The sequence below is a fragment of the Ictidomys tridecemlineatus genome, chromosome 8 (assembly GCF_052094955.1).
Source record: "Ictidomys tridecemlineatus isolate mIctTri1 chromosome 8, mIctTri1.hap1, whole genome shotgun sequence".
NCBI classification, from domain to species: domain Eukaryota; kingdom Metazoa; phylum Chordata; class Mammalia; order Rodentia; family Sciuridae; genus Ictidomys; species Ictidomys tridecemlineatus.
In genome coordinates, this window is record NC_135484.1 from 115,907,482 (window position 1) to 116,028,236 (window position 120,755).

The 120,755-nt window shown below is 45.3% G+C and overlaps 2 protein-coding genes across 5 annotated transcripts in view; both read left to right on the forward strand.

Annotated features, from left to right (window-relative positions):
* The first annotated feature begins 311 nt into the window (after positions 1-311).
* Positions 312-88,031, forward strand: Ilrun (inflammation and lipid regulator with UBA-like and NBR1-like domains). 4 transcript variants are annotated; one of them, XM_078020173.1, is made up of 6 exons: positions 312-669; positions 38,175-38,329; positions 46,549-46,746; positions 69,052-69,380; positions 81,118-81,231; positions 85,019-88,031. In XM_078020173.1, exons 1-5 carry the CDS (start codon positions 512-514, stop codon positions 81,214-81,216), a joined length of 939 nt encoding a protein of 312 aa, XP_077876299.1. In that variant the 5' UTR covers positions 312-511; the 3' UTR covers positions 81,217-81,231; positions 85,019-88,031. The 4 variants fall into 4 exon arrangements, with proteins under 4 accessions (XP_077876299.1, XP_040138432.2, XP_005318843.1 ...); XM_040282498.2 differs by lacking the exons at positions 81,118-81,231; positions 85,019-88,031 and adding an exon at positions 78,863-79,076; XM_005318786.4 differs by lacking the exon at positions 81,118-81,231 and having other exon boundaries at positions 314-669.
* A 26,637-nt stretch (positions 88,032-114,668) lies between these two features.
* The window catches only part of Spdef (SAM pointed domain containing ETS transcription factor), a 7,578-nt gene continuing 1,491 nt past the window's right edge, over positions 114,669-120,755 (forward strand). Inside the window, 4 exon segments of the mRNA XM_005318789.5 lie at positions 114,669-115,615; positions 117,709-117,906; positions 119,785-119,832; positions 119,942-120,088. Of these exon segments, the coding sequence (XP_005318846.2) occupies positions 115,213-115,615; positions 117,709-117,906; positions 119,785-119,832; positions 119,942-120,088 (796 nt within the window). The 5' untranslated portion in view covers positions 114,669-115,212.

Genomic DNA, 120,755 nt, shown 5'->3' on the forward strand with positions numbered 1-120,755 from the left:
GCTCCTCCCCACAAGCCTGGGCGTTTACTCCGCCCCTTGAGGGTGGGGACGCGGCGAGGAGGAGGTTGGGCCTAGAGCCGACCCTCGCCTCCCGGCTAGCCCTTTCCTCCTTCCCCCTTCCCGCCCCCTCGCTCCGCCGCGGTGAGGTCACGCGGGAGACGTCACGGGGTTGTGACGCCACTGAGGGGTGGTCCTTCAGGAAAGGAAGGGGCGGGGCCTAAGGGCGGCGCGTGCGCAGTGGGCGCGGCGCGGGAGGAGGCGGAGGCGGCGGAGAAGCGAGAGGCGGTAGCGGCGGAGGTGGCGGCGTTGGGGGGGGTGGGAGGGGGGGGAGCCGGAGTGTGAGTGGCTGAGTGAGTTTACCCCTATGAGGCGGTGAGAGGCCCGGGGCCTACCTCAGAGGAGCGGGGTCGCGGCGCCGGCTAGCAACGGGCCCCCTCCCGGTTCCCGGGCCTGGCGGCGCGGCGGCTGCTCGGTAGTGAGGAGGCGGGGAAGCGGGTGTCCGGCCCCCGCCATGGAGGGCATGGACGTGGATCTGGACCCGGAGCTGATGCAGAAGTTCAGCTGTTTGGGCACCACCGACAAGGACGTGCTCATCTCCGAGTTCCAGCGGCTGCTTGGCTTCCAGCTCAACCCGGCCGGCTGCGCCTTCTTCCTGGACATGACCAACTGGTGAGCCGGCCCCGCCGCGCCATCGCTGGCAGCGGCCTCGGGGCCCCGAGGGAAGGGAAGGGACACTCGAGCCTGGCGGCAGGGCGGGCCGGGCGAGCAGTGAGGTGGACCTCTTTCTCCGGGCGGGGAGAGCGAGTCGGGGAGCCCCGGGGGGCATGGGGTGAAATTAGGGGGTGAGCGGAGCTAAAGGAGAGTTAGGGGCCACGGAGGCTGCGGGGAGGCCGAGGAGATGGCGCGGGGTGGGTTGTTCACTAGGTTCTGCGGAGAATTAGGGCCCGAGGAAGGTGGAAGAGGGAAAAAGGTTTGGCCATAGACGCATAAGTGGGTAGCCCTGGGAGGGAAGGCTTGTGGTGCTGGCTGAGAGTAAAAAGCACAGAAAATCTGGATCTGGAAAGTGGGATAAAAGACTGTAGTTGAAGTTAGGGGCTGAGGCCGAGAATTAGGGGGGAAACTCTAGGGAGGCTTGTTAAATATTGTGGACGAACCTGGGAGACGGAAGAGAGTTGGGAGTTAGGAGTTGAGAATAGATAATTGTATGTAGGTCTGTCTCTATCCGAGGAGAGAGAAGGGAAAAAATATTTTGGGGAAATAAATTATTTTGGTGGGAGAGATGACTTTCCGAAGAGTTGTGTCAGGGAAGAGTGGGATCTGGTAGTGAATCTACAAATAGAGGAGCCCGGAGTGTTAAACCCGGGACGGCATCTGGGCAGAACCTTAGGAAAAGTGGGAGAAAGGAGATGATCCTGGGAGAAGGAACTTTCTGAAGGAACTGGAGCCCTGCGCAAAGGGAATTTTGAGAAAGGCCTCCAGAATACGGAGAGTGGAGAAGAGCTTATTTGAAAGAAAGCGGGGTTGATAGACCTTTGAGAAAATGGAGAAGTTTAGGTAGGCTGGGAACCAAGTATTTTTGGCTTGTAGTTAGGTTGTAGAAGACTGAATTGGGGCAGAAGACTATCTCAGTAAAGGAGTGTTTCTTGGCTTTGGAAGCAGCACTTGCTATTTTTGATAAGCAAAGCTTCCCCCCTGTTCTGTGAGTAGGGGTTGTTGAGTTCACTCAGGGTGAGGGAGGGAGTGGACACAATTAGACTTCCTTTGAGAGGCTTTCAGGTGAAGCAACTAATCTTTCTTTGGGCCAAAAGCAACGGGGTGAGTGCCCTTTGCTCTGTGTGGGGCATTCAGTCTCCTGACATGTGGAATCTTGTTTCTCTTGGCTTCACTTGCACAACCAAACTCCCCTTTATTTTCACTTCCAACGAATGCCTCAGTCAGTGCCAGAAAAGAGGGCTGAACGATGGTTTTTATCCCACTCCTCACCTACTCTGGATGATGCTCATTTGTAAATGGGATCCTTTCTAGCTGTGGCCAAACCAAAGGTGATGTGTAAATTTTTATTTTCTTGCATCTTCAGTGGGTTGTTATTTTATCATTGTTTAAAGCCAGCCATAGCAAGAGTGGGACTGAGTTTCTTGATGTTTAGAAAACTCTTTGAGGCTTCCAATGAATTCAGGAGATAGGCTTTAGAATTAAATAAATAAGTATTTGTCATCTCTATTTATGTCTTTTATGGCCAGATGATCTCAGGTAGGGAATGTAGTTTACTATAGATTTCTGACATCCAACCTATAATGTTTAAGTAGAGATTGTTAGGGTTATTGAACACACTGAGAAGAGCTATTACTCTGGTGAAATTTAGAAGTAAAATCATACTTTCTTCCTTGTTACACTAGTTTAGTATAGAAAACTTGGCATACTGTAGCTGCCTGTTGAGTAGGGAAGGATTGATTTATCTCCCCACCCCCCTGGTGAATTGAACCATCTAAATGCTGCCCTAATAAGTTTTTAGTTCTTTAAAGTGTTTGTTAGTACAATTATTATAGCTACAAAACTAGTGTAATGAATTTTATGTGCTTGAGGTGTGTATATTTAATATATGATTGTTTTTAGGTGTTGTGAAAAGTGAGGAGATAGGTAAGGCCGTGGTATGGAAAAGAAAATAAAAACAGTTGGGCTGTAAAAATTCTTTTGAGTCTTTAAATAAAAAAAGATTAAGCTCAAAGACTTGAAGTCATGTGTATATTGATGACATTTATCTCTGTGTAAACACAAAGATACCTTTCTGAAGTAAGGTGTGAGCCATTAAAAAATGTTTTCTTAGTGTTATTTTTTGGCATTGCTGGGTATCCAACCCAGGGCCTTAAGCGTTCTAGGCAAGTAGTCTAACACTGAGGTAAATCCTCTCATTCTGTGTTCCGATTTGAAAGCAGTTGGAAGTCAGTGGCCTTTTAGGAATCCAGGCAATGAAGAGATAATTCAACTTTGAGCCACATTACCTTAGTTTTTGGCTGTAGAAAGAATGTTCTTTATGAAATTAGGAAGGCTGTCTTTGTTTTCTTTCTTAGGAGAGCTTGTTAGCTCCATAATCCAGTATTATACTTAAAAAATTTTTTTTGAATATTTATTTTTTAGAAGTAGTTGGACACAATACCGTTATTTTGTTTATTTATTTTTATGTGGTGCTGAGGATTGAACCCAAGGCCTCACATGTGCTAGACGAGTGCTCTACAGCTGAGCCACAATCCCAGCCCCAGTATTATACTTTTATTCCTGTGTTGACTTTTGTAAATTCATCTTGACAGATTTGTTTAAACAAACACCCATTATAATACAGATATGCATGCATACTTGATCAAAATATGTGTATGTGCTACTGAAGTAAATATCTGGAGCCTAGAATTGTGTTGCTTGAATGCGTCATTTAATGTCTAACAACTGTCCAGATAGCCCTAATACAGGTTGGGAAGAATCACTCAGCTTGCTGTGCTGTAGTGGTTACCTGTTGAATTGGTGATGATTAACTTCCCTGTGACTTTATAAATGCCGGTTTTTGGGTTATAAATAATTATTCACTTGTCTGATCACTGTTAAAGATCATTTTTTAAATTACTTTTTATTTTTTTTAGTTGTAGACTGACACAATACCTTTGCTTGTCTATTTATTTTTATGTGGTGCTGAGGATTGAAACCAGTGTCTCACTTGTATCAGGCAAACATGCTACCACTGAGTTACAACCCCAGTCCAAGATCATTGTTTTAAAATGAACAGGAGTCTTCCAAAACGGAGCTCAAATTTGAAAGATTATGCTCTTTTTTCCCAAGAGTAAAAATTATTTTTTTGTCATTTTTGAAAAAATTGAATGCTTTGGATCTGAAAATTATCTTCCCTGTTAACACAAAAATTATTGGCTAAGGTTGACAAAGTCGTGTAGGTATTTCTATTTGTTTAATTTAGAACCAAGTATTCTTTTCATTTGTAGTGTTTATATTTTGAGGCCAGTGATATTGCTGGAAATTGGTGCAACTGTTTCATAATAGAGATGGTCAATTTTCAGTTCCCAAGGCAGTAGATGTGTGGGGCAGACTAACAGTGGTATACAAAAGCCAAACTGAAATGACTTGTAGATTAGTATAACTTTTTTTTAAACATATATTTTTTAGTTGTTGATAGACCTTTATTTATTTATATGTAGTGCTGAGAATCGAACCCAGTGCCTCACACATGCCAGGCAAGTGCACTACCCCTGAGCCCCAGCCACAGCCCTTAGTGTAACTTTTTATAGGTAAAATTTCTTGCAGACACTGTGGGCTTGGGATAAAGAACCCGGAATTCTAAAACTGGAAGCCGGCTTTATAGAGACTCTCTATAGTTTATTCGAATTTTTTAAAAATATTTTTTTAGATGTTGATGAAACTCTATTTTATTCATTTATTTATATCCGGTGCTGAGAATTGAACCCAGGGCCTCACACATGCTAGGCAAGTGCTCTATCACTGAGCCACAACCCCAGCCCCTTGAATTTTTTAAAACTATTTTATAGTTGTAGATGGACATAACACCTTTGTATATTTTTTTATGTGGTGCTGAGAATCAAACCCAGTGCCTCACATGTGCTAGGCAAGCACTCTGCCACTGAGCCACAACCCCTACCCCAGTTTATTAGAATTTTTCCTACAAGTTGCATCTAACCCTTTCAAGGTAGTTATCCTATTGTATTACTAAAGGGTATAGATCTGTGTGATATCTTATTATAGAATTTAATTACTTTTCTAGTTAGAATAATGTCAGAACTAAATCTCCTTTGCTGCAGTTTTTTTTTTTTCATTTGCCTATGTCCTTCTTGGATATGGAAAATATCAATAAACACCTTCCTTAAAGCTTTTAATTCACATCACTAAAAGTTTTCAACTACTTAAAATTTAAATATGTTCAGTTTAGGTGCTGGAGTTGTGGTTCAGTGGTATAGTGCTTGCCTAGCACTGGGTTCCATCCTTAGCACCACATGTAAATAAAGTATCGTGTCCATCTCCAGCTAAAAGTATTTTTTAAAAAATGTTCAATTTAATGGATTCATGTTCTTTAATGTAGTCAAATCGGCGTGTGTGTGTGTGTGTGTGTGTGTGTGTGTGTGTGTGTGTGTGTGTTTTCAGGGAAAATCAGGATTTGGAGACAAATTTCAAATGATTTTAAAAATTTGTAAAATATACATAACAAAACTTTACCATTATAGGCAATTTTAAATTGCAGTTCCATGTCACATAAAATTTTAAACTTACTTGGCCCTCAAAGGCATTTGTCTCTATTGTGTATGTGTTCAAATTAAGTCAGTCCTTATTGTAGGGGCAAATGATAGTTCTAGATTTTTAGAGGATATTAGTGTAGGAGTTAATATTGAACTTCTTTCTTTTTTTAAATATTTTGTTTTAGTTGTAGTTGGATACAATACCTTTATTTACTTATTTTTAATTTATATATAACAGTGGAATGCATTACAATTCTTATTACATACAGAGAGCACAATTTTTCATATCTCTGGTTGTATACATAGTATATTCACATCAATTCATGTCTTCATACATGTACTTTGGATAATAATAACCATCACATACCTTTATTTCTATATGGTGCTGAGGATCAAACCCAGTGCCTCATGCATGGTAGGGGAGCATTCTGCCACTGAGCCACAATCCCAGCCTCCTGAACTTCTTTCTTTCTTTCTTTCCTTTTTTTTTTTTTTGAGAGAGAGAGAGAGAGAATTTTTTTAGTTTTCGGCGGACACAACATCTTTGTTTGTATGTTGTGGTGCGGATCGAACCCGGGCTGCACGCATGCCAGGCAAGTGTGCTACCGCTTGAGCCACATCCCCAGTCCCCCAAACTTATTTCTAAATATAACTGTAGTAGCTGTAGATAAATTAATAACATGTAGGCAATTTCTCTCTTTCTCCTGTTCTTTAAGCTAGTACTGTGCAGTTGGGTGTTGCAAATTCTAGGTTGCCTCCAGGTATCCTCAAGGAGCCTTGCATGTTTTCGAACATTACACTATATACCATGGATGGAACATGTTTTCTAGAAAAATAACTTGGGGAAAACATTTTTGTAAAATAATGTCCTGCGGATACACTCAACATTATCAAAGGCACCCTGCTAGATAAAGCTATAACCGCAAAGTGATGCAATAAATCAGACCATAAAGGTGAAATTCACTAGTACCTCAGGTGTGGTCTCACCGTGCCTCAGGCAGTTCTTTTCTTTGCCATTGGGGGGATAGGGAGTACCAGAGATTGGACCCTAGGGTACTTTACCACTGAGCTATATTCCCAGCCCTTTTTGTTTTTTATTTTTATTTTATTTTTTATTTAACTGAGTTGTTTAGGGCTTCACTAAATTGAGTTGCTCAGACTTGCCTTGGACTTGTGATTCTCTGGCCTCAGCCTTCTGAGACACTGGGATTACAGGTGTGTGCCACCATACCCAGTTTAGTGAATTTCTGTTCTTTGGTTAATCTAAGGAAAAGTTCCCTTGTAATGGAAATAAAACTTGATACAATATTAGTCTCCTTTAAAAATGTGTGGGACTAGGGGTACATTCATTGGTACGGTGCATGCTTGGCATGATGAATGCCTGAGTTAAATCTCTAGTGCCCCTGAGGCCCTAAAAAAGTATTCTACATAGTAGTTTTAGGAAGAGAGTATGGAAGGTTGCATCACAAAGATAGAGTGTTAATCCTCTGTTAAATTTTTAAAATTGAGAGTTACTGCTTTTGGATATTCTTATTTTCTACTTCTTTAACTGGTACATACAATTTGAGACTCTTGATTTAATATGAGATAGTTTTATGCCAGGTCAGTGGTGCATGCCTGTAATTCCCGTGACTCAAGAGGCTGAGACAGGAGGATCCTAAATTTGCGACCAACCTTAGCAACTTAGCCAGGCCCTCAGCAACTTAGTGAGATCCTGTCTCAAAATAAATAATAAAAAGGGCTGGGGATGTAGTTCAGTGGTGAAGTGCCCCTGGGTTCGATCCCCAGTAGCAAAAAGAAAAGTTTATAAATAGAGCACAAAGTCCTTTTAGCTGTTTTTGTTTTTTTGCAGTGCTGGGATTAAATATAAGGGCACTCCACTGGATTACATTCCCAGCCCTTTTTATTTTATTAATAATCATAATATTTTTTGGGGGGCTGGGGATGTGGCTCAAGCGGTAGCACGCTCGCCTGGCATGCGTGCGGCCCGGGTTAGATCCTCAGCACCACATACCAACAAAGATGTTGTGTCCGCCAAGAACTAAAAAATAAATATTAAAAATTCTCTCTCTCTCTCTCTCTCTCTCTCTCTCTCTCTCTCTCTCTCTCTCTCCCTCTCTCCCTCTCTCCCTCTCTCCCTCTCCCTCCCTCCCTCCCTCTCCCCTCTCACTCTCTCTTAAAAAAAAATATATTTTTTGGTATTGGGGATTGAACCCAGGGGTGCTTTAGCACTGAGCTATGTCCCCACTCCTTTTTATTTTTTATTTTGAAATGGGGTCTTGCTAACTTTCTGAGGCTGGTCTCTAACTTGCCATCCTCCTGCCTCAGCCTCCCTTTTCATTTTGAGACAAGGTCTTGCTAAGTTGCCCAAGCTGGCCTTGAATTTGCAGTCCTCCTGTTTCAACTTCCCAAGCTGATTACAGGTGTTCATCACTGGGACTGGCTTATTTTAGTTTTAAAGGAACACAATGACAAGTATATCACTGTCCTGTAGAAAGTCTTTTTTAACAGTGCTGTTACTGAAGTATTTGCCTTTCCAAGCATAAGTCAGGATTAATCATCATTTTAGCCAGGACAGGCAGATGGGGCTTCTTTACCACCTCCCATCTTCTTATTCCCACCCCAAATTCATCTAATACATTACAGCACAAACTTGACAACCAGACAGTATTTAAACAAATATGTTTTGTATGGATCACTAGCAGATAGTGTTATAGGAAACCTACATACCCGAATCTGTCAGAGAAAAGTTTCAGGATAATGAGAAAACATTTCATATGTTAATTTTCAGTTTACTGAGTAAAATTTCATAACAGATAGGAGTGGATCGAATCAAATAGGATCAGGATTCACAAAGATTGTGTGCCTGCTATGGACATATTGCTTTCTTAGAAGTTAAATTTTGAAATGGCTGGATTAGAATTAATGGAATTGTAGTTAGATTTCCTGAGTGAAACCAGGAAGGAACAGTTGCTGCTTTGAATATGTATGTACTTGTATTTGAGTACTTGTTTGTAGTTTGGGATGTATACCTTGGAGTGGAATTGCAGGGTCATAAGTCATTCTGTGTTTTTGAGTATCTTCCAAAATGGTTTCCAAAGGTTGTGGATGTAGCTCAGTAGTAGAGTGCTAGTCTAGCAGGTGCAGTGCCCTGCGTTCAATCTTCAGTACCACAAAAAAATAAACCCCCAAAACAAAAGCACAGTAGCTGAATGATTTTTGCATTTCCACAAGCAGTGCAGCAGAGTCTGTCCCAACTTCTCCATAACCTTACCAGTACTTACTTTTATAAAAAATTACAGCTGTTTGAGTGAATGTGAAATGATGCCTCATTATGAGTTTGGTTCTCATTTCCCTAATTACTAATGGTATTGAACATCTTTTATGTGCTTTTTTGGCCATTTGTGTATTTCTTTGGGAAATATCCAAATTCTTTGCCCATTTTTAAATTGAGTTTGTCTTTTTGTTGTTGAGTTGTGTGGTCTTCATATTCTGGAATTCTTACCAGATACGTGATTTGCAAATATTTTCCCCCATTCTGTATGTTGTCTTTTCACTTCTTTGATACTAGCCTTTGATACACAGATTTTTTTTTTATTGATGAGATCCATGCCATTTTTTTTCATTGCTTGTGTTTTAGGTGTCATATCTTGAGAATTCATTGCTAAACCCAAGATCGTGAAGATTTACCCAGTGTTTTCTTCTAAGAGTTGTATGGTTTTAATTCTTACATTTCGGTCATCACTCCATTTTGAGTTAATTTTTTTGCTGTGGTGTGAGATGGGCACCAACTTTATTTTATGGAGCTTAATTTTGGTCATGTTTATACTCTGGAATGTGATTTCTGCAGTATGTTTATCCTTTACTTGTATTAAATATATACTGTATTCTCTTTGGCCTGTTACTAAAAGTTGGACCAAAAATGGGTGCAGAGTTTTCTGGTGGGGAATAATAAAACTTAGGGATATTTTATTGGCACCCCCCAAAAGTTAAATGTGTTTAAAAGACCGATTTGTCCTTTTCCTCTGCTTGAACCAGCTTTTGTTTCTGACTTTCCCCTGTTCTGTTAATAGCTCCTGTGTTCCAGACATTATATTTGAACTGTTATCTCCAAGGCCTTTTCTTTCCTTGATATCCCCAATATTTTCAGTTTAGTTCATTTGCACCTGGGTTTAGCAGTGCACTTCTTAACTTGTCTCTTCCATTCCTTCAGCCACAACTTTAAGTTTGCAGGTTATGTTACCAGTTTAACAGGGTAACATAGGCATAGGCTCCAATTGGTTTTCTGTACCTAACTTTCTTTGTTCCAGTTCATTTTGTGGACATACCACATACATCTTTCTAAATCACAACTTTGATCTAAGCCTGTCTTTTCTCCGAATCCCTTAACAGTGCCTGTTGCTTACCAGATAGAGATTTTTTTTTTTTTTTAGAGAGAGAATTTTTAATATTTTTTAGTTTTTGGCGGCTACAACATCTTTGTTTGTATGTGGTGCTGAGGATCGAACCCAGGCCGCACTCGAGCTCGCTATGGCTTGAGCCACATCCCCAGCCCCGTGTCTTTCTTATGAAATTCTGTTCTCTGGAATTGGCCTACTGATGACTCTTCTTAATAGTGATCTCTTCTCTGAATTCCACACTTTTCTTAATTGTTTTTAAAATAATACTTATCATATACACACACCCACTCTCAAGGACAATGCCCCCCAACAGCCTTTGTCCCTGAGCATCTTAGGCAATGCCTTATACATACTAGGTGTTGAGTAAAGATCCGTAAACAAGTGTAGTACATGAAGGTAGATGGAAGAAAAAGCATAATTTTTATGGAATGATTGAAGTCTAGAGCTGTTGAAAGAAAGCAGAACTATAAATTATAACCCCTTTATAGGCTGTTTATAGAATTTTGTTTTATTTGGTACTGAGAATTGAATTAAAGGATGCTTAATCACTGATCTGTACCCCCAGCCTTTTTTTTTTAAAGTATGTATACATTTATTTATTTTATTTTATTTTGAGAGAGGGTCTCGCTGAGTTGCTGAGAATGGCCTCTAACTTGTGATCCTCCTATCTTGGCTTTCCAAGTTGCTGGGTTTATAGTTGTGTACCACCACACTTAGCTATTCACGCACACACACACACACACACACTTTTTTTTTTTTTAAAGAATTCTTCTCCTTTTTTAAATATACTTTTTTAGTTGTTAGTTAGTTGTTAGTGGTTCTTTATTTGTTTATAAGTAATGTTGAGAATTAAACCCAGTGCCTCGTGCATGCCAGGCAAGTGCTCTACCACTGAACCATAAGCCCAACACACACGTATTTTTTAAATTAATGTGATAGTGTCCTTTGGTCCTTTCTAGTATATTAAAATTTCTCCTCTGTATTAAGCAAGAGACTACCATCCTGTAATTACATATGATTTTATTAAAACTCGATTTTCTTGTGTTAAGAACTAACTACCGAGTAGTGAGCTCATCTGAATTTATTTATGTAGTATTTATTGTCAGAGAATGCAATTTATCAGTTGATCATTTTAGGGACTCCAAATTCAATAAAACTAAAACTCACTGAAGAGGTTTAACTCTTAGTAAATCGTCTATGCAATTAAAAGAAATGTACTTTTCTTAAATTGGAAGAGTAATTGATTTTATAAGTGATGTCCTAATGATTTGTCAAAATTTATATATGTCTTAGGAACGGAGAAATTTATTACCAAATTCAGAGACTCGGTTCTACTGAATTTTAAAAGACTCACTTTTAAAAATTAATATGTAATTATGCTTACCTCCAGTGTTGTAAGCCTTGGGTCTACAACAAGTTTCTGAGGGTTCTGAGGGTTCATACTTGAATTACTGTGCTTCAATTGAAGTCTGTGACTCACAGCCTGTTAAAGTTACAGCCATTATGATTGATTGCTGTGCAAAGTGCTTTAAAAGTGCTTTCTGGTCACATTTATTTACTAAAGAAAATTTTATTTTTTACTTCCCACACCCAAGTACTTTGAAAACAGGTTCTTTAGAGAACTGATAGGAGGATGGGGTTTGCATATAACTGACCATAATCACTGCTTTATTTTTTAGAAATTATAATTCATTATTTTGAATTATCTATTGTGACATAAATAATTTATGTTCATTGCAGATGTTAGAAACAACTGATAAGCAAAAAGAAAGCAAAAGCCATACTCACAGGACCCAGATACAAAAAATGTTAACCTTTTAGTGTTATATCCATCTAATACTGCGTTGTGTTTGTGCTTGTGTACCTGTGTTAGCTTTCAGAAGTGGAGTATTTACTATATTCTAGGTATTATTTTAAGTAATTTGTGTTTAATATGTAATTTAATGCCTGCAGTAGTTCTAGGAACTACTATTATCCTCATTTTTCAGAAGAGGTCAAAAGAGGCTCAGAGTATTTAGATAACTTAACCTGGTCACATGGGTGGAAATGGGATTCAAACATAATAAACAGTATGGGACCAGAATCTGCCTATGCTCCTGTATGAGTATCCCAGGGCTGCCATAGCATGTAACAAACAGGGTGGCTTGAAACAACAGAAATATGTTGGTTCTCTTACACTTTTGGAGACAAAATGTTACAAATTAAGGTTTTAGCAGGGCTATGTTCCCTTTGAAATTTTTTTTTTTTTTAGTAGATGGACATAATATATATATATATATAATATATAATACCTTATGTATGTATTTTTATGTGATGCTGGGGTTTGAACCCATGGCCTTGAGCATGCAAAAAAAGCATGCACTCTACCAACTGACCTATATCCCCAGCCTTGAAATTCTTTATTATTTATTTTTCCTTTTGATGTTCTAGCGAAGGATTCTTCCTTTATTTGTCTTTGTTTTCTGTGGCTCATACCAATCTTTGGCCTTCCTTGGCTTGTAGCTGCATCATTTGGGCCTCTGCCTCAGTGTTCACTTGGCCTTCTTCATAGTCTCCCAAATCTCCTCCTCATGAGGACACCATTCAAATTTGGGGGCCTACTCTAATCTAGTGTGACCTTATCTTAACTGATTACATCTGCAAAGACCCTATTACCAAATAAGGCAACATTCCAAGGTTCTGAGGGGAGGTGAGAGTCTTGGAGGGGGGCACTGTAATACAGTACATATACTTTAATATATTTCCAGTGCACATGCTGTAATCTGTCTTCATTTAATCTCTTATGGTCATTTCTCCTTTTTCTTTTTTTGGTGCTGGAGGTTGAAGTGATGGCTTCACATATGCTGATAAGCATATGCTGTACTAAGCTGAATCCATTCCTTTCTTTCTTCTTTTCCTTCTTTTTTTTAAAAATATTTTTAGTTGTACATGGACATACTACTTTTATTTGTTTATTTTAATGGGATGCTGAGGATTGAATCCAGTGCCTCGCACGTGCCAGGCAAGCAAGCACTCTACCACTGAGCCACAACCCCAGCCTTCCATTCTGTACTTAGTAAATATGGTTCTGCACTTTTACCCTTAAAGACTTCATAGTATTGCATCATATGAAATTGGATAATTTAATAATCCCTTTTTATGGGCTGGGGCTGTAGCTCAGTGGCAGAGCGCTCGTCTAGCACATGTGAGGCACTGGATTCAATCCTCAGCATCACATAATAAAAATAAAGGTATTTGTGTATAACTAAAAAATAAATATTAAAAAAATAGACAAATAAAATAAAGGCATTCTGTCCATCTACAACTACAAAATATCCCTTTTTATTGGATATATAAGTTGTTTTCAATTTTTTTATCAATATAAATTGAATATTGAATATTCTTGGAGCTAAATCTTTGCTCACATACTTATTTCCTTAGGATTCATTCCTAGAATTCAATTACTGAGCTAAGGATTTCTGGGCTAAAGATAAACATGGCTTTTAATGCTCTTAATACTTAATTGCCAAATTGTTTTCCCCACAGAGACTGGACTCATTTGTATTTCTGCCACAACTATAATGAGTGATTGTTTCTTTGATACCTCATCCGTGCAGCATATTGTAATTAAATTTTTTCTACTTCATAGTTTAAAAATGTTATCTTGTTTTAATTTGTATTTTGTCATTTCCAGTGAGTACTTTCATGTGCTCAAAGCCCATTGTATTTCATGCATTGGCTGAATTTGCCCTTTGTCCATTTTACATAAAGAGGTTTGCCATTTTCCAAAATGAACATTTTTTTCTCTTCCCTGATTATTAAAGTAATAAAGATGGATATAAAAATCCATCAATTCAGAAATGTCTAAGAAAGACAATAAAATTACTTGTAATATTACTATATATATGTGCATATATATAGATATTCATATTTACATATTCATTACTATATATATGTCCATACATATAGATATTCATAGGCATATAATTTATATGTTTTAGATTAAAATCAATCATATAATGCATATTGCTTTAATGGCCTACTTTTCACTTAAGTGCACTGTAGCTATTTCTCCAAGTCCCTTTTTCATGGCTCCCAGTACAGGCAGTTTTCTGTATTTGTTTTTTTTTTTTTTTTTAATATTTATTTTTCAGTTTTCGGCAGACACAACATCTTTGTATGTGGTGCTGAGGATTGAACCCGGGCTGCACGCATGCCAGGCGAGCGTGCTACCGCTTGAGCCACATCCCCAGCCCAGTTTTCGGTATTTGTGGTCTCAGCTTCTAAGAATTCATTCAACCTTGGGTCAGAATGTAGTTGGGCCTGTAGTGATGTGTTTGTACTGAATACGTACAAATTTTTTTGGGGGGGGTACCTACACTATACAGCTTAATGACTATACATACATTTACCTTGATATTATAATAGAAAATGATTTAAAGTATACTAGAGGATGAGTATAGATTATTTGTAAATACTATGCTATTTTCTGTAATGGTATCTTTAAATGTTGGTATGTGTAGAGGGTCCTAAAAACATCCCCTAGGGACAACTGTATTTTATTATTTGAACATTCTTTAATTTGTTTTTAAGCAGTCATTTATCTTTATTGAGTTGATTTGTTTTTTGCTATAACAACTATCTCCATGCTTAATTATTTCACCTCTCTCAATCCTTTTTTTTTTTTTTTTGCAGTACTGGGGATTGAATCCAGGGGTGCTCTACTACTGACTAGGTTACCCTCCCCCTTCCCCACCCCCAACCTATTTTATTTCAAGACATGTTAGGTTGTTCAGGCTGGCCTTGAATTTGACATTTTCCTGCATAGGCTTTGTGTATAGCTGGGGTCAGAGATGTGCATTTCTGCACCCAGCTCGTAATTCTTTTTTTTTGTTGTAACATATGACATATGTTTATTTAGGACAAATTCTTAGAAGTGGAATTGGCAGATCAAAGGTATGCTCTTTTTTCTTTTTTTTTAAGGAATTTTGTAACATTTCTAGATTGCCTCCGTGAGACAGTGTCAAGCCTGCTTTTTGAGAATTTCATTTTTTTAACATTTTTATTTGTTTTTATTTATTTATTTGGGGTGCTGGGGACTGAAACTCAGGGGCACTCAATCACTGAGCCACGTCCTCAGCCCTATTTTTTTTTAATATTTTTTTTTTAGTTGTAGTTGGATATACAATACCTTCTTTTTTAAAAATATATTTATGTATTTAGTTGTTTATGGACCTTTATTTATTTACATACGGTGCTGAGAATCGAACCAGTGCCTCACACATGCTAGGCAAGAGCTTTACCACTGAACCACAACCCCAGCCCACAATACCTTCATTTTATATATTTATTTTTATGTGGTGCTGAGGATCGAACTAAGTGCCTTGCACGTGCTAGGCGAGCTCTCTACCACTGAACCACAACCCTAGCGCCCCCAGCCTTATTTTGTATTCTATTTAGTGACAGGGTCTCACTGAGTTGCTTAGTGCCTCACTTTTGCTGAAGCTGGCTTTGAACTTGCAATCCTCCTGCCTCATCCTGCGAGGTTGCAGGAATGCGCCATCGCACCTGGCTCTTATTTTTATTTTTGCCAGGTAGATTTAGTCTGATAAGTAAAAGGTGAAGTAGGTGAAGTTTTATGTATGTGTTTGATGGTACTTACAACATTTTTTTTTTTGATAACAGGGATTGAACCCCAGATTCTTAACCACTAAACCACATCCCCAGTCCTTTAAAAAAGAAATTTTTTTTGAGACAGGGTCTTGCTAAGTCCTTAGAGCCTTGCTAGGTTACTGAGATTAGTCTCTAATTTGGAATCCTCCTGCCTTAGCCTCCTGAGTTGCTGGAATTACAGGTTTACACCACTGTGTTCTAATTTATTAAGTTTTTATTGTGGAAAAAATATAATGAACTCTGTGTATCCTACCAGATAGATTTTATAATCATTAATGTTTTGTCCCTTTTCCACCTTTTTTTCCACCAGAAGAATAGTATTTTAAAGCAAACCTCAGCTAGATAGATAGTGGCTTTTAATTTCCATTATTACAGCTTTGGTTGGGATGTAGCTCAGTAGTAGAGGACTTGCTAACGTGTGAAACCTGGGGTACAGGGGATTGAACCCAGGGTCTTGCATATGCTAGACAAGTGCTGTAGCATTGGGCTATTTCCCATTTTAAAACTACCTTTAAATTTCTTTACCTTTTGGTGTCTAAAACAAAATAGGAGAAGTCAGGGAGGGAGAATAATTTGAATTAGTAAAATCGTGGAGTTATGCAGATATCTTTGCTATCCAATTTTAGAACATTTTTGTCACTTCTTTGTGCCAGTTTGATCAGTCCCCACTTTCCCTGCCCCAGGGAGCCACCATTCTGGTGGTTTCGTTTCTTTTTTTTATCTTTTTTTTTTTTGTGGTTATTTTTTTGTGTGTGGGGGGGTTGGTTTGGTTTTTTTGGGCAACATAGGAGATGGAACCCAGAGCCTTATATCTGCTAAGCACTTAACTCCACCACTGAGCTATACAACAAACCTCATAATTCTGTTTTTGTTTTTCATAGATTTGCCTTTTCTGGATAGTTCATATAAAAATAAACATGTAGCATGTAGTCTTTTTGTGTCTGGTTTCTCTGCCTTAGCATTGTTTTTATATTATACCACATATCATATACAGAAGTTCATTTTTTATTACTGAATATTATTCTGCATATTTTAATGCTTCCCCTCTCCCCATGCTGGAGATCAAATCCAGGGCCTTGGGTCTGCTTTACCATTGTACTATACCTCCAGCCTTTTCATATTTTAAAATTACCTTTAAATCTTTTTATTTTTTTTTGGGGGGGGTTGGTCACTTTAAAAATGTATTTTTATTTTTTGTTGTTGTTGATGGTTCTGGGGATTGAGAAATGGTGGGGCATGGTGGTACACACCTGTAATCCTAGTGCCTTGGGAAGCTGAGGCAGGAGGATGGCAAGTTTGAGATCAGCCTAAGCAATTTAGGACTGAGCAAATTAGTTCCATAATCCCCAGCCCTCAAAATAAAAAGGACTGGGGATATAGCTCAGTGGTTAAGCGCCCCAGGTTCAATCCCTGGTACAAAGGGGGAAAAAAAAAAAGAAAAGAAAAGGGATATTTGTCAGTTATACTTTGTCCCTATATTTCAAATTTACTATTTGTGTCTAACCTTTTTAAAATTCCATTTGGATATGTAATCTTTTTTTTTTTTTTATTTTCATTTTTTAAAACAATCTATTTCACAGAACTGAGGATATACCCAGGGGTGCTTAACCACTGAGATATCTCCTCTGGTACTTTTAAATTTTTTTTTATGGCTGTTGCCCAGCTGGCCTTGAACTTGTGATTCTCTTGCCTTAAGCTCGAGCAAGTGCTTGGGATTGTAGGTGCGCAACACCACACCTGGCAGTAATATATGTCTCATGAAAAGTTTAGATGGTACATAAATGCCTGCGTCCCCTCTTATCCAACTCTAGAGATAGCCATTATTCTGTTGTTTTTGTGCCTTTGTGGGCATGTATTTGATCAGTGAGATACCTGAGTCTTTGTGCATGTTAATTAGAAGTTATCATTCTATTTTCTTCCTTTCTCCGTTCAGATTTAAGTCCCTCTTTTCACCTTTTGGTGAAAAAGAACTGTCCTTTGTATTGATAGTTAGAAGTTGGAATAAACAGATGTCTTTAGGCTTCATTGTTTACTTGAAAATTTTCATTGTTTACTTGGAAATTTTTGTTTTTCTCTCATTTTTGATACTGGGGGTTGAATCCAGGGGCACTTTGCCATTGAGCTACATAATCCCCAGCCCTTTTTTAAAAAATTTTTTTGAGCTTCTAGGAGTCATTGTGTCTGTCATTGTGCCTTGATGGAAATTTTCTCTTTTGTAATGCATTAAAAGCAAACTGTGATTTTTGTGTGTGTGTGTGTGTGGCACTTTGGATCCAGCCTACAGTCTAGTGTATGCTAGTCAAGTTCATCACTGAACTACATTATCAGCCTAGTATGTTTTTCAGTATGGACTTGAGGCCAGGCTATTTCAAATCTATCATCTACTTCAGTTGTCAAGGTTTTTCCAACTGAAAGAGCATGCTCTGTTGGTGTACCATCTCATGTATAAAGATCTTCTCCTATTTTCCATACTTTATTTTAAAAATGTTTTTTTGTGTACTGGGGATTGAATCCAGGGGTGCTTAACCACCAACCCACATCCCCAGCTCTTTAATTTTATTGTGTGTGTGTGTGTGTGTGTGTGTGTGTGTGTGTGTATTTTTTTTTTAGTTGTGGATGAACCTTTATTTATTTTTATGTGGTGCTGAGAATTGAACCCAGTGCCTCATACATGCTAGGCAAGTGCTCTATTACTGAGCCACAATCCCAGGCCCCCCCTTTTAAAAAACATATATTTTTTGTTGTAGTTGGATACAATATCTTTAATTAATTAATTAATTAATTTTAAAATTATTTATTTTTTAGTTATAGATGGACACAATGTCTTTATTTTACTTTATGTGGTGCTGAGGATCAAACCCAGTGCCTCATGCATGCTAGGCGAATGTTCTACCTCTGAGCCACAACCCCAGCCCTAATTTATTTATTTTTATGTGGTGCTGAGGATTGAACCCAGGGCCTCGCCTGTGCTAGGTGAGCACTCTACTGTTGAGCCACAACCTCCCCCCCCAGACCTCTTAATTTTTATTTGTTCTTTTTAGTTATATATGACAGTAGAGAATATATTTTGACATATCATATATACATGGAGTATAACTTCCCATACTTATGATTGTACATGTTGTGGAGTTAAACTGGTCATCTATTCCTATATGAACATAGGAAAGGTATGTCTGATTCATTCTGCTGTCTTTCTTATTCCCATCTCCCCTTCTTTCCCTTCATTCCCCTGAGTCTAATTCAGTGAGCTTCTATTCTTCCCATTTACTCTCTGATTGTGTGTTAGCATCTGTATATCACAAAGAATGGTTGGCCTTTGGGTTTTTTTGGTGGGGGGATTTCACTTAGTATGATAGTATCCAGTTCCATACATTTACCCAGCCCTTTTAATTTTAGTGTTAAGTTTTTGGTACCAGGGATTGAACTTAGTGGTGTTTAACCACTGATCTACATCCCTAGCCCTTCTTTTATTTTTTATTTTGAGACAGGATCTTAATAAGTTGTGTAGGGCCCTGCTAAGTTGTTGATGCTGGCTTTAAATTTGCAATCCTCCTGCCTCAGCCTCATGATACATGGGAATTACAGGTGTGTACCACTGGTTTTCACTTCCCATAGTTAAAAAATGATATATGATCCTATTCCATACAAATAGGATCATATATCTACTGTTCTCAAACTTGCTTTTTTTGTGTGTGTGTTTGTGTGTGTGTGTGTTTTGCTGAGGATTGAAGCCAGGGCCTTGTGCATGCAGGCACTCTGCCAACTGAACTGTATCCCCAGCCCAAACTTGCTTTTTTTTTTTTTTTTTGTAGTTATAGATAGATAGAATGCTTTTATTTTATTTATTTTTATGTGCTGCTAAAGATCGAACCCAGGGGCTGGGATTGTAGCTCAGTGGTAGAGTGCTTGCCTTGCATGAGGCCCTGGGTTCAATCCTTAGCACCACATAAAAATAAGCAAATAAAAATAAAGATATTGTGATATTGTGTCCATCTACAACTTAAAAAAAAAAAAAAAAGATGGAACCAGTGCCTTACACATGCTATGCAATCTTCTCTGCCACTGAGCTATAGCTCCAGCCCTCAGACTTACTTTTTTAACTTCACAGTGTACTATATAGGCAGCATTCCATTTATGTCTTTACATTATTGTTGGTCTGATGGATTAAATGTGTACTTATTTTAATTGGTTTTGTCTTAATTGGGAATGAGATTATATATTCTTCTATGTCTTTATTGGCTTATATTTTTCTGTGACTTATTTCTGTGTTTTCTTCTCCACTCTATTGGATATTCTTTTCTTCGTTGATATGTGTAAGCTGTATGCCTATTAAGAAAAATAATTTTAAATGTCTGCTTTTACTCCATAGTTTGTCTCCTCCCACCCTATTTAAAAATATAATAGGGGCTGGATGTATAGTTCAAGGGTAGAACATTTCAGTTGTCATGCATGAGGCCCTGGATTCTGTATCTAGCACTAGAATTTTATATATTTACATATATATATATATATATATATGTTTTAAAATTGACACATAATAATTGTGGGGTAAGTGTGACATTTCAATACATCTATACCATGTGTACACAGATCAGGGTAATTGGCACGTCTATCACTGTAGACATGTATTATTTCTTTGTATTGGATACATTTTAAATCCTCTACTAGCTATTTGAAATATTCTGTTAGGACCAGGCACATAGCTTGATAATAGAGTGTGTGCTTAGCTTGTGTGAAGTGCTGGGTTTGATCCCCAGTACCACATTTAAAAAAGAAAGTAACTGTTGTCAACCATGGTTATCCTTTTGTGCTCTAGAACATTAGAAGTTATTCTTCCTGTCTGACTCTAGCTTGTCATCTAGCTTGGTTTATAATGTTTTTGTTTTATACTCTGTGGCACTTTTTTGTGTAAATTTGTATGATGTTGAATCCATTAGTCTCCCTTTTTGATTTCTGCTTTTGATTTCATGCTTAGAAATCCTTCCGACACCCAGTTGTTATATAAACATTCACCGGTGTTTTATAATTATATAATCATAATCATTTACCTGTAAATGTTTTATAATAGCTAATATTTATTCAGAAATGAGGTAGGTCTGTATTTTTTAGATGATTAGTCATTTCTTCTATTTATTGAAAAATTTACACTTCCCCAATGATTTGAAATGCTGTCTTTTATCCTATATCAAAGGCTTATGTATATGTGTGTATGTGTATATATGTTTGAACTTGTTTTTGTGTGTTTTTTCTGTTGCATTGTTGTGCATGTTTGGTTTTTCAGGGCAACAGTCAGCTTTTTAATTTAATTTTAAATTATTTTTTTAATATTTATTTTTTAGTTGTAGTTGGACACAATACCTTTATTTTATTTATTTTTATGTGGTTCTGAGGATCGAACCCAGGGCTTCTCTGTGCTAGGCATGCTCTCTACCACTGAGCCACAACCTCAGCCCCTAATTTTAAATTATTTTTTAAAGGAACCAGTACTGTGGTGCCATTTACTTGGGAGGCTGTGTTGAGGGAGGATTGCTTGAGCTCAAGAGTTGGAGGCCAACATAGGGAGACCCCCATATCAAACAACAAAACAGTATTTTTAAAGGAAGATACATAAAGAGAATGTTTTTAATCTGAGGATTAGTTAAATTAATGCGTTAAGGTTTGGAACTATGCCTAGCACACAGTAATTGTTAGTTTCCATTTACTTCATCTTCTGTTCTTCATTTTAGTTTTTTATAATTTGGCTAAAACAGTGTTCAGTAGTTATCTTGTTACAACTATTAGATGCTCATCATCACTTGAGCCACCAGGGTATTTGAATTACTTTTCCTTTCCTGCACATTTTTATGCTACCCTGAGTGAAATACTTGTCTTGATATTTGATTTGCTCAATTGAATAGATTTTTTAAAAATTTTTTTAATTTCTTTTTTTTTTAAGAGAGAGAGAATTTTAATATTTATTTTTTAGTTTTCGGCGGACACAACATCTTTCTTTGTATGTGGTGCTGAGGATCGAACCTGGGCCTCATGCACAACAGGCGAGCGCACTACCGCTTGAGCCACATCCCCAGCCCGAATAGATTTTTTTTAAAAACTCAGGTATCCTTAAATTCCTTCCAGCTTTGTAATTTCTTCTCAATAAGTTTAGACATTTTAGACATTTGATCAGCTGTTTCTTTCTGAAGTCTTTTCTAGTGCAGTTGACCTGCTCTGCTCTCTATTGGTTGAGCTTAAGTCTGCTGTGTACCTCTCACTCTGGGAATTTCATTCAACTCCTTGGACCCCATTTTTTGTTTTTTTAAACTTCCTGACAGTGCAGAGGAGGTAAAATTTGAGTCTTTTGCATTCTGATTTTTCTTTTTTCTTTTCTTTTTTTTTTTTTTGTTTAAATCTTAACCTGATACTTGGTTGCTCTCCCAGGGTTTGACTGGGTAGCAATTTTAAGGCTGAAAATATTTTTCTCAAGACTTTTCAAGGTGGTATGATCCTTTGTCATTTGTATTTCAGCGATAATGCTGCAGTGTGGTAACTTCTGATACTTTGTTATCTTTGAATAAATCCTGTTTTCTTCCCTTTTATGGAAACTTATGGTAACTTTGTGTCTCTAGTGTTCTGAAATTTGACAGTGATGCACTCAGTATGTATTTTCATATACTGTTGTGTTCAACTTTGGTGAGCTCCTTCAATGTGGACATTTCATTCTCTTGGAAATTTCTTTGATTTCCTAACCTTAGTTTTCTTTTTCCTCCTCCTCCTCCTCCTTCCTCTTCTTGACTCTGGGGATTGAACTTGTGTGCACTTCACCACTGCAAAATTCCTCCGCCACTTTTTTTTTCTTTTCTTTTTTTTTTTTTTAAGAGAGAGAGAGGAGAGAGAGAGAGAATTTTTAATATTTATTTTTTAGTTCTCGGCGGACACAACATCTTTGTTGGTATGTGGTGCTGAGGATCGAACCCGGGACGCACGCATGCCAGGCGAGCGCGCTACTGCTTGAGCCACATCCCCAGCCCCCCCTTTTTTTTTCCTTTTCTTTCTTTTTTTTTTCTTTTTTTTATACTGAGGTGCTTGACTACTGAGACACATCTCCAGCCATTTTTATTTTTTGAAACAGGGTCTTTTTGTGTGTGTGTGTGTGTGTGTGTGTGTGTGTGTGTGTGTGCTGGGAATCGAACCCAGGGCCTCAAGCATACCAGACAGGAAAAGCACTCCATCACTGAGCCATATCTCTAGCCCACTGATACTGGCTTTGAACTTTTGATCCTCCTGTTTCAGTCTCCCGAGACGCCGGGATTACAGATTCACTCCACTGTGTCTGATTTTTTTCTCTTTTCTTGGAGCTCCTTTTTTTGTGTGTGTGTGTGATCTTTATTTTTATTTATTTTTATGTGGTGCTGGGGACCGAACCCAGGGCCTCATTCATTCAAGGCATGCACTCTACCACTGAGCTACAACCCCAGCCCTGGAGCTCTTATTATTATTATTATTATTATTTATTTTTAAAAATTTATTTCTTACATGACAATAGTGGAATGCATTACAATCATAATTATCCATTCACAGTGCAATTTTAAGTAACTCCGTATATAAAGTATGTTCATGCCAAATTATGCCATTATACATGAGCTCTCTCTCTCTCTCTCTTGCATTATAATTCTTAATATACCATTATAACACAATTTATCATATCTCTGTATTGGAGCTCTTATTTTTTTTTAATATTTATTTTTTAGTTGTAGTCTGACCCAATACCTTTCTTTTTATTTATTTATATGTGGTGCTGAGGATTGAACCCAGGGCCTCACACTTGCTAAGCCTGTACTCTACCTTGAGCCACAACCCCAGCCCTGGAGCTCTTATTTTTAAGAGAAAAATATTTTCTAAATTTTTGTGATTCTCTAAAGATTTTTCTCTTTTTACCTTTTGACAGAATTTTTGCTGTTTTCTATTAGATCTCTTCAATGCTGTTTTCTTTTATTTATTTTTTAGTTTTCGGCGGACACAACATCTTTGTTTGTATGTAGTGCTGAGGATCGAACCCCGGCTGCACGCATGCCAGGCGAGCGCGCTACTGCTTGAGCCACATCCCCAGCCCCTTCAATGCTGTTTTCTTCAAGTTGCTTTTTTTATTGTTTGCTGTAGTCTTTTTTTTTTTTAATATTAAATGATGAATATAGGATGGTTTTTAGCTAGGTACTACCAGAATAGGATATAGAAAGGATTGAGAGGGCACACACCTATAATCCCATTAACTCCTGAGGCTGAGGCAGGAAAGTTCAACGCTAGCCTCAGCAACTAAAAGATGACCCTAAGCAACTTGTCTCAAAATTAAAAAAAAAAAAAAAGAATTGGAAGCAGTGGCATAACTAAGATCTCCAGGGCTGGGGTTGAAAGGCTTCTTAAACTGTGGGTTTAACAGCTCCACCCATTTCCTTCAGGGTGGGGCAGTCGCTGGGCTGTGCAGTGATCAGATTATATTAGGGGATCCTAGGCCTAGCTGTTCAGTTCAGGCAAATACATGTCCTCTTCTGTTTTTGTCCTTATCTTCACTGTTACAGGGCACCTGGTACTATTAATTTCTGGGCCTTTTAAGGAGGTCTTCATTTTAAGTGTGTTCCTGTCTAATTTTCCCACTGTTGCCTGAAGAGGATTGAGCTTTCTTAAGTCACCTATCATTTACCATTTGTCAAAATACTTTCTAGTGCCCCAAATGTTGCCCCACTTGTTTATTTTGTCCTTGTAAATTTATGCCTTGCTCTCCACTCCTGGATCTTAGGGGCATTTAAGCAAAGAGCTGAGGCTAATGAATTCAGCCTGCATGTTTTAATTGTAAGTTGAAAGGAAGGACTGGATTTGCATTTAAAAGTTTTTATTCTGCCTTCTCATTATTATTTATGTGATTGAATATGACAAAATTTTGGTATGCCATTTGAACAATTGATCAAGTTGTGAATGTTGGTAAGAGGTAATTTTCCTTCACCCAAATGGACTGAAAGAATAAAGAACAAATCATAAATGATTATCATTTGCTGATGGGATTATAATTTATTTTTTATTTTCTATGTCCTTTCACTTTAATTCTTCAGTTTTCTACAGTGAGGCCTGGTGTGGTGAACTAGGCCTGTGCTCCTAGCTTCTTGGGAGGCCAAGGTAAGAGGATCATAGTCTTGAGGTCAGTCTCTGCAACTTAGACCATGTCTCAAAATAAAATTTAAAACAGGGCCTGGGCTATAGCTCAGAAGTACAGTGTCCCTGAGTTCAGTCTTCTGTAATTTCCCCTCAAATATCTACTGTGAACATGGATTATTTGTGTAATTAGGAAAGAATAATATCTAAATAGAGAAAAATTGCTAGTTAACTTCTTGGATAAAAATTGGCCCTGGGAATCAATGTGTTGCTCTGTTAATTAGTTCTAAATCTGTCAGTTGTGCTTTTGTCCTTTATCTTCTTTAGTTATTCTTCAATAATAAAGAATAACTTTATTATTGATAATAATTAATTATTAATTGAGTGTATGGCTTTTTTTTTTTTTTTTGGTACTGGAGTGATGCCAGGGGTGCTTAACCACGGAGCCATGTCTCCAGCCCTATTTTCTGTTTCATTTAGACAGGGTCTCACTGAGTTGCTTAGTGCCTCACTGAAGCTGGCTTTGAACTCATAATCCTCTTGCCTCCTACTCCCTAGCCACTGGGATCACAGTCATGGGCTACCTTGCCTGACAGTGTGTGTGTTTTGCAGAGTTCTTTCTGATATTTCTCCAAACTTTTCATTTAGAAGATGTTAAAGCCTATAGAAAAGTTGAAAGATGGCACAGTGAATATTTATATACTCTTTATATAGGTTCATCAATTATCATTATTGTCATTGTGCCACATGTATTCTATTTGAAGTATCTTTAATTAACATGTAACTTACATAGTCTAAATTAGCTCCTTTTAAAAGTATCATTCAGTGATTTTTAGTAAGTTTATAGAGGTATGCAAACATTATCTCAGTCCAGTTTGAGAACTCTACTACATTTTTATTACTCCAGTAAAATTTCTTCTGCTTGTCATTGTTAATCCATTCCTGTTCTCACTCTCAGGCAAACACTACTCTACCACTTATTTATTTATTTATCTATCTATCTATTTATTTATTTATTTACTAGTTCTAATCAGTTATACATGACAGTAGAAAGCTCTTCGATTCATTGTACACAAATGGAGCAGAATTTTTCACTTCTCTTGTTGTGCATGAAGTAGAGTCACACCATCTTTTGTGAATGTATCTAGGGTAATGATGTCTGTCTCATCTCATTCCACCATTTTTTCTACCCCTTTGCTCCCTCTCCCCCTTTTTTCTACCTTTAAAGATTATTTCCGTTTACTTTTTGTATAAACAGAATTATGTAAAGTCTTGTGTCTGGCTTCTTTCACTTAGTATAATGTGTATGAAGTTCATTTGTGTCTTGGCATTTATCAGTATTTTGTTTATTTTTATTGGTGAGACATATTTCAGTGGTGGACATTGAGATTGTTTCTACTTACTGACATTTTTTTTTTGGTGATTCTGGGGATTGAGCCCAGGCCCTTACTCATGCTATAACATGTACTGTTCCACTGAAATACACTCTTAGTCTCCTTACTGACTTTTTTTAATGTTTTAAAATTTCTTTTGTGTAGATACCCAGAAATAGAATTGCTAGTTTGTATGATAAAGTTGTTTTCAAGTTTTTGAGAATGTGCTAGACTGTTTCCTAAAGTAATTACCATTCTATATTTCTATCAACATTGGATGAAAGACTTCTCTGTATGGATTTTAAACATTTTTTCCTGTGCCATTTGGGATAAATTGCAGGCATCATGGCAGCCCTAAGTCCTTCAGCAGCAAAGACAACAATGGCATCATACTACATAACTATAATATCATTGTCACCACCAAGGAATTTAATGTGGAAATAATTGTATCTAATAAGCAGCACATACCAGATTTTCCCATTTGTCCCCAAATCACCCTTTTATAATCTTGTTTCAAAACCCCAAATCTGGGCTGGGGTTGTGGCTCAATGGGAGAGGGCTTGCCTAGCATGTGTGAGGCACTGGGTTTGATTCTCGGCACCTCATATAAATAAACAAAATAAAGGTCCATCCACAACTAAAAAAGTATATTTTTTAAAAAAATAAAACCCAAGATCTTCTCAAGGATCGAATATTATATTTGGTTGTCCTGGCTCTTCAGGACAGTTCCCTCACATTTTTCACTTGGGTGTTTTATGAAATTAACTTTTTTTTCTTTAAATCCAAGCCAGTGGTCTAGAGTGTCTGTTATGGTTGGTTACTTTTATTGCTTCTTTGTGAGAAGATCGAAATAAACATGTTAGAAATAATATACAAGTGCTATGGAGGCATATGATATTATTTTGTCCTGTTTTGACTATGCTAAGGTTGAGTATTTAAGACAGTGCCTACTTGACTGTCTTCTTTGTAATTAATAATCAGTGGGAATGACACTCAAGACTGTGGGAATATCCTCTTTCCCACAATCTTACCCTCAGTTGTTTTAGTATTCATTGATGATCCTTTGTTGTATATGTTGTTTTTTATTAATTGTTGATGGGCCTTTATTTTATTATGCAGTGCTAAGGATTGAACCCATGTTAGGTAAGTGCTCTACCACTGAGTCACAACCCCAGCCTTCTCTTCTCTTCTCTTCTCTTCTCTTCTCTTCTCTTCTCTTCTCTTCTCTTCTCTTCTCTTCTCTTCTCTTCTCTTCTCTTCTCTTCTCTTGTTTTCGATGTCAATGGACCTTTATTTTAGGTAGTGCTGAGAATTGAACCCAGTGCCTCACAAATGTTAGGCAAGCACTCTGCCACTGCAGTCCTCCTTTCTTAAATTCATAATTGCATAGATGGTTGCAAAAATATTATTTCCTAGTTCTGTTTTTCCTTCATTTATTTAATTATCATTCTGCAAAGACACTATTAATTTTTAAATGGAATTTACAAATTAGAGTTATGAAAGAACTTCATAGTAAATGAACAAAATCTTAATTAGTTTTTAGGTACAATTTGAGTATTCCTAATCCAGAAATCTGAACCTTCTGAAATTTGAAATGTTAAAGTTGGGCTTTTTGGGATTTCGGATTTTCAAATTAGAATACTCAACTCAAGTGCATACCAGTCTCAGCTACTCAGGAAGCTGAGACAGGAGGATGACAAGTTCAAAGACAGTTTAGGAAACATAGTGAGACTGTCTCCCAAAAAACTCCAAACAAAACTATCTCAATCAGTAGAGTCTATGTAAACATTTCAACATTCAAAAATCTGAAACATTTCTGATCCCAGGCATTTTACCTAAGTATATTTGTATATTTGCTTACCTTCAGCAACACAGGATTAAAAAAAAAAAAAAAAAAAGCAGGGAGAGGGGATATTGAAGAGAGATTTCATTGACCTTTTTGAACCTTTTTTTTAAAATTTTTTTTTAATATTTATGTTTTAGTTTTCGGCGGACACAACATCTTTTGTTTTTGTATGTGGTGTTGAGGATCGAACCTGGGCCGCACACATACCAGGCGAGTGCGCTACCACCCGAGCCACATCCCCAGCCCCCTTTTTGAACCTTGAAGTAAATAAAACTGCTTTACTGTGCTTACATTATTTGGGGATGTATATGGCTTTTCTCTTTTTGAAAGACTTGGAGACTGGGCTGGGGATGTGACTCAAGCTGTAGCGCGATTGCCAGGCCTGCTTGCGGCCCAGGTTGGATCCTCAGCACCACATACAAATAAAGATGTCGTGTCCGCCAATAACTAAAAAAAATAAATATTAAAAAAAATTCTCTCTCTCTCTCTCTCTCTCTAAAAACAAACAAACAAAACACAAGAAAGACTTGGAGACTAAGAAAAATTAACAAGGGCCTGGGTTGTGGCTTAGTGGCCGAGCATTTGTCTAGCATGCGTGAGGCACTGGGTTTGGTCCCTGGTATCACATATAAATAAATAGATAGAGAAAATAAACATATTGTGTTGATCTACAACTTAAAAAAAAAAAAGAAAACAAAGGGGCTGGAGTTGTGGCTCAGTGGTGGAATACTTGCCTAGCACGTGCCAGGCCCTGGGTTCGATCCTCAGCACCACATTTAAAAAAAAAAAAAAAATATATATATATATATATATATATATATATATATATATATATATATATAATAAAAGCATTGTATCCAACTACAACTAAAAAATAAATATTAAAAAAATCCACAAAAAATATTTTTCCCCTCAATTGTGTTTTTTTAGTAAAGCAAATTTGCTAGTTTATATAGTGGGATGAACCCTCTCAAAGCTGGCTGCTTTTCATTGTATGTGAGGTTGTTTGCAAGTATAGCAGGAATTTTACAGGAAATGCTCTTTAAATGTTGTGTCCCTTATTTGTGTTGAGCAATTAGTTAATATTAAAAAAGACAGTAATCTCTGACACATTTATATTGTCATTTTATTAGTTTGTAAAAGAAAGGGGGGACTGTTCTGATTGTATGATTTAATCTCTCTTTATCATTATTTTTCCAAATTCTATCTATTATAATTGAGTCTCCTAGTAAGTATGAGGATTTAAGAAAGTATCTTTTCTCACACATACCATGGAGCAGATGATTACTAATCCAACTCCAGGTATTGATTAGTAGGGTGGGTGTGGTTCAGAGTTTAAATACCATGTGACATTATTTGGCAGTATTGGTAACATTGCATTGCTTTGTTAACAATACACAGAATTGGGGCTGAGGATGTGGCTCAAGCTGTAGCGCACTCGCCTGGCATGCGTGCAGCCCGGGTTCGATCCTCAGCACCACATACCAACAAAGATGTTGTGTCCGCCGAGAACTAAAAAATAAATATTAAAAAAATTCTCTCTCTCACTCTCTCTCTCTCTCTCTCCCATCTCACTCTCTCTTAAAAAAAAAAAAGAAAAAAAAAAAAACAATACACAGAATTTGGCTGAGGATTATCTTTTTGTTCTTGGAATAAATCCATGACCTAGGGCTATTAGATTTTCTCCTAGATGTATGTACCAGTATGCCCTCTGGGAGGTGAAGTATGAGGTTTACTTTTGTGTTATCTCCAAAGATGGTAGGCCAGTATTGCTCATCAGGGAGATGAAACTGAAGAGATTTTGGAGCTGGTTCCTGTTATCACACTATCAGGAAATTTCAAAGGCAAGAAATATTAGATATGAAGCATTTTGATCAAAGGTATATGTAAAAAAGTATTTGGTATTTCTTAATAAAGCACATAAATTCTGCCTTTCTTTATACAAAAAGAAAGCTAGTTTAAGTCAACATTTCTCTTGGCAACATTTTTCTTTTTAAAAAATTAAAAACAGGTTTTAGTTGTTGTTGTTGTTGTTGTTTGCTTGTTTTTTTAAAAGAAAACTTTCTAAGCAGACTGTAGGATTTGAATTGTAAGTTCCCTGTTAGGTAAACAAACTTTTGAAAACCATGTTTAATTATAGATTTACCTGATCATTTTGTAGCTGCTATTTTAAATATGTCGGAAAGAAAGTTTCATGAACAACAACAAACCACAAATGTTTTGTTCAAGGAGATAGCTTTATCTGAATCATACTTTCTGTTTGACATCTTAGGACATTTAGGGTATCATACATTTTCATGTCTCCTGGGCCAGTGCTTCTGCATTTTTAAAATGTATAATTAGTATGAAACAAAGTGATTGTTTACCTCCTAGGAAGTATCAGTGATAGTTAAATTCAGAGGGCAACAAAAAAGGAGTTATTTCTAAATACAGATCGCATGGAAAAATGAATTCGTGGAAGAATAGTTATGATAAAAGGAAACTCAGCAAAAAACAGCACCATTTTAATTGTTCTATTTTTATTTTTAGCATCATTTGAATTGTAATCTTTAGTTTCATGTTCTTAGGTTTTTTTTTTTCTTTTATTGATGAACATTTCAATAATACAGCAAAATAGAATAATTTGTAGCCATTCTATTAGTTTTTTGCACTGTGATAAATTACCAACAACTCTGGCTTAAAAACACAAATATTATCTTAGCATTTCTAGAAGTCCAGAGTCTGAAGTGGGACTCATTGAGCTAGAATCAAGATAGGGTCCCTTTCTTTTGGGAGAAACTGTTTATTATTTAACTTTGCCTGCTCCAGGTGCCACATGAATTCCTTGGCTCTCCATCTTTAAAACTGAATCTCTCTCCTATTGCTATCTCTTTGGTTCTCTCTTCAAATTACCTCTTCCACTCTTAAATAAGTTATTACATTGGGTTCACTTGGAAAATCCAGAATAATATTTTAAAGTCAGATGATTGACGACCTTAATTTCCTTTTGATGTGTAATTTAACATTGTTCTGTTAGGATGATGAAAATGTTGTAAAACATTTCATCACTTACAACATGGTGATGGTTGTGCAGTTCTGTAGCTTTACTAAAAATTTTTGAATTGCACAATTGAAATGGGTGAATTTTATGCCACATAAATTATACCTTAACAAATTGTTGTTGTTATTCTTTTGTGATTGAATCCAGGGCTTCATGAATGCTAAGCATACATTTTACCATTGAGCTATACCCCAGCCCAATAAAATTCTTAAAAAAAAAAACTTTTGGGTTGGGGATGTGGCTCAAGCGGTAGCGCGCTCGCCTAGCATGCGTGCGGCCCGGGTTCGATCCTCAGCAGCACCACATACCAACAAAGATGTTGTGTCCGCCAAGAACTAAGAAAAAATGAATAAATGTTAAAATTCTCTCTCTCTCTCTGTCCCCCTCTGTCTCTCACTCTCTCTTTAAAAAAAAAAAAAAAACTTTTAGATTGCTCTTTGACTTTTAGACTCTTCTTTCTTTTATTTTGTTTTAATATTGTACTGCTGGTTGAACCCAGGAGTTCTTTACCACATTGCTGCATCCCAAGCCCTTTATATTTTTTATTTTGAGACAGGATCTTGCTAAGTTGCCCAGACTGGTCTTGAACTGCTGGTGCCTCCTGCCTTAATCTCTGTGTAGCTGGGATTACAGGTGTATGGCATCATGCCCACCATCTGAGACCCCCCCTTTTTTTTTTGATAAGAATTGGAATCTGATCAAGGACTAGATATTGTACTTGATTGTTATATCTTTTTAAATGTGGGACAGTGCCATCACCTTTCCTTTTGGTGGCAGAGGATTTATTTATTTTTTACTTTCTACTTGGAAAAAGGTAGTTACAAAGACCATTTATAAAATGGTAATAAAAAATAATACAATTAATGGATCAGTAAAGAGCCAAGAAAAGAATAAACAATTTTAAACTTGCTAGGGCTCTAAGAAGGGAGTAAATGTTGGCCTGAAGTTTTGTCAATGTATTTTTCTACGAGTTCTTTTTCTCTCTAGCTGTCTTCATATAATAATATCCATGAGTTAACTCTTCGTAGATTTGAAAACATTGTGATTAGAATGCCTCCCATTCTCTCCCTATTGTCATCTTTCTGTTTTTTTTTTTTTTTTAATATTTATTTATTTTTTAGTTATCGGCGTACACAACATCTTTATATGTAGTGCTGAGGATCGAACCCGGGCCGCACGCATGCCAGGCGAACGCATTACCGCTTGAGCCACATCCCCAGCACCAAACTTCTCTGTGTTTTTTTTTTAAGTTATAAATGGATACAATATTTTGTTATTTTTTTGTGGTGCTGAAGATGGAACCCAGTGCCTCACATGTACTAAGCAAGCGCTCTGCCACTGAGCCCCAACCAGCTTTCTGTTTTAATGAAATTCTGTTTTTTCAAGGCCTTAAAATTTACGGTAATTAGAAGCATATATAGTTTGGTCCTTCATTTTGGTCTTCGATGTTGGGTTGCTATCTAATTGATGTTGGAAAACCCTAGTGAGAACATCTGTTTTGGTAAGGTATTCCCCAGGCATTTTATCTTTTTTGGTTATTCAGAGGTAGGCCTCCTTGGTTCCTGGTGGCTTATGGCCTTAGTGACAATATCTTTGACACTCAATAGATGAAAGAAACTTGTAATTTGGTAGTACTATGGCCTGAACCCCTAGATGATATTGATCATACCATCCATTATTCTGATTTCCATTTTAATTTTGTGTTCAAATAAGATGGAGAATTTTCTTATAAATTATTTGGGTCCTTTTAATTTTCTCATTTGTTTGGAGAATGAAAAGGAGGTATTTCCTTAAGATATCATTCTGCACTGAGCTAATATGCAGAACTTGGTCCTCAAACATTTCCTTTTTAATTGTGACCAACCTTCCTTCCTTCACAAAATTAATAGTCCAGTACACTGTAACCACCAGGGACAAACAAGGGTCTCTCTTACTGCCTCTCACATAAAGGCCATCGGCCCAAGGCAGATTTTCCTCCTTAAGGTGAAATATGGGCTTGGTACACAACACATTTTAACTGCATTGATATTGACCTGATATGGGGTAGAACAATTTTGTTGACAATACATTTGGTCTCTGATAAAATGCAGTTTTGGGGGCTGGTGTTGTGGCTCAGTGGTAGAGTGCTCGCCTAGCATGCACAAGGCACGTGGTTTGATCCTCAGCACCACATAAATGTAAGATGAAGATATTGTGTCCACCTAAAAAGTTAAGAATAAATATTTTTTTTAAAATGCAGTTTTGTTCAACCTTTATTTTATGCAAGAGGCCACTGAGATATTAAAAGGTAAAGTAATTCGCCCTAGGCTAGGCAATTATAATTGAGAACCACATCCATTCAAAGGCCATTCAACTTTTGACTCATCCAGACATCTCTGATAAAACTTGGCAAGTGTGCCACCACTGAGCTATAACTACCCAGCCACTGAATTGTGATTTTCCTGTTTTCTGACCCTGTACTTTGGGGTGATGTTCCTGTCTGTATATTCAAGAGATAGATGGTTTCTCTTTATAGGAACAGTGATCTACTGTAGGCCTTATGAATGTATGTACCATAGTACAAAAATAAATGTTCTATGTGAATATATGCAAAGGTTAGCTATTTATATTGAAGAATTCATTATAACTAGGGGATTACAACTAGTTCATTTTTAGTAATTAATATGTATAAAGAAAATCAGATGTTCAGAGTTTTACAATAAGAGAAGTCTGGATAAATAAAAAGTTTTGAATAGCCTTTGAATGGATGTGGTTCTCAATTCTAATTGCCTAGCCTAGGGTTAATTCCTTTACCTTTTAGTATCTCAGTGGCCTCTTGCATAAAATGAAGGTTGAACAAAATTGTATTTTATCAGAGACCAAATGTCTTGTCACCAAATTCTTCTACCCCATATCAGGTCAACTTGATCAATGCAGTTTAAACGGTGTTGTGTGCCAAACCCATATTTCACTTTAAAGAGGAAAAGCTGCCTTGGTCCAATGGCCTTTATGTGAGAGGCAGTAAGAGAGACCCTTGTTTGTCCCTGGTTGGCTACTGTGTGCTGGACTATTAATTTTGTGAAGGCAAACCGTGCCTTTCTCCTATCCCTAGCTGAGGCCAGATACTTACCACATGGATAAATGCTCATTTGTTAAATATTTGTTAAGTGAATGAATGTCAGTAAAGAATATTTTCATACATTGCCTTAGCAGCCATCCCTGTGATGTGGTGGTATCAACATGATTTTGCCAATGAGTAAACTCTATTAGCCACCTGCTCAGAGTCATGCAGCTGACTTCAAAGACTGATACCTTAATTTTTGTCTAGTTGTGGTAATATAATATCTATATGGTATAGAATTTTACTGGTTATCCATTTTAAGTGTATGGTTCTTTTTTTTTTTTTTTTAGAATTTTTTAATATTTATTTTTTAGTTATCAGCGGGCACAACATCTTTGTTGGTATGTGGTGCTGAGGATCGAACCCAGGCCGCACGCATGCCAGGCGAGCGCACTACCGCTTGAGCCACATCCCCAGCCCCAAGTGTATGGTTCTTATGACATTAAGGATATTCATATTGTTGTAACCATTACCACCATTTTTCTTAGCCTGTGTTGTTTTTTTCACTGTTAATTGTTTTCCTTGGTTGTTCAGGGTGTTTTTAACTATTTGAAATCAGATTAAAAACTCCTGTTGAGCAAAAACACTGAAGGAACCTGGGAGATAACTTTCCGACGGTCCTGAATATTGGGTCAGTGTTTTTCTTTTCCTTTCATCTCAGCCAGTTTTATTTCAATGTAGAATTTCTTGTTGGCTAATAATAGCTGAGCATGTTGTTTTCAAAGGGAGTACATGTTATGGCTGCTTTGCTGACTCTGGATTGAAGCTGTTTGGTCTCTCCCTGCTATTGTTTGGTTCAGTGGGACAGTAGTACTAATGATCCAAACTCAGCAACCCCATGTACCTGTCTTTGGAGCTGTGTATCTGCCTGATGGATTGTAGCCCCATGGGGCCACCGTCCACTTTCTGCCTTGTACTTGGGAGATGAATTTGCTTTGTCATTCTGCACTCAAACTTACTGTCAGAAGTCCAGTTCACTACTTTCAGTTTCAGTTTGGACTTGTAAAAAATGTTTCTAAATCTTTGTCCTATGAATTACTTGTATAATACTGGTACAAATAAGCAGCTTTGTTGTCTTTTGCTGTAAGAAGAATTGGAATGTGTGAAAGGAGATCAAGGCGGGGAATGGATCTGCCTAAATAGCATAGCTTGACTTTTCCACTTGATAGTTCTTACTTCAGTGGTCTTAAAGTCCTGTCCTGATGGTAGAGTCAAGGGGCGAAATAAAAAAAATGCTGGAGATGAGAATTTGGTAACTGTCCCCGGTGTACAAATAGTTTCTTCTCTCCGAGTGTTTTTTTTTTTTTTTTTTTACAGCCAGGTGAACAGAAACCAATTCAGTAGGCTACTTGCTGGAGACCTGAGACCAAAAAATATATATTTTTATCTTTTTTTCCCAGCAGTGGGATTGCCAGATCATATGGTAGTTTTTTTTTCTTTTTAGTTATACATGACAGTAGAATGTATTTTGACGTAGTATACATACATGGAGTATAACTTCCCATTTTTGTGGTTGTATGTGATATGGAGTTACAGTGGTCAAGTATTCATAGATGGACAAAGGAAAAGTTATGTCTGATTCATTCACTGTCACATTTCTATCATCTTCCCCCCCTACTACCCCTGTCCAATTTGGTGAACCTCTATTCGCCCCCCACACCTATTTCGGATCAGCATCTGCATATGAGAGAGAACATTAGACCGGTGGTCTTTTTGGGATTGCTGTATTTCATTCATGATAGTCTTCAGTTCCATCAATTTACCAGCAAATGCCATGATCTCATTCTTCTTTAAGGCAGAGTAATATTCCATAGTGTATATCTACCACATTTTCTTTATTTATTCGTCTGTTGAAGGCACCTAGATTGGTCCCATAGCTTAGCTATTGTGAATTGAGATGCTATAAACATTCATGTGGCCGCCTCACTATAGTATGCTGATTTTAAGTGCTTTGGGTATGTGTCGAGGAATGGGATAGCTGGGTCAAATGGTAGTTCCATTCCAAGTTTTCTAAGAAATCTCCATACTGCTTTCCGGAGTGGTTGCACCAATTTGCAGTCCCACCAGCAGTGTATGAGTGTACCTTTTCCCCCACATTCTCACCAACATTTATGTTACTTCATATATATATAAAAGTAATAGCTTTTACAATATGTTTTCAAAAGAACAGATTGCAAACTAGGCCTGTTTTTCTTTCATGTTATCCCTGATCCTTAAGGGTAAGTCTGAGTCCAGATGTACTTTTCTGTTTGTAGGTACTCTGTGATTCCTTAAGTTTGATCAGTCACATTATACTTTAGTTTGGATTAGTATCAGCTAGATAGGAAACTGCTAGGAAGATCAAAGTCCAAACCTTTGTATTGAAGAGTTGGGCAAACAGGTACAGTGTGGACTCTAGCCCAGCTCTGTTTCATGTAATTTTATCAAGCACACATGATGGACAGACAGTTGGTATTATAATTCCAGTTTTTACTGACTAATATGACAGGCCACCATTGCATGAAGCTTGATCTGAGGTAGCCACTCTAAATATAGCCTTCCTTTTTGGCAGTTGTAAACACCTGGAGAAGCAGGCAGGCCCTCAGCAGAAAAGTATTTGCTGTTAATAGCATGTCTGTTGAACAGTTGCATACTGTCAGAGCTTTTTTCATGCTGTTAATGCATAATTAAAAGCAGCCACAGATCCACTGGCTTCTGGTTGGGTTATGTTTAGAAACATGCAGTTTGGTTTGTTGTCTACTATGGGAACTGGGGATGATGTCACTGATTGAAGTAAGACCAGAGACAAGCAGTTAAATTAATTAACAAAAAATTGTTTTTGATCTCTGTAATGAACATAGCTTACTTAAACAGCCTTTATGGCCTTTAGTTTCTGACACTGATCAACCAAGCTGTCAGTGATGTGATTCGGTTCAGTTGGGAAGACTCTGGTTTATGTGTTTGTAGTTCTTTTCACAAAAGGGAGTTTGCAAATAATTTCAGAACAATGCCAGCATTTATAAAATGATTCTTCCAAAAGTGAAACTACAAATAGCTTTTTTATGTCTAAAAAGATACTCAGTTTCCCATATAAAAGTGAACAGCTGCTGGGCACAGCAGTGCATGCATGTAATCCCATCAACTGTAGAGGCTGAGGCAGGAGGATTACAAATTCAAGGCCAGCCTCAACAATTTAGTGAGCCTCTAGGCAACTTAGTATGACCTTGTCTCAAAATAAAAAAGGGATGGAGATGTGGCTCATTGGTTGAGTGCTCCTGGGTTCAATCCATGGTATCCCCCTCCCCTCAAAAAGTGTAAGGCTCTGTGTGTGTATGTGTGTGTGTGTGTGTGTGCGCGCGCGTTTGTGTGCATTCACGTGCTTGCTAGGGATCGAATCCTGAGCCTTGTTCATGCGGAGCATGTCCATGATCACTGAACTATGCCTCCAATCCTCAGGAAAACATGGTAAGATCTTACTGATTTTATATATATATATTTATTTACCTGTCAGATTGGCAGAAATAAAAAATGTTGAAAAAACACTGTCAATGAGAAGAGGCGAAATTGGTACTCATAATTCTTGTGGGAGTGTTATTATACAACTTTTATTAGAAGAAAGTTTGAATATATCTGTGAAAACTGCAGCTTTATGCCCTTTGATCAAGCACTGTCACTTAGAAGAATTTATTCTACAAATAACTGTGCATGTACACAAACTGATGTGTGCCTAAACTTACTTATGAAAAAGTTGAAGATTGGGAACACTCAGAAGTCAGTTGGTTAAATAAATAATAACATCTATATAATGAATTCAGCTATAAAAAATCTGTAGTAAGTAGTGATATAGAAATATCTTCAAGATATTGTACTAAATGAATAAAACTAGAGTAGTGGGTAATATGACATCAGTTATGTAAACAGAGGAAAATATGAATATATAGCTCATTATCTTGTATGTGCCGGGAGGAACTGAAGTTCTGGAATGATATTTAAGAAAGTAATATGAATGTTTATCCATGTGTATGTTTTTAGGAAGGAAAAGATAAGATGGTTATTTTTTAAAAATCTAAGTAATTAGAATGTCTAAAAACGTGGAGTTTCTATGAATTCTGTAATCAGTTTCAGTGGAGCTCTCAATTGATTTCCTTACTCATTCTTGCATCCTTATGTATAACAGATTTCATCATTTTGTCACTGTGGTATGGTTTGCTACTTCCTATGTGGGTACCTTGGGAAGAAAGTGATAGAAAAGTTTGTTGATTTAGTTTTGTGATTTTCTATTGTTCCTCAGCCAGAATGAGTGACCTTGAAGACTTTCATACCAGAAGCTTCAGATTCTATGACAAATCCTAAGACATGGGCTAAATAATATCTTTTGGCCAGGACTGAAGGCTTTGCTTTTTTCTCTTTATTTGTAGGAACTTACAGGCAGCAATTGGAGCCTATTATGACTTTGAGAGCCCAAACATCAGTGTGCCCTCCATGTCCTTTGTTAAAGATGTCACCATAGGAGAAGGGGAGTCAATACCTCCTGATACTCAGTTTATAAAAACATGGCGGATCCAGAATTCTGGTAAGTGTATAAAAGGCATTTCTCCCTTGTCCAGTTTGGTTCTCTGTTTTCTGGAAAAGGTTACTCGGGTATGTTTTTATCTTGTAGTGATTCTGATTGTGTGATTCTGAACTTTTTCTTATATGTGCATGGTATGTAGAATTTTCTTGTACAGCATGATGACCAAATATTAGTGAAACATCCCTGCTTTCCCTGCTCAAGAGTAGGAATAATAATTTAGGTCTCATGCTTCCAAGCCTCTAAATCTTGATGGAATCTAAACAATCCAGTATTCATTTGGTATTTGGAGCTAGGCTTGTTTGTGGTGGAGTATTGTCTCCACCTGTACATTTTTCTCCATCATTTTATTTCTGCTCTAATAAATCTTCCAGTCATTTCCAGCAGGCTCACGGAGGTACCTTGAATAGAAAAAGGTTGTTGGAAAGACCTGTGAGCATCTGCTCTTTTGAAAGCTCATTTCTTTGCAATCACAAGAATGATTTGTTTTTGAAATTTCATTGAAAGATCCTTGAAATACACTTTGAAAAATATTGTTGGTAGGTTTTGTTCAGAAGGGAGGGAAATTATTTGAAAATAGGTGATTGGGTTTTTTTTTCAAGTTTTTTTAGTTATACATGGATACAACATCTTTATTATGTTTATTTATTTATTTTTTATGTGGTGCTGAGGATCGAACCCAGGGTCTCACATGTGCGAGGCCGAGCACTCTACCGCTGAGCCACAACCCCAGCCCCAAGGGCATTTTTTTGATGTTCTACTACCTCTTTTAAGACAAATTGGAAATAAATTGACCATAATTCTTTGAAAATAATGTCTGAATTCCTGTCTGGTAACTTAATTTACCTTTTTACTTGTCAAGTTCTTTATTTCCTCAGGTTTAGTTTCTCTAGTCCCATCTAATAATAATTTATTCTGACTGGTTGAAGTTGCTTTAACTTCCTTGTTAAGACTTTCCAGAGGAACTCTGAGTGATGGAAAACTAGGCAAAAAGTGTGTAGCTAAAAATGTGTAGGTGTTGGGGGTATTGTTCAGAAGCAATTAAGCAAGGTAATTTGATATGAGATGATTAAAAAAAAAATCTGGGGACTACAGCAGACCTATAATAACCAGCCTCTTTTGTATTTTATTTAGATTCAGGGTCTTACTGAGTTGCTTAGGGCTTTGACCTTTATTGACTCAGTTTACTTTTTGTGTTTTTGTGATGGGGAAAGATTGGCTAAACTAGCCTTTTATATTAGAATAATGTACTGAATTTAATCTTTTTTTTCCTCCAGCATGTTTAGAAATAATTCTCCTTGGAGGAAAGTTCAGTATGTCACTAACCAAATGCACATAATCTGGACAGATTCAGTGTTGTAGGTGACTTAAGGCAGCTATGGTTTTGTAAAATTTATTAACCTCTTTCCCTTTTGGTTATGACATTGGTGCAGTGTTAGTTTGGGAAGCGCATGGTAATACAGGAAAATAACCGCATTTTTCTTTCTTCCTTTTTTGTTTTTTTGAAGTTCTTACTTGGTCAAAGATTTTTTACTTTGCCTAATTTCTTTCTCACTGTTCCTAATTTGGCTTGCTTTTAAAAATATCAAAACAGTCTTCAGTTTCTTTTCATCATATTTTTTTCTCTGAATTACAAATACCAGCTGTTACTGATCAAAAGTGCTTTGGAAACGTACATGTGAAATTATTTTATGAGTGAAGTTTTCTGTAAAAGTATGACTTATTCAAAAGTTTTTTTTTAAAAAAAAAACTCAGGATCTTGTTTACTTATAGTGAGTTCTTTAGTATTTTTAAATATTGAAAGTTGTTAGAGTACTGTTGAAATGTTTTAAATACTGTCTTGGTCACATAATAACATTTATATATCACTTACAAACCACACTAACCAGAGAGTTCCTTGGATTAAAGGGAGGGGTTGGGGAAGTTGAGATATAATGGCTGTAATGGCAAATCAGAACCACCTTAATTCAGAAAAATCTCTGATGGTGGGCCTGGCTGCTTTTTCCTTCTCCTTTGCTTGGTAGTGGCAGTTTAAAAAGCCTCTGGGTCTGTAGCCCTTCTTCCTGTGTGTGAGAAGGCATTCTTGTGTCTGAAGTTTTGTTGAAACATTGGGCTGCAGTTACTACTGGAGATTTTATCTTTCAAGGTGCTTTGCACAAATAGGTTTTCCATTTTTCTGGACATTGTTCAGCCAGTTGTAGTCTTATATCTATAAACTGGATGTTTTCCATTTGGTTAAGGAATGGTCCCTTTGAATAGCAAATGTGTTATTAAAGAGAATGTATACTGGTTCTTTGATCTCATCCCAATCTCTTATTTATTACTTAAGAGACAAGTGCTTACTGAAAGAATTACATAAAAATAATTTTTAAGGCATCTCCTTGCTACCTTTTTTTTTTGGTGGGGGGAGGGTGCGGGTAATGGGGATTGAACCCAGGGGCACTTAATCACTGAGCTGCATCTCCAGCCTCTTTTGTATTTTTTTTTAGATTTAGGGTCTTACTGAGTTGCTTAGGGCTTTGATAAGTTGCTGAGGTTGGCTTTGAACTTGAGATCCTCCTGCTTCCCAAATTGCTGGGATTACAGGCATGCACTACCCCGCCCAGTGTCTGCTACTGTTTTTTAGGCATGCTAGGCATTTACATATACAACAGATGGGATTGATAGGACCTGCATGTAGCTCTTCAACAGCTTCCACAAAGAAGGTAAATGTCACATACTATTTAAATGCTTAACATTGAATAATATACACACATAATTCCAGCATCTAAACTTTTGTCATTGTAGAAATATTGAAAGCTTGGGAAGTCTGAGCAGGAAAACTTAAAATTGGAGGTTAAAGTTAAAATTCAAAACTGTCCCTCTAAAAATGTGTGTAGACAGAATCTTTAACAACAGTACTTTTTGGTTATTAATATTATAACATTATGCTCTGCTGGGTGTGGTGGCACATGCCCAGTAATCCCAGTGACTCTGAAGGCTGAGGCAAGGGGATCCCATGTTTAAGGCCAGCCTCAGCAAGTTAGTCAAACTCTGTCTCAGAAAATAAAAGATAAGGTCTGGAGTTGTAGCTCAGTGGTAGAGTGTCCAGGGGTTCAATTCCCAGTATCCAAAAAAAAAAAAAAAAAAAAAAAAAAAAAAATCCAAACCACAACAAAAACCCAAAACAGAACTCCATGCTGTGTCTCCTAGCTATAGTAAAAGTTAAGCTGAGCATGTTACAATAACTCTGGATCAGGTGGGCCTACTGATCTAGAGTCTTATTTTCTGAACTCTCCATAGAAGTATATATAGAAGTATAATATAAATTTATAAATATAATAAAACAAGGTTTGGGGACAGAACTTGAGAAGAGCAACTATTTCCTCCACTTTTCATTTATTGAAATAGTTAATTTTCTGTCTTTATTTTATGATTATGAGAAAGTATAATAATAGGGAAGTAATGTTATAGAGAAGATACTTTAACATTTTAGTATGTTCCAGTTTCTTTATTAGGCACAGGGGAGAACTGGTGACAAGGCCTGGTGATAAAGGTCTTTGTTTTCTTGGAACTTCATTTGAAATGCAGTCTCCATACATAGAGGTTAAAAAAGAGATGTTCATTGAGGTTTGTTTCCCTATTTGGATGTTCCTGTCTCCAAATTATTTCTGTAATCACCGATAGTAACTCTCAGGCTTTCTAGAACTGTTGAATAGCTTTCATCTGATTTTTTGTGATACTTTCCACCATTCTACCATGATAGGGTTTTTTTTGTTTTGTTTTATTTTTACTTATTTTTATATGTATTTCTTTATTTTGCAGTTCTGGGGATCAAATTTGGGGCTTGTGCCTGCTATGCAAATCTTCCTCTGAGCTACATCCACAGCCCTTTTTAAAAAAATTTGAGACAGGTTCTTGATGAGTTGTTTAGGCTGGCCTTGAACTTGTGATCCTCCTGCTTTGGCCTCCTGAGTTGCTGAAATTAAATGCATGTGCTAACACTTCTAGCTGTATTATTTTTGTTTAAATAAAGTGATGTTTCATAACTAGAACATCACAATCTTAATCATACACTATATTCTGATACTTGGAAATCATAAATCACAGATATGTCTTTATATTTCTTCTAGATAGACCTATTTTCCATTAAAACGGTTTGTAACAAAGAATTTGAAGTCCTGTTTCATAATAAACTTTTGAAATTCAGATTCCAGGTATGGTGAGGTAGGTGGTCCAAACAGCTCACCACTACTTCCTTTTATTCTATATTGAGCATTTAGTATCTTGAGCTTTTCAAAATTATCTGACCTAATAGTTATGACTTTAAGAACCTCTAAATACATCATTGAAAACTCTCAGAAGGCAGATTATTGTTTTTCCCTCCTTTTTCTTTCTCTTTTTTAAAAAAAAAATATTTATTTTTTAGTTGTAGTTGGATACAATATCTTTATTTTATTTTTATGTGGTGCTGAGGATCAAACCCAGGGCCTTGCAAATACTAGGCGAATGCTCTACAATCCCAGCACCCCAATTTTCTTAAGATGATTTGTTCTTCCACTTCATAGCAGATTAACACTTTGGCATTGATGTTGGGTATTTCTTCCATTTTTTTCTTCAAAAAGCCCTCTTGGTACCATGACATTGAGCAGTTAGAGTTATCTGTGGTACCTAGGAGAGTGAGCCTTGGCCAGACCATTAAATGTTGCCCATTTGGTGTTTTACTAACTCAGATTCTCTGGAATATAAAAATGCTCCTATTAGGTATCATTAAGAGACTCGGCAGTCTCAGATACTAGTGGTTGTCTGCCCAGGATAGGCAAGTCTCTTTTCACACTCAGACAGTCTTGGTTTATTTTATTTTTTTTTTTGGAAGTTAAAAAAAAAAAAGATATTTTGGGATTTCATATAATCAGACATTGTCTTGTTATGCATATGTATATGTGTGAGAAAGAGGGAGAGAGAGAAAGGCAAGGGTGAGGTATTTAAAAAAAATATATATATATATATTAAGTTTTAGGTGGACACAGTATCTTTATTTTACACTTATGTAGTGCTGAGTGCCTTGTGCATGCTAGGTGAGCGCTCTACCACGGAGCCACAACTCCAGCCCCTGTGGGGTAGTTTTTTAAGGAATAATTTTAAATTGAGACCTGTAGCAGTTTACTTGGGGTGAGGGGCAGTACTGGGGATTGAATTCAGGGACACATAATCACTGAACCACATCCCCAACCCTATTTTATATTTTATTTGGATACAGTGTCTTACTGAGTTGTTTTACACCTTGCTTTTGCTGAGGCTGGCTTTGAACTTGTGATCCTCCTGCCTCAGCCTCCCAAGCTGCTGGGATTATACAGGCGTGTGCTACTGCGCCAGTAGTAGTTTACTTTTTTATGTTGAATTTTGGTCTTTAAGGAGACTTGACATTCTTAAGGTACTTTTATGTCCATTACTGCTAGTCTTGACCTAAGAGAAATATGCTTTTGCTAGGCTACAGTCTTCAGAAATGAAAAGCAGAATTTGCATGTTTTGCAAGTGTATCTCCCTTAATACTTCTGCCATCATAGATTGCTCTCTATAGTGTTAAATTAAGGAGCACTTTGCTATTAGTTTTGTTTGTTTGTTTGTTTTTAAAGAGGTAGAGTTTTGCCATTTCCCAGGCTGGTCCCAAACTCCTGGGCTCAATCAATCCTTCAGCCTCCGAAGTAACTGGGACTATAGGCATGTGCTACTCAAAGTGGCTGGTGGCAGATGTTTTAAAAGAGTATATGACAAGACACGTTAGACACTGTTTCATGTACTACCCCATAAAAATGAGGAGCTGCAAAGGGTGCTGTTTATAATAGAGTTAAAATCTCAGCAGTAGATCACTGTTTGCTCTTTTTTGTCTGTTTCCTTTCTAGTAGTTGGCGGTCGGATATGTTTAAAACCAATGTGGCACTTTGAAAGCAAGGAACTGAGGCATCCAAGGGTATTACTTGGAGATAAATCACAAGTATCTTCTGTCATGAGAGTCCTGCCATGTCCAACTTTTCAGAGATTTTTATAATGAATTTTTATATTGCAGAAAAAAGAATATAGAGGGCTATGTCTATATTTAAAAGGGAATATATTAGGTTTTTCACATTGGAGAGATTTCAGAGGTAAGATTGTATCTTGTCATTGTGTGGCTACCTATACCACCTGACTTGTCAGAGGTAGTCAACTCATAGATTTCTCATTTGAATTACATGTTTTCAGTTTAGGTGTAAATAAGCACGTAAAGTACATACCAGGTAAGATCTTTGGCCCTTCCAAAGGAAGAAAAACATTCTTCCTAAAGCCAGTTCTTCATATTACTATTTCCATCCTTTCCATCAGCACCTCTGGCTGGTTCATGGGACAACAGTTCATTCACGATCATGTAATGGAGATCACCTCATTGTTTACGTTTGGCCCACTGCCATTTGAACTTGAGATCTAAACTTTTATTTGATCATTGTCTTGTATTTGAGGAGTCTCTTGAACCTGGGTATTTTATAGTTAAGGATCCCAGAAGAAAGATCATATATCTGGCAAAAAACAACTTTACAGTGAGACTAGTATAGACATTATTATTCATGTGTTTCATTCTCTCATCTCTGGAAAAGCTGGGAATAATCAGACATTTTTACTTTGAATATCAGCCTAAGTCCATATAAAAGTGAACATGTATTATCTTTTAGTAGAGAAAGTCTATATGAGATCCCTTTAAGAGATAAGCTCCTTTACTATTATGTTTAAAACCCGGTTTGATAGCGACACATATAGAATATAGGCAGTATGCAAGGGCAATGGTTCAGGAATTGGAGGAATCCAGATTTCACGTTGGCTTTGCCAAAGTAACTTGGACTTGATCTTCAATAAGACTAAATCAAAATTAGAAATATATGTTAGATTACATTCATATCCATCCATTCCAGCTTAATTTATGTCAGTATTTATATAAACTTGACAGTCAACACTTATGAAAGAAAATTTCAAAGCTAAAAGTAGTTTAATCAAAACACAGAAGTTTATTCATGAAACTTGCATTGAGAATTTTTACATAGAAACTGCAATTATTCTAATAATTATCGATGATGTTTATGAATTTTTCATCAAACATGGAATGATTTTTATAGCAGTAAAATTTTCTAAAACTTTTTGTGACATTTCTATGCATCATGAAGAACTTTTTCTCTCTTAAAATATCTACAGACCTTCAAGAAAAAGAATATTCTTAAATTTTTACTCTTTATACTTTGGAAAGAATACAAATACTAAGCTACTACAAAAATACCATTATATAAGAAAAGTTATAATTAATAATATTGATTTCTAAAACTCCTTGCCTAGTTTTTAAATATTTTAGAAAGTTATAGTTTAAACAGGCTCATTGGTCTTATCACTAAAATTTCTATTCCCATAAATATCATGTGAAATGATTACTTTCAAATGTCCTAGGGAACTAAATTTTTAAATTATATGAGTTTTTTTATTTCCTCAAATTTGTTAATTCTGTTCATTTCTTCCCCATCCCCCTCATTAGTTCATTTGTTTAGTTGGTGTTTTTAAATTTTATTGCTTTGGTTATTAGTGAAGGCATCATGTAAGATTTTATACAACTCACTTCTAATTTATTTAGTTTATAAAAAATGATCTTGACTTTTCTAATTGTATAATAAGGTATTATCACAGTGCTACTTCTGGGTTTTGTTTTGTTTGTGTACGTAGAAGGTGTGTGGAGGGGATGTGTTTTCATTTTGTTTTTGTTTTTGCTTGCAAATAATTGCCTTATTCAGTCACAAAACATTTCTGACAGCTAACATTGTAGTTTGTATTTGATCAATGATGTAAGCCCTGATGAGTTTTAAATGTAACAATACTGTGAGAATCAGATTAAATCATTTATTCTTCAATTAAAAAAAAAAGCAGTTTCCTAAAGGTATGGGCCTATGCTTCATTTTCTTGACACTTCATGGACATCACCTGAAACATCTTCTTAAAGAACTGCTTTGTCTTTGCCATAAGTCAATTCTCTTAGGGATAGACTCTTGGTCAGAGGTTGTCGATTCTGATAATTCCTTCTGATCAGTTAGACATTGACTAACTCAGTTTGTAGGTAGGTTTTTGTATGTATGTGAGATGGAGAAAGGGGCTTCTTTATAGTTTCATAATAAACTACAACAAGCATAGGACTACTGATGACCTAACTTTTTTTTTTTCCTTGTGCTTGAACTCAGGGGCAGAGGCCTGGCCTCCAGGGGTTTGTCTTAAGTATGTCGGGGGAGACCAATTTGGACATGTGAACATGGTGATGGTGAGATCATTAGAGCCACAAGAAATTGCAGATGTCAGCGTCCAGATGTGCAGCCCCAGCAGAGCAGGAATGTATCAGGGACAGTGGCGGATGTGCACTGCTACAGGACTCTATTATGGAGGTGAGTATGTTCTTGTACAGCTCAGGGTGAAGGAATTAATGTAATATCTTATAATATCCCCACTGTTACTGACATAGTCTGTGGAATTGCATAACAGGGCATGGCATCTTTTACACATGCAGATAAATGACTTGTGTTTAATGAGTTGCTGGTTGGAATCTAATGCTCTCCCTTTTATCCTAATAATTTAATTAAAATTTAGCAAAGTTTATGTAGTATTGTATTTAGCATTCAAATAATGATTTATGGTGCCATTACTTTTATTATATAATATGGTAGATACTAAAAGAAAACTGAAGGCAGACCTTATTCTGAGTCTCTAGGCATAAGTCATATAAAACAGATAATGCACAAAATGTATGTCCTCCTTCCTGTCTGATGGTATGTCATGCTATTAACACTTGTCCTTCCTTCCCAGACTTTTTGAAGTAATCTGTACTGTTTCTCCTCCCATATTTTCTATTCACTCTTAACTCATTCTGTTGTTTACCTGCTTCCCATTCTAATGAATGCTTATTTGTCAGCAACTACCCAGTTGACATATCTAGTAGCCTCTTTGCAATCTTCACGCTAGTGGATCTTCTAATTTTCATTTGGTACTATACTACAAATGGTTTTTGCAGTGTGTACCTTCTTTGGTTCATATTATACTTCTCCTGTTTCTCCTCTCTGAATATCTTTCTTGTCCCTTATCTAGTCTCACCTTTGACCTTGGATTACTATATTCCAAACTGGGTTCCATTCAGGCTCAGTGATCTCTTCCACCTATGTGACTTCAACTCTTACTAGTATATTATAGATAGTGATGCTCAAATTCCTATCTATGGCTTATAGCTTCTTGGGAGAGCTCCAAACCTGTGTTTTACCTACTTATGGGCAGAATTTATGGCACAGATTTCTGAATTTCTGAGTATCTCCTAGACAAAACTTGCATCCTGTTAAGATAATCAGGTCAGAAAATTTGGATCAATCATCTGTTCTCTCCATTTTTCTTAATCACAAACCAATTTTTGTTGGTTCCACTGTATCCTGTGCCCTGAAGATCCGCAGAGAAATAGTAAATGGTTAAATCTTACCTGGACTCATGGCCTATAGGCCAGTGGGACCTCTGAGTTATTTCAGAGGCTCTGGAACTAATGTTCTCATATGTTTTTGTAGCCAGTGGAAACTTTTTTAATATTTTTAGTTCCAAAAAATTTTAGTAGTAGAGTCTTTCATGGTGTTTATGTGACATCATTCTTTGCCTAAAGCCTTTGTGCCTACTGTAATGAAGCCAAATTCCTTGGCATGTGATTAAAACACCTCACTGTCTGGCCTCATTTTTATTTGTATTTAGTCAAATAAAACTCATAACTCCGTCATTGTTTGTCCCTTAAGATGCCACATGTTGTCACTTTTCCATGCCCTTGCTCATGTTCTTCCCATTGCTTGAAATATCCTTTTCTTTCCCTTTCCGACAAACTCCTGATCATCCTCAAGGCCCTGATGGAGTTACTCCCCCCCCCCCCCGTTATTCTGCACTACCCCAAGGAAATTTACCCCCCTCTTTTAATATTTAGTTTTTAGTTGTAGTTGCACACAATACCTTTATTTTATTTTATTTATTTTTATGTGGTGCTGAGGATTGAACTCAGGGTCTCACGTGTGCAAGGCAAGTGCTCTACTGCTGAGCCACAACTCCAGCCCTTAATCTCCCCTTTTTATTAATGTGCACCTGCTTGTTTTTATACTTAAAGCACTGTTATTTCAGGGGCTTGTTAACTTGTTAAAATTGTGAAGTATTGGGCTGGGGATGTGGCTCAAGCGGTAGCACGCTCGCCTGGCATGCGTGCGGCCAGGGTTTGATCCTCAGCACCACAAACAAACAAAGATGTTGTATCCGCCAAGAACTGAAAAATAAATATTAAAAAATTCTTTCTCTCTCTCTCTCTCTTTAAAAAAAAAAGTGAAGTATTGATTGAACACCAAATGAAAATGTAATCACATATCAAAATGCAGAGAGATTATTTGTTCCTTCCTTTCAGGACTCCCTTTACAGGTGGCCTCTACTAAGAACCTTACCTGTGGTTGGAGGTAATATCTCCCACTGCTCAGCTCCATTGTGTTATCTTTTCATGTCATACTCCTTTGTTTCTCTTTGGTACTTTACCCTTTTCTACTGATTAATAACGATATTGTCTCATTTTCCTTTAAACTTTTAAGGTGATGCCTGATTTATCTTTGTAGCTTCAAAAGCCTGAGCCCAGTACAGAGCAAAGTATGGTTACCAGTAAATTTTTAAGGGAATGTCAACATTTTTGAGGGAGGGAGGAAGACTATGTTCATGATTTAAATTTAAAAAAATCCCTTGGATGAAAAAAATTACTGCTTTGTGTTTTCCAGTGTTTGAGAACTCTAGTATTTTTATGTGTGTTTTAGTGTTAAATTAGAAGTACCGCTATATGGGACATTAAATTTTATTCTTTATTCTTGAAGCAACCATGAAAGATTCTAGATGTCAATGGACTATAAATATACTAGCTTTGGGAGTGATAAAGCATTTAAAGCCCTTTTTGGTCTTACTGTATTTAAATTACTTTTTGGTACTTCGTGGAAGCTGATACCTTCAAAGGATCTTAATAATTTATCTGATTTTGTGGTTTTCAAGCATTTTTCTTAGGCATTTTTCTGGATTAAAGCATATATGAATGCCTCCTTTCGGGAATTTCCCGAAAGGGAAAGGATAAAAATGAAACTTGTTTTGTGGAATTGGGCACATCCTTGTCTTATGTTTCCTTGTCCTCTGAGATGACCTGCAGAGCACTATGAAGTATAAATTGTAAACCTTCATCTGCTTTAGTAAAGAGTTTTAATTTCATTTTATAGACTACTGTTTCTCTGAATCCAAATCACTATTGATTGTAAAACGCATTCCAGTATCCGAGATAAGCAACTAACAGTGAATATATGGTTAGAGGCATAGCTCAGTACTAGGGCACTTTTCCAGCATGTGCAAGGCCCTGATTTTATCCTCAGCACCGCCCCAACCCCCCATGTGTGTATAAACATATACACACATACACACACACACATACCATAGTACAATTGTGAATACATGGGAAAAAAAAAAAAACTACCATAATAACTATGACTGGTTCTTCCCAGTATTTTTTGCTCACCCTCAGCTTACTCGCTCCTTGAATGGAATGGAATGGTGAGTGTGGACTATAGTTTTGCTTGGACACTAGGTGACCTCTGTGCCTCATCTTTCTGTTTTAACAACAAAGGTTTTTTTTTTTTGATGGGGTGGTCTTTAGATGGTCTTTACTAGAAAGAATCCATTCTCTATTCTTATATAACTTTTTTATTGGGGGAGTACTGGGGATTGAACTTAGAGATGCTTAACCACTGAGCCACATCCCTAGCAGTTTTTAAATTTTGAGATTTTTTCTCTTTTTTTCTTTCTTTCTTTTTTTTTTTTTTCTTTTGTGGTGCTGGGGATTGAATCCAGGGCCTTGTGTATGTGAAGCAAACAACTCTACCAACTGAGCTATATCCCCAGTCCCCCCTTTTAAAATTTTTTTTTCAATATTTATTTTTTAGTTGTAGATGGACACAATATCTTTATTTTATTTTATGTGGTGCTGAGGATTGAACCCAGGGCCTCACACATGCTAGGCGAGCGCTCCACTGCTGAGCCACAACCCCAGCCCTCCTTCCCCTTTTAAATTTTGAGGCAAGGTCTCACTACTTGCTTAGGCCTTGCTAAGTTGTTGAGGCTGGCTTTGAACTTGGTGATCCTCCTGTCTAAATTTCCTGAGTTGCTGGGATTACAGGTGTGTGCCACCATGCCTGGGTATTTTTATAACTCTTAATGTTGCTTCAGTTCATCTTTTCATCAAAAGGAATTTTTGCTGTTTTCAATAATTTACCAAGTGTCCCCTTTCCTCTTTATTTTTAATAGGTTGTGCAGTTTCAGAGTTAGCATGTTGTGTGGATAGTTCTTCGTCATGTGAGCATATTACACAAAAGATTCCTAGCCCTTTCCCATTAAATAACTGTTATCTGATGACCTAAAGTGTTCTCTACCACACAAATTTCTAACTCTTTTGATTGGGGATCAGTAAGTGTCTGATTCTCAACACAATTATTTGTGAGTTCCAGCATTCTTTTTACTGACTTTGATACCCCCATCATACTATCCCACCAGAAGAATTAACTTTTTAGATTTTATCTGAATAGCAAATACTAGCAAATAGTGGTATTAGCAAATTTAGTATTTAGTGTATGTATGTTAAGTGTTTGTAATAGACTTTTTACATGTCCTTAGGAGGGTAACGGACATATTTTCTGGATGAGGAAACTGAAAACCAGAGAAAACAAGTGATTTGCTTGAGGTCTAGTAAAAGTTATGGATTGGCTATGAATTAGAGTTATAAATTTACAAAAGTAATTTTGTCATTTTTGTTATTAATTTGCCTGCACATGTTGAATTGGATGAGGGTGGAGGGATGTATGATCCCCGAGTCCTTTATTCAGGTCTAGAATGGACTTGAAGGTGGGATTAAGGTCAGGGTTTCTCTTAGGCAATTGGATAGATGTCATTGTTCCACAAATTCCTCCTGCTTTTTAAAACACACATACAGGGCTGGTTGTGGCTCAGTGGTAGAATGCTCGCCTACTATGTGTGAGGCCCTGGGTTCGATCCTCAGCACCACATGTAAATAAATAAAATCTAAAATTTTTTTAAAAAGTAAAAACAAAAAGATAAAATCAATAACCAAGATCATTTAAAACACACACACACACACACACACTTTAGGACTTTGGGTTCTGGACATTGAGTAAGCAGCATGAATTATCCCCCTTTAGCCTGAGCAGCAACAGCAGCATGCTTCTCCACCTTCTAGCATAGTGTCCTCATCCAAATTCTCCTAGAGATTTATCCCTGCATCCTAACTATTTTCTGTAAACTATAGGGGTCTCATTTGAAGTAAGCTAATGTTGAGTGATACCTTGGTTATTTTGTGCTGATGGGTGTTTCTCCTACTTGAGATAGTCCCTCATATTAAATATCTCACATGGATTCCTAGAGACATTTCACATGTAGAATATATATTTGTACATTATTCATTTAGTTTCTCAGAGGTTAGAGATAAACCTTTTCCTAGCTTCAAAACCACAATATACTAGGAAACTTACTGAGTATTCTATGTAAGGCACAGATTGTGTATTTCCTAAAATCTTTGTAAGTTCTTCTCTTTTCTCCATTTTATAACGTGTCCTCCTTAGCCAGGTCATGTGAGAGTTTCCCTTTTTTTTATTATTTTTTTTTAGTTGTAGTTGGACACAATACCTTTGTTTTATCTATTTATTTTTATGTGGTTCTGAGTATTGAACCCAGGGCCTCACACATTCGAGGTGAACGCTCTACCCCTGAGCCACAACCCCCGCCCAAAGTTTCTCTTCTTATGCCTCTTTTATTTTAATTGATGGTGTTATTAAAGAAGCTCTGGTTTTGTGTATATGGACTTCCTCTCTAGAATCCATGGTGTCTTCTACTTACATGCTATCCTGCCTGGCATTTCGGCTAGTTCTTTTGACCTTTTAACATTTTTTTTTTCACCTTAAAATGTCATTATTTTATGTTGTTCTCAAAACGTCTTCTTTTATTTGCTTCTAGTCTCCTCACCATAAGATGCTCAGTGTTTCACTTGTGATCTCTGGATTTCTTAAGTGTCAGATATATGAGCAATACTTTGAAAATAAGATTTTTACCTTTGATGAGAGAAATGCTAGCTAAGCTGATTGTGACTTGTATGAGAAATGTTTTAGAAAGGGCCATTTAAAAATGTAACTGAGATCTGAAATTCTAAAATATTTTCATGTTATGAGATGATAGACTAGTTCACCTTCAGAGAAGGAAATCTGTTTCATTGCTACCAGGTGGTGGTGATTATTTGGTGATCTTGTCAAGGTAGTTGTGCGTGAGATAGAGAGAAAGTAAACCGAACATGTTGGTACATGTCTATAATGCCAGCAACTCAGGAAGCTAAAGCAAGGAGGATCATAATTTTGAGCCCAGCTTCAGCAAAGTAGTGAGACCTTGTCTCAAAATGAGATTAAAAAGGGTTGGGGATGTAGCTCAGTGGTAGAGCACCCCTGGATTCAATCCCCAAACTGCAAATAAGTAAATAATAAAACAGTATAAATATAAATAATATAAGAAATGAAAGGGTAATGTGAAATGACTGTTTTGTTCAGATTAACTTCTAAAATGCAGACATGTACTAGGCACAGTGGCGCACTCTTGTAATCCATCAACTCAGGAGACCGAGGCAGGATGATCAGAAGTTCAAGGCCAGCCTCAGCAACTTAGTGAGACTTTGTCTCAAAATAAAAAGGGCTAGGGATGTGGCTTTGTGGTAAAGCACCCCTGGGTTCACCAGTACCAAGAAAATAGATAAAATGCAGATGTGTGGTTCTGGAACCTCTACAAACTATAGAAAAGCAAAAAATCAGATGAAGCAGCAATTTCTTCTGAAGGGGTGCGCTGTTTAACAACATATTTACATGTATTAGGTGTGAAGCATCAAAGTTTTAGACTAATTTGTCATTAAGCTATGATTATTGTTAATGTGTATTGTTCACTGTATAATTAGTTTTATTATTCCTCAACAGGAGTGTGCCTGTATACACACACATGAATTTGAAAGGAAGGCAAAAGTATAATTTGAAAGCAGCACTTTTTTTTCCTGTGGTAGCTAGATTCCTTCTTGATAAGTCTCTGTTCTGGAATGTTAAATTCTAACGATTCTAAATTTAAGGGAGTCATAGTTCCTTATAAAATGTTTTTAAGCAAGTATACTTCTTTTTTTTTTTTTCCCCGTGGACACAACATCTTTATTTTATTTTTATGTGGTGCTGAGGATCAAACCCCGCACCCCGAGCATGCCAGACAAGCGCATTAATACTTGAGCCACATCTCCCTGGCCCAAGTATACTCTTTATTAAGATATCAATATACTGGGCTGAGGTTGTGGCTCAATGGTAGAGAGCTTGCCTAACACATGTGAGGCACTGGGTTTGATTGTCAACACAGCATTAAGAAAAAAAAAAGATATTGTGGCCATTTACAAATAAAAATAAAAATGAGATATCAATATATTTAATATTAAAAGGAAAATACATAGTTATAAGACCATTGGCTCTTTTAAGATTAAATACTTAGGCATAACTTTCCTATTATAATTGCTTTTTAAGTATTTATTATTAATAAGTGCTATACATCAGGATAGATCTAATTAAAGAGTATTTTTACTTACTTAGAGAATATAGCCATCATAATACAGCATTTATAAATAGAACTTACCACACTTGCTTGATTCTTATGTAGCAATAATTTTAATGCTTCATTGATTTACTTATTACTTTTCTTGTGGAGATAAGGGGATAAGCCACTACAGGTTAAATTAATACATTGATTGTATGATTCATAATGATTTCAAAAAAACATTAAAACTAGGGGGAAAAAAGTAAGACTTAAAATTTCTCACATAGAAAGATGTTTATATGCTCATTTGAAAAATGTTTCAAATGAGAAATTCTTAACAAAAATTTTCTGAATTTTTAAATTTTGTGATGGGGGGGCTGGGGATGTGGCTCAAGCGGTAGCGCGCTCGCCTGGCATGCGTGCGGCCCGGGTTCGATCCTCAGCACCACATACCAACAAAGATGTTGTGTCCACCGAGAACTAAAAAATAAATATTAAAAATTCTCTCTCTCAAAAAAAAAAAAAAAATTTTGTGATGGGAATTTTTAGTAAATGTCATTGCCCCTAGATCAGACTAGAGCCTAATTATCTTATAAATTAGGAAGCAAGCATAATTTCCTTTCAAAATTCAGTACATGCTTTACAACTAATATGTGGTTGGTTATTCTTTAACAGAATGATGATTGGTGTCTAAAACGATGTATAGGACCTGTAAATGGTGTTATCTAATATCTTAATACTTGATGCAATTTATTTTCTTTAATTAGTGCTCAGAATGTGGTCATAACATTATTTTTAGAAACCATCTATTAGCCTTGTAGTTAAAGGTGGGGATCTTTGAAGAGAATAGTCTCTTACTGAAAAGCAAATTGCATTCTGTTCCCGTAATAATGCTTTGACTAGCCACATAATGCTCTAATGGCTTTTCCTCTGGAATTGTAAAGTTATTTTTCAGTTAGAAATTAGTTCATTCTCTAATCTCCACATAATGGCTTTTCCTCTGGAATTGTAAAGTTATTTTTCAGTTAGAAATTAGTTCATTCTCTAATCTTTATCTAGGGAGAAATAATACTTTTCTTTAGCTCTATTTTTCCCCCTTTTATCTTTAAAGAGCTTATGCTTTTCTTTCTTTTTCTTTATAAAAGGAATGTGAATGTTGGACATTTGGTCTCAGGAAGAAATGCTGTGAGCCTGTTACTGCTAGCCTCTGAATTTTTCTTTGTAGTGATCAATGTCCTTCTAGTTTCCTCTTAGGATTTTACTAAGAGCTTTGCTTGTACTTTGTTTTGACATGGCCTTGAAAGCAATTGAATTCTAGAGTAGGCTTTGGCTTAATAGCTACTTCAATGTGACTTTTCCTTTTGATTTTGATTTTTCTCTTTTATATTTGGAAATCAGAAATGACTAAGAAAATAGATCTTATTCTGACCTAAGACTTACTTGAAGACATTTTAAAATGTTTAATAACACATTGTATTTAATTCAAATATAACTATATTATCATTTCCACATGTGGCTCTAGCTGCATTTCAAGTAAGTCACATGTGCCTAATGGCCTGCTGTTGGAGAGTGCAATCTATCATTACTAATATGTTGTGCCAATTTTTTGTTTCGTTTTGGGGTAAAAAATTTTATAGAATTGTTGTTATTTTTTCTTCTAAGGAATTTGCAGGTGAAACACTCTGGGTCTGGAGGTTTAGGTTTTCAGTTACTAATTCAATTTATTTTCATAATTAAAATCCTAAGTTATCAAATTTATGTGCATAATGTTTTTGAAATAGTCTCTTGTTATCTTTTTAATGCCTGTTATTTGGTGATAATCGCTTTCATTCTTGATATTTTGTGTCTCCTCTTTTTGTCCTTTCTCTTGGTACATTTCTCAATTTTATTGGTCTTTTCAAAGAACCGGCTTTTGATTTCATTGATTTTTTTTTTCACTTGGTTTTTCAGTTTTATGAAACTCTGCTCTTGATTGTATCATTTCTTTCCTTCTATTTAATTTGCATTTATTTTGTTCATTTTCTTTGTGAAATCGAGGTAATTGAGTTGAGCCTTCTTTTATAATACAGATATTTTTAGTACTATGAATTTTCCTCTACAGTTGCTTTTAGCAGCACTCTATAACTTTTGAAATTCTGTTTTCATGTTCATGCAGCTCAAAATTATTATTATTTTAAATGTTTATTTATTTTTAGTTTTAGGTGGACACAATATCTTTATTTTATTTTTTTATGTGGTGCTGAGGATTGAACCCAGTGCCACGTGCATGCCAGTTGAGCGCGCTATCATTTGAGCCACATCCCCAGCCCTTATTTTTTTTATATATATATTTATATTTTAGTTGGACACAATACCTTTATTTTATTTATTTATTTTTATGTGGTGCTGAGGATTGAACCCAGGGCTTCCCACATGCTAGACAAGTGCTCTACCACTGAGCCACATCTCCTACCCTCAAAATTATTTTCTAATTTCCCTAGAAATTTCCTGTTTGACTCATGGATTATTTCTAAGCTTTTAGAAAAATTTCCACACATTTTTTAGTAGTATCTAGCTTAATTGCATTGTGGTCAGAGAACATACTTTGTAAATTTTAATTTTAAAAAATTTGTTAAGATGAGACTTGGGGTATTGTCTGTTTTTGGTGAATATTCCAAGTGTACTTCAAAAGCATGTGTATTTTGCTACTTTTGAATGGAGTGCTCTAAACTATCAGATTTAGTTGGTTGCCGCTATTGTTCAATTCCTGAATATCATAGATTTCTTTTTTTTTTTTTTTAAACCCCTACTAGACTAGTTCTCTGTATACCTGAGAGAGTTGAGTTAAAGTGCCCAGCTCTAGTTGTGGATTTATCTATTTTTCCTTTCAGCTGTCAGGTTTTTGTTCATGTATTTTGAAACTCTTTTGTTAGGTACACACACATTTAGGATTGTTCTTTCTTCTAGGTGAATGACCTATTTATTATTATGTAATATCCCTCTTTTTTCCTAATAATTTTCTTTGCTCTTAAGTTCATTTTATCTAATTACAACATAACCATTTGTACTTTTGTTTGGTTAGTTTTTACTTTTATAACAATTCCCTGTATTAGAAGCATTGAATAAGTGTTGGGTGGTGGTGGTTGTTATTAAAAGAACTATGTCATGACCCCTGTGTGTAGGAATCCCTCCCCAGTTGTTAAGTTGTCTGAAGAGTTTCTTAAGGTTTTTCTCTCTTAGATATCCTAATGATGTATTTACTTTGGGATCATGGTGGAGTCTTACAAGGGGATGCAGAGATTCCAAGTTATAAAACAAGAAAGGTATTGAATGCAACTGGATATGGAATTTCCAGCATCTCAGTGTAACTAATTTGGGAGGGGAGGATCTGAATCCTGAAAACTTCTTTCATAAAGGAGATTTGTTTGAGTTTTTGATGCATTATAAAAAGTGAGGAGCAGTTACATTTTCATGCTCACAGATACTGGCCTCTTCAAAGGACCAAGGAGGTTGTTTGATTTGGAGTTATTCTTAGGTATTTGAAGGTGATAAAAAGTAGTTTTTAACTCTTTAGGGGATATCAATGAACCACATGATAAAATGGGTGTCAGTAGATGTTTGAAGGAAGAGAGAGATTTAGACTGCACAGGTGAGGGAGACCTCTGAAGTATGTGTGCTGAAATAACAGGAAATAATATTCAACAATGCCTTTGGTTTAAAAAAAATGCTTTCTAGCTTCTGATTTCCTCTTTAGCATGTTAGTAGCTTAGAAGTTGCTACTCCATCCTAATGAATAAAAGGCTAAAAAACTGAAAAATTAGTAATTCTTCTTAGATCCAGCAGAGATGTGAGGTCACAGGGCAAGCCACAACATCAGAAGTTGGATAGTCTGATATATAGTCCCAGCTTACTCAAGGCACCTACAAGCAGCCACCTGCACAGGAACCTAACAGAGTGAAACTCCCATGTGACACTAGTCATCAAGGGCCGCCAAGCTTTTGTGAGTTTTGCTTCCAGGGGTTCTTCCAGGTTCTAGCAGTGAATATTGGAGAAGTATTTTCCAATGCTCTTGGCGAAGGAAGGGGAAAAGTGCCACCAGAGCCTTGTGTTCTTTTTAGCAAGGCTCGCCCCCAGGAGAAACTGTCCTCTGGTGCCTCACTGACCTGACCTGGGAAAAGGAGCCCCTCTCCCTGCCTACCCCCTTTGGCCATCTGTCCCATTTAAGGGGAAGAAATTGAGCAACACAGGTGAAGCACATAGTCCAGGAGTAAAAGCTTACCAAAGACTGAGACCTAATTGTGGGACTATGGAATATTACCTTTCTCCTCACACCTACTCTGCTTTATCACCAAAGGCTTTTTTACTGCAAAACACCCCCTCCCCAGGCCCAAAATACACACTGGTAATTGAACCCAGAGGCATTTTACCACTGAACTTCACCTGGTGTCATTGTCCCCACTTTTTTTTTTTTTTTTTTTTAAGTTTGACACCAGGTCTCACTAAGTTGACTAGACCGGCCTCAAACTTGCAATCCTCCTACCTAAGCCTCTTGAGTAGCTGGGATTATAGGTATGTACCACTACACCAGGCTGCTGTAGCTCCTTTAAACCCAGTACTTCATGTCTACCTTTGAGCAAGAGAGACATCCTAAATGGCAAAAAAAAAAAAAAAAAAAAAAAAACAAAAAACCACACACACAATTTGAAGAGATTGAAGAGCATCAGAACTAGAGTCATTTTTGGTAGAAATGTCAGAATTATTAGATCAGGAATTTTTAAAAACTATAAATAGCATGCTACCTTCACAATAGAGAAAGAACATGAAAGATAGATTATAACGTAAACAGAGAGATGGAAATTCTAAGATCGAATGAAAAAGAAATGCTAGAGATAAAACGGCAACAGCACTGTAACAGAAATGAAGAGTGCCTCTATGGGCTCTTTAGTAGATTGGACACAGCTGAGGAAAGAATCCTTGAGCTTGAAGATATGTGAATAGAAATCTCAAAACTGAAAAAGATTGCAAAAAATTGGAACAGAATACCTAAGAACTATGGCCCAATTGCAAAAGGTAACATATGTGCTCAATGGGAATGTCAAAAGGAAAAGAGGAACAGAAGAAATATTTGAAAGAATAATGACTTAGAATTTCCCCCAAATTAGTGTCAGAAAGCAAACCAGTGATCCAGGAAGCTCAGAGAACACTAAGCCAGACAAAGCCCCCAAAGGAAAAAGACCATTTCCACTTGATTTCAAGATGACTTATAAAGTTGCAATTATTGTGGAAAGAAAGAATAAAGAAATAGATCAGGGTTGGGATTGTAGCTCATTGGTGGAGTACTTACCTCACACTTGTGAGGCACTGGGTTTGATTCTCAGCACCACATAAAAATAAATAAATAAAAATATTGTGTCCATCTGCAACTAAAAAAATATTTTTAAAAAAGAAATAGATCAGCAGAACAGAGGACTTAGAAACAGACTTATAGAAATACAAAAGAGCAAAGGAAATATACCAGAGAACAGGTAGTCTTTTATTCAAAAGATGGTGCTGAACATCCATATTGCAAAAAGGTGAATCTGAACATAGACCTTACACACCTGCCACAGAAGGCTTCTCTCTGCAAAAGGGACTGCTGAATAAGAAGATGATAAGCCACCGACTGGGAGAAAAATATTTGCAAAGGACATGTGATAAAAAATCATTACCAAAATAGAAAAGCTCATAAAACTCAACAGTAAGAAAATGAACAACTCAGTTAAAGAATGGGCCAAACACCTGAACAGAAATCTCACTAAAGGTACACAGATGACAAATAAACATATGTTATCAGGAAATTAAAGCCACAAGATATCACCACATATCTTTTAGAACAGCCAAAATTCAGAACACTGACGGCATCAAATGCTGGTGAGAATATGGAACAGCAAGAACTCTCATTCACTGCTGGTGAGAAATGCAAAGTGGTACAGCCACTTTGAAAGGTGGATTGTCAGTTTCTCCCAAAGCTACACATATTCTTTTTTTTTTTTTTTAATATTTATTTTTTAGTTCTTGGCGGACACAACATCTTTGTTGGTATGTGGTGCTGAGGCTCGAACCCGGGCCGCACGCATGCCAGGCGAGCACGCTACCGCTTGAGCCATATCCCCAGCCCCAGCTACACATATTCTTGCCATGTGGTTCATCATATTTTCTCACATGAGTTTAAAACTTAGGTCCATGCAAAAACCTGATCATAGGTGTTTATAGCAGCTTTAGTCAAAAGTTATCAAAACTTGAATGCATCCAAGATGTTATTCAGTAGCTGAATGGTCAAACTGGTACATTTACACTGTGGAATATTATTTAATGCTCAAAAGAAATGAGCCATTAAGTCATAAAAAGAGACATGGAAGAACCTTACATGTATATCACTAAATGAAAGAGGCCTCTTTGAAAAGACTGTGAATTGAATGGTTCAGTGACATTCTGGAAAAGACAAAACTGGATATAGTAAAAACCTAAATGGTTGCTGGGGTTAGAGGTAGGGAGGGATGAAAAATCAGAGTATAAAGAACTTTAACTGAATGACAATACAGTGGAGATATGTCACTGTACATTTGTCAACACCCATGGAATACACACTACCAAGTGTGATCCCTGATGTAAATCTAGGCCTTTAGTGTTGGTTCATCACTTTTGTATAGTGTATCAGTGTAGTGTGGCATGTTGATAGTGGGGGTTGTACATAAATGAAGAAGGGGAGTATACAGAAAATCTCTCTTCTTTTCTCTTGATTTACTATCAACCTAAAACTGCTCTAAAAATATGAATTATATTGAAAAATGCTTCTCAGTAAGAAAAATAATGAACATTAAGAAACATTTGAGCTAGGAAAACATCTTGGCCTATATGAGGTACTTGGCAAAATGGTAAGACCAAAGACATTTGATTTGGTAGCATACGCCTGTAATCCCAGCAGTTTGGGAGACTGAGGCAGGAGGATCACAAGTTCAAAGCCAGCTTCAGCAACTTAGACCTTATCTGAAAAAGGCCTGGGGATGTAGCTCAGTGGGTAAGTACACCTGGGTTCAATCCTTGGCCCCACCAACCCCTTGCCAACAAAAGACAAGACCAAAAAAATAAAGAATAGGAGGAGAGAGAAGAAAAAACATTTAGGAACTTTTGTTTCATCGTTGTCTTTGATTTCTGCCAGTGAATTTGATGCCGGAGAAGCAATATTGGCAAGAATATTGAAGGGATAAAATAGATACTATTAAAATGGCTACTATTTTATTTATTCTACTAGTTCTTGCATTGGTCTAGCTGGTCATTGACTGTGAAGAATTTCCTTGAAACCAGAAGCAGCAATTCCCCTAGGCTGGGCACAGTTTACATACTATGTCATCTCTAGGAAGAAAAAGCACTCACCAAGGGTAACTAGTTACCATCAGCAATGCTGTTATAGACTTTTTTCCATAGTTATGTCCAAGGTAGAGTTTGAATTTCTTAAAAAAGGCAAGTGGTATGTGTCTTACTATTTTGCTCTTAAGTATTTAAGACAAACACATTAGCTCTGTAAAGTTAAACTTTATCTTAGAAAGATGTGGACCAGAAAAAAGAGTTTGGATAAATTTTTTTAAACAGACATTTAATGTTGAATTAGGTAAATTGGTTGGTAAGTCCAGTAGTTGACTTTCTGGTTATTGTACTGACTACTTACCTTGGAAGTACTTGTTTGAATATTTTATTTTGAATTGCCTTTTGATGAAAATAATGCAGATATCAAGACACACCTGTGTCTCTATAGTTTAGTCACTATGGTTGAGAACTTCTGCTGAAGTAGTGAAGGGAGTAAGGATACCAACTTTCCCCCTTCTTGTTTATATATAAAGTTAGGAATATTTAAATGTTAAGCCTTTTTATCCAATTTTATATTTAAGTGCTTTTAAGCATTAATACCAAAATGATTGTTAAAAGGTCAGTTTTAATCTATTGTATGCTAACTACATACAACTGGCTCATAATTTTGATTCTTTGCATTATCCTTAACATAATTGTACTGTGAATTTTTAGTTATTTTATGTTCTTAACTATAGTTTCATGCTATTTTTTAATTAACTTCATTTATTTTTTTTTAAATACGGTGCTGCAGTTTGAACCCCTTGTCTCACACGTGCTTGACAAGCCATCTACCACAAAGCCACAACTCCAGTCCCTCATGCTATTTTTTTTCTGCAGTTGTGATACCATGCACTTTGATTATGCTTAGTTAGTAGGGTGTAGAAGTTTATATTATTGGGATGTTAATATTTATATCTTTTCTGTTAGGAAAAATTGTCTCCATAGGTATTATTTCCTGATTGGTGGGACACTTAAAACTGAGTTGGGCTGGGCACAGTATTGTACCCCTGAGTCCCAGAGACTTGGGAGGCTGACATAGGAGGATTGCAAGTTGGAGGCCAGTCTCAGAAATTTAGTGAGGCCCTGTTTCAAAATAAAAAAGGGCTGGCAATGTGGCTCAATGGTGAATGCTTCTGGTTTCAATCCCCAGTATCACAAAAACAAAACACACACAAAAAAAACCAACTGAGCTACATCTGGTTGGGAGTGCTACAGGGTATCAAAGGTAATAAGCATTAACATTAGGATTAAAAAGACCTAATTTCTGGCAGATGTGGTGGCACATGCCTGTAATCTCAGCAGCTCAGGAGGCTGAGGTAGGAGGATTGAAAGTTCAAAGCCAGCTTCAGCAACTTAATGAGGCCCTGAGTAACTTAGGGAAACTCTGTTTCAAAATAAAAAATAAAAAGGGCTGGGATGTTGCTCAGTGGTTAAGTACCCCTAGGTTCAATCCTTGAAACAACAAGGAAAAAAAGAAAGGAAAAAAAAACCCCACAAAACAACACAAAACAAAATCTGATGTCCAGTTCTACTTCTATCTATAGTAAATTACTGATTGACCTTCAACACTATCAAAGTCACTGGGACTCAGGTGTTTTTATTTTGATTGATTCTGGGGAAACATACAGCATTTATTGTTTTGACTATCTTGTAAGTATGCAGTTCAGTGAGTTAAGTACATTTACATTGTTATACAACCATTGCCAACGTACACCTTGGAAGTCTTTGATCTTGCAACTGAAACTCTGTACCCATTAGTAATCAGTTCCCATGCTTCCTCTCAGCCTCTGAAAACCACCGTTCTGCTTTCTATGATTTTGACTACTTTAGGTGCCTCACGTAAGTGGAATCAGCATTCATTCTTTTGTGACTGGCTTATGTCACTTAACATGAGGTCTTCAAGGTTTATTTATATTGTAGCATATATTAGAATTTCCATTTTTTAAGGTTGAGTAATATTCCATTGTATGTAAATACTACAATTTTGTTTATCCATTCATCTTTCAGTGGACAGTTGAGTTGTTTCCATCTTTCGGCTATTGTGAATAATGCTGCTACCAACATGGGTATACAAATACCTCCTTGAGACTCTGTTTTCATTCTTCTGGATGTATACCTAGAACTGACATATCTAGCAATTCCACTTCTACCTCTTAATTTTTTGAAGAATCATACTGTTTTCCACAACAGCTGTACTATTTTACTTTCCCATCAGTAGTGTATTAGGGTTCCAGTTTCTCCACATCCTCATCAACATTTGGTATTTTCTGAATGTTGATCCTAGCCACCCTGATGTATGATAGATGTTATCTCATCATGCTTTTAATTTGTATTTCCCTGATGATTATCGACATTGAATCTCTTTCATGTGCTTATTACACATTTGTGTATCCTCATAGAAGTGTCTATTTAGTCCTTTGCCCAATTTTAAATTGGGTATTTTTTCTGTTGATTTGTAGTAGTCTTTTTGGATATTTATATCCCCATCCAGATATGTGATTTGTATTTTTTTTCCATTTCATGATTCACCTTTTCACTATTGATTTCATGGAAGTTTTAGCTTTTATATCCAATATATTTTAAAATTTTACTTTTTTCTGATGTCATATTCTAAAAAAGTAATTGCCAAATCCAGTGTTAGGAATCTTTTCCTCGTCCCACTCCCCTTTTCCCTATGAGTTTTATAGTTTCAGCTCTTATATTTAGGTTTGTGGTCATTTTTGAGTTTCTTTTTGTCGGTGGTATGAGGTCAGGGTGCAACTTCATTCTTTCATTTTCCCAGCACCGTTTTTTGAAGAATGTCCTTTGGCCATTAAATGGTCTTGGCACCTTTGTCTAAATTATTTGCCTCATGAACAGGAGGGTTTGTCTCCAGGCTCTCTATTCTGTTCCATTGGTCTGTATATCTATTTTTCTGGCCAGTACCACACTGTTTTGATTACTGTAGCCTTGTAGTAAGTTGTGAAAACAGGAATGACTTCGTCTTTTCTTTCCAATTTGTTTCAATTACTCAGAATTATTTAGCTGTTAATGATGTTAAGATCAATCAGAGAGTTCAAGTTGTAATAGCCTCGATACCAGCCTTTTGCCTGATAGTTTAAACCGTTGTTGAATATTGTTAGAGTCATTTAATTAGAGTTTACAAAGGGGTGATTTCTTTCATACTTGTTTTTGGGGACAGTTCTTCATCAATGATAACTTTATTGAATTTTAGTTTCTACAAAAGAGCTGGTTAAATGCTTAATTCTTCACCTTTGATTTCCAGTTTCTACAGAGTTGGCACTCTGTTGTGCTCAGCAACTAATGAATAAAAAAGGAATTGAGGGTTTATTTTGTTTTCTTCTTTATAGTTGTCATTATGAACTATTAGACTTTCTATAGAAATCTGTTTTAATTCTTTGCAGATAGAGGCAAGGAATCTGTGTTTTTAACATAGAGTCTTCATGATCTTTTCTTAACCATATTTTTTATTTATGCATTATAGTTGTGCATATTGGTAGGATTTGTTGTTACATTATTTGTACATGCACACAATATAACAATAGAATTTGGCCAGTATTATTCCCCAGTATTTCCCCTCTCTCGTCTCCTCCCCCTCCCTTTAGTGCCTTTCCTCTACTGATTTCCCTCCAGTTTTCCTGAGACTCCCATCCTGCCCACCTTTCTTTTCCTTTTTCCTCTTTGGCTTTCATGTATGAGAGAAAACATGCAACCCTTGGCCTTCTGAATTTCACAGCCTACATGTTCTTGATGGAGTTGGTCTACCTGCAGAGCAGAATGATAGAATTTTATTGATTTAAAACAAGTTGTTATCTTCCATACCAAAGGTGTTATTCAGGGATGAGATAATGTCTAGTTTTATCAAAGGCTGAATTCTTATCACTGAAAATTATTTTTATTTTTTTGGTACCAGGGATTAAACCCAGGGGCACTCCATCTCTGAGCCACATCTCCAGTCCTTTTAAAAATATTTTTATTCAGAGAGAGAGTCTCACTGCATTACTCAGGGCCTCACTAAGTTGCTGAGGCTGGCTTTGAACTCAGGATCCTCCTGCCTGAGCCTCCCAAGCCACTGGGATTACAGGTGTGCGCCACCGCACCTAGCTATACTGATTTTTAACAATTTTATTTTACTAGCAAATTGTAGATGCTTGTTCGTGCTTATTTTGATATAATTTGATCATTGTGTTACCTAATTTTAGATATGCCAGATTTTCAAAAGCATTCTTACCATAATCTGAGAGGTCTTTGCATATCAGTGTGATCTGTTAGATTATAGACGTGGGCTCCGTCTGAGTAAAGTATTTTCCTTTTATTCTACACTTTAGATAGTCTAAGTTTAAGAAATAAAAAGGGTATGGTTTTTCTTTAGTAATTTATTGTATATTTCTATGAAAGGAAGTTTATATTTTAATAATAAGGTTTGTCATCTATAAAAAGGCCTAATTGGATGGTATAATATTCACAGAGCCTTCTATCTGCAAAGTTCTGACTCAGGTGTCACCCGAAGGCTAGACATTTTAAAATCATGTTTCTCCATTTGCTTACTAAGTTCTGACTAAGTTTATTTGGTACTTGTTTCTATCTTCTTGACTGCTTTTCTGGGATGTCTTCTTGCCCCCCCGCCCTCCACTTTTCTTTTTCTTTTTATAACTGTGTGTTAGAGTTGAACATAATAGTGGTATTTATACACCACACAGCCTGACAGTATGGTTTGGTCAGTACCACTCCCCAGCACTTCTCTCTTCTCTCCTTCTGTGCCCTTTTCTCTGCTGATCTCCCTTTGATTTTTCATGAAATCCCCACTTCCCTCTTTGTTTTCCTTTTCCTTTCTTCCACATGAGAGAAAACATATGACCCTTTACCTTCTGAGTTTAGCTTATTTTGCTTAACATAATGATCTGACGTTCCATTTTCCTGCAAATGATGTAATTCCATAATTTCAGGTGTCTGCTCATGGACACCTAGGCTGGTTCCATAGTTTGGCTCTGGTGAATTGTGCTGCTATAAACATGGGTATGCATGTATCATTCAGATTCTTTCTCCTGAAACTGAAGCAGTTTCATTGGTTGATTCTCTTTTAAAAGGCTGTGATTGATAAATATCTAGCTAACAGTTTATTTCAGTAATCAAGTCATTCAGGCACAAATTGGGAATGGCCAGCCTCTATGAAACAAGCCTTTTGGGCCATCTTTACCTTTTTGTTTGTTTGAGTACAAATATACGTATACTATGCAGGGGGTGAATACACTCTGGAGTGCAAGGCCCAGCAGCCATCTACAGGCCTGAAACTGTACCACACAGAAGGCATACTTTCCTATTGCTGATGACCCACGATGGTGATAACTTTAGTGGATCAGAATTGGTGTTTATAAATCAGGGGCTTCTCAAATGATCTTTCTTCCACAGTTACTGTGTAGAATCAGTGCAACAGCCAAGGCAAAGAGGTGGCTTAAGTGAAATAAGACCCAGTGAGTTAGAGAAGCTTTAGTTCTCTAAGCCAGGGGAAGAAATGTCGTTAGTTTCCTTCAATGATAATGGCTTTCAAAAGAGCGTCCATTCTCATAAGCATTTAGTTCTTGAGCTAAGAGAGTGAAGCACATGATCTGTCCAGAGTATGCTGAATTTATAGACTCAGAAAAGAATTTTTAAAATAGATGGATAGAAGACAAAGAGTTGGGAAAAGTGAACAGTAGTAGAATATGGTACCTCTGATTAAAAATCTAGGATGAGAGAGCATGGAGCAACTCTCCCTCAGGTGACTGCCTTCAGATTGTTCTTTAAGGCCTTTACTATGTTGGTTCATGAGATTAACTCTGAATCTTGAACATAAGTCCTCTGACCCACCATTCCTGGCACTGCCCAGATCTCTAAGTGGGATGGTGCACATACAACGCTAGATCAGTAGGTGCACTAGTTTGTGTGAACATTTACATTTTCTTTAATGGTAAGCATTGTCTGGAAGGGGTGGGGGGTGACCATGCCTGTGAGTCATGCTAGTGCTGCTAGTGGCTTTAGCTTCCCCTTCTCCAAGTTGAAGAGTTGCTAATTCCAGAAGTGAACAGAAGATGTCACTGCATCTCTATTTACTAGGCTTTCTGGTGGTTGGTACAACCAGTTCTCAATATGGCTACCGGATCACCATACTTAACTATTATGGCTGTATAACATTCTGAGTTCCCCTGCTTTAACCCAAATTAAAAATTGAGTAAACCAAAGAGGGAATTCCTCAAGTTTTCTTAATTGTCTTTTTTTAGTTTGTTTGATCTAGACATATATTACTGTATTTCTAGGTAGCTGACAAAATGTATCTGCCTTTTCTTGTCACCCTTTCAGCACCTATTTGGGAGCCTAGATAGTTTCTCACAGTTGTTTTCAACAGGGTTCAAATATTGAAAAGTTTACTGGCCTTTCAGGAGCTTACTTTGAGCATGGTGGGGTGGGGGTGTACCAGGGATTGGATGCCCCCATCAACCTCTGAGCCATGTCCCCAGCTCTATTTTGTATTTTATTTAGAGACAGGGCCTCACTGAGTTGCTCAGCGCCTCACTGTTGTTGAAATTGGTTTCTAGCTTGTGATTCTCCTGCCTCAGCCTCCCAGGATACTGGAATTACAGGCGTGTGCCACCATGCCCAGCTTGGTAGCTTACCTTTTTTTTTTTTCCTAGATATTTTTGTTATTGAAAGGCCTTTATTTATTTATATGTGGTCCTTAGAATAAAACCCATTGCCTCACACATGCTAAGCAAGCACTCTACCACCCAGCCCCAGCCCCAGTCCTCGGTAGCTTACTTTTTAAAAAGCATTCAGCAGGAATGTCCTGAAGTGAGGTCCTGAATACCAAAGAAAAATAGCTACTTTATTTTTCTGTCTGAATCCTTAGCTTTGGGAGTTGAGAAAATCAGAAACTGAATTATGACCTAAGGATCTATGGTGCCTATTTTTAGAAAACCTGTTCAGTATATATAGGTAGTAGGGTTTCCTGTGTTACACAAAAACAAAGTTGGTGGTCAATTGGATTACTGTAGAAAGTCTGAGGCCTTCCAAAGTTATGGTGTGTTTTGATCAGATGGATTGAGAAAATAGAGTCATATATGTCCCAGTTTGGCTAGGTTAGTGCTGGTTTACACCTCTTACTCGTGTGATTATTAATAGTTCCCTTTTTTACTCTCAGTTGTCCTAGTTTGGACAATATATGGTCACTTTAAATTAGCCTAAAAAGAGAGGTTAATATGTTGCAGTTTTAGTCATATTTTTTGACTTATGAACTATGGCTTCCTTGAATTTCTAAGTTGAACATATGCAGGATAACAGATAATGTAAAACTTACAAAAAGCTGTTGATCTTGCAAAGATAGTTTTTTAGTTTCTGTTTTCATTGTTCTCTGGAGTAATGAGTTCCAAAAATAGCTGTGCAATCAGAATCAACTTGTAAGCTTTTACAAATAAGAGTTTCATGGTTCTCACCACACATCCATACCAGAGTTTGTACTTACCGTTACATTAAAAATATAGAAGTACATGCAGTTCAAATGCTCTTGACAACTTTGTCAGCAAGCTTTTAAAAGCTATCATATAGATAATGATTTCTGTTGTTTATATGGTGTTTGGTGGGGGGGGGGGTTGATGATGGCTGCCTGGGCCTCAGAGGTGTGCTTGGCATTGATATGAGTTGCCTTTTCATTTCAGATGTCATCTGGGTGATTCTCAGTGTGGAGGTGGGTGGACTGTTAGGAGTAACGCAGCAGCTGTCATCTTTTGAAACGGAGTTCAACACACAGCCTCATCGCAAGGTAGAAGGAAACTTCAACCCGTTTGCCTCTCCCCAAAAGAACCGACAATCAGATGAAAACAACTTAAAAGACCCTGGGGGTTCCGGGTTCGACTCGATCAGCAAAAACACATGGGCTCCTGCTCCTGACCAAACCGAGCAAGATCAGAATAGACTCTCACAGAACTCTGTAAATCTGTCCCCCAGCAGTCACGCAAACAACTTATCAGTAGTGACTTACAGTAAGGTAGGTGCCCTCGGAGAAGAGGAGAAGGGATAGGTGGTGGGCCTTGGGATTCGTGATACCCCTTCTTGGCAAACCTAGAATCCTGACTGTCACTCAGTGGAGGTGGCTCTGTGAGACTGCTCACCTCTTCTGCCAACACCAGCAACACAAATGCCTACCCCTTCTCCCCTCCCCCACCCCACATCTTGTGGATATTGCTGCATCCACATTTTATAATTTACTCCCATCTCTCTGTTCTGGTTTGAATGTTGAAAGACCGACTTTTTTTTTTTTTTAAACCATTAGCATTTACAAAAACAAAAGCAAATGTCAAAATATCACTAGCCATGCTTCCAGTGTGGATGAAAACAAAGCTGAGAGCACAACAACACACACTTGGGATTTGTTTCTAATTGATTGTTTGGGGTGCTCCCCCTGTGAGTAGAAAGAGAAACTCAGTTATCTTGTCCTTATTATTGTTGTTGGACTTTCACTTTATTTACCGTGTTTGCATGTCTTGTTGACGTCTTTTCAATCTGTTATGGCCCATTGACCTCTTTACCCACAACCCAGCGTGGCTCAAGTGATACTTTGACTTTTCAAATGTGGGAGATAAGTGAGAGAAATGTTAGCCGAGAATTTAAATACTCTGTTGTGAGATACCCTTCTAGCTGTATGAGTTCTTGGTCTGTTTTCCTCATGCCCTGCTAAGGTGACGGTGGCTCCTGGTTGTTGGTTGGGGCTGGTTGATGAAGCCCTGGTGCTGATAGTTCATGGTGGCAGGTGTTGTGTGGTTGAGTATTGGGAGAATTCCCCTGCATTCTTCTCTGATGGAAAATGCTGTCCACTTAAGCCCTGTGTCCCACTTGTACAGCTACATAGACTGTGAAGTCGAGTTTTGCTTCATGGTGGTATTCATCCTCAATTTTTAAAATAAAATTGTTTATTTGAGAGGCAAGTTGCTCTGTAAAATGGTATTTTTCTGACTAGTGGTTTATATATGGTTTAGATCAAGAGACAACTTAAGAAACCTGGTGATGTGAGTGGTCTTTCTTCACATGATGTCATAAGAGGAAATTTATTGAGCAGTGGTAACAGAATGGATTGATATGTTGATTGATGGTCTTTATAGAGGATTTTGTGCAGTCATGTTAGTTGTATAGGACATGACAGGAGTAAGTTGGCCGACAATATTGCTGTATTGAGGAAGGACTTAACACTCTTAAATAAAGATTTTCTTTTAACTTATATAATTCTCCGGAGTCTTTAAATTTTTCTTTCTTAAATTTAATCCTTTAGAGTCTGTGACTGTTCTAAGGGTAGTGAGCAGCCTTGTTAGAATGGAAACTTGAGGCAGCTGAATTTGATGGGAAGATGAAAGTTGAAAGAAGCAAAATCAGTCACTCCACTGCTCTCTGCACAGGAAGCCCTTAGGCAGCTTTGAGCTGTCTTGCTGAGCCATGCTACAGTCTCAGGAGAGGGCTGACATTCCTGGCCAGGGCACTGCACTCATCTCCTGCATTGTGACGTGGTTGTTGTCCTCTTCTTTGGGGACTGATGCTTTTCATCAATTCCATGATATCATCCAGAGGGTATGGTGGTCTCGTCCTCATCTTTCCTGCCATCTTTAATTAAGGTCTCATCAGCTAGCTGCTTCCTTTGGAAAAGCTGGACCATGACGAGAGGCTATTGAGGTATTTCTTGAAATTGATGAGCTCTTGGGATGTTTTTATGGACCCTGGGATCATTTAGAAGTCGCTAGAACTCATTGAAAATGTCAGTATTTGGGGTCTCCCTTTTCTCTTAATCTGTGCAGAATCTTATTTCAAAAGTATTTATATGAACCAAAGTTTCATGAAAGTATTTCTGATTCAAATTGAGTCATCTCCATATCTTAGGGCTCCTTAAGAATTTCATTAGGGTATAGACAGTCATCCCTAAGTATTAACAAATCTATGCACATCTAGAGCGGAATGTATTTGGCTGTGGTAGGAGACACAGGAGGAATAAAATATGTGATCCCGCCCACTAGGAGCTTTCAGTGCAGCAGGGAGATGAAACAGGCACAGGGCTGTCATAGAACAGTTCGGCCGAGATGAAGTATGAATTTAGTTAGTAGAGAATATATAATTTGTTTGCAAAGGGAAATGATGAGGGGTGTGCAGTAAGAGAAGCAGATGAAATGGAGGTGGAGTTAAAGGAAAGGCTTTTCAAAGGGTAGGTGAGATTTGGAAAGATGGCCAGACAGCATAGAGAGTGGTATGGAGAACATTTTAAAGTGCCGAGGGCAGAATAAGTAAGGAATCTGTGGTCCAGAGTATGGGTGATGGTCAGATGCAGTAACGCATGCCTGGAATCCCAGATACTGAGGCAGGAGGACTGCAAGTTCGAGACCAGCTTGGGCAAAGGTCTGGGGATGTAGCTCCATTATAGAGCGTTTGCCTTGTGGAATCCCCAGTGTGTGTGTGAGCAGGGGTGGAGTTATCCCTTTGAGGAGTAGTGAAAAATAATTACAAAGGGCTTTGAAAAATCTTAATACTATATTTAAATGGATACAAATTTATGCTAAAGGGGAAATTTAAAAATGATAGAATCCTAAATATTTATATTTGGCTTTCGAATACACTGCTAAGTTTAAAAGCCAGCATGCTTGAGCTCCAAAGTGTATACTTGACAAAGTGATGCCGTCAGGTATATACTGGAGTTAGTTTTTAACAGTTAAGTACTAGACATGCTTCCAGGTGCTTTGCAGAGGTCATCTCATTTTTAGATGAGGAAACAAAAGCTCTGAGCGGCATAGCTGGGATTCTAATCCAGGCACCACATTAGTAAAAGATATTTCCTGGTAGGTGCACTTGGGATTGCCATAGGTCCTCTCATTCAGCTGGAAGCTGTGTTGAGGGCCAGCGTGAACTGAGTTGACTAGTATCAAAGCAGGAAAGAAGCAGAATTGAAATAAGAAAAGTGATTCTAAAGTAAATTGAGCATTGTCTGTGGCTTCTTGTTTTCACAGAGCTCCCGATTGCTGGGTGTTTAAAATAGTGATGGCTTTTCCTCAGTAAAAATAAAACAATTTTTAACTCTCGGCTGGTGTTATAATAAATTACACCCTTTTATTTATGAATGAATAGAAAAGAAGAGAGAGACCCTGGGCTCTGGTGGTGAAAAGTGTTTTCAGTTTCCCAAAGATGCCATCTTCATTGGATGAGGAGGAGGGGTACCTGGTGCACTGGCATCATCGATCACTGAGTTGGCAATAGATTTTTTATTTTCTCTAAAGAAATTACCTGCATGACATCAAGGCTGGGAAAGAACGTGACACTTTTGAAGCCCATGACCACAGCTTTAGTTTTCTGCTCCCTCCATAGTTACAGCTTAACTTGCTAAGGTTGGTAGGATGACATGAAAAGATTGCTTGAGGTAGCTGCTCTGTGAGGACTGGGTGTGTCTTTCTGTCTGCAGAGGGGCAGATCTGTCAGTGTCAGGAACTGAACTCCTAGGTAAGCTCTCCTGGACTCAGTGCTTCATCCCTGCAGGGGATGCTCTAAGTGGGAACCGCTGCCTCAGCTGCATCTGGCAACCCAGAGGCCCTAGCCCCTCCCTGTGAGAGCCGTCAGGGAGTCAGCAAAATAAGAACATGCCGACCTGCTCCAAAGATTCATAAATTTGGCTCCTTGGTTTTGTTAGAATTTTGCTATTCTCATTCTCAGCTGAATTGTGGCTGACTTGTCCCGGGTTAGATTAAATATTGATGGAGGTTAAGAACTATTTTAATTCATACTTTTAATGTGATCGCTCCAGAGCCTTTGAGGACCAACAGTCACAACTGCATAAGTGCTCATTGCTGGCTTAAGGCCTGTCACACAGTGCATTCTAGCACTCTGACTCATCTTTGGGGCCAGGGTCGCTTCTGCTTGGATAGTGTGAGAGTAATGTAAAACAATTTACAGAGGTGTGGAAGAAGGGGGAAAAGGCCTATTAAAATTAGATATGTTGGGGCTGGGGATGTGGCTCAAGGGTAGTGCGCTTGCCTGGCATGCGTGCGGCCCGCGTTCGATCCTCAGCACCACATACAAAGAAAGATGTTGTGTCCGCCGATAACTAAAAAAAAATAAATATTAAAAAATTCTCTCTCTCTCTCTCTTAAAAAAAATTAGATATGTTGGGGCTCGGGTTGTGGCTCAGTGGTAGAGTACTTGACTAGCATGTGTGAGGCCCTGGGTTTTATCCTCAGCACCACATAAAAATAAATAAATAAAATAAAGATATTGTGTCCATCTACAACTAAAAATATATATATATTAAAAAGATAGATATGCCTTTTAATTACCAGCCAGTAATTTTTAAATTCTCTTAAGTGTTTATTTTGGTGGCACTGCAGAATGAACGCAAGGGGTTTTTACCACTGAGCTATATATCCAGCCCTTTTTATTTACTTACTTATTTATTTTGTAATTTTGAGACAGGATCTCCCTCAGTTGTCAGGGGTTCCACTTTGAACTTGCTATCCTCCTGCCTGAGTAGCTGGAGTTTCAGGAATGTGCCACTGCACCCAGCTCTGAATGTTTTCTAATGCCTTGCAGAGCCATAGGGCACCAAATGGCGTGATTCAGGACAGCTGGAAATAAAGGTGTGGCTGGTAAAACCCAAGTGGCTGTTCTTCAGAATAGCCAAATGCTTTGCTTCCTTTCTCTAAAGGAGTAAGATTTTACACTGGGGCGGGGGATGGGGGCAGAAAAGTAAATTTATTTATTTTATTACTTGGACTATGGCTATTATTTTGCATTTAGTCTTACTTAAAAAAATGTTTCAGCCTGATATATGTCGTATGTTTCTACTTTAAACTGGATTATAGTCTGAGCCACTGTTATTACTTCTGCCAAGCACTGCTTCTGGAGAAACATGCTATTATCTTTGCGGGTAGTTGATCCCAGGGCCTTCAGCTCCTCAGCAGCGCTGCCAAGTGCCATCTGCCCTGCCTGCCCACATCCCCCATCCCTCCCCTTGGAGCTAGAGCAGGAGTCAGTCTGCTTTTATCACATCAGAAGTCAACCTTTTTCTACCCAGTGGCTGTGTTGATTAGGGCACAGAGGAGTTATTTTCATCCATATGAGGGTTTACAAATAGTCCTCGGGAGTACTAGAGATTTGGAAAAGGTTGTGTTTCACTGGTCTAACATCTACTTTGAAGTGGCCTGTAAGTTTTAATAATAAGGGATGACTTTGGGGGACTTAGTGAAATTAAATCTAACATTTGCCTAGTTTCTAGGCACTGAATTTGACCAGAAGCCTGGTGATTGGTGGTGTTAACTGGGCTAACAGTTGTGGGGGGATGTTGGAGGGCACCCATTGCCGTGAAACCTGATTATTTTCTATTTTTACGTGCAGATCCTTTTCCTGAAAAGAAGCTGTAAGGACAACTTGTGTCTCTTGATATTTTGTTCAGCCTATGTTGTCCTCTGGCAAAGAACAGGTAGCAAAGCTCGCCAAAGCTATAAAAACAGCCATTTATTAAGCACTTACACTGTGGCAGGCACTGTGCTCAAGACTTTATAAATTTATTTGTTGTTGAAATTATCAATGTACCAAGTACATCCAAGTAGTTTTACAAAACTCATCACAAAAAACACCACTTTCTGCCTCTCAACCCCCAGTTTTTGTTCCCCAGAGCCAGCAGGCTCAGTGCTTGACATTCATTATTCATTTAGTCCACACCAGAGTACAGTGAGTACTGTCATCATTTCTCCTTTACAGTTACTGAGCCTTGAAATATACAGGTTCCATGACTTGTTTAAGGTCATGCAGCTAGAAAATGGTGAGGCCAGGATGTGAGCAGAAGCAGTTGTCTTGACTCCTGAGCCTGCTCTGTGCTTTACTCTGCACTATATTGCTTTCCAGTCCCAGTGCTCAAGTGCCCATTTAATTAGCTAACAGCTGTGGGCTTTCTGTCATGTATGGCTGCATTTCAAATGAGGATCAAGGCAAATACCAAATATTGTGTGACTTCTCCATTACTAAGCCTGTTCTCCCCACAAGCTACTACTTTCTTTCTACCCTCCAAGAAAGGAATGGTTCCTTAGAAACCTCAATACCAAGACACTTGGGTTTAGATTTTGTTGGCATTGAAATTTCCTTTAAGTCACTCTCGTGATATTGCTATCAAAAACTTCCTATCCCTTGATGGTGGCAAAAAGGTAAATAGTCTCAGTGGTTTTGTTTTTCTGGAGCAAATTTAAAATTTCCCCTTGAATATACTGAGTATTTGGTTTGCTTGTTTTTTTTTTTTTAACCCAAAGCATTTTTTATTGTTAATACTAGTACAATAATGAAACAAATATGTTTGAAAATAGCAGAGTGTAGCAAAAAAGTGCTTGGTACCAGATGTGTCTCACAAATCTCAGCTCTTCCATGCTTTAGGGAAAGACCTTGGATAATTAACTTTTGCAATATTATAAAATGCCTTTATTACATTTTGCATTGATTTAATCTTGGCTTGTTTGTCTTCGTTTGGGGGAGTTTTATTTCTGAGCCAAGTGTATATTGATGAGTAAAAATAGGTCAATAAAATAGTAAAGTATCTTCTAAGAATGGTATCTCTGCTGCAACTCCAAGATTCATTTAATCCAATCTGTTTCTCAAAGTCTGTAAAATCCTAGGATATAGAGGTAATACATTTCCTGAATATGGTTTGCTTGTTTTTTTTGTTTGTTTGTTTTTGTTTTTTTCCTTTGATACTGGAGATTGAACCTGGTGGGTGCTTAACCATTGAGCTACATCCCCAGCCCTTTTTATTTTTCTATTTTTGAGATAAGATCTCACTAAATTGTCAAACCCAGCTTTGACCTTGGGATCCTCCTGCCTCAGCCTCCCAAGTAGCTGGGATTATAGGCCTGCATCAACATGCCCAGATATATAATATTAGAGATTTTTATAAAGATCCAGATGGAGTTTTGTCAAGTGGCCTATTGCATATCCAAGTTAAGTATAAAGTTTAGAAGAGGAATTTAGGATTGAGGTGAAGATATAAATTTGGATATCGTGTCACATCGATAGTGTCTAATACTGTGAGATGGGGTATGATCCCCTAGATGATGAGCACAGAGTAGGATATCTTGGCTGCCTGGCTACAACTGCTAACATTTTAAGCCAGATAAACTTTTTTCTTTTTGAGCATGGCAGGAGTGTTTCTTCTTATGTGCTGTGTGATGTTTCGCAGCGTCCCTGGTCTTCACACACTTAATGCCATAAGTGCGATGCTCCCTCTTTACAGTATAACAACTCCACAGAGTGTCTCCAGGCACTGCTAAGTGTCCCTGGGGGAGCAGAGCCCTCCCACTGATATAGAGAAGAGGTTCAAGGTCGGGGTGAGGTTTAACATTGTCTGTGACATGCTGTCTAAAGCATCTTGGCTGCACTGGATTTTTCTTTTAGGAGCTGGGATGAACCCAGTACCTCCCAAGAGGATGTGCTTTACTATGGAGCTACACCCTCATTTTATTTATTAGTTGTTGTTGCACAATATACCTCTATTTCTATGTGATACTGAGGACTGAACCCAAGGCCTCGCACATGCTGGGCAAGCGCTCTACCACTGAGCCACAAGTCCAGCCCCCACCCCCATTTTATTTTTATTCTTAATTCACAACATTCTTGTAACTTTTGTAGTTATATAAAACAGTGGGGAAGCTTTAAGTGACTGCTGACATTCCCATAGCAAATTGAGGTTGGGCCATGGGCTGGAACTGAGGGACCCAGTGTGATTCTGATGTTGTAGATCACACTGTTGATGAGTTTTGCTGGCAAGCAAAGTTGGTTGCCTGGGCTCTGAAGGTAATTTAGACACTAGTGTCAGGTTGTGCAGACCTTCTCATTCACCTGTGAGAGTTGCAGAAGAATTTGTGGCCAAGGAGGAAGCAGTGCAGAGCAACTAAGGGACCTGCCCCACCTCTGTGGCAGTTGAGCACATTCTGTACCTTAGGGGATGCCAGAAGACTTGATGATATTATGATGATTCTCTTTTTGAAAACCCAGAAGAGCCAGTAAAGTTCTCCCAGCTTTGCTGGTGTTTGCATTGGCATGGGTCATGTGTGTATTTTTTAAATAAATTAAGCAAACACTGTGGACTTAGAAAATGTCTTTTTTTGTTTGTAACGTTGCTATCCGAAAATAAAAAGTATGTCCAGGAACTCTCTCTTTTGTACCTCAACAGCTTCAAAAGGCTGTCCAGCTCCATTTTATTTGCTTTGAGGCTCAGAGCATTGTCTTAGACTTTTCTGATGCTGGGCAGTCTTGTAGCAAAAATGGAGCTAGTCTAGTATCCAGGATTGCTGTTGTACTTATTTGGGTTGTAAGGATGCCTTCTCCTGTACTCAAATTCAGCATTTTAATTTCTAATAATATTTCAGAGTTGAAGTAGTGAAAGTACAGGTTCAAGTAGATAAAAGTGTAATTCTGAAGTGTGTGAATTTATCTGCAGGTATGGATGTTCAGGTTTCAAATTAATTGATTGTTCTTAGCTCAGTCTGCCGTGACTGTATTCTAACAAGACTAACATAAAATATTGTACCTCAGGGAAGATGTGGGCTTCCTTATGGCTCAACTTAAAGTGAAGCCCTTTCCAGAGTCCCTTGGAAGGATCTGAGGGTCTTGGGCATTTTCCTTGTGATGCTTTTGCCTTAAGGACTGATTAAGTCAAGCTAAAATCGATTGCTTTACATAAAGTTAGCTTTGATACTATTGAGTCAGAAAGCGAGATCTCCTGGGTACTCAGCCTGTGCTAATTTCTATCTCCAAATAATTTACTGATTACAAAGTGATCAGCCCATAGGAAAGAATGAGAGCCAATAAAGGTAAAATAAGCTGAGTTCCAGGTGACTTTTTAAGTGCTCACAGGTGTTTGGGAGAAGAAAACAGTAAGGTTTGAAGTAGTTGAGATATGGTATTTTGATGGATTTGAACTGAATTAGAGGGAAGAATCACCATTTGCAGGAAGGTCCAGCGGCAACTATGGGCAGGGTGTATGCAGGGGACACTGGCCAGCCAGCTGGCTGCGGTGAGCTTAGAAAGGGTGGGGCGAAGAATCAGAGGAAGACCTTTGAGAGCCAAGCAAAAGAGGGTTCCATGTTTAATGTGAAAGGAAACAGAGTCAGCAGTGCTTCTGTGCAAGGACGGGTCAAGATGTAACCCAATATGACCAGGACCAAGGAGAAGACAGCTTACTCTATTCCTTTAACCAGCTAGCAGCCAGCCATTGTGAGGGGCGATGCCTGTGAGTTGCTCATGAGATGGCCAGGGCAAATGATAGCTTTTAAGGAAAGGGTAGTTGACAAAAAAGATTGTAAGAGCTTGAAAGTGTGAGAGGAAGTGGGACCAGCAGCCTTACCTGTGTCTTAGCAGAGCTCCCATAATGAGTTACAATGGCTGTGTGGCTAGGAAGGAGGATAAGCTGCTTTTCTTTGGGTGTCCTCCCATAGGAACTCCCGCCAGTCTCTTTCTTCCTTTTAGGAATCCTCTTACTCTAAGAGATGCCCACAGAGAGGTCTGCGAGCACCCTACTTGGATTCTATCATATTGATTCATGGTGTCTTTAAGCTAGAAGAAGTCCAAATAGCAGATAATTTTTTCTGACATCTTTCTGAAGATGGAAAGGGAAAGTCATACTCAGATAGGATCCTTCATCTCCTTGTCGAACTTTTAATAAAACAGTTTCATTGAGCTATGTTGGAGTTTGATGGCGATTCTCTTAATCTGAAGGGGTATGGTAAGTGAAGCTGTGGAGTTGCTTTTGGCCATGGGTAGCTTGGATGAATGGGAGGAGGAAGGCTGGAGGGTGCATGGAGGGAAGAAAGGAGGTTAGACAGACATGGGTGATAGGGAGCTAGAAGGATGGGTGGTGAAGGTTGGTAAGTGGAAGGAGGATGGCTGGATAGAGAAGTTCCCCAGCGACATTATATTTAGTTAAGAGCAACAGAAAAACTGTTCTAAGAGGTAAGTATGAAAATTGGATATACAGGGCTTTTAAAAAGATACTAAGGAGCTGGGGGCATGACTCAATGGTAAAGTGCTTGCCTAGCACGTGTGAGGCCTGGATTTGATGCCCAGCTCTGGGGGAACAGAAAGATTGAGCACACACATGCCCGTGCAGAAGACTGTGAACTAAGCCTGCCCTGTGATCAGCCCTTATGCCTTAAAAGTAAGTTTTTTCCAGTTCTTTGCTGGTTCTTACCCTTATCCTCAGCTAAGACAAGAAATTTTTCAATTTGGGGGGGATTTTCCCATGAAAGTGGCTTGAAAAGTAATGTTAAGTCATCAGTAGAAGTCCTCTCATGCTGAAGTGGCCCTTCTATACCACCAGCAAGCTACCTTGCACACAGTGGATTGTGTGCAGTCAGCAGTCACCAAGGAAGGCCCTGGTTTGAATATCCTCAGAGAGTGCTCATCATTCTGCCTGTTACTCCAGCAGGCTTAATTTCATTTCTAGTTAATGAGAGACTAATGGTTGATCGGGCCATGTCAGTCTCTGGCCCCTGCCACCCAGGCCAGGCCTGTGAGCTGGGCCTCACCACACCATGTTTGCAGTACAGGATCAGGACAGAACTTGGTACTAAACTCTGTATTCTTCTATGTTTGCATTCAGTGTACATAAGTGATAAAAAAAAAAAAAAAAAAAGAAGAAGCACTAGGCTGGTGAAGCGCTGACCGGGACTGGCCCAGGAAATGAGGAGGAGGAGGAGGAGGAGGAGGAGAGGGCCTCATGGTATTATCTGATGCTGCCATCAGTATACACTGGGAGAGCATGTTATTTCGCATCCATGCAGCAAATGCTCCTGTCTTTTATTAAGCTGTGTGAACCTTTTTATTTATTTAAACCAAATCACAAATAAAAGCAAAATAAAGACAGGTATGTGAAAGTTTCTGTGTTGTGGTGGTTTATCTTAAACAAGTTTTCATATAAAAAGTAACCCAAAAAAGCTTTCAGTGAGACAGCCTTTTTTCATTAGGAATTTTGGCCGTCTCCTTTTTTTCCTAGAAGGTTAGAAAATAGAACAGAGAATTGGCTTAGCGGTGCAGCACCTTTCACAGTTCCTTCCTTCATTTTACTGACATTTCAGTCTACTGTGTGCATGGCACAAATAATCAGCAAGAACAAGCCCTACCCCACACAGGCAGCCTGCTCTCCTCATAGCACGTCACTGACTACTATTCAAAATTGAATGAACTTTCAAAAAAATTCTAGCATACAGTTAATGTGTTCTCATTGATAGTTTTAAAAAATATATTTTAGTTGTTGATGGACATTTATTTATTTGTATGTGGTGCTGAGAATCGAACCCAGTGTCTCACACATGCTAGGTAAGCACTCTTCCATGGAGCTACAACTTCGGCCCTCATTGACAGTTTTTTAGTATAGATTTGAGCATCCCTAATTTAGAAATTCAAAATGCGACAAAATCAAAACTTTTAGAACATCAATATAATGTCACCACTAGTGGAAAATTCCACACCATGAAACTTTGTTTTATGCACAAAATTATGAAACTGAAATTATTTGTATAAGGTATATACAAAATAAGTGAATTTCATTTGTAGACTTGGATCCCATTCCCAAAATACTTTTTTTTTTTTCGGGGGGGGGGGTCATGTCAGAGATTGAAAGCAGGGCTGCTTTACCACCAAGTCACAACCCCAGTTTTTTTTTGTTTTTTTTTTATTCTAAGTTGCTGAGGCTGACCTTGAACCTTGTTATCCTCCTGCCTTAGCCTCCCCAGTTCCTGGGATTACAGACAGGCACCATCATGCCCAGCTCAATATATCCCGTGCTATATATGCAAATCTTCAAAAATCCCAAACACATCTAGTCCCAGCCATTTCAGGTAAGAGATAGACAAAGTGTACCCCTTTTTGGAAAGGTGATTTTGACCTTCGTAGTTTTGGGAAGAACTCTAAGGTTTTGCAGGTGTGGGGCTGATCCATGCACTGTGGCTTTTGAAAACTGCAAGTAGAGAAGGTCCTGACTAAAGGAGGATATAAAAATGTTTGTGTGTGTTGTGTTGGTTTTTTGAAACAAGGTCTCTCGCTGTTGCCCACACTGGTCTCCTGGGCACAAGCAGTCCATGGTGTCCAGCCACAAGTCATTTTCTGGTTTCAAGTATTTGTGTCCTCTGTAAATATGGTTAAATGAGTCTGGCTGCTGATCTTTATGTGATAGGACAAGATTCCTCATAGACAAGGGCAGCCTTCAGCATCAGATTCACCAAAATCATGTTTAAAGACAAATCATTGATGTCAGGTTAGTTAGTATTGGCATCTGCTTTTCTTGCAGATAAAGAAGAGCTGCTAGTTACCCCAGAAGACAGCGAACACGCTTTGTATTTGCTCAGTCTTCCTTTAGGACAGGATGGTGTTGGCCCCTGGAACTGTGACACCAGCTCGTAGAGCTCTAGCAGAGTTCTGGGGACAGGCCTTCCATCTTGAACATACATACCTCCATCCCTCTGCTAGGAAAGGCACTTCCCACTTGGTCTTCTGCCATGGGACACCCTGGACAAACTGTTCTTGGATTCTTTGCCAGCCTTCTCCTGTACAACTGGTGTTGAGTTGCCCGTGTTCTGTGATCCACTATAATCCTACATGAAGGGACTCTAGATCATAGAGTAGTTTCAAAATAGGATTGGCTCCCTCTCCCTTCCTTGAACTGATGGTAGTTGATTGGGGAAAGCAGAATAATCTTGTTCCTCAGGCCACCTTTCTGCACCAGTTAAGCATCAGGCACTCCTCCCCTGGGTTAAAGGAAATTGGGTAGCATTCTTCCTTGGAAAAGCACAGAACCTCAGTCATTAAATAGAGGATCCATGATGACTATAATCTAAGCTAGTTAAATCCGACACTTAATGGTCTGAGGGCCAGGACAGTCAGGTGGGAATCTGAAAGTGCTCATCTCTTTCCCCTGACAATTGCACAGAACCCCCTGTTTATCTGTTAAATGGGAAGCACAGCAGCTCTAGAGGAAAGTCTCTTCTTCCCTTCTCTGCGTGTCCCACACCAGTCACGGGCCCATCCCTGTACTGTAGAGGCGCACAGGCAGGGTGGAGCTCTGGGCCAAGAAGCAGTTACTTTTAGGGTAAAGGGGGAGATATTTCATAGAAAACAATACTATTTGCTTTTCAAGTTGTCTTTGTGCACTTTTTTCCTGCACAGAAGCCTGGTGTTAAATCTTAGAGAACCTAAGCTTCTGTTGCTCTCCCTGTTCACTCTGAATGAGCGGGTGTTGGGAAATGCTGAGTTAGCAGCCTGTTTTAAGTGGCTTTACCTCCTACCTCTGGAGCACATGGCCTTCCTTGGAAGTTGTGCCAGGTGGAGTCTGAGAGCCCTTTGCCACCCTTGATTGAGCTGGTAGTGCCGAGGCTGCTGACAGAGCTGCCGCCTTGGCTGGCTTGCTGGAGGCATAGTTGGCTCAGGGATCAGCAGGTCTTGTGGGATTTTTGGCGTTTGAAACACCAGCTGCTCCATTTACCAGTGCTGTGCCCTCGATCAGGTTACCTCACTTCTCTTGAGCCGGGAGATCATGTTTGTCTCAGTGGATCCTTTGTGATGATTAAAGAGAACATTTCAGGCACTGTGGCCATGCTTGGCGTGTGGCTGAGCTCCTCAGTTAGGCCTGCCCATCCTGGGGCTCCCTCCTCCCGATATTTTGTTCAGTGATATCTCAAAGCAGTAGATTCTGGCCTTCGGGGGCTTTATTTGGAAAAACACAGTGATGAGGGGGATTCCGTCATTTCCACAAAGAAGAAGAAAAATATGGAAAATTTAATCTCATGTTCCCCATTCTTGGTGGCTTTGACCTCTGACTGGCCGAAGCATGACCAGAAGATGTTTTTCTTAGAATACTGTTTTACAGCTTCCTGAGCCAGGCACTTTGTGTCAACTCTCAAAATCTTAAATCTGGAAAGGTTCTGGAGCAAGCTGAGGTAGTGGAGGGAAGAGTCCCCACCAGGGTTACTTGGTGAGTGGGTGCAAAGCTGGAAGCAGCATCCCACTGCAGCAGTGGGAACTGGGAGGGTCCTGCAACTCTCATCACCTCCCCTATTTTTTCCTGGGCCCTAGGAGGCTATGACCAAATGGATGGCATGAACCAGACACTTATCTCTAAGCCTACACAACTGTTTAGAAAACCTGGCTTTGGAAGGGCCACTGTTGTAGGACATGAGGGGGTCTGACACTCCAGGCAGTAGCCCGAGAAATCCTATCCTCCTCCAGTTCCCAATTCAATGAGTGTCTCTTGGGTGCCTGCTAAGGGCTAGGTACCGTGCCTGCAGGGTGACAGCAAAGAAAGCGTACTCACGATGAAAAGGGATTCTGATCATAGGCAACCCTGCAAACTGGCACTTTTATTCCTTTTCAAAGAAATCTTTTTTGTGTGTGTTTGTTTTTTTAAAGCACTCATTCTGGCTCTGCCCACGTTCAATCAGACTAATGAAAAAACGTGATCTTGGTCTCCCTATGCCTTCCTGCTCTGAGTTGGGCTCAGATTCGGGGTTCTTCCTGTGGTCATCCAGCACGGGGAACACTCCTCAGGTCATTTCTCATGGGGATGACTGAGTGCTTGCTCTTCACACCAGCTAATCCCTGCAGCCTCTAGGTCTGTGTGGGATATAGGGGGACTGGCTACCAGTCAGCTGTGCACTTTCAGGTCTTATATTAAATGATTTCACCAAGGAAGAGGGGAGGGCAGAGTGAGGCACACCATCCTACAGTGTGTGATGTGACTGCTTTTGGTGTTGGCACATCTCATCTGGTATCTCATTCTGAATCTAAAGGAAAAGCAAGACCAGGAAGCCTTTTCCACTCAGCCAGACACATGGAAAGTGACTTTGGGAATTTGTAGTAAGCCCCAAGGAGAACAAAGAACACTGCGGCCCGCAGACTTAGGTTTGAGTCCTGGCTATGCTTCTTACCAACCGTGCAACCTTGAACAAGTCTTTTTAGTCTGTAGTAAAAGAGGCATCTCCCAGATGGGTGTGGCCATATTCACTTGCTTTCAGGGCAGAGGTAAGGACTAATGACAGCAAAGTACCAGTTCCCAGTACTGTGCCTGGTCCTGGTTGCTGGCTAGATGGTTGCGGTTCCTGCCATGTTATCTCCATTGGTACAAGTGTGTTAGCCAAGCTGGGCATGGTGGCACATGCCTGTAATCCCAGTGGCTAGAGAGGTTGAGAGAAGAGGATCGGGAGTTCAAAGCCAGCTTCAGCAACTTAGAGAGGCGCTAAGCAACTCAGTGAGACCCTGTCTCTAAATATGCACAATAGGACTGGGGATGTGGCTCAGTGGTCAAGTGCCCCTGAGTTCAGTCCCTGATATAAAAAAAAAACAGAAAGTGGTGCATGAAGATGTTCAGCACAGAGGACGAGACACTATTAACAAGAAGGGAATAGAAAAGCTTTGGGACCTGGGTGGGTGAAGGTTGGCACCAACTGGATCCACTTGCAGCAAGATGAGCAGTGTCTCCCCTCTCTGCACTGCATGATTTGGTGAGAAACACTCAGCCCTTGTCTGACTGGGGCATCCTTCTGGCTCTCCTGGGGACCCTAGATTCCCGTGCTTGGTTTGCTTGTCAGGCTGCCTGTGTGTCTGCCGTCACTGACTGTCTTCACTCTCTTCCAGGGGCTCCACGGGCCTTACCCCTTCGGCCAGTCTTAAACGGGTGTCAGCAAGAAGAAAAATTAACAAAAGACAGAAGGCCCGACTTTGGGGGGGAGGGCAAGGGGTTCCTCTGGATTGCAAACCACATCGCACGGATCCCTGCTCTGATCTCCCATCCCGGAAGAAGAGGAAGAAGCAAAACAGAACTAGTTTTGAGTAAACTCAGTATGCATGTGTGAATGCTGAATCCCAGGAATGGTGTTGAGGCTACCAAGAAGAGATCCATGCAGCCACCTTGGGCTCTGCTTATTAGGTGTCAGTCTACCAAGTCGTTAGGTCACTCGGGAAGGGGGGAAAAGTTTTAAATGGGGGAAAATAAGCCATCTTTTTAAACAAAAATTATTTTGCCTACAGAGAGGTTGTAGCTTTGAGCACATGTTAATTTTCCCCCTTTCTTCTCTTTTATTTTTTTAAGTAAGGGATAACACTCTATAGAATAGTGCTTGCTCTGGAAGCCACTCAGGTTGAAGCCGGTGGCAAGCTTGGGGTCCCCTGCGGGTCAGCGCTGTAGGAGCGCACTGCTGAGCCGCCCGGTCCCGGGAGCCTGACCCATTTGTTTTCAGTGGCATCACCCTCCCTCTCTCCTCTCTCTAATCTTCTGTTGATTTACACTTTTGACATTAGTATTTGTCAACCCTGTGGCTTGTGAGCATCAGAACCGCTCTGAAGACCAAACTTCCCTGTGTGGCCAGCAGAGGAAGCCTTGAGGACAGATCTCTGCTGACGTGAGAGTTTCTGAGGCCGAGAGGTGTCCTTGTGCACACACTGATAACAGTTCAGATTGTTCCTCTTCCATGTTCCTCTTGGCAGAGAATGCCACCACACTTCCTGCCCTCCGTTCTTCATGCAGTGGCCCCCATTCACTCTGGGGACAGCACCTCTGCTGGGTAGATGCGTGTGCCTTGTGTGCACGTGGGGCTGGTGCAGCTCGCCAGCCCGCGCACAGCAGCAGCAAGCGCTTCTCTGTCGCCACACAGCTCCCTTCCTCCGTGTCCTTTCAGTTGTCCTCTGTGGTGTCTCCACAGCCTGTTAGTGGAGGCTGAGCTTTTAAGATATGAAAATACAGCCCCGAGTGGGGAATTGGTCACGGGAAGGACCACAGCCACTGACTGCTTGATCTTGGAGACCACGTTTAGGTGGAAATGAGAGACCCCCGCCCCCAGCAGGAAGCCTGGTCCATGGTGGGCGTGGGCCTGCCCGTGTCCTGTGGATTCCAGGCAGTCTGGATGTGGACGTCTCGTGGGAAGCTTGAATCAGGCTAGAACAGCTGTCTGCCAAAGATACTCGAATATGCAAAGTCCCTCTCTCTTCTCAGCCCCCTCCTTCCCTAAGTCTGGTTGGCTTGAGAGCAGGGAGATGGATCCAGGGTGTGGTTGCAGGGTCCCCTACCTGTGATCACACCCCTTTCTGCTCCAGGGAGGTGAGAAGAGCAGGGAGACCCGGGATGAGTGGCTGCAAGGGGTCAGATGGCCTGGGTGTGGGTGAGGGTCTGCCTGCCTGCCTGCCTGTTTCTGTCTCTGGGTGTCTGAGTTCCAAAAAATGTGTGGTGTTTGTTGCTCCTCCTCCTCCTCTTCTAAGACTGTTTTTAAATGCTTGATTGTGGGAGAAAAGCTTGTATGACATTTTCCCTTTCATCTCTCCACCTCCCAAAAAAACTAACCGGGGAATAAACTGTGGAGCCCGTAGAGGGCTGAGCTGGGCTGGGTTGGGCTGGACCAGGGCTTCTCTGCAGCACCTACTTTCTATGCACATGAGTGCCCCACTCCCCAGTGGAGCCCAGGGGAGACCCTGCCGGGGGCCCACATCACATGGCTCAAGATAGTCTTTTGTTGGTGCCAATCTCCTAGGACACTGCCACCCTGGAACGTGCACCTGCTTGCCAGCCTTGAAGCAGGGGCTCTCCAGTGGCCTTTGGCAGGATCGTGGGAGGCTTCATGACCCCTCCTTTCCTGGCTTCCCCACCTGCCCCACAGTAGGTGCCCATTCCCACTTTCCCCACAGGGCTACCTGCCCTGACTCAGCAGGGGCGCCAGCCAGCCAGCCAGCCACCCTCTTGAAGTCCAGCCCTGCCAGAGCCATCCGCTCCTCTTGCGTGTAGGCATCTTCCCCTGGCAAATTAGATGTCCCATGCACCTTGACTTCCTTCCTAAGAACAGTTTCTGAACCTGGCCTTGGAAAGATGAGCCTCAAGCAAGTTCAAGCCCTGCTCTGTGGCTTCCTAGGGTCAGAAGAGGGTCCTGGCCATTTGCTCTCCCTCCCCTCAGTGGCATGGCTTCTGAGCAGTGCTTAATGCCCCTTTCTCCTCCCTTGCCGCTTGGCTGGTAGAGGCTGCCTCTCATCTCCAGCAGCCCTTGCTCCTCTTAAAATCTGGACAGGACCACCAGTGTCAGGCACCCAAGAAGCAAGGGCAGGTACCATCTTTGGGTGATAGGGCCAGGGAGGTGCGGTCTTGGGAAGAACCTGTCCGTGTGCATGGAGTGAAAGGTGTGTGTGTGTGTGCGTGTGTGTGTGTGTGTGTGTGTGTGTGTGTGCATGCCTTTTTTTTTTGCCATGGGGACATTGAATTTGGGGCATTTTTTCTACAAGAAACAGCCTTCTCTGCCCCAGTAAGGACTGGCTGTGACTTCAAGGCACTTTGAGCCTAGGAAAACCTCACCAAGACAGCCAGTGGCCTGGGGGCGCCAAGGTGGGAAGTGGGCATGAAAGTAAACACCTCCCCAAATTCAGTCCGACCCCCAGCAGGAGAGCGCGGCGGGGTTGCCAGGGCTCTGAAATGTAAACTGATCCTCTCCCCTCACCCACCCGCCTTGTGCCTCAGCTTCCCTTTGTACCCTTGGGTGAATGTAGGGGCGGTGACGGCTGCCCCTTCCACCTGGACGGTGGTGTGTGTAGCGAGCAAGCTGGTCGGTGTGTGTGGTGGGGCCAATGGGGCCTAGGAGGAGGTGAAGACGAGGAGGTCTTTCCTGACTGTAAAGATGAATATTTGTATGATTAAATTAACACACAAAAAAAGCTCTGCATGTGTCTCTGAGTCTCATTGCACCTTCAAGCCTGTGTGTGGCCCTGCGATGTACACTGGGTGGTCTTGGGGGTCTCCCCTTTGCAGATGGGAAAGCTGAGATCCTAAAGATCATTGTATTGGGGGATGTCAGTCCTGGATTACAGCTGTCCTTCCTGGTACCCAGTGACCAGAAAGGCAAAGAAACTGCTTCCAAATGACCTTTAGGTCACCAGGGTGGCACACCTCTGTTGATCACTCCTCTGTTCCCAGCATGGAAAAAATACCAGCCAAGTGGTGTTGAGCAGCCGGCAGCCATTGCGTAGGCCTGTGTGCCCAGTGCATGGCATAGTGAGATGGCAGAGCAGATATCTGGGCACATTGCCTATCCGAAGAGCAGGCAGGACAGGCCCCTGGCTTCCTAGGTGAAGGTGGAATGCATTTTACCTGGTCCTGCAGTGGCGGGTGTAGTTCCTGTGTGCTTAAAGGTCTCCTTGTGGGTTCATGACGGACTTGGGCTTTGGGGGGTCTGAGAGGTTGAGCCCACATTCTCGGTAGTTGATGAGCCCCCCCCATGTACTTCCCTGAGACAGCTAGACTTTATGGGGTTCAGGGAGCAGCCTGGAATCAACTTTATCATCCAATACACGGCACATGGTGGGCTTCCTCACTTCACCCCTCTAGGTGGGTGGTATCTTCAGCGTCACCCTCTGTGAGAAGGAAGGAAGGGAGTCGGCCTTGGTCTCCACAGCTCAGGGGAGTAGGCAGGCTCAGACCATGGCCTCTCGGCTCTGGCATCATTTTCACTGATCAGAAAAGCAAGACATCCACCTGCAGGGTCCTGGACTGGGCCTCCCCCTGCCTGGCAGAACCGAGTTCCAAGTGATGATGTTCGCTGGGGGCCTGTGGTGCAGGAGTTGAGGGAGGAGGTGCCTTGGCACCTCCCGGTAGGCAGCTTAGGAACTTCTGGCTGCAGAGTGCATGAAGGAAACAGGCCCCACAAGGAGCCTGCCCCAGGGCCTGAAGGCAGGCCTGCTGATTCTCAGGGAGCAACCTGATACAGAGCCCTGGGTGAGGAGCCTGGAGACCCGCCCGGAGACCCCCCCGGGGCAAGTGCCCTCCACCTAGGGCAGTGCACCTGCATCCTGCTTCCTTCCAGGTGCCCACAGCTGTTTGTTCTCTGCAGGGGAGGGACCTCCACCCAGTCACCTGGGTCTCCTGGCCGCTCAGGCCCACTCCCAGGCCTCCCAGCACCCCCACTGCTGAACAGTTATTTGCTTGGCAGAATCTGTTTGTCTTTGGGGCTGTAACCTGTCAAGAAGTCACTGGGCCCTGGGAGAAAAGAGCAAATTTGGTGGTAGCTTCTGGCCTGGGCCATTCCCACGGGGGCTAGGTGACAGGGAGGGGGCTCTCAGCTGAGTCTGGGGGACGGGAAGGGCAGTGGTCTGGGCCCAGCCCTCCTGGCAGAACAAACCTCCTCTCGGCTCCCCTCCCTGCCCAGCTCAGGCTGTGCCTGGTGCCTCCCACCCTGTTCCTGGGAAGGCCCTCCCTCACCTACCTGCTGTGACCCAGCCATTTCCCAGACACCACCTAATGTCCAGCTCTGTCTGGCTGCCAAGAGAGTAAGCTCTGGGGCCATTCACGGTAACCCCAGCTTTCAAAACTGAGAAGATTGCTTTGAGGCAGGGGAGACAGTGTGTGAGTTCCAGGGTCCAGGGGTGTTCAGAGAGACAGCATGATGTCTGACAGGTGTCTGTCAGATGAAGATAGAAACCAGGACTGCACTTTGTTGTTGTTTTTAAGCCATTGGTTCTGAGATTGTGTTATCTGGGACAATTCTTAATTGGACTCGAACGTATTAAAATGCACATTTCCAGTTTAACAGATCTTGGGAGAAGGGCAAGATTGTACATTTCTAGCAAATTCCCAGGTGAATGGATGCTGCTGGTCCTGTGGACAGCCCTTGGTGCACAGGGGTGGCCTGAGACTTAGCCAGTGCTGCAGTGGCCGGGCCCTCTGCAACTGGCAGGAGCTGACATCATCAAAAACAAGTCAAGTTGTGGCCGGGGCTCAACCAAGCTGTACAGTTCCTAGTTGAGCTCTTCCTTCTCAATGATGAGCGGGTGTCCACTGTAATTATGGTTGACACCAGCTGACTGACTGACCAGCTCCTGCTAAGCGATTTATTCATGTGAATGACCTCATTTAATCTACAGCCGTCCACAGGCGGCTGTGTGGGGCAGGCAGGCCTGGTGCTGAGCTTGTGAATACCTAGCTCCTAGGGTCACAAGTCCTGGGGGACATGAAGTCAGGGACCATAAGTCAGGCCAGGAATATCAAGTGTCTGGAGGCTTCTCTGAGGAAGTGACACTTAGCTGAGACCTGAAGAATGGGGAGGTGGTAAGGGAGTGGAGGAGACCCCCTGGGCCAGATGGGAAGATGGTGGCGGACTGGAGACCCTGGTGGAGACCTGTGCTTCTGGGGAGTGTTTGTTCCCTCCCAGTGGGCCTGGGGCTTGTCCCTGGGGCTGTTGCCTGTCAAGAAGGCACCAGCCTAGCCCCAAGGAGCTCCGCTCGCCCGACCACCCCTTTGCAGTTCGTTTGTGTTTATTGAACATCATTTATGTACCAGGCTCTGTTTTTGGTATCAGGAATCTAGCAGTGACCAAAGAGACAAACCCCTGCCCTCGTGGAGTTAATCCTGGTTGCAGTTGACAGATGCAGACATCATAAGTCAAGAGATGGCAGGTGCTGTGGGCACGGGGCGCAAGGAGGGTCGCGGTTTCATCCTGGGCAGGAGCAGGCCAGGGGTCTGTGGGTGTCTGGGTGGGAACACTCCAGGCAGAGAGAACAGCAAGCCCAAGCACCAGGGTGTCGGGAGGAGGGTCTGATGGTGTCTGAGAGCTTGGCTTCCTGCAGGGTGAGGAGGGAAGGACTGACGGACGGTGGGAACAGGCATCCCTGCACCCAGCGTCCCCACCAGAGCCCTCTGGCCAAGGTGCTGAAAGTGCACTGTTGGGGGCCAAGGCAGGAGCTGGGAACCAGAGAGGTGGCTACTGGCAAGTGGCGGAGGGGGAGGGTTGGATCCAGCGAGAAGAGGGATTTGGGCCTGAGGGTTACCAAAGCCTGAGACAAAGGAAGCCTGAGATGGTGGGCCACATGGGCGGGCTGGAGGGGAGGTGGGGTCCTCCTGGGACCTGCATCTAGGCTGCCAGAGGAGGGCCTGGTCCTGGCGGGTCAGAGCTGCAGTCAGGGCTGTGGGGAGTCAGCAGTGAGGTGGAGCCTCGAGGCTAGTTGAGATCGTCACAGGAGAGGATGGTGGCCCTTGTCTGTCACCAGCAACCTCAAAGTCAGCTTTTTGTCCCCCGCCCTCAGACCCAGCATCAGTGCAGTTGGCCTCTCTTCTGCCCTGGCGACCCCTATCCTGTCCCTAGACCCCGGCCTTCTCCCTGCTGGTCACAGTGGGTGGCTGTGGAGAGGATGAGGGTCGGATGCTGCCCAGGCCAGGGGTGGCCCCAGTCAGGAGCCAGCAGCCAGGGCAGGGAGCCAGAGCCCATCAGATTGCAGCAGTCCCCATGGCCCTGTCCTCCCAGGACAGTCTGGGGCAGCTGGCAGGAGAGAGGAGCCCTGTCTGACTTGGGGTCACCTGTACCACGCCCAGTCACATCAAGAACCAAGACACCAAGGTCACTGCTCGGTGCCTCAGAGCAGCCAAGGCCCACCACCCTTGTCCTCTTGTCTCCGGGGACAGCTGCCCTGAACCAACTCATGGGTGGGACAGGGATCTTGGGCTGGAGAGCAGGGGTGGGGACGTTGACTGGGAATGAGACGCTCAGCTGGTGCAGGGTGTGCCGAGGCCAGCAGAGGGCACCAGGAGGCCCGGCCTCCCCAGCTATTTCCCACACTCGCACCCAGGACAAGCTCCCGGCTCTCAGGTGGGCAGGCTTGGGCTTGACCTGAGTGACTGTTGTCAGGCACTCGGGACCTCAGTGCCCTCATCTATAAAATGGGGACAAATCCTACCCCAGAAGTATCATGAAAATTCAAACCATCATAAAAAGTTTCGCATGATGGCCTGGCCCCTGGTAAGCATCCAGTATGTGGTGACCTTTGTTACACTGAGACCTGCTAGATGGCAGGGACCCAGGGACCCCAGGAATGGAGACTTGGGATATTGAACATTTGGGAGGCAGAGTCCAAAAAATCTGTCTAGCCCTCTCCCTGGGCCATAGCTCTCTCTCCTTCCTCCCAGACTCTAGCCTTATGAGTATTTCTGGGATTGAGGTGGGAGCTGGGATGCAGGGAAGGACCGTCCCGAAGAGGCACAGTTAGAGGTCTCAGCTAAGCCCCCGATCTCCTGTGACGCTGAGGAGAGGAGCTGCCCTGCGGCCATGTGCAGGGCTCCCCCGTCCGACCAGCATGGAGGAGGGACAGGAACCTGCCTCTGTGGGAAGGAGCTGATTTCTGGAGACGGCACTGCCCAGCCCTGATCAGACAGCAGACAGTGGCAGGCTCCTGGACAGGGAGGGTGTCACAGATGTGCCTGCGGTTGAGAACGACAGCCCAGAATCCCAGGCACAGGAACTGGTTTGGCCACTGTGGTTGACCACTTCCGAGGGTGGAGACACGTCTGCAGCCAGGTGCCCACAAGGAACCACACGGGGCCACAGCCAGGGCAGGAGGCCAAGGCCACAGGTGGGCACCAGGGTGGCCGTTGCTGGGGGCTGATGGCACCCGACCCTGCACATCCCCAGCTCTGCGTGTCCTTGCTTGGCTCACTGGCTTTCCCCACCACTGTCCCCAGACATCGGTTCCTGTAGTCGAGGACACCTCACCCAGGCACCCTGGCCGCCGAGATGGAGGTGTGGGTTGGGGCCCTTGGTGCCAGGCTTGTGAAGGAAGTCTGTTGAGCCCCCTCTGTGCCCCATGGTAGGGATCATCTGATGAGGGCCCCTGTCTCCGATGGAGACACAGAGCCTAGAGATGGGACAGTGAGCACTGTGGGGCGAGGTCCCCAGTGAGATCAGGGTGCCGTGCAGGAGCGTCTGGGAGAGCCACCCTCCCCAGCACATGGGAGGGGACCACAACCAGAGCACATTGTGTTCCCCAGAGTCCCACCTTGTCAGCCCTGGTTCCCTCCCTGACACCTGAGCCCGTAAGGAGAGCCAGGCCCCCAAGGGAAGAGAAAGTCAGTGCTTGGTTGGGAAACAGGATCCCCGAGCCAGGCCATCGCTGGGGACGTGCCACGGGGTCCCATCTTTGTGGTGGTGGTTGGGCCCGAGGGGCCACACTGCTGGCTCTCGGGATTGGTCTGCCTGGTGCAGGGGGGTTGCACCTTTGGGAAGTCAGCGTCAGGGAGAGGGGTACGGAGAGCCTCCGCCAGGTCTTCAGCCTCTGGCCTCCTCCAGTGGGTGGTCCTGTGGCCACTGGACCTGGCCTTCACTCTCGTGGGTCCCTGGGCCTCCAACTCCAGGGACAGTTTTGTCCTGGTGTAGAACGTGTTGGTTCCTGAGCGTGGACTCAGCACATCTGAGCTGCGCATCCATGTGTCCCGTTCCCGCGGACCGAGGCTCATGGTCGCCCCGCGCTCCTTCCCTGGGTTGGTGCACAGACAGGCTGCAGGGCTGGAGATCCCACGCCTGCACGGCCTCACAGGCAGCCTTGCCACGGATCGCTTTTACTAGATTTTTCTGTAAATCACGTTTGAATTCTTTCTGTTCCGTCCTCACAACAAGTTACGTGCTAATTTTCAGGGTGTTTGTTTTGTTCTGTTTTTGTACTGGGAATTGAACCCAGGGCTTAACCACTGAGCCATATCCCAGCCCTTTTTATATTATTTAGAGACAGGGTCTCACTGAGTTGCTTAGCACCTCGCTCAGTTGCTGAGGCTGGCTTTGATCCTCCTGCCTCAGCCTCCCAAGCCTCTGTTATTACAGGTGTGCGCCACTCGTTTTCTGTTATTGACCTTTCAGTTACATATAGGAAGGAAGGCAAGGCGGTGGCTCAGCCCGAGGCCTCTTTTCTCCACCTGGACATACTCACGGGTCATCACCCAGGTCTCGAGGTTTGGAATGTGGTCCGGGGTCCCAGCCCGCGTGTGCCTTCCAAGAGCCCACGCAAGAGGAGCTTAGCTCTGGACACCCATTTACCAGGTGGGAAAACAGGCGAGGCCCGAGTCACCCGCTAAGAAATGGCGGCTCTGTGACTCTGGAGCCGGCAGCCGCCACATGCATCACCCCATGTGAACAGAGGACGGACCGAAAGGGGCCCGGGGCCTGTTTGTCATGCCGCGAGGAAGGCAGCAGAGGACCTCGAGCTCCACTACCAGCCGATGGCCTCTCGGCCCCTGTGCCAGGACCTGGCCTCGGGTCCCACCCAACTTGGTCCACGTCCTCTCGGCCAGAACGTGGCTCCCAGTCCCTTCGTCCCCGGGGTCCTGGCTTTACTTCCTCCCGGAAGAGCTGGCTCCTGTGTGAGGACCCAGAGCATCCGCGGGCCCTGGAAGCAGAGCTGAGCCACAGCATGGAGGAGCCTGCCCTGTGACATGCTGGTGGGGACAGGGGCGTCCCCGAGCAGACCTGAGCTGGAAGAAGGTCATGGCTCCTCTGATGCCAAGGGGATGAAGGAGAGGCAGCAGGTGCCCGAGCCCCCAGCAGGAAGCCCTCAGGGTGGTGGCCGGCCCCTCCCAGGCCGTAGAGCCCCGAAGAGGGGCGGCCCCTGAGCCCAGCTCCAGACACAGCAGGTGTCGGGGAGGCGCACGGCCCAGGAGGGGACCAGAGGGTCCTGCTACAGCCCCAAGGTGCTCAGAGGAGCAGGTCCAGGGCGGGTCCTCTGAGTGGGCCTCGCTCAGACCAGGCCCAGGCCTGTGCTCTCCACCAAGTGGAGTCCCCTGGAGGAGGCCGAGCCTCCCAGCCAGGCCGCCACAGCTGTCCATCCCCTGAGCCAGGCCTGCGGGAGGAGCGACCCTCCGTGGCCAGGGCGCCTCAAGCCCTTCTTGGGGAAGAAAGCTGCCGAGTGCTGGGGAAGGGCCCGCCTGTCCCTGGGGTGTCTCAGGCCCTTGGGCAGGTCACATTGTCCCTTCCCTCGGGGCTGCCCTGGCCGGGGCTGTGTTTGGAGTATGGACGGCCTGCGGCTCCGGCCCCGAGGGGCTCAGACAGCCCAGGGATGGCAGAGGCTGAGGCCGAGGCCGTGGAGGACATGATACAGAGGACCTCGCGTGTGGGGTCGCCACAAGAGTTCCTGGGACAGAGCCCACCCCACCCCATCCCGGAGGCCCACAGGAAGCGCTGCGCCCACTTTGCAGACAGGAAGCTGAGTCGCGGGAGGCCGGGCCCCTTGGCCAAGGTTTCGGGATGCCCCTTGCAGCCAAGCCTTGGTCCCAGCACCAGTGTGGCAGGGGGCAGGACACAGGCTCCTACGTGACGTCACGACTGCCTGAGCGGACACCCAGCCCCACCGATGGCTAGCTGTGACCGGGGCAGGTGGCTGACCTCAGTGTTCTTGGCCCTGACGTGGGGCTCGTCCCCACCTGGCTGTGTGGACTCCGGCTCGCCCCGGGCCCCGCCCTCCGGAGGGCCAGGCGACAGCTGGGGGGCAGCCCTCGCTGTGCGGTGCCCCTTCCCCGCCCTGGCCCTGTGCCAGCCGGGCCCGCCCCACCACATCTCCCAGATGGCACCATAAAGCCACCGAGCCTGGGCGGCCCGGGAACAAACAGCCCCTCCCCGGAGCCCCACCTATGAGAGCCCGGCGCCCCGCCAGCTGTGGGGCAGCAGGGCCAGGGCCGGCCTCCCCCATCCCTGGGCCTCTCCTCAGCCTCGGCCCTCCCTCCCCTCGTCCACGGCCCCAGGACAGCCACTCCCTGGGCTCGAGTTTTCCTCTGTGAAATGGGGCTGAGAACCCAGCACCCCCCGGACTGGCCCCGGACTGCAGGATGTCACCTGTCACCTGAGGCCCCTCCCCTACGGGTGCCAAGAGGGTGACTCTCCAGGGCCCCGGGGTGGAGCCCCAGGGAGCGGGGGCCCCAGGAACTCACTGTCCCTCAGCCCAATTCAGCGCCCTGCTTCTCGGGGGCCCTGCGAGGTGGGCCTCAGTTTCCTGTCTGTGCAGCAGAAGCAGCCGGACAGGGAGGGGGTGGCAGGGGTGCCAGCTCCCGGGCAGCTGGACCCAGGTAGCAAGTGGGTCAATTGCCTTGACCAGGATCAGGCGCGATGGCCCACGCCTGTAATCCCAGGGGCCCAGGAGGCTGAGGCAGGAGGATCTCGAGTTTGAAGCCAGCCTCAGCAAAGATGAGGTGCTAAGCAACTCAGTGAGAGCCTGTCTCTAAATAGATAGAAAACAGGGCTGGGGATGGGGCTCAGTGGCCGAGTGTCCCTGAGTTCAATCCCCAGTGCCAAAAAGAAAAAGCCTGACCAGGAGGGCCGAGCCGCTACCTACCCGTCCTGAGCCCAGGTGGCCCTGCTCCCTATTTCACGGGATGGGGGATGGAGGAGCCCACAGGGTGTCCTGCTCGCCAACCTCCCCTCCGCCTCCGTTTCTTCATCCATAGGATGAGGCAGGGCCTGCCTGGCTGGTCCTCGGGCAGGAGCCTCAGGAGGACAGAGCCCCCAGGAGGAAGGTCTCCAAGGAGCTGTGCCCAGGAGGTGGCCTGGGTGACTTGTTGGGGTAGCTGCCCTTGGCCCCTCTGTGTGAATTGCCAGCCGTGCAGAGGGGAGCTGGGGGGCCCCAGGTGGAGTGCCACCAGAGGGCAGCCCACGTAGTCCCCCTGGGCCGTGACCTTGGGGGAGAGGCAGGGCCTGGAGCTCTGGGCTTCTGAGCCGCTGTGCGCAGCCTGAGCCCCGCCGCCTTCTGTCTCCGGGAGGAGGCTGCAGATGTGAAGAGCTCTCCCAGGGAGTGACCTCCGTGTTGCTGGGGTGGCCTGTGGGCAGCTACTGGAAGGGCCAACCAGGGACCTCGTGACAGTCTGTCGCTGCAGCTCAGAGAGGGACAGGGACTTCCGGGGTTGCACAGTAACCAACACCGCTAAGGCCGGAGCCAGGTCGTGAGCTGTGGTCCAGGCTCAGAGCCACCCCAGGAAGGTCATTAAGGCTGACTGTCCAGTCCCAGCTCCCCAAAGACACCCAGATGTCCCACTCTGACCCCGGATGCCCTGGGGCACCTGGTCAGGCAGGGCCACTCTAATCAGCTCTGCCACTGCCCGGCTATGGCGGCCACCTTGCACGGAGCCTGCCTCCGTTGGTCTATCTCTAAAATGGGTCGTTGGGAAGACTGTGGTGACCCAGGCCCCAGCACACAGCCTGTGTCCCCAGGGAAAAGAGGTCACGCAAGCTGTCCACCACGGTGTGTGGAGCGGTGCCCTCGGGAAGCTGGGCTGCCTCCCTGTCCCCGGGCCTGGCCCAGTCCTGGGAGCCACTGTCCCCAGGGGAGCCCCCCCAGCCCCAGCCCCCAGCCTAACTGGACAGAGAAGCAGCTTGTGGGCATGGGAAGGAGGCAGGGCGGGGCGGTGACGGGCAGTGACGGGCAGTGACGCTGGATGGTTCCTGAGTGACACCTGAGATGCAGGCGGGTCCTGCTTCCTGCAGCTGCTGCCAAGAGCAACCCAGGCTGGGTGCTGATCCTGGCTCCTCTGGGTGACGCAGGAGCCACGTCAGGGAGCGGAGAGTTCAGGGGTCACCAGCAGGGGGTGGGGCAGCTTCTGGAGGCCACTCAGTGCCGCTGGGACAAGGCAAGAGCACGGGGGTCAGAGATGTCCAGAAGTGGAGGAAGGAACTGGACAGGACAGCTTCCCCAGGGGCCAGCTGACCCTGTGACCCATCCAGGGTCAGCTTGTGATCACCACAGAGGGCTGGTCACCGCATGGGCAGGACTGGCTCGCTCCTACTCGCTGTGTCTCCCTGGGCAAGTTAATCAACCTTTCCGTTTTCTCAGAGGTAAATGGAGACTGTGATACCCGTCTCGTCGGGTTATCCTGAGAATTGATTGACATTTGTAGGAAAGCCTTAGTCCACTGTGCTTGCATCAGAGAAAGGGTTCAATAAATTTAAATAGTGATATTATAATTCTGTACTATGAAGGCATGGAGACCATGAGAGACTGCAGTGAAGCCAAGAGCCGAGGCAGGAGCCAAGGCAAGACAAGATCCATACTAGGTGACTATCACTGGAGCCAACAAAGCATCACGTTACTTACAAGGCTTTGGAGCCAGGCTGCCTGGGCTCACAAGCTGTGTGACCTCAGGTAACTTCCTTGACCCCTCTGTGCCTCAGCAGCTCCATCTGTAAATAGGGATTATATACTGCCTCCTAGGGCTGCTGGAAGGATTAGGAGTCAGCATGTATAAGGCATTTGGAAGAGTGCCAGGCTCAGGGAGCATAAGCCCAACGGCCATGGGGCTGCGTGACAGTGAGCAAGTCCCTTCCCGCTCTGGGCCTCTACCCAGTTCTGGAAAATGGATCATGAATTTAAAAAGCTCCTCTGGGTCCAACCCCCAGCCCTGGGAGCTCCGCTCGGGGCTGCCTTGGGCTCGGAGGTCCACGGCTCTGCGCCAGGGAGTCACGCAGGGCTCCTACCAGACCACGTGTGACAACCTCCAGATGCCTGAGGACAGGGCCACTGCTCAGCCGCTGCCCGTCGTCCCCACAGCAGGATGACCAGGATGAGCCCAGCAGCCCAGCAGCTCGGGGGCCTGAGGCAGGGGGCTCAAGTTCAAGGCCAGACTCGGCGCCTCAGCCAGATGCTGCTCGAGACCTGGACAGGCCAGGGCTGCTGTGCAGCGGCCACCCCCGTGGTCCCCAGCTCCAAGAAACCCGCCAACGGGGCAGCAGCTGAAGGAAGGGGCATCGGCCAGGGAGGGCTCGGTGGCCACAGAGAGGCCGCTGCTCAGGATGGACAGTGGGGCCGTGGACAGCCCTGTCCTCTGTGGGACCCGTGGGCAGCACTGTCCGCCGTGGGCCTCAGGCAGGCCCCTCTCTGAGCCGCCTGGGGGCCTGGGCACAGTGCTGGCCGCATCTTAGCCCCTCCTGGAGCTGGTGACAGGTGACAGAGGTCACCTCTCTGGGAGGAGGACTCAGAGCCCTTACCGGGCCTGGCTTGGGGGTCAGCCTCGCCCACTCCCACAGGGCCACAGGGTCCCAAGGGGAGCCTGGGCCGCCTGGGGACGTGTCCTGCCAGGAGCGCCGTGGGGGTGGGCGGGGGACACCCCCCCAGGAGGCAGACGCTCCCTCCACCCTCCCTGTTCCCACGGTCATGGCCACTGCTGTCCAGGTCGTGGGTCCCACGGGAACCAGGAGCAGGGAGGCTCCCCCAGCCTCGGCCCTCCCTGGGGCCGTCCCACGCCCTCCACAGATGCCCCGGCCACCGCCCGCCTGCCCCCTGTGACCCTGTCCCAGGAGCAGGGCCGCTTGGTGATGCAGGATGTGCCCAGGTCCCAGGAGGGGCAGCTACCGGGAGGAGAGGGCCGCTCCTGGGCTGGGCCGCACGCGTGGCGGTGAGATGGCACCCGGTGGCTGAGTGGCTTCTGTGCCCCGTGAGCTCTTCCTCCTCCCATGGGCCAGTGGGAGCCACGGAGCGTCATTGGTGAGGGTCGGCCCCACCCCAGCCTCCTGCCCGCCCATGGACCCTGGCTCTGTCCTGCACAGTCCCGCCCCGGTGGCCACCTCCTCAGCCGAGCCTTTACCTGTTGACTGGTTGAAGGAAGCACATATTGAGCACCTACTGTATGCTTGGCGGGAGGGAACGCGACTCAGAGGTTGAGGCCGGTGCCTGGTACAGGGCTGTGTGTGCCTTGGGTCTGAGGCCCCTCGGTTGCGCCCCTGCGCGTGTCCCCGAGGGGAGGGGTCTGTCCTGCTTGGCAGACCCTCCAGGTGGCAGCGCCTTGCAGGTCCAGGCCAGGCAGTGGGGGAGGCTGCTCCACTGCCCGGGCCTCGCCCTGTCCTGCCCTGCAGGGGATCTGTCCCTTCCTGGCCACAGGCAAGGCCACAGGCCAGGTCTGGGAACCCCCAGGCTGTCACTGTGTCTGGGAAGTCGTGTGGGGAGGCCAGGGCGGGGCGTGGGATCTGAGGCCGCAGACCTGCCCAGGGCTCGGGCTCCTGTGTGGCCAGGGCGCGTCTCCCCAGTCACAGGAGAGGACCCCCAGGTCCCGGGTGCCAGGCCCAGCAGGGGGATGCCTCCGGGCTGGAGGGACCCAGCCCGTGTCGGTGACACCCTCTTCTAAGCTCTGGCTGAGGGCAGGGGGCCGCTGGGGCCCACGGGGACGTCGTCGTCCTGGGCTCTGCCGGGACTCCCTGGAAAGGCCCCGCGCGTCTCCAGCGTCCTCTTCAGGTGGACACTTGTCCTTAGGATGGGACACCCAAGTCCAGGCCCCGCACCAGCCAGCGCGGGGTGGGGACGACGGAGGGTCAGCGCTGCTGGCAGTGGCCCTGACCCGGCTGGCCTTGGGCTCTGTGTTGTTGAACATCTCGAGGGGGCCGTGATGGACCCTGTGGCCGTGTCACAGACCAAGGACCACAGTGGCCCTCTGTGCACCGAGGCTCTAAAGCCGTCCCCAGAAGAGCTGGGCACACACTGAGAGCCAGGCCACCAGCTGGAACCGCCTGGCCCTGTGCGCCCCGCGTCCTCCCCCATGACACCCCTCCAAGGGAGGCTGGATCCTGTGCATGAGAGAGGTGATGGAGGCCGAGGGGCCAGCAACCTGCCGAGGACACGCAGCGAAGCTGGACTCTGTCCCCCACAGCCCCGCCGCCCCAGCTGCAGCCCAGCGGAATGTCCACTCTGCGGGCTCCGGACACATCCCTCCAAGGGCCCCAAGGCCACCACCCACCGGCGGCCCAGTGACTTGCAGGCCACTTTCTCTTTGGTACCAGGGATGGAGCTCGGGCACTCGACCACTGAGCCACGTCCCCAGCCCCACTTGGCACTGTATTTAGAGACAGGGTCTCGCCGAGCTGCTGAGGCTGGCCTTGAGCTCCAGGTCCTCCTGTCCCAGCCTCCTGAGCCGCTGGGATCATAGGCGTGGCCACCGCGCCTGGCCCCGCCACCCTCTCCGCTACCTTAGAGCTCATCTTGGTGGCCCCCAGCCGGTGCCCACCAGGCCTCACAGCCTCCCCCCAAGACAGCGCCTCCTCCCTGGCTCCTGGTCCCCTTGCAGACAGCACCCTGCCTGGGGCCACGTGAGGCGAGACAGGGGCTCCCCCGGAAGAGCAGACCCTGGCGGTTGTCACTGGTGGACCAGCGCGCCCATGGGACACCTGGAGAGCACAGGGGGGTGTCCAGGCGACAGGGAGCGGGAGGGGGAGCCTGGGTTGCTGGAGTCAGGCCGTCACGGCCCCCTGCAGCCTTGAACCTGCGCCTGAGCCTCCTCTGCCTCAGCCCCTCAGCGGGCTTCGACCCAGGCTGCACTCCCACCCCTGTCCCCACTCTAAGAGTGACCACAGCTGTCCTGAGCAGGGACCTGGCAGTGCCTCGGCAGTGCCCCGTCCCTGCCTTTGGGGCACAGGAATGGGGGAAAGGGTCCTCACAGGGTCACAGAGCTCCTAGGTGCTAACTCCTGTTTTGCTGTCACTGTGCTGTGTGACTTTGGACAACTCACCACCCTCTCTGAAACGCACGGAAAAGGGAGCCTGTTGGGGGCCGAGGGCTGTGGCTGGGGCAGAGCGCTGGTGTCACATGCATGAGGCAGGATCCTGAGCACCACATAAAGACAGAAAACAAATAAAATAAAGGCATCTGTCCACTCACAGCTACCAAAAAATAATTTAAATAAAAGGTGGGGGAACCCGTTGGACTCCACCTTCCCCCTGGCTCTGCCTCCTGGGTGGGAGGGGGTCAGAGTCCCTCAGATCTTGAGTCGAATGCGGCCTGGAAAGGCAGGGACCCCCTTGGAAGCGCACACCTCCAACCTTGTCCTCGGACCTCCTTCCTTTCCTGCCTGACTTCTGCCCACAGTGGCCCCGCTCACCTCCTGACACTCTGGATCCTGCTCACCGGGTGTTTACCGTTGGTCCCCGGCCCGAGAATGTCCGCTCCACGGGGGACCAAGATTGCTGGGTCCCCGGCCCTGCCAGGCCCCCATACCTGGTGTGTAGTAGGTGCTCAATAAACATTTGCTGAAGGTGTGACTTGGCAGTGGGGGGCACATAACAGGCCTGGGCTCGGAGGGAGAGAAGCTGGACTGTCCACCGGGCCCCAGGGAAGGAGGGCTCAGGCTGAGGGTGACTTGCTCAGGCGGGAAGGGGGGTGCCTGCTTGGCAGCGACTGTGCCCGGGTCCCTGCGTGTGACTGGGGGTGGCCTGCTCCCCCGGTCATCTCCTGGGCCAGGCGGAAGGCAGCGGCTGGACACAAAGGCTCGGCCCTCCTGGGGAGCTGCCCACTGCTGAGGCCTGATAAGGTGGGTAAATTTCAAAGGGGCTCCCGGTGAGGCCAGAGCTGCTGATAGCAGGGCCCAGGCTGCCGGGCCTCCCCCACTGCCCGCCACCAGGTGGCCCGGCCCCGCCACCACCGCGGGCGCAGAACAGGCTGATTGTGCTCTTATCTGGGCCTGTGGTTTGTGGGCCCCGCTGCTCTGCGCTAGTGGGGGAAAGGGTGTGTGCTGTGACGTGGGCCCCCCACCTCCACCCCCCATGGCCAGCCTGGGGGACACCTGGTGCCCTGGGGGGCCAGGAGGGGCGGCTGTCCCAGTGCCCAGGCGGGGTGGGGCTCTGTGGCGGCCCTGAGCAGCGCCTGGTGCTGGTCCTGCTCCTCCCCTTGCAGGGCGAGCCCTGAATCCCCCAGGACCTCAGCTTCCTCACGAGGTGGCACAGGAGGCTGTGGCGGCCACGCCCGTAATCCCGGGACTCAGGAGGCTGAGGCAGGAGTCTCACGAGTTCAAGGCCAGCCTCAGCAACTTAGTGAGATCCTGTCTCAAAATGAGAACTAAAAAGGACCCCAGAGGACCGCCGGGCTCAGGCCGTGGCCCCTGCACCATCCCGGAGAGGTCCCCCAGCCGCGGCCTCCGAGCTGCTCCGCGGTCCCAGCCGGCGGTGGGCAGCCTGGCCTCGTCCCCCGGCCCCCGTCGTCCTACAGTTGATCATCCCTTCTCCTGCGCGGCCTGCCCCCGAGGCTCCCTGCTGACCCCAGGACCTGGGCCTGACCTCAGCGGGTGTGCAGGGCCCTCTGGTGACAAGGCCGAGTTCACAGGGGCAGAGCCCAGGCCAGGGCCCCTCTGTCTTGGGACACGCCCCCCCGAACATTGGAAGGGGTCCCAGGAGGCTGTGTGTCCCCTCTGTCCCCCGAGGTGGGCCTGCAGGGTCCCCTGGGATAGCCCTTATCTCAGGCAGCAGCCCTGTCTGTCCAGGTCCCCAGGGAGGCCTGGGAGGGGCAAGGCCACCTCAGATGGCCTCCCAGGTGAACGGCCATGGGCGTGGGCAGCAGGGCCCAGCGAGCGCGTGAGGTGGACACAGCCAGCCTGGGCCACAGGGCACCTCCCCGGGGCCGGCCTGGGTCCCTGTCCTGGTCCCTGTCCTGTGACTGCCATGGCCCCAGCTGTGGCTCCTCGCAGGATGGGACCAGGGAGGAGGGAGATGGGCAGGAGGTTAGGGAGCAGTCGGACAGACAGACGGGCAGACAGACGGACAGCCGGCTCTCCCCAGTGTGTCTCCACGTCAATGTCATTACCTCGTCACGACGGCCGCTCTGGTGGGCAGGGCTGGCACAGTCTCTGCACTCACAGGGAGGTGACCAAGCCCAGGGGTGACCTGCGCTCACACCGATGACCCTCGGTGGCACCAGCGCAGAGCGGACCCGGCTTCTGTCCCCTGCTCTCTGGGTCCCCACTGGTGGGCAGGTGGCTGGACAGATGGACGTGGCAGGGCCCCACTTACCCCCTCAAGGTTTGGAAGAGCCCGGGCAGGTGGGAGGAAAGTTCCAACCCAGAGTCACCTGAGGCCCGGGGGTTGTGACCAGACCCACGTCTGGAGGGGTGGCCGTGGGGTCTGGGGCAGGGGACTGGGGCAGCACGTTTCACCTGATGGAGGCTGGCCAGAGAGGCCGAGAGAGGGGACCCACCTGGGGAGCTGCGGGCTGGAGGCCGGAGGCCTGGTAACCCCGGGTCCTGGGCCCTGACCCTGGGGGACAGTGGGGACACAGCAGTACTGACCAGGAGGCTGAGGTGCTGTGAGGGGTCAGATGACAACTGCCACACCCGTGGGCTTTGCCCGGTGGACAGTGGGCGCTGGGCCAGGGCGTCGGGGTGCTCCGAGCACCTTCACCCCGTGATCTTCCTCCTCGCGCAGCCCTGAGGGGCCTGGGGTCCCGGGAGGGGACCGTCCAGCAGGTGTCAGGCTCTTGCCCAGACTCTCAAAGCTGGAAGGTGACAGAACCCGGGTGTGAGGTGGGCCCGACCCCGAGCTGGAGCCAGGACACTGGCTGGGTGGGCCAGGTGTGGGCAGGCGCGTGTCCCCAGCCTCCCCTCCGGGGCCGGGTGGCATCCGTCCGTGCTCCTCCCCTGGTGGCCCCAGCCTGCCGTGGGCTCATCACTGGTCCATCCCAACGCCCAGGCCAGCACCTGCTGTGCGCAGGAGTCCCCGCTCGACCCCTCTGGGTGGGTCCTCTCCCCTCCCAGGGGCTCCCGGTGCCTCCCGCTGGTCTGGGTGTGGAACCTGGCGCACCCAGCGTGGCCCTGGCCTGGGCTCCCGGGCCCCGCCTTCCAGGGGCAGCCTTCTCAAGGCCAAGGTCTTCTGTAAAACGCCCAGGCCCCTTCCCAGGCCACCAGCGTGGCAGATCCTCTGACTGCAACAGTGTTTTGTCTTCGTATCTGTCCATCTCTGAATAACAGACCACACTTAACCAAAGGAGAACCCGTGTCGCTCTCAGAAGCGTCCAGTGCCAAGTGTGGTGGCCCACGCCTGTGATCCCAGCAGCCGCTCAGGAGGCTGAGGCAGGAGGAGCACAAGGTTGAGGCTAGCCTCAGCATTTTTTTGTGAGCCCTTATCTCAAAATTAAAATGAAAAGGACTGGGGATGTGGCTCAGGGATAGAGCGCCCCTGGGTTCCATCCAGTGACGGGGGCCGGGGGAGTCCTGAGGTGGGCATTCTGAAGCTGCTACAGGGGTTTCATACAGTCCTCAGTGAGACCCAGGCTCATTTCAGCTCACTGCTCTACCATCCTCATGGTCTAAGATGGCAGCCGCAATGCCAACTATCACAGACACATTCCAGGCAGCAGATGGAGGAAGGATAAAGAAAGAAAGAATGAGCCAAGTGTGGTGGTACACTGAGGCGGAAAGATCACCAGTTTGATGACACCTGGGTCAATTTAGTGAGACCCTGTCTCAAAGTAAAAATTAAAAGGGCGGGGGCGGTAGCTCAGGGGTAGAGCACCCCTGGGTCAATCCCTCGTACAGGGTGGGGGGCAGGGAAGCGGGAGAGAGGGCGACAAACGGTACAGGGCGGCTGCTTTAAGATTTTTTTTTTTTTTTTTTGGTACTGGGGACTGAACCCAGGAGCCCTCGACCCCTGAGCCACGTCCCAGCCCTATTTTGTATTTTATTCAGTGACAGGGTCTCACGGAGTTGGTTAGGGCCTCACCATTGCTGAGGCTGGCTTTGAACCCGCGATCCTCCTGCCTCAGCCTCCCGAGCCCCTGGGATTCTGGGTGTGCTCCACCAATTGCTTTTCCTAAGTCATTTTCTGTTGGTGGGTGACCGGGTCGCCTCAGGATGGGTCCGCTGCGGAGCTCGCGGTTTGCTCTGATTCGTCCCCTCGTACTTCATGTCCCACGGTGGCGTTTGGAGTTAGAGCAGCAGTGAGTAGGGTCTGAATCTCGCTGACCCCCCCGGGGGCAGGGGAGGCATTCTGAGGTGGCGGATGCTGGAGTGGGGTACCCTCGGCCTGCACAGCCGTCCAGCTGCCACCCCGCAGGCACTGTGGGACAGCAACCTGTGCTGGCTGACCCCACCCTGGGGCTGGGGACGTGGGCTACAGACCCTTCCTCACCACCGCAGCGAGGGGCCTGCAGGAGGCCACCCAGGGCCCAGGGCAGCAGGGGTCTCAATCTCTGGTCCCCCAGCTCCCTGGAGCCCCTCCATCCCTGGCCCAGGAGCCGAGATCACCTCCTCCAGGAAGCCCTCGCTGACCCCCCGGGCCGTCCCCACCCCTGGTGCCTGGCAGCCCCCATCAGGGCTCCGGTGGCTCTGGACTGCACTGCTGCTGGCTTGGCTGTCCCTTGGCTGTCCCTCTGAGAGCCCCTGCCCTGGGGTGCGGGTGCGTGAGCGGGTCCCGGGGCAGGGCGCGGGCACAGGGCCAGCGGGGAGCGGCAGGGGTTAACGGTGGCCTGCGTCTGAGGGAGGCGGGCGCGTGTTTGTTCAGGTAAATCAGGAAGGATTACAGGGTGGCCGCTGGCCGCTCCTCACCTGCCCACTTCCTCCCGGCACATTCCTGCACTCGCTGGTGTCCACGCTGCCGGCCACCGTCCCCGGTCCCCCGAGCAGCTGCCCCTGCCTTCCACCCCGTGAGCCCCTCGGGCTGGGGCGGTCACAGTGCCAGCAGGTGCCCGGGGCCGAGGCCGGGGACCCTCCTGCAGGTGCGCGGCCCTGAGTCCTCAACCGGCTGCCCCTCGAGGGTGGCTGGGCCCTGGTGGCCACCCGAGGGCCAGCTCTGCCCCAGCTCTCCTGGCCCCTGGTCCCCCTGGCCCCGCGAATGCCCGGCTGAGACACGGCGGTGGCCCCAGCTGCCCACAGCTGCTCCTGGCCCCGAGGCTGGCACTGCAGTGGACGACTCCTTGGGCACCGGGAGGCTAACGGGTGAGTCTGGGAGGCAGAGCCTGCTGCGGGGAGGCCGGGGACCCCGGGGGACACTGTGCGAGCTCAGGACTCATCTTCCAGGCGGCAGTGACCCGGTCCCTTTGCCCGCAGAATCCCTGTCCCTGTCCACATTCTGTCCTCCTGGCCTCCCTGGGCCCAGCCAGAGCCTGGGGGAGCCTCCTGGTCTGGGGCGCCCGGGGCGTGGGCTCTGCCCTGAGGGCGGGCAGCGGGAGGGGGGTGTCTCTGTCACCGCCAGCCCAGCTGCTCTGCCACCGTGGGCCTGAGGCTCAGGGCCAGGGCTGGGGTCCAGGTGGGGCAGGAGGGACAGGCCCGGAGGGACTGGGCAGCCTGGGGTCCCTGGGGAGCAAGCCCCTGGCACTCGGGGTCCGGGGAGGCTGAGTCTGGGACCTGGGGGACAGAGAAAGCAGTCGGGTGGGGGCCTTGAAGGTGCTGGTCCCTGAGGTGTGCCAGGCGCCTGGTGGAGGGAAGGGGGGTAGGATGGCCAGGAGGGGACCTGGGGCTGAGGCAGGGGTCCCTGAGGCTGGCCAAGCCTGTGCGCTGCGCGTGCGGCCCCCTCAGAGCCACCCAGGTCCCCTCCCCTCACCTGCCAGCTGCGGCCACCCAGCAGCCCAGTCCCCAGGCCACAGTCCCCTCACGATGGTCGCTGGTCCCCCTCCTCCCTGGCCGGGGCCGGGGCTCATTTCCCGCCCCCCACCTCCCAGCCTCACTGCACCCCAGTAAAGCCCCGGCACCAGCTGCTCGGCTGAGTGACAAAGCAAACAGGCCCCAGCTGCCCCGGCCCAAGGTGGAGGCCCAGTGGGGCGGAGAGGTCTGGCCAGCACGGAGCCTGCCACCAGCCGCCACAGGGGGCTGACGGCCAGGGGCTCGGCCCACGGGGCACTGGGTGTGGGGAGCAGGCGTCCCTGACCGGGGCCTCCCCTGTGCGCCTGGCGAGTGCGCCAGGGTCTCCTCGGGCCAGGCACTAGGGGACATCCAGAGGCCAAGACGGGCTCCCCTCCAGCCTGGACCTTCGCCTGTTGTCCCTTCTAAAACGATGACACTCATTCCCGGGAACCCTCCAGAGACGGGGTTGCTGGTCAACCAAGCCTGAGGGGATAGGGCTGCACCCAGTAGGTGCTCAATGGAGGCGCAGAAAGGGTGGCGCTGGCAGTGAGAAGAACCAGGAGAATCCACTTGTCGCTGCGCGTCCAGCATGGAGGGCCCTGGAGCAGACAGAGCCCAGTCTGGGGCCCCATGGCCTGGGGTCGGCTGGGGGGACCTGGGGAGGTCAGTGGAGGCTGATGCAGACAGAGGCCCCCTGAGTGGGGCCCGCGAAGGCTGGAGGGCTGTGGGTGCCCTGTTGAAGGGGGCTTCGTGCAGGGCACAAAGGGACGGGGCTCTGCAGGCTGCGTAGGAGTTGGCTCGGGACAGCCGCGTGGCCAGGGATCTCCTCACTGATGTGGGTGAGTGGGTCAGAAGCTTCCGGTCACACGCCCCCTTGGTCCTCGCAAGCCCCGCAAGCCAGGCAGGTGACAGCCCATCTCACAGGCAGACGCCCCAGGTGGAGGGACGGGAGAGCAGGAGGCAGGCTCCAAGCCGCTGTGGGACCCTCCCCTTGTCCCCACCCTCTTCCCTACCTCCACCCCTGCACCAGGGCCAGGTGAGTGGACCGTCAGGTGGAGCAACTCTTCCCAAAGCAAACTGTGCACGTCCCAGCCGCGTCGCCCAGGGCCCTTCCTGACATTTAAGCGGTGCCCGGCTCGTTTGCATGTTCCCACAGGAGGCCTGGTGCCCCCCCACCGTCTCCTCCCACCTCTCAGTGGGGGGTGGGTCCCTCTTCCCACCTCCCACCCTCCTGCCAGCCAGGGACCTCTGTGTGCCCCCTGGAAGAGGGGCAGCGAGGCCTCCCTGGACTCTGCCAGGATGGCAGTGCCCCCGCCCCCCCACCCCGGGCTCTGGGACTGGGGAGAAGGGGCTGGAGGGACCGCCCTGGCCCGGGTTCCAGCCCTGGGACTTGAACAGGGCCATGTCTCTGGGGCTGCCAGGATCCAGCTCTCCCACCCACACTTCCAGCACAGCCACCCCCAGGACTAAGGGGATGCGTCCGCCGCTGCTTCTTGGCTTGGAATGGGTCCTAGTGCCACCCCCAGTTCTCCCCTTAGCATCTCGGGGACAGTTCATTCTGGATTCCGTGTCCTGCCATGTGGCCTTCACCTTGCTCAGACACCCCTTCCAGGTCAGGAGGTGAGGTGGCCCTGGGCAGGGCTCCGGGCTCCTTTCCTCCTTCGACCCGTCCAGAGGGCGCAGACCCCGCCTCTGTCCCCCCTCTGTGCTGGGCCTCGAGGAGGAGGAGAGCGGACTCCCCCTGCGAATGTGCCCCTGAGGCAGTAGAGGCTCCCGCGCCTCCTGCTGCCCCGCTGGGCCATGTCCCTGGGGGACACCTGGGGGACCTTTCAGCCCTGCTGCCCAAGCAGCGCGGGGAGAGGGAGCTGCCCCCCAGGAGGGCTTGTGGGGGTCAGAGCAGAGGGGAAGTGGGACTGTGCTGGAGACAGGAGGGACAGCCACATGTCACCAGGGCACGGTGGGCCTGGGGACCCAGGGTCTGACAGGCTGTGAGGCTGGGAAGAGAAACAGTCACACACGTCTGAGCTCAACCAGAGCAGAGTGAAGGAGTGAGCTGCAGTTTCTGGAAGATTCCAAGGGTCGGGAAGCTGAGTTCTGTCTCCACGCGGCCCCACTACTCCCGCAGCACTCTGGGCAGGGGTCCTGGCTGACCGGAGCAGGTCGGGGGCCGGTGCTGCTGGGGGGGAGCCGGGCTGACAGGCCTCCGTGGGCACAAACTCCAGGGACACGGGGACCCCCAGCCCTGAATCGGGTCTCTGACTGCAGGGGAGTCCCTGGTGCCCGCACCCTGTCTCCACCATCTTCCTTCTAAATCCCCAAAGTCAGGCCGAGGAGCACGGTGGGCGTCATGGGTTGGAGAGCCCAGTCAGGACCAGGGCCAGAAAAGTCCCGGGAGATGACCCACCCCCTCAGAGCTCAGAGAGGATCCGGGACCCACCCAGGGTCCTCACAGAGTGGGTCACAGCAGGACATTCCTCGTCTCCGAGGGCTGAGGTCACATCCGATCTTTGGAGCAAGCTCAACATGAGGGTGTACTTGGATGAGGTGGGTCCCTGGTCCTCAGGCTGCAGGCACGTGTGCCACCCAGATCCACCAGTGTCACCACTGTGGGGCTGTGGTTGCAGGGGCCGGTGGGCAGGTGGCGGGAGGGGTGAGAAGTGCCCGTCCACCCGCGGCTTCTGAACAGAGGCAGACCTGAGTCTTCAAGTCCCTGCTCGGTGGCACACGGCCACATGCCCACAGCAGGTCACAGCGCCCTTGTTTGTCAGGTGGGGATGATGCTGGCTGCCCGGGGACATTTATTTGGCTTGGCCTTCGCCTGGCCCCGAGAGCTGGAAGCCGGGTCAGCGAGGGGGTGCATAGGGGCCAGGGACATGTAGAGAGGTGGGACCGGAGAGTGGTGGGTGCCACAGAGCCCTCGTGGGAGCTGGAAGAGCAGACGCGGCCAGGTCCCCTTGCTGTCCTCCCTGCCCCCTTCCACCTCCCGGGCCCCAGTCCCTGTGACCTGGCCCTCCCCCTGGCTCCCTCCCACCCTCCCGCCCCGACATGGCCTCTCTGCACACCCAGCCCCAGGGGGACCCTCCCACGGAGCACGACTCCTGCAGGACGCAGTGGGCGGCCTGCCTGGGGTGCAGATGGGTGGGCTCCAGGGCGAGCCCCTGCCCTCCTCTCCTGCTGCGTCCAGGGCAGGTGAGCCCCTCCCCGCTCCAGGGACCCTCCGTCCCCTCTGCCCTGAGGCCCTGAGGACAGGCAGCAGGAGCGTGGGGATGGCCGCAGCAGGTGCTGGAGGGAAGGCCCATCCTGGACCTGCCCAGGCCCCAGGGCACCCTCCCCAGTGAGCAGAGGCTGGCACCCGGGCAGCGGGGCGGGCGCTAAGGTCTGGGGGGCAGTTCGGAAGGACCCTGGGGCACCCTGGGAGGCAGGGCCTCGCGGAGCGGGGGCGGCAGGAGGGTCAGAGGAGCCGGCGGCCACCCAGTGGGCTGTGGGCAGCGGCCTGGGACACGCGGCTTCTCTCCAAGGTGCTGACCAGCTGCAGGGGCGCGTGGTGTAGGGGCGCAGGCCCAGGCACCCCCTGCCCAGGCGGGCCGTGTGGCTGTTGGCTGGGCCCCAACCCAACTCAAACCGCAGCCTTGGCTCAGGGGCTGAAGGGGGCGGCTGACTCTGGGCGGGGGCTGCAGGGGGAAGCCAGGGGACCCTCCCTTCCACCTGGGCTGGCTGGGGGCTGAGCAGGGAGCCAGAGGGGTGGGTGGCTGTCACCTGCCCTGCCCACGCTCCTGAGTGCCCTTCTCCAGGGGCCTGGGCTGGGCTCCAGTGTCCTGGTTGGGCCCGGGCATGCTGACCCCACACCACAATCCAAGGCCTCCAGGGGACTGCAGGGGACTCCAGGGGACTCATTCCCAGGAGAGGAGCAGGCTGTGTGGGAGGTGGGGACCCACAGGCAGGGCTCCAGGGCACATTCTGGCCCCAGAGAGTTGGCAGAGAGGACACGGGAAACAGCCGCACAAACCTGCCTTTGGGTCCCTGGGCCTCCTCCTCGGCCTGGCGTCCTGGGGGACAGGGAGGAGCAAGCCAAGGGGCTCAGGGGCTAATCCCCCTGGCGGCCACCCTGCCACTGCGGGCAGCAGATGGACCCAGGGATGGCCGTCTCTGGGCCTTGGCCTCCACCAGCTGTTGCCACACTTTCTTTGTCTCAGGGGGGACGGGGGCTCAGGGGCAGGAGGGGCCCGGACATGCTGATCCTTAATCCTGACGGTGGCTTAATCCACAAGGATCAGCTCGCGGTTTGGGAACTGGAGGCATCGCTCAGGAGACGCGGCCCCGGGCGACTCGGGCAGCAGGGAGGGCTGGGCCTGTGTCCCCAGGGCCTGGCAGACACCAGGACCCCAGGCCCATGGAGCAGGGGCCCTGATGTCAGGAGGCCCCTGGTCTGGCCCTGGCCCTGCTGTGTGACCGCAGGCAACTCCCCACCACCCTCTGGGCCCAGCTTTCTCCCTGGACGGGGAGCTCCACTGGGGACCTACCCTGATGCCAACCTGCCCACCCCACGGTGCAGGCCCGGGAAGCTGGAGGGGGCTGTGAGGGGCTCCGCGGGAGGAGCGCTGCGGCTGACTGGTGGGAAGGAAGGGGCAACCTGGTCGGGGGACAAGGACGTAGGTGAAAAGAGCCAAGTTGTGCCCGAAGCACTGGGACCCGGTGGGAAATGCCTTGAGTCTGAATGTGGGGTCGCCATGTTGGCCCTGGTTCTGGACCAGACCCTGCCAGAGACCAGACTCCTTCCCACTGTGGCCGGGTTGTTCCACCTAGAGAACAGTCCTGAGCATGTGACAGCAGGTGGCCCCTCGGCTCTGAGGCTGGGTGAGAGGTGGCTCAGAGATGGCCCCAGCCCCTGGGCCAGGCGGGCAGTGGGGAGCCAGGTCAGGTTCCTGACCAGGGGAGCAGATGACCAAGGAGCTGGAGGGGATGACCTTGACAGTGAGGTGCAGTGAGGGGCCGGGCGGGATGGAGCTGATCAGGAGGTGAACAGGACCCCACGGGGGGCGGGGGGACGTCGGAGCAGGAGCCGGGCCTCCTCATCCAGTGGTCAGAGTCCCCGCACGACCACGTCGACCTCAGGCCAGCTGCAGTCCCCCAGCCTCACTGTCTGCGCCTATGGGTCAGGGTCCTTGCGTGTGTCCCCCAGCTTTGGGTAGTGAGTGGACACCCTGGGGACAGCACTGGGCAGGGGCTCACTGTGCAGCAAACTCCTCTCCCGAGCCAGCCTGCGACCTGGGGGTGGGGCGCCAGGACCCCAGCGGGGCTCATCAGCCCTGCCCCTGGCCAGCCAGCCCAGGCCCCGCAGACCTGGACGCCGGGGGGACCGTCCTCCACCGCAGTTTACCATCAACTTGGGTTTCCGCAGAAAGTGCTAGAACTGGGGCCCAGGCTTGGTGGGCAGCAGGTCCTGGGTGGGTTCAGGGGCGAGGCGGTGCAGACCCCTGGCCGAGGTGAGGACGCACCCCCGACCCCCGCCGCGGTGCCCTGGCCCCCGCGCAGCCTCCCCTCCCACCTGCGGCCAAGGCTGAGCAAACAGGAGGTCACGAGGGAAGAAGCCTCCTGTTTCTTGGGAAGGCCGCCTCCCTGGCAGGAGGCCCGGGGAGCTGGCAGAGGCTGCCCTAACGTGGCAGGCGGGGGGTTCTGGGGACGTGGACGGGGCGGGAGGCTCGCGGGAGGTGGAGGAGAAGGTGTGGGGGCTCTTCGGGGGTGGAGCTGCCTAGGGTTAGGGTGTGGGCACAGGCTGGGGTGGGGGCCCAGGGGCACCGAGGGCTGTTGGCGCAGCCTGGGTAAATAGCATGGGCCCATGGCACACAGGAGTGTTTGCACAGAAGGACTTGAAATGGTTCCAGACCTGCCCTCTGTCCCCCACCACCAGCCCCCCTGTCCCTGCCCACCCCACCCACCCTGACCTCTTCTTCCTTGTCACTTAAAGGAGCCCTTGAAAGGAAGAGTTAGAATCAAAGGGAACACCCTTCTCTCCTGTTGGCCCTCTCGCTACCGCAGGAAACTGTAGGGCTGCCATGGAAGGTTGGGAAGGTTGGGCACTGAGTAGGAGGAATGGGTCGAGGGCGCTGAAATTCTAGCTGGGCCCCATTCACCAAGTTTTGCTACCTGGAGAGGAAGGGACATCATTTCAAGCCAGGTTCTTTGCCTTGCTCCACCTGCAGGGGCAAAGGCCAAGTGCACACTGAGGTTGAGCAGGTCAGTCCACACTGGATGGGCCGGGAAACACGCCCTCCACGCTGTCCCAGCAAACTCCTATAAATTTGGCCCTGGAAGAAGCTATCAGTCCTCAGATGAGTCTCCTCTCCCTGCCGGCCAGATACCTTTAAAAAAGCAACTCAAGCCAGGTGTGGTGGCGCAGGCCTGTGATCCCAGCAGCTCAGGAGGCTGAGGCAGGAGGATCACAAGCTCAAGCCCAGCCTCAACAACTTAGTGAGACCCCGTCTCAAAATGAAAAATAAAAAGGGCTGTGATATGGCTCGGTGGGTACGCGCCCCTGGATTGGCCCAGTGCAAAAAGAAAGGGCAACTCAAACTTGAACTCTGAGAGGCCCGGCGAGTGGGCGTCCAGCTGCCCCAGGGCTCCTGACACCGGCTCTGTGAGGGGGCCTGAGGATTCGGGGCTCCACCCAGTTCCCAGGCGCTGCTGCTGCTGCTGCTGGTCCAGGCGTCACATTCTGAGACCCTTGGCCTGGAAGAGGCGAGTCCCCCGGCCCTGGCCCCTTGGCCATCTCTGTCCCTCCTGTCCTTTCCCTTCCTCCTCCACCGCAGCACCCGGGGGACCTTCCGCCTGTGTCTGATGTGTGCTGAGCCTCGGGCCCACACATCACCCACTGTCCCCAGGAGCCTGGTGTCCTAAGGGACACTCACCTCTCCTGTCCCTGCCCCCCGAGCTGGGTGGTCTGACGCAGCCCAGGCAGCTGGCCGTGGGGGGCTTCTGAGTTGGTGCCTAGGCCAGCGGAGGCTGGGGGCCCTGGGGCAGCAGTGAGGAGGGGGCATGGAGATGCAGAGGACCCTCTTGTTCTCTGGAGCCACCCGGTCACCCACCAGGAAAGCCCAGCACTGGGCACCACCCCAGAGGGCCGGGGAGCTGGGGGCCCTGGGCAGCGCTTTCCAAGGAAGGGTGAGGCAGGGGGGGAACCAGGACGCGGGGGTGGCGACTTAGAGCTGCTCCCTGTGACTCCGTTCGCACCCCGACAGCCCCTGGGAAGGGGAAGGGACAGCTCCCAACTTGCCAGGGGGCTCCTGTGTCCACCCCGGGGAGGGACTCTCTTCTTTCCCAGGGCTGGTGATGCGGGCTGCCTTGGGTGACCTCCTCCTTCCACACCCTGCCAAGGGCGGCATAGAAGGACGGGAGGTGAGGCTTGGTGGCAGAGCACCCACGTGGCATGGGTCCAACCCCAGCATGGAAACAAAAATCAACAAAATTTTAAAAGACAGGATTAAAAAAAAAAAATACCTTGGCTACAGCAGGAAAGATTTAGGCTAGATTAGCAGGACAGGCTGAACATCAAGGGCTCCGGTCCAGCCCTTCTTTGCTCATCTGCCCGGTGGGGCTCCTCCTGCGCCTCCCACCTGGCCTCGCTGCCCAGTGACCCAGAAGCCCAGCCCCCAGGCCGGGCCCACTGCCCACCGGCCTCGTCCCTAACCGGCTTAGCGGCCCCGGGACGGTCCACGCTGACTCTGCCTCTCGCTCCGCAGGCGCCGCTGTCCGCCCGAGCCCCGGCGCCATGGGCAGCGCCAGCCCCAGCGCCGCGCCCCCCGGCTGCCTGCTGCTGCCCCCCGACGGCCTGGAGAAGGGGGCCGCGCCCGAGAGACGGGCCTGGAGCCCGCGCCGCCCGGCCACCCCCGACCAGGGCCTGTCTGCCTTCTACCTCTCCTACTTTGACATGCTCTACCCCGAGGACGGGACCTGGGCCGCCAAAGGACCCTCGGCCGGCGCTCGCGAGGAACCACCCGAGGAGCCCGAGCAGTGCCCGGTCATCGACAGCCAGGCGCCGGGGGGCGGCCTGGACCTGGGGCCGGGGGCGCTGGCCCTGGAGGAGCACTCGCTGGAGCAGGTGCAGTCCATGGTGGTGGGCGAGGTCCTCAAGGACATCGAGACGGCCTGCAGGCTGCTCAGCATCACCGCAGGTCAGCGGCCTCCCTGGGCAGGGCAGGGCTGAGCAGGGTGGGCACCACTGGACGGGGTGAGGCCACCTGCCCCAGCCCCAGGCGGCCCCAGGGACCTGGCACTCCTCACACAGTCGGCCCACAAGGCACATCAGCTGAAGCCGGGTCTGGGAGGGTTTCTGCCCAGTGTCCCCAGTGGATTCAGGCTCTGTCACCTGGCCCACCTCCTCTGGGATTCATCTCTGCTGTCCCCTCATTCACTCTGCTCCAGAGACCAGCCTGTCCGCTGTTCCCATGACACTCACCACTTTGCACCTGCTGGTCCCTCAGCATAGAATACTCTTCCCTCAAATACCTACTGGGCTCCTTCAGGTCCTGATGACAGACACCCTCTCAATGAGGCCTTCTCTGGTCCCTCTATTGGAATTATTGCCCACGGCCAGGTGCAGTGGCACACGCCCACAATTCCAGCAACTTGGGAGGCTGAGGCAAGAGGATTGCAAATTCAAGGCCAGCCTCAGCAACTTAGCAAGACCTTGTCTCAAAATCAAAAAAAAAAAAAGAATAGAGAATCCGGGGATGCAGTTCAGTTGTAAAGCATCCTTCAGTTCAACCCCCAGAACCAAGAAAGAAAGAAAGAAATTGCTGACCATGTTCTGACTCTCCTTATCTCTCGTAGTTCTCTTTAGATCTCTCACGGCGGGCCCCGACCGTCTGACATGCTGCTTCTTTCCTCTCTTGTTGACTGTGTGTCCCCCACTATGATATGCACTCCACAAAGGCAGGGGTTTTCCTCTGATTCTTCATTTCCAGAGCCCTAGTTCCTAGGATAGCACCCTGAACATAACAGATGCTCAATAAACAGCTGTGGAACAAATCCAACCACAGGTGCTTCTTCCCAGGCCAGCCCTGTTCTAGGACTGGGGAACCGAGGTCACTATGTTCATGGACTGACCTTACAGAGAGGAAAGCAGGTCACAAATAGAATGTGTCCCCGGTCTGGTGGCAAGGAGGCTCTGAGGAGGAGGGGACACAAGGGGCCCAGCATGTGTGTGCCGGGCCTGGGGTGGTCACCATGGGTCTCGTGCCTGGTGCATCGTCTCCCTGGCACTTCTGTCTGGGGGCTGGCGTCTGAGTGTCCCTATTCACCCTGCAGCTTTCACAAGGGAAAGGGGGTTGTCACACATCTCTCTGACCCGGCCCCGCCCCCCAGTGCCCCAGGGGTGCCCACACTCAGGGGCACCCCCGTCTTACTATTTCCAACACCTGTGCCAGCCCCAACGCAGAGCCTCTCCCAGGACGCCTCCTCCCCCACACTCGGCCTGGGAGGGACGGGCTCTCAGAACAATGGGGACAGAAACAAATTGCTTTGACCTCGGGAGGAAAATGGGTTTATGAAGCGGGAGCAGCCTAGACTGCAGGTCACCTGCTGGGGCACGGCCTCGGGCCGTGGTGTTCCCTTGGATGCCTCCATCTTTGTACCCAGCCCGGGCTCCCTCCAGGGCAGCTTCCCACGGGAGACTGGGACCGAGCCAGTGTGCCCCTCCTGGCCCGAGTCTTGTAGCTGCCCCCGGCCGTTTCTTTCTTCCATTGAGCAGCTACTATGCAGCCCGCCCGTTGTGAGGTGTCAGGTCAGTGTCCTTCTCTGTAAGATGACGGGGATGGTGTTGGGGTTGTCACCCGCATTCCTGGTTAGGTTTTCCTCTTGTCTGGGGAAGGCAAGAGGCGTCTAGGGAGTCTAGGGAGAAGCTCCGGTGTCTCTGGCTTATTGTCACCATCTCCGCCAGGGCTGGGGCTGCCTTGAAAGGTCCTCTGGAGGCCAGAGGGGTCCAGGGGGACCGAGGCCTGGGTGAGAGGCCGGGCAGAGGCCAGGCCCTTCCCTGAGCAAGTTTGGTCCAGGGCCCAGCTCCTCCCCTCCGTCCCCTCCTTCCTGGGGTGCCTGCTTCCACAGGCCCCCCCCCAGGCCTGTCTGAGTCTGGCTTGTCCCCATCCGAGGCACGCCTGGCCCGAGGCCACAGTATCCCATGGGTGAATCAGCTGTGGGTGGGGTGCCCGTGGGTGGGGGCACCCCTAGGTGGCGCCTAAGCACGAGCTGAGGGGCCCTTCCCACGCAGACCCCGTGGGCTGGAGCCCCGGCAACGTGCAGAAGTGGCTGCTGTGGACCGAGCACCAGTACCGCCTGCCCCCCGTGGGCAGGGCCTTCCAGGACCTGGGCGGCAAGGAGCTGTGCGCCCTGTCGGAGGAGCAGTTCCGCCAGCGCTCGCCCCTGGGCGGGGACGTGCTGCACGCCCACCTGGACATCTGGAAATCAGGTGCGTGGCGCATGGGGCCCCCCTCAGGGCTGCAAACCGGGGGTGCCGAGTGGGCGGGTGAGGCCAGGATGCTGCCAAGAGATGGCCCTGGACCAGGACCGCCCAAACCAAACCCCCTCTCTGAATCTCTACCCAGGGACAGCAGCCCTGGGCCCTGGACATCTCATCCAATTAGCACCCCCAGCCTGGTCCAGGGCAGAGAACTGTAGCCCACGGAAGGGAAAAGGTAGAAGGTTAGACCAGGGGACGCGGGGTGTCAGAGCCGAGGGTGACTGAGGATAGGGAGAAATCCTTCTTTATCCTTTTTAAAGTTTGTTTATTTTGCTTTATTTTCCATTAGAGAAGTCATAAAGTAACAAATGTGCACATTTAGAAAAAAAATCGCAGTAAGGCGGGGGGGGGGGGCCGGGGGGGTAGCACACGTCTGTGATCCCAGCGACTCCAGAGGCTGAGGCAGGAGGATCGAAAGTTTGAGGTCAGCCATTCAGGAGGTTGAGGCAGGAGAATGACAAGTTGGAGGCCAGCCTCAGTAACTTAGGGGGACCTTCTTTCAAAATAAAAAGAGAAAAGGTCTGGGGTGTAGCTCAGCAGTAGAACGTGGTCCTAGCATGTCCACAAGGCCCTGGTTCCAATCCCCAAGCATCATTGAAAAAAAGAAAATAAAGGCTGGGGCACAGCGGCAGAGTGCTCACCTAGCACGTGCAAAGCCCTGGGTTTGATCCTCAGCACCCCATAAAGATTTAAAAAATAAAATAAAGGTACTGTGTACAACTACAACTAAAAAGCAAACATTTTTTTAAAAAATCAAGACCATGGTGAGAAATAGTAAATAGTATATTTTGAGCGTAAGCCCCCGCCCACCCCCGGCCTTAATGCTAAGTGCTTCCCAGTGGCAGCCACTGTCACCAGTTTCCGGGGTATCTTTCCTGAGAAAGTCTATGCATCTTCAAGCAAATGTACGAATGTAGTTTTAACTCTCAAAAACCAAACCAAGGGGCTGGGGCTGGGGCTCAGTGGTAGCGCACTTGCCTGGCATGTGCGAGGCCCTGGGTTCGATTCTCAGCACCACAGATAAATAAGTAAAATAAGATCTACCAACAACTAAAACAATATTAAAACAAAACAAAACAAAACAAAACATAAGGAGTCCTGTGGGTCACACTGCTCTTGGCTCCAGTGTGTCGGACCTGCTTCCCATCAGCAGACACACAGCTGCCCTGTTCTTTTGGTGGCCATTTGTCAACCCCTGCGTGTTTCAGTTGTCCCCATCTCTTTGGACACCAGTGTGTCCTGTGCAGATCGGTACTTTGGAGGATGTGGTTTTAGGTTAATAGTCCCGACCCGTCCCTAGGGACCTGCAATGAATACGGGGATAGGCCCTGCTCAGGACTCCATCAGAGACCTGTGCCTGCCCAGCCCAGGCCTCTGGTGGGTGGGTGGTGACCTCCTGGTCACTAGCCAGCTGCCTCACCCAGGAGAGACCAGAGGGCCAGGTGGAGAGCTGGGGCGGCTCTGCTTGGTGCACTTGGCAGCTGGAGGGCAGGAGCTGGTGTTTGCGATGCCCTGCGCTGAGCAAGGTGCAGACCTCACACCCACTCCAGGCCAGGCCTCCGCAGGGTGCCCCGCCCCTCCAGTGAAGAGGGAAAGCCTCCAAGGGCCTCTGTGGCCTCTGCATCTCAGCACAGGCAGGGCCTCCACCTCCGGCTTAGCTCTGAAACCCTACACCTTCACCCAGCGGCTCCTGGAAAAGCAACCTGACTGTGCACGTTGGCAGGAGGCAAGGAGCGGCAGGGACCCCCCATAATCCTACCCACACGCCTCCCTCCCCCCCTCTTGGGGCCTCTCCTGGGTCACCAACCTCCTCTCCTTGTCCCACAGCGGCCTGGATGAAAGAGAGGACCTCCCCGGGCGCCGTTCACTGCTGCGGTGAGCCAGGCAGGGCAGGGAGGCCAGGGTGTGGGCGTGTTGAGGGGCCGCAGAGGCACGGATGGCTGCTGCTGTGGCTGCCCACTCATCACCCCTCCCTGGCCACCAGCCTCCAACAGCGAGGAGAGCTGGACCGACAGCGAGGTGGACTCGTCCTGCTCTGGACAGCCCATCCACCTGTGGCAGTTCCTCAAGGAGCTGCTGCTCAAGCCCCACAGCTACGGTCGCTTCATCCGGTGGCTCAACAAGGAGAAGGGTGAGCGAGGGGGCGCCCTGGGGGGGAGGGGCTGCCCCACGTTCACCCTGGATACCAAAGTTGCCACGGAGGGTCTGGTTGCCATGGTGACCTCATCTGTCTCCTGGTTAGACTCTGTCCTGTTTAGGATCCTCAGAAATGCACGGTGCTTGCTGACAAGGAGCCTCAGTCTTTGTCCTCAAAACATCACAGCGTCACTAAAAGAGACTAAAGATGCCCAGGAACAGACACAATGTGAATCCTATATGGAACTTAACCCCTGAGCCACGTCCCCAGCTCTTTTTCTTATGGTTTAGAGACAGAGTCTCACTGAATTGCTTAGTGCCTCACTTTTGCTAAGGCTGGCTTTGAACTCAAGATCTTCCTGCCTCAGGCTTCTGAGCAGCTGGGATGACAGGCGTGTGACACCATGCCTGGCTGTAACTTAAGATTTTCTAGCAGCTGCATTTTGGAATATTTAAAAAGATGTAAATTTGGGGCTTGGGATGTATCCGATGTAGCATGCCTGAGGCCTGGGTTCCATCCCCAGCTCTGCAAAAAGAAAAGAGATATATATAGAGACAAGAAAATAAAAACAGATTTAATTTTAATAATATAGGTTGCGCATCCCTAATTCAAAAATCTGAAATCTGCTCCCTCCAGGCTGCTGTGGGACAAGGAGAGGAGT

What these genes read in the sequence shown, in the direction of transcription:
- Ilrun (XM_040282498.2), top strand. Translation starts at nt 512, where the DNA reads ATGGAGGGCATGGACGTGGATCTGGACCCGGAGCTGATGCAGAAGTTC. An exon ending in TTCCTGGACATGACCAACTG is followed by an intron (nt 670 to 38,174) that starts GTGAGCCGGCCC and finishes CTTTATTTGTAG; the next exon opens with GAACTTACAGGCAGCAATTG. An exon ending in TACAGGACTCTATTATGGAG is followed by an intron (nt 46,747 to 69,051) that starts GTGAGTATGTTC and finishes TTTTCATTTCAG; the next exon opens with ATGTCATCTGGGTGATTCTC.